At 48.1% G+C, this 144,179-nt stretch overlaps 1 protein-coding gene across 1 annotated transcript; it reads left to right on the top strand.

Moving 5' to 3' along the window:
• The first annotated feature begins 31,528 nt into the window (after positions 1-31,528).
• Positions 31,529-133,015, top strand: LOC141975304 (maestro heat-like repeat-containing protein family member 2B). Its single transcript, XM_074935602.1, has 6 exons — positions 31,529-31,540; positions 122,257-122,352; positions 123,252-123,356; positions 130,538-130,661; positions 132,113-132,222; positions 133,010-133,015. The coding sequence occupies exons 1-6, from the start codon at positions 31,529-31,531 to the stop codon at positions 133,013-133,015; spliced, it is 453 nt and encodes a 150-aa protein (XP_074791703.1).
• The last annotated feature ends 11,164 nt before the right edge of the window (positions 133,016-144,179 follow it).

The following is a 144,179-nucleotide window of genomic DNA, read 5'->3' as shown; positions in this document are numbered from 1 at the left end:
ACTCGCACATCCGCACAAGCTTTTTGAGTCAGTTACCCTGGCCATTTTGGAAGATGCCTGAAACAGAGCCTCGGGGTCTGGAGCTGTTAGTGTTTCACGGAGACATCTCAGCTCCTCCTCTGCTGAGCCCAGGTATATGGACTGGCCTGGAGTGGAGAAAAGGAGAAAAAGTACTGTAACGATGAAGGAAACTGAACCCCTACTGCATGGTTCTTCATACGGGAGGATCCATGTGCTATGTTGTCATCAGCATAGCGTAAAATCTTGGCCCCACTGAAGTCAATGGCAAAACTCCTGGTGACTGGAATGGAGTCGGGATTACACCCTGAAATGTCTGAACGTTACCAGTCGTGGTATGTTATTGTGAATGATCCAGGATTGAACAAGCTCTGTGTTCAGCTTGGAGCAGCTTTCTGTGGGTGTCTGGTTTCAGTAGTCTCTCTGCTCTCACTATTTACATCTCAGCTCCTATTCAAGTACAACTCATGCAGGTAGATCAGAGGTTCCAGTTCAGAGGTGAATCCCTCCCCCAAACTCTCCTTGTAAAAGAGACGGGGATAGACAAAAAACTTCAGCAAGAAACCCAGGCTCATCAGTCACTTCTAAACAATGCTGGGATTACTATGTCGTACATTCAAAGGTTGGAGTCCTTTATTCTGTTTCTGAATCACCAACACTGTTTTTAGGACTGATTAAGAATAATTGGAAATAGGATGACCAGGGGTCCTGATTTTATAGGGACAGTCCCCATTTTGGGGTCTTTTTCTTATATAGACTCCTCTTCCCCCCCACCCCCTGTCCCGAGGTTTCACATTTGCTGTCTGGTCACCCTCATTGGAAATGGCCTTAAACGATAACCAAGTTCTATCCTTTAACATCTAACCATTAGGTGAAAAGAATATCCTACTCTTTCACAGAGGGGAAAAATGGCCTCTACTTACTCCAATAGCTCTGAATGCTCATGACAGAGGGCTGCTGGAAGAACTTTTTGTTTACAGAATTATTCCAGGAAACCCCTCCAATCCAGCCAGTGGCAGGGGAAAGAGAATGAAAATGTTTAGTACCAAGGGCTTGTCTCCATGGAGATATTCAAGAAAGCTAATCCACATTCATTTTCAAAATGCATTAGTTAAACTTCATTAAATACCTATGGGGACACACTTATTTAGAATTAAAGTGGCCTTCATTCAGGTTAGTTTCATTCATGGAATTCACTACAATTAATAAGGCCCATTTTAATTCAGAATCCGAGCATCCACACATGTGTTTAATGCCATTTACCTCATGCACTTTAAATGGACACCTTTAGTTCATTTGGATTAACTTTCCTTAGTGTCCCTGTGTAGACAAGCCCGAAGGAATTTAGCACTTATCTACCTGTATGCAGACCATTTATTAGTTGTACAGTTCCCAAACGTGTGCTAGGCTCTTTACACATCAGAATCTTCTCTTCTAATGAGGTATTTACAAGATGCCCACCATTCTGTTATCTAAGCGACAACAGACAGGACAGAAAGAACTAGATAGGCAGACAAATGGACATTACAACAGTGAAAGAAGGTGAAGAATTCCTTATACCTGCTAATGGTCTCCTCACCTTGTATACAGAGAAGGCAGCTGATACAGTCAACCACCCACTGACGGGACGTGGCCAGCGAATCACAGCTGTATGGTGCTCTTAGTCCAATCAGAGATCCAAACCGATCAAAAGTTCCCTGAGTCTAATGAAAAAAGAACAAAGAATGAATGGTCTCCAGTTGGACTAGACTTCACTTGCCATCCTTATTGTTGAGACCAGTCAGCTCTGTGTTTTTGGGGAACCAGGGCGCAGTATCTAGCCTGTCTGACTCATGAAAGACACCCCCCGCCCCCACCAGTCTCTGTTTGAACCAAAACCCATCAGAGAAAAGGCTTGCAGAGAACAATGAAGGGTGTTGGGAGACACACCTAGACCCCTCCTGAGAAGGGTGACAAGATTAAGACATCTCCATTTGCATACAGAATGAAGAACAGAGACAACTCCCCTAGCCTCATCTGCATGAAAGATGGGATAGGAATTAGCATGAAGAATGAGGAACAGAGAACCGCACTCAACTCTGGGACCAGAAAAGCAGGGACGCACTGCATCATGGGAATCCCTGCTCCAGATGCTAATGAACCTACGCCTGCACACACCTAGCTCAGCAATTATCAGACCAGTTCTAGTAATAAATCTTTATTATCCTAAAATACTGAAGCAGCCTAGTTGTCTTGTGAGCTCCCTGGAAAAAACCACCACCCATACCCAAGAGCGATCAGCTCCTATTGTCTAGCCTAAAGAAAACCCTTGAAAATCCATCAGTTTACCCATAAACAAATCTAGTGTTCTCCCTTGAACCACTGTATTTTCTCTACAAACCCCCCTACCTATGCCCAAGTAAGGGTTCTGATGTATAGACCCAAACTCTGCATCAGTTCCACTGGGATTCCATCTCCTGACTGATCATAGAATCATAGAATCATAGAATATCAGGGTTGGAAGGGACCCCAGAAGGTCATCTAGTCCAACCCCCTGCTCAAAGCAGGACCAATTCCCAGTTAAATCATCCCAGCCAGGGCTTTGTCAAGCCTGACCTTAAAAACCTCTAAGGAAGGAGATTCTACCACCTCCCTAGGTAACGCATTCCAGTGTTTCACCACCCTCTTAGTGAAAAAGTTTTTCCTAATATCCAATCTAAACCTCCCCCATTGCAACTTGAGACCATTACTCCTCGTTCTGTCATCTGCTACCATTGAGAACAGTCTAGAGCCATCCTCTTTGGAACCCCCTTTCAGGTAGTTGAAAGCAGCTATCAAATCCCCCCTCATTCTTCTCTTCTGCAGACTAAACAATCCCAGCTCCCTCAGCCTCTCTTCATAAGTCATGTGCTCTAGACCCCTAATCATTTTTGTTGCCCTTCGCTGGATTCTCCAATTTATCCACATCCTTCTTGTAGTGTGGGGCCCAAAACTGGACACAGTACTCCAGATGAGGCCTCACCAGTGTCGAATAGAGGGGAACGATCACATCCCTCGATCTGCTCGCTATGCCCCTACTTATACATCCCAAAATGCCATTGGCCTTCTTGGCAACAAGGGCACACTCTTGACTCATATCCAGCTTCTCGTCCACTGTCACCCCTAGGTCCTTTTCCGCAGAACTGCTGCCTAGCCATTCGGTCCCTAGTCTGTAGCGGTGCATTGGATTCTTCCATCCTAAGTGCAGGACCCTTATTGAACCTCATCAGATTTCTTTTGGCCCAATCCTCCAATTTGTCTAGGTCCTTCTGTATCCTATCCTTCCCCTCCAGCGTATCTACCACTCCTCCCAGTTTAGTATCATCTGCAAATTTGCTGAGAGTGCAATCCACACCATCCTCCAGATCATTTATGAAGATATTGAACAAAACCGGCCCCAGGACCAACCCCTGGGGCACTCCACTTGACACCGGCTGCCAACTAGACACGGAGCCATTGATCACTACCCGTTGAGCCCGACAATCTAGCCAGCTTTCTACCCACCTTATAGTGCATTCATCTAGCCCATACTTCCTTAACTTGCTGACAAGAATACTGTGGGAGACCGTGTCAAAAGCTTTGCTAAAGTCAAGAAACAATACATCCACTGCTTTCCCTTCATCCACAGAACCAGTAATCTCATCATAAAAGGCGATTAGATTAGTCAGGCATGACCTTCCCTTGGTGAATCCATGCTGACTGTTCCTGATCACTTTCCTCTCATGTAAGTGCTTCAGGATTGATTCTTTGAGTACCTGCTCCATGATTTTTCCAGGGACTGAGGTGAGGCTGACTGGCCTGTAGTTCCCAGGATCCTCCTTCTTCCCTTTTTTAAAGATTGGCACTACATTAGCCTTTTTCCAGTCATCCGGAACTTCCCCCGTTCGCCACGAGTTTTCAAAGATAATGGCCAAGGGCTCTGCAATCACAGCCGCCAATTCCTTCAGCACTCTCGGATGTAACTCGTCCGGCCCCATGGACTTGTGCACGTCCAGCTTTTCTAAATAGTCCCTAACCACCTCTATCTCCACAGAGGGCTGGCCATCTCTTCCCCATTCTGTGATGCCCAGCGCAGCAGTCTGGGAGCTGATCTTGTTAGTGAAAACAGAGGCAAAAAAAGCATTGAGTACATTAGCTTTTTCCACATCCTCTGTCACTAGGTTGCCTCCCTCATTCAGTAAGGGGCCCACACTTTCCTTGGCTTTCTTCTTGTTGCCAACATACCTGAAGAAACCCTTCTTGTTACTCTTGACATCTCTTGCTAGCTGCAGCTCCAGGTGCGATTTGGCCCTCCTGATATCTTTCCTACATGCCCGAGCAATATTTTTATACTCTTCCCTGGTCATATGTCCAACCTTCCACTTCTTGTAAGCTTCTTTTTTATGTTTAAGATCCGCTAGGATTTCACCATTAAGCCAAGCTGGTCGCTTGCCATGTTTACTATTCTTTCGACTCATCGGGATGGTTTGTCCCTGTAACCTCAACAGGGATTCCTTGAAATACAGCCAGCTCTCCTGGACTCCCTTCCCCTTCATGTTAGTCCCCCAGGGGATCCTGGCCATCTGTTCCCTGAGGGAGTCGAAGTCTGCTTTCCTGAAGTCCAGGGTCTGTTTTATACTGCTGCTTACCTTTCTTCCCTGCGTCAGGATCCTGAACTCAACCAACTCATGGTCACTGCCTCCCAGATTCCCATCCACTTTTGCTTCCCCCACTAATTCTACCCGGTTTGTGAGCAGCAGGTCAAGAAAAGCGCCCCCCCTAGTTGGCTCCCCTAGCACTTGCGCCAGGAAATTGTCCCCTACGCTTTCCAAAAACTTCCTGGATTGTCTATGCACCGCTGTATTGCTCTCCCAGCAGATATCAGGAAGATTAAAGTCACCCATGAGAATCAGGGCATGCGATCTAGTAGCTTCCGTGAGTTGCCGGAAGAAAGCCTCATCCACCTCATCCCCCTGGTCCGGTGGTCTATAGCAGACTCCCACCACTACATCACTCTTGTTGCACACACTTCTAAACTTAATCCAGAGACACTCAGGTTTTACCACAGTTTCGTACCGGAGCTCTGAGCAGTCATACTGCTCCCTTACATACAGTGCTACTCCCCCACCTTTTCTGCCCTGCCTGTCCTTCCTGAACAGTTTATAACCATCCATGACTGTACTCCAGTCATGTGAGTTATCCCACCAAGTCTCTGTTATTCCAATCACGTCATAGTGTCTCCAGCACTCAGGACCCTGAGCTACCACCATCACCTGGGAACCCCGCCGAGTTCAAGCCTCATGGAGTGGGTGAGATTCCCCCCCCCCTCGCCCCTCCGTTTTCTTTTCTTCCTCAGGTATTAACCTTTCAAATGTAACCATTATGTTTGTTTAGCCCTCCTTGTGTAGTTATCACTATTATTCAATAAATAACTTTTATGGTTCAGCTGGTTGCTTCTCTCTCTCTCTCTCTCTCTCTCTCTCTCTCTCTCTCTCTCCAAATTTTACTCTGTATTTTACGCTTCCCCCATTTACTCTGCAGCAACCCTTCTTTTACCTAAGCTAAAGATCCCGGTAGCGCCCAAAAATACTGTGGGGTTTGCTCATGAAGTGGGTTACTACCAGTACAATCGTAACGTGAAAGTGGGATAGGGATGTGTTAAACTTGGGGCACATAAGAGGGGATGTCATAAATATAAAGGGAAGGGTAAACCCCTTTAAAATCCCTCCTGGCCAGAGGAAATCTCCTCTCACCTGTAAAGGGTTAAAAAGCTAAAGGTAACCTCGCTGGCACCTGACCAAAATGACCAATGAGGAAACAAGATACTTTCAAAAGCTGGGAGGAGGGAGAGAAACAAAGGGTATGTGTGTCTGTCTATATTCTGTCTTTGCCGGGGATAGACCAGGAATGAAGCCTTAGAACTTTTAGTAAGTAATCTAGCTAGGTATGTGTTAGATTATGATTTCTTTAAATGGCTGAGAAAAGAATTGTGCTGAATAGAATAACTATTTCTGTCTGTGTATCTTTTTTGTAACTTAAGGTTTTTGCCTAGAGGGGTTCTCTATGTTTTGAATCTAATTACCCTGTAAGGTATCTACCATCCTGATTTTACAGGGGGGATTTTTTTTTATTTCTATTTACTTCTATTTCTATTAAAAGTCTTTTTGTAAGAAAACTGAAGGATTGTTCATTGTTCTTAAGATCCAAGGGTCTGGGTCTGTAGTCACCAAGGCAAATTGGTGAGGCTTTTTACCAAACCTTGTGGTTTTGGGAAGTATTTTGGGGGGAAAGACGTGACCAAACAGCTCTTCCCTAGTAACCAGTATTTGTTTGGTGGTGGTAGCGGCCAATCCAAGGACAAAGGGTGGAATATTTTGTACCTTGGGGAAGTTTTGACCTAAGCTGGTAAAGATAAACTTAGGAGGTTTTTTTCATGCAGGTCCCCACATCTGTACCCTAGAGTTCAGAGTGGGGGAGGAACCTTGACAGGGGAGCAGCTGAAAGTGCTGCTTAACCCAGCCCATTGAGTACAGGGACATACGAGAGGATCAGCTGGAGAGGGCTGATGGACCTGGTCCGCTCAGACTTGCTCTGCTAGTGTGTGCGTGCGTGTTCATCTAGTTCTAGGGCTGGAGGGACCCAGCCCTGGGGAACCGAGGTCCTGCAGGGTAGCTCCATTGGGAGGGCACTTGCAGAAGGAAGGAGTAGAGCTCCATAGGAACACACAAGTGACATAAGCAGCACAGTAATAGAATTACAGACCCCGCCCCCAAGAAGAGTAACCCTAATCAATGAGCCTACCCCAAAGTAACAGGCACATCTGGTAACATTGTGCCCCTGATTCCTGTACTGTACTGTGTAATGCACATTGGAAAACATAATCCCAATTGTACATAGAAATGGATGGGGTCTAAATTAGCTGTTATCACTCAAGAAAGAGACCTCAGAGTCATTGTGTACAGTTCTCTGAAAGCAGCCGCTCAACATGCAGTCAAAAAAGTTAACAACATGTTAGGAACCCTTAGGAAAGGGATCGATAAGAAGACAGCAAATATCATTATGCCACAGTATGAATCTACAGGACCCCCACACCTTGAGTACTGCGTGCAGTTTTGGTCATCTCATCTCAGAAAAAGATGTGTTAGAATGGGAAGAAATACGGAGAAGAGCAACAAAAATTAGGCCTATGGGATAACTTCTCACCCAAGGGAGATTAAAAAAAGAGCGACGTTTCAGCTTGGAAAAGAGATGACTAAGAGGGAATATGCTAGAGGTCTATAAAATCATGACTGGTGTAGAGAAAGTCAATAAGGAAGTGTTATTTAGCCCTTCACCTAACACAAGACCAAGGGGTCCCCCAATGAAATTAATAGGCAGCAGGTTTAAAACAAACCAAAGGAAGCATTTCTTCACACAATGCAGTCAGAAGACAGGATACTGGGCCAGATGAACCATTCTTTTGCGGGAGGCAGGTTAGCCATTCTTATGTTTTATGTTCTTAGCTGGTTAAATAGAAATTTTCCTTTACCACCCTGGGAGCATAAGAACCAAGAATGCATTTGTGACGCTGGCAGACCAGGCAACCTGTGTATGACCCATAATTACTTAACAAGAGGCACTTCCCCTGTATCAAGACAGTTCACTTGCATGTGAATTTCAAAGAGATGGATTAGACTAGCAAACATCAACTCATTCAAAAATGAACAATAGATGCTAAGTCTATTTGTCTGTGTTGATCTATACGCGGTTAGAAGTTTCACTATGTAACCAAATTAGCTTGTAGATGCTCATTCCCTTTCAGGTCTTCATTATGTATGCAAGGTGTTCAGTTAACCTTAAAATGAAAGATGTAAGATACTGCAGGAAACTAATAATTTCTACATTGTCTTCAGCTTAACTCTCTGTGTTATAATGGAAGAACGGCTAATCACCTTATGCGAATGAGTAACTAGTTTACTGTGTATGCACACGCAATAGAAGATTAGCTTCAAAGCCAAGTACAGGAGGCCATCTGCATTGCCTAGTCTTTCTCAGGGGAAGGTCCTGCTGTAACCATTTTTGTGAGGTAGGCTTGTCAGCCTGCTAGAATAGCTAGAAAAGAGAAGGCTCGGGCCTCATCCTGTCATCTCTAGTCTGCTGAAACTTTGAACAGGGAAAGTGTAAGCCATAAGACAGAGAGCTTCCAAATCATCATTTGAAAGAACCTGGAAAATGCATGGAAAAACTAACAGACTTTACATCTAAGCTGCCTTTGGATTCTGATCTGTTGGGATGATTCCAGAGAGACTTGTACAAGCCAGCAGTTTATTCCATCACTGTTGTGATCCTGAACTATGAACATTGACAGTCACTTATATGGATATTGATCTTTTAACCATTTGTACCTCTCTTCTTTCTTTTAAGAAGAAATCTTCAATTTAGTTATTAAGGATTGGCTGGCAGCATGCTATTTGGGAAAGACCTGAGATTCACATTGACCTGGGGATCAGCATCTGGTCTTTTATGATGGGTGAACCTCACATATGGTGAATCAGGTTTTCAGTAACCCCTCACTATATTAGACTGGGCTGTTTAGATGGGAGCTTAGGTCTGGAATGCCAAAAGGGGACCGTGTTTGGCATTTTGTTAACTAGGGTGGAAGGTCTTTTGCTGTTGACTTGGTGAATGTAATTCTAGAATAAGCCATCGGTTTGGGGGATTGTCTGCCCTTTACTTCTTGCAGTCTGCCCGGAGTGTGGTCACAGCATTGTTGTGTAAACCTCTCTCTTATGGAAGCAGAGGGATCTTAGTCACTTTGAGATCCCAGCTGCTGCCCTGGAAGTGTTTTTCATGCATTTGCGTTGAGTGTCAGATCGGATATAAGCAGGGAAGTCAGCTCAAGGAAGAGGAAGGCTATACTCACTGTGCTATGAACTGTCTCTTGATAGGCAGTCAGCAGCTGGATGGTGGCCTGCAAGGCCCTTTCTCTCTCCCACTCCTTCTCTGAACGGAGCCATGTCTCTAGTAGCTGTTGGTAGAGCAGGGGAATGGACAGAGTTAGTACCAGAAAATCCCTCCCAAAAGTTCCTCTTAAACAGGTTTAATTGTCACTAAAATCCCTCTCCAAAGCATCCGACCTCCATGGAGCGAAGGAATTACATGTCTAATGGAAGTCCCAGGGACCAGATTCACCTCTGAGTGATTGAAGCCAAAGGAGTTACATGAGAGATGAATCTGGGCCTGTGTACGTGATGTCTCCTGTAGACTGTCTGATGGGAGCTGTCTACCACATTGCATGCTGTTTGATGTCTGCTGCTGTGTTCTGTTTCCTGGGCAACTTCTCCCACGTGGAGTGGCCAAATGACAGAGAGGAGCATTTCTTTTTATTAATTTGAAGAAGAGCAGAGAAGTCCCCCCCAGCCCAGCTCCTTTTAGAACTTCATTTTTATACTGAAGGTGCATCAAACTCCCCACCCCTCAGCTCTTCAGGATATTCTGTTCATGTCTGAGGAACAGGAAGTCTCCTCTGGATGAGTTTCCATACACAGGGCTTAACTCAATATGAATGAATTCCTCTTTGAAGAAGTGATCAGTTTCAACTGGTTCTCTTGGATTTGGCTACTGCAGTGGTGATTTTCTTGCCGGTCCAAGTAGTGTCAACTACATTGTAAGAAGTTGGTCCCAATCCAGCCCTGGCATAAAATGGCATAGCTTCTGTGGATTTCAGTGGGGCACATGCCTGCTTATCCCAGGAAGAATTTGGTGCTTTTTCCCCCGACAATTCACTCCATTGTGGAAAATTCCTCCACAACTGAAGCTTGACCCCCTAAATCTCTGACTCTTCCCTGCAGTAACACAACAAACAAACAAACAAACAAACAAACAAACAAACAAACAAACAATCTCCACCATGGTTCAATGGTCTACTCACTTGAAACATTTCCTGGAACCAGTGTGCGGTTGGTTCTTCCTCCAGCAAAGTCTTCATTAGCTTGCCAAGGGCTTCCAAGGACTCTACGTACAGTGACTGAAACCAGAAGAGAAGGAGTGAGGCTCAGCACAGATAATTTATGTGTGTGTGTGTGGGGGGGGACGGGACTGGGGAAAGCTAACCATAACCTTGCCAGGGAGGCCATGTGTGACTGCCATCACCCAGTGCCTGCTGGGCAGAAATACAGTGGATGGTGCCTGAGGAGAATTGTTGTCACGTACCTGTATAGGCAGAGCATCCTTTGCTGTCTCACCTTCCTCTTTCATCATCTTCTCCAAGGGAGGGAGGGGAAACAAACTTTTGAAACACTGATGAAGGAGCTCACGGTTTTCCTTCAAGGTCAAAGACGGTTTGAGTTTGCTGGCAGAAGAAAGAGAGAGAGAGAAAAGTCATGCATTAGACTCAGTACCACCTCCAAGTAAAAGAAATGGGTCCAATGACTGGAAATTGTCTCAATCTAAAACCCCAAATGCAAACAACCCTTCACTTTGCAGCTGAGCACCTCTTTGCACCTCTATTAAGTATTGGCTCATCGAGAAGTAAAGCTAAAGCTTCAAGTCCCCTTTTTAGAGAAACCCACAAGCTTCCTTCCCCCTGCCAGCAAGCCAGACACCTCCCTCCCCATCTGAACTCTCCTGCATTGTACTGCATGCCCCACAACCTCCAAGTTTGTGTCTTTCAAGCACAAACCTCCAAATGGACACATTCAAACCCTCAAGAACTAAAGTTCTGCTGGTGAGCAGCATGTGAGCCAAACCCGGCAGGCATCAAACTGCTCCCAACCTGGCACTCATGAACTAACAAAGACGACGTCACAGTGCCAGGAAATATGGCAGAAAATAGCCTACCTCAGATGTCTAATGGCAAGAATTGCCTTGTAGCGAACTGGAGATGCCAGGGAATCCAGTGGTTCCTTTTTAATGAACTCCTGAAATGCATGAATAGGGAAATGAAAAAAATGGGAAATGGATTTGAAAGGCAGAGAGGCTTTCCTCTCACACCCTGAAACAGGGCCATATGCCAGACCTGTAATAAACAGACACCGTGCTCGGCAGGCTCTCTGCCTCAGAAATGGACCGTAGGGCCATCTGCAGGCTATACAGAGGACAGAAAGATAACTCGCCAGACGCAAGCCATTCCTGCCACTTACAGCCCACAATAGGTCGGCATCCCTGCCAAGCTCAGAGTGGACCCAGCAGCATTCTGGGTGCCATGCAGGTAGCTTATGAGACTGCAGTGGTACAGTCACAGCCAATGGATAAAACAACATCTACCTGGAAAACCAGTCTTATGACATTACAACAAACTCCTTTGTACTTCAGTCCTCAAAGCTCCTAATCACTCACCAGCATGTAGCCAAGGAGCTCCAGTTTGTAAGAGAAGTTGAACTTCTGGGAGTCTCTGGTCTCCAAAATGGCACAGCTAATCTCCGTGACATTCTGGATGAGGGTTAATTTTAGGTGCATGGCCTACATAATCCAGAAGGAGAAACAAGAGGATGTGGATGAGAAACGGAGAGAAGAACCAGAGTCCAGAAGATAAAGATCAGGAATTAAATCTAGCCTCAGGAGAGGAGAGAGGTGTCCACAGACTCCAGAAGGCAGAGGACCCTGGCTCTGCACCCACCTCAGAAGAAGAGAAAACCCAGGTTCATGAAAGAAATCCAGGGCCACTTACACCAGAGCAGCCAGGACTCCTGCTTGATGTAGCAAGGAAATCAAGCTCTGTGCAATTTAAACAAGCAACTTGTGGATAGAAAAGGCAAGAGCTGAGGGCAGATTATTTAGAATTTACCTTGTTTGTAAGAGCGATGCCCAGCACCTGAAAAACGAAATGCAAAACAGCTATTAGCAATGTCTATAGTCCCACATAACACACATCCTCAAAATGGCCTGGCTGGTGAATATGGAGCAGAGAGGGAAGGGCCTAGAAGATGTAAAAGGAAACTTAGTTTGATAGCATCCTGTCTGGCAAGAACTCACTTATCACTAGCTGGGATGTGAAATCCTCATTTCTGTGTTTGTTCTATCACTGTAGTCCCCATTTCCCCATTGTTTGTCTGTATAATCTCTGTCTGGTTCTGTGATTGTTTCTCTCTGCTGTATAATTAATTTTGCTGGGTGTAAACTAATTAAGGTGGTGGGATATAATTGGTTACATAATCATGTTACAATATGTTAGGATTGGTTAGTTAAATTTCAGGAAAAGGATTGGTTAAGGTATAGCTAAGCAGAAGTCAAGTTTTACTAGATAGTCTGCAGTCAATCAGGAGGTGAGGGGGTGGGTGTGTGGGTGGGGGAAATGGGAACAGGGAATGGGGGTGTGGAAATTGGAATCATGTTTTGCTAAAGGGGGAAATGGGAACAGGGAATGGGGCTGGGGAAATTGGAATCATGTTTGGCTAAGGGCAGGAATGGGAACAGGGACACAGCTGTAAGGCTCTGTGGTGTCAGAGCTGGGAAGGGGGACACTAAGGAAGGAAATTGAAATCATGCTTGCTGGAAGTTCACCCAATAAACATCGAATTGTTTGCACCTTTGGACTTCGGGTATTGTTGCTCTCTGTTCATGCGAGAAGGACCAGGGAAGTAAGTGGGTGAAGGAATAAGCCCCCTAACACACATGGGGATGCGGGGGAGTGGGTTTCTGAGTGGGAGTGGAGGGACACGTGGACGGGGGTGCAAGGACCCATGGGTGTGCAGGAACACATGGAGACAGGGGCAGATGTGCCTTACTGAATGGGAGAGCTTAGGGGTCAGACAGGGTCTGCATGGGGGGAGCTGCCTAACAATTCCTCCCCGCCCCTCCCAAAAAAACTGTTCCATACTTTCCCACCCATACCCAGCAACGCTCCAAGTTCACACCCAGGCTCCTTCCCAGCAATTTACTTCCCTCCATTACCCCTGACTCTACCAAGCCTTTGCACTGCGCCTAAGGGGTGCAAGAAATATGGTTCTGTATTGAGTTTAAATGAATTATTACTCAGAGTTCTCTATTAACATGCATAGTAAGGTATTGGTTTGTCAAAAAACATTTCCTGAATCCTTTTTGGTGTCTGTATTCATACAGACATACTTGCTGACAGGTATTTTGAAATAAATAACCAAAAATAATTTTAACGGGTGTAATCATATTGTATTATTTTGACAAACAAAATATGCAGAATTTTGCAGAACTTCTAAAATATTGTACGCATCATTTTTATTTTTTTCTTGCAGAATTCCCCCAGTAGAAAATATATAGATAAGGGTCCCTTCGATGCTATAATCTCAATAATATGTCATCATAACAAAGGAGTGTTGGCTAGGATTTAGAGCAGGGAGTCAGTTCACTTGGGTTTTATTCACATTCTTTGACTAACTTGCTAAGTGGTGTTGAGCAAGTTACTTAATTCCCTGTGACACAAGTCATCCGTAAATGGGGATAATGCTTCCCATTCTCACCAGGGTGCTGTGAGTCTTAATTCATTAGTATTAGGGAAGTGCTTTGAGATTTTTGGACGAAGATGCTAAAGAAGGGCAAAGTATTATTAGAAGAGATTACTGCTAGTCCGATCGTGTACTTTTACTGTCTACAGCCCATGTACTCCACTGTGTGTAAAAGGACAATGCTCTCTTTAGAGAGCATTATATCATCCTGATCTGTAAGAACAGCATTTTGCATGATGAGTTTACGCCTGAGGACAGAAGGGCGAATACTGATTCTCCTGATGGTGCGCCAGGCCAAGTTCTACACTGAATTACTCCCGTGCAGTCCCCTGTACCCCCATGAAGTCAGGCAGAATTTGGTGTGGACACCTGGAAAGTGGATGTAATTTCATGAAACTGCCCTACCTCATCCTTTTGCAGTTTCTCGAGCAGAACTGTCAGAACGATAGCCCGCTTGATCTTGGCTATAAAGGCAATCCTAAGGGCAATTTTGCCCTTATCTTGGTCACCCATATGTGCCAGGAGGGAAACAACCTCATTATAAACACCTGAAATTAAATAAAAGGATTCGGCTGGTTACCACTGATAGCAGAAATTGGTGCTGGCCTCTTTAATTCACTATCCAGTAAAGATTCTGCAGGAGCCCAAACACTGTGAGAAGTAGACCTGGGAATCCTGGAAATCCTCTTCCTTCCTCCTCATGACCAGGTTTGTTTGCTGAACTACCCAGTGTGCTTGGGGGGAAATCATAATGAAGCAACTTTGCTCCTTTCAAGTAGGTCCCCACGTAAAATAATCTTCCTTTCCCTCTTTATTGTCAATTGATGAGTTTTGATAGCATACAGAATAATAATTTAACTCTAAGCCAAGAAATAGAGCTAAAGTTAAGCACATGCTTAAGAGTTTTGCTTAGTCAGGGCCTCATTTTCAAAAATCCTGCGCACCCAGATGTGTCTATTGGCTATGCTGGGAACTTTTGGGGCTCGGTATCTCTTGAAAATCAGGCCACTGTTGTAGACCTCAGTATGAATTTAGAAGCTTAACTTTAGGCCCCTTGTTTTGAAGAAAGCCTTTAATCTTCTTTTATGGTAGTTGAAATACTTGCAGAGAAGACTCATGGAACGGAGTTCATCCAGTTCATTGAATATCAGGGTTGGAAGGGACCTCAGGAGGTCATCTAGTCCGACCCCCTGCTCAAAGCAGGACCAATCCCCAACTTTTGCCCCAGATCCCTAAATGGCCCCCTCAAGGATTGAACCCACAACCCTGGGTTTAGCAGGCCAATGCTCAAACCACTGAGCTATCCCTCCCCCCTGTACAGTTGCCTGTAGAGGTCATAAAGGAATTCCCCTGCCCCCGCCCCCCCCACCCCCATGCACAATTGGTGAGGTGTACGCTGTGAGTGGGGTGGGGTGGGGTGGGGTGGGTCCCTCCAACCTTCATCTGAAGCATCAGGGATTGACCGTAGCAGGAGATGGGACACCTGCTAGGGTGGACCAGTGCTCTAAGATGGTTCAGAGAATCTGTTTCCTTAGCTGTCCTGCTCACATGCTCAGGGTCCAACTGATCTCCAGAGTTGTGGGTGGGAAGGAATTTCCCCCTGGTCGGATTGGCAGGGACCTTTGAATGGCAGGATGGGGCACTGATCACCTGCTAGGATAATCTGAGTATATCTGACCTAATCAATTCTCGACCATTGCAAGGGCCTCAGGCATTGGTGGAACCTCAGTCTCTCCTGTCCTCTGCCGATGGCACACAACAGTTTTGTCTCCTAAAGACTGAAATGGTTTCGTCCAAGACAAGTTTTGGGGTTCAGTGTAGGGTTGCTAGGTGAAATTTAGTGGCCTGTGAAATACAGGAAGTCAGACTAGAGGATCTAATGGTCCCTTCTGGCCTTAAACTCGAGGAAACAATGAAATAGCGGATGTATGAAAAAAATCAGGATTTGATCTCCCATGTATCTCTTCGCTCTGGGCAGAAATTCTCCAGGAGACTTAATATTTCACAAGAAATCTGAAAGGCCGTATTTATCTGTCTCCATTGTAACAGCATTCCAAGCATGAAGGAGGAACTAACAAGATTTCCCCTTCCCAGGAAAGACTGCTTGAGGTTAGGTGATTGCCCATCCGTTATGTAAATTGCATCCTTCAGTTGTAACACCCAGATGCAAACGGAATCATAACTGTAACCTACTCTGCCCATCTGTGTGGGATGAGAAGCACTAGTGTTGCTAAGAAATGTGAGCCCATGCTTTGTTCTCTTGCATTTAAGATATTAGCAGAGCTTCATTTAGACAGCTAGAGGAGAAGTCCTTCTGCCTTTTTTGTTCTAATTTCCCCTATCTCTGATGGAGTTGGCTCCATGGATGCAGAAGACACAAAATGAGGACCCAGAACAAACATAAAACAACTGGGAGAAAAGAAGGAAGACCTCCCCCATAACATTCCCTAGAAACTCAGATTCTCAGGAAAGTTTCCAGGTCCAGAGGCTGTAGGCCAACTCCTCAACTGGTGTAAATCAACACAGCTACAAGGAAGTCAACAGAGGGACACTGGTTTACAGCAGCTGAGGTTCTGCTCATACAAATGGAGAACATTACAGCTAATCTGTATGCCTATGCTTTCTAAATGTGTGTGTGAATATAGAATGGATATAGAGAATACAATGCTGACCCTTACCTCTGTCGGTTACCTCCTGCTCACTCACAAATTTATTCATGTTTTAATCTTTCCTCAACACTTCCTCCAGTCCTTTCTCCAAAGAGCTCCAGTACTGATAGGCAGCTGGCCTCTCAGGCTGTCCTGTCCAGGATAGCCAGTTCAGAATATGCAAGCACTATTATGACATCGCTGTGACTGTGACATAGCACATAAACTGCCGCTGACCAGGTAGGTGCTGTGATGACATGGACAAGAGCCTCAAAGGTATTTAGGCTCCTAACTCGCACTGAAATCAATAGATGTGAGGAACCTAAATACATTTCAATATCTGGGCCCATCCATGTACGCAGTCCAATAGGTGGCTACATTTGCTCCAGTGTAGAATTTCTCATTCGCTCTAAATCATTTTGAATTTTGGTTCCTTCCCTCTCTCAGTTTGCCACACTTTCCAATATTGGTTTTATTGGAAAATCTGCTCCTGGTTGAATGGATAGAAAATAAAAGCACCGAACAAAGAAAGAGAAGAAACTGCCTTGGAGAATGCCCAGTGACACTTGAGTGTGGTTGGTTGGTTGGAATGCACAGTGACACTTGAGTGTGGGTGGTTGGTTTCCTTTGCTTTTTAATTCGGTTGATTAAAAAGCTTGATGAAATCTTATTGGACTGTATTACAAATATTGATTTTTATATTGTTTTACAATGAATTGAAATTTATTCTTCATTTCCATGTCCCGCCAAACAAATCAACTAAATTATTTTTTGTTGTGTTTAATACAGTGTGGTGTCATGTGTATGGCCATATGTAGAGCCCACACTTGATTTTGGAGATGATGTTGCCTTTAAAGCATTCAGAGTGATGACACTCTTTGCAGTAAACCATATGGAAAAAGAATTCCAATTACATGTGTCCTTTGCTATGTATAACTGATTTTGTGCCTTACCCTTTCTGATTTTGCCCTTACACGGACACCCTATTCTTTTGTACTCCTCCTTAGTAATTCGTCCAAGTTTCCCCATTTTGTAGGATTTCTTTTTGATTTTCAGGTCATTACAAAACTTCTGATGGAGCCATTGGCCTCTTACTATTCTTCCTCTCTTTCCTTTGCATTGGCAGTTGTGCCTTTAATATTGTCTCCTGGAGAAACTGCCAGCTTTCCTGAACTCCTTTATGCCTTAGACTTTTGCCCCATGGGTCACTACCTACCAATTCTCTCAGGATGTTAAAGTCTGCTTTTGGCAGTCCTTCTCCTGTCATTCTCACTCCTTCCTTTCCTTAGAATCATGAAATCTATCATTCATGACCCCTTTCACCCAAATCACCTTCCACCTTCACATTCACCACCAGCTCCTCCCTGCTGGTCAGAATCAAGTCTAAAATGGCTGTCCCCCCGGTCACTTCCTCCATTTTCTGAAACAAAGCATTGTCCCCAGTACATTCCAGGAACTTATTGGGTAGTTTTGGGTTTTACCATATTCCTTTTTCAGCAGATGTCTGGGTAGGTAAAGTCCCCCATTACGATCAGGATTTGTGTTTTGCATATTTCTGTTGTTTGTTCTAGAAATGCCTCATCTCCCTCCTCTTCCTGATTTGGTGGTCTGTAATAGACCCCTACCAGGACCTCACCCCTGTTTATTCCCTCTTTTATCTTTACTCAGAGACTTTCAACTGGTCTGCTTCTCACCTCCTTCTGGACCTCAGAACAGGTTTACAATGCAATATGTCCTCTCTTTTTTTTCCTGCCTGTCCTTCCTCAACAAGCTATAGTCCTCTATACCAATAGTCCAGTCATGAGATTTACCCCATCAAGTATCTGTGATGCAGTTAAGCTCAGTGAAGATTTATGTACTAAAACTCCCAGTTCTTACTGTTTATTCCCCATTATTATTCCTCCTTGCTTGTGTGTACAGACATCTAAGATGTTAAGCAGATGCCCCCATGGATTTCCCTCTTCTTTCTCCTATAATTCTACTGCAATTTTCCACATCTACTTCTCCCCACACAGCTAGTCCTCTATTAAGGCCACCTTTTTTTACCTGGTGGCTTTTTTCACCTGCCCCTCTGAACTTAGTTTTAAGCTCTTCTCCTAAGGTTGGTGAGTCAGTGCATGAAGATGTTCTTCTCCTTCTTGGTCAGATGGACCCCATCTCTTCCCAGCAAACCTCCTTCCTGCAATAGCATCCCATGGTAGAGGAAGTCAAAGCCTCCCAGAGACCCATCTTCATAACCCTATTCTGTGGGCATGCCTACCATTGAGTGTGTATTGAGCAGAAAGAACACTCAGTGCAGGAGACAAGGGGACTGAGTTAAACTGCAGATGTCAGGTTCACAAACTTCCATTTTCCGTGACTAATCTCTTAAGCTAGTGGGGATGGCCACGGTATAAAAATATTTCTGGAGATCAGCATGTGATTATTTGTATTGCAGTCCTGCCTCACAGTCCCAGTCACAGAGCAGGATCCCATTGTGCTAGGACCTGTACAAACAGAGAACAAGATGGTCCTTAACTGTCATTAATTAATTAACACATCTTAACAGCACAACAAACAGACAAGAGGATAATAAAGCAAGCAAAAAAGCCCCCTTTGACCAGGTACCAGCAGATAACTAATATAGTGCTACCTATTTCGGGAACTTTCTTCCTGATTCAGGGTCTGATGTGACTCAGCCCCTGTTCCATGCCATTGTGTAAACTGGGGACTCGTACATTTGCACAAGATGGAAAGTATCCAGTGGCACACCGTTGAGGCCTACTCCATTTTTAGTACATAAACAGCAGGCCACTCTGCAAGAAGCTAAGGGCCTGGTCAGCACAGAGAGTTTGCCTGTCTCTGGGCTGGTGTTCTGCAGCCCTCGCTGTCTACACCTGGCTCCATAAAGTCGGGCCTTTCCAAAATGCAGCATCAGGTAGGAGCACAGGTAATTGTAAGAATGCTTGCTCATTGCAGCTGTTACCATCCGGGCAAGGCATCCACATATAAGTCCACTACGGATGGACCAGTGATGGGAAGAGTGTTCATGCATGTGACAAGTAACACCATGAACTATGTAATGCCACAGAACAAATTAAGATCAAGAACAGAACAAGAGTATGTGTGGCAAAGCCATGACAAACACTGTGCAGGCCTCAAGGAGCTCATAAATTAGCACCTCATCACCCCAACACTGCCTCAGCTTGACTTAGAGCTTGGGCAACAGTAGACCCTCAAAAGGAGGAGGCCACAGCTTTACAGCCGTGGTCACTGTGATGTTAACTGGCTGCATTTGACAAGAGCTGGATCAGAGGTTGACTTTGAGTGTATTTACAGGGGGCAAGGTTTTCACAACACAAGCCTTGTGCACACACACAAATAGTGTTCTGCAGCAGGGCAAGCTGAGCTGCAGCAATGAGCAGCGGGATCCTGCTTGGGCTCGTAATTCATACACTTCTCTCACTAATGAGGATCAACAGATCAACCCATACTGAATGCAGCTTGACAATATACCATCACTTAAAACACATTACAGTCAGAGAGGATGATAAATATTCCATTTATACACATTATGTACAAGGCCCAAAATGACTGAGGATGCAAGAAAACAAAGCTGGTAAATACAGAAGATGCATTTGTCATAAATATAAAGGGAAGGGTAAACCCCTTTAAAATCCCTCCTGGCCAGAGGAAAAATCCTCTCACCCGTAAAGGGTTAAGAAGCTCAAGGTAACCTCGTTGGCACCTGATCAAAATGACCAATGAGGAGACAAGATCCTTTCAAAAGCTGAGAGGAGGGAGAAAAAACAAAGGGTCTGTTTCTGTCTGCCTGCCTGCCTGCCTGCTGCTGCTGCTGCTGCTGCTTGTGCCAGGGACAGAACAGGAATGGAGTCTTAGAACTTTTAGTAAGTAATCTAGCTAGGTATGTGTTAGATTATGATTTCTTTAAATGGCTGAGAAGAGTTGTGCTGAATAGAATGACTATTCTTGTCTGTGTGTCTTTTTTGTAACTTAAGGTTTTGCCTAGAGGGATTCTCTATGTTTTGAATCTAATTACCCTGTAAGGTATCTACCATCCTGATTTTACAGAGGTATTCCTTGACTTCTATTAAAAGTCTTCTTGTAAGAAAACTGAATGCTTTTTCATTGTTCTAAGATCCAAGGGTGTGGGTCTGTGGTCACCTATGCAAATTGGTGAGGATTTTTACCAAACCTTCCCCAGGAAGTGGGGTGCAAGAGTTGGGAGGATTTTGGGGGGAAAGACGTGTCCAAACTACATTTCCCAGTAAACCCAGTTAAAGTTTGGTGGTGGCAGTGGAAATTCCAAGGGCAAAGGGTAAAATTAATTTGTATCTTGGAGAAGTTTTAACCTAAGCTGGTAAAAGTAAGCTTAGAAGGTTTTCATGCAGGTCCCCACATCTGTACCCTAGAGTTCAGAGTGGGGAAGGAACCTTGACAGCATTACTGAAAAAACAGCTGCAGACTGACTCCTGCTAGCAAGAAGCTTCTGTACAATGTACAGTAAGATATTGGGCTTAACCCAACGCAGGGCTAGGCTGAATTAAAGTCAGTCAAAGTTTTGTCTGAGTAGGGTATGAGGCCCAGCTCCTCAAAGGTCTTTCGACTCCTAACTTCCACTGAAATCAGTGGAAGCTAGGAGCCTAAATCCCTACTGTAGAATTTGACCCAATAACAACAATAATAAGAATAATTTGCATTTCTAGAGAGATTTTCTTCTTCAAAGCATTTTACACACATGTTTTCTAACTCTCTGCTTCAAATAAAAGCCATTATTGACAGACAATTCTATTTTTCCGTCACAGCACAGACAAATAGGAGAGTGAAGAGAACACAGTTTATTAATGGGATTTTAAGCAGGTTCTCGTATGGAAAAAAAATTAAAGATCCAGCTCTCAAAAGATGACTCTGCTTAGCTGTGTGCCTTGTGGCTTAAAGCAGAATTCCAAGAACATTACTTCGCTTTTTGAAATGGTTTCTCAATTAATGACAACTCAAAATATCTGCTTCCACCTAGTGGTGCGGGTTTGCATAACATGTGTTGTTTGTATTCCCTGTTTTCGATATCTTTGCCTAAAAGATACAATACATCAGAATCTACTGAGACAATTCACACTTCTGCACAAAGCCACAACAGCACTAAGAATGTATGTATTTGTTAGCAAATAGGATCATTAGGGAGAAGGAAAAGGATAATCTCAGAAAGAGGCTCTCTCTTTCTCCTTCACTTTATTCTATATAGGTTTTTCTACTGTTCTCATCAATGAAGTACCTGAGCAGCTTCCTCTAGTACATTAATAATATGACTCACATCTGTCATGGTAATATCTTTTATTGGACTAACTTCTGTTGGTGAAAGGACTGCACAGAGTTCTCCTTCAGGTCCTTGAAAGGTTATTTCTTTCACCAACAGAAGTTGGTCCAAGAGAAGATATTACCTCAGCTAGGGTGACCAGATGTCCTAAGTTTATAGGGACAGTCCAGATATTCGGGGTTTAGGCGCCTATCAATCCCACCCCACCCCCATCACGATTTTTCATACTCACTATCTGGTCACCCTATCCCTCACCCACCTTGTCTCTCTACTAGCCTTGGAATGACATGGGAGTTTGTTCTCCTGTCACAGACTGTCCCCTGAGAAAGCTCTATCTACTGCACAGACAAGCCTCATCCTTATAGTAGAAAACTTCATGGTGCCTGAGAAATAGGCCCTGTCAGCCACAACCCTAATCCCAGGGATTTACCTGATATTTTAGATATACTGGGCCCTGGCCACTGAGCCCCTGGAAGAGAAGGACTGCGACCTGGAACCTGACTTGATGTGTTCACGTTGCAGAAGTATGTACACAGCGTCTGAAGGCAAACAACAAACAACACTTCAATGGTCACAGAATGAGGGGCCTGTGGGGAAAAAATAGTATAATTGTGCAATTAAAGACTGTGTCAAAATGCACGTGCGCAGTACTCAGACTCCCTGAATCCTGGCATTTCCGAACTTTCCATTGCTCAGTTTTGCAAACTTACTAATTGTTATTTTAATGCAGATTTTTATATATTTGTTGGGCGTCTAAAGATATAAAAATACAGACATCGATTCATATCATTGTCGTGCAAACATCCCCATTTCATTGTTTGTTTTTAAAGAAAAAAGTACAGGACTAGGTTCTGGCAATTTCTGTATTGAGCTGTAAAGAAAGGTATTTTTAAGGGTTTTGAACTGTCGAAACAGAGGCCCAGAGATTGTCTCACACAGGGAGGAGTGGGTGATGCAGTGCACACTTTCCCAAGCCAGCAGAGTTGCTGGACCCCAAGAGATTCCCCCTCTATTCCTGAGCCAACCTTTGCCAGAAGCAAGCAGACAGAAGGACAAAAGTAGCTCTCCATTTTAATAAAGGCTCTTGTAATTTCCTGGGTAAACTGGTCCCTTCCATTCTTTAGCTGACTATTACTCAGGCTCTTTTCTTACTGGCGAACTTGAATTTGATTTTTCTACGTCATGGCCAGTCTTTATCGTCTCTCTTGTAAACTTGAATATGCCAATCCCTGAGAGGACGTACTTTCTTGTTTTTTCCTGATTCGGCAATCATAGCTCTGGGGATTGAGCTCCCATTTAAGGTACTTTTAATGATGACCCCCAGTCCTTTATTTCATCTATCAAGATGTTCAAAGAGAGCAGCTACCCTTCACTGAATGCCACTGCTCTGACTTTGGATTCCCTTGTAGAATGTGTGGGGCTGGGGTAGTTGTCTCAGCTGGATTCTTAATCCAGAGGAAAGACGCTCTCCCCTGTTCAATCAAGATCAGGAATGGCACATAGATTTGGGAGAAAAAGTACATTTTACTTTTACTCTATTTTCTTATTTCTCAAAAGGAACAGTACAACAAAGATAAAAACATTGTGAATAATCAATATAGGTATTGATGTATCTTGTCTGAAATGGGACAGCTGCTCTTCTACTCTCGGGATGGATGCCATATCAATAGATAAGATAAAAAGACAGGCCTAACTGAGAGACTGAACCCATATGAGGGCCAAATTCTGCTCCTCGGTTACATGAGTACGTCGCTCCCCGACTAGGGCCCAAATCTGGGTAAAGAAGAGTAAATCTGGTCCCGAGGGAGTATCGAACAACTTCCAAACTGTATAAGGAGGGTGGTTGAGTCTAAACTATAAAGACAGTTCCAAATATGGACCGCAGTTCAGGAAAGCAGCCTTATTCATCCAAGCATATGAATGATGTAAGAAAATTCTGAAAATGTGGATCTTAGATCATGGTCATAATTTAAAAAAATTAATTGACACAGCGGACACCATTCACATTTGAAACATAAAGTAGCTTAAAACTGTCCTAGCTTGAAGTGGTTTGAAACTGCTTCAGGAAATGTGGTCCTCTTACAAGTGTAGATGTGAGGTTGCATATATGGTAAAGCCATGTATAGAGAATACATGCTGATTTTAATCCTACAAATTTCCCAAACACTATACAGAATATCGAATGGCTTATTTTTAAATCCTAATCAGAGAAAAATTAAAATGATTTGTGCAAATAATTGAATTCTAAGGATTGTGTAACAACAAACACTCTTATTTTCTAGATCTACTGAGAGCTAGCTCTGAGAGAACAAAACAGTATTTTCAGTGTTTATGGTTCTTTACTGAAGCAGGTCTATTCTTTATCTAAGAACAGGAAAACAAAAGAATTCACAATATTGTTATCCCTTTTGACCTGAGCAATTAGTGACTATTTTGGGTCTTGTGAGTTGTTTCCATTAGGGGGAGAAATGGATGATGGAGTCAGGTATTTTTTTGACACAATCCTGCTTATTTACAAAGAATGTACACAAAGTTCTGTTTCCCTAACGACAGCAGGAATAGTTTCTTGGCTCACAATTCCAAGCCTCTTTCTATCCAGCAGTCTACCCTAAAGCGCGCACGCGCGCTCTCTCTCTCTCTGTCTCTCTCTCTCTCAACTTTTTCTGAGATCACACTACAAATACTTCTCTGGGGCTCCTTTGTGCTTCTGCGGTGTCACACTCCCTCTCTTCCTCCCCCCCCCCTGCCCCGAACCCCATCCCCCTGCATTTGCATTCAGACCCCAGTGAAAGCCCATTCCACTGTATGGCTCAACTCCTATTCCAGCTTTACTTGATGGTGACTTCTATTAAGTCAGCCATCTATTCCACAAAAGAGCTTGATTGTTTTTACATTGATCCTGAATAAAGGACAACTGGTATGCCCACCAGCTTCAATAAGGCTTCCCCTTTCCCCAGCATAACTACCTGTTTTCATGTTGTTTTTATAAATCTGTATCTTGTACACGTCCGCAAAACCCACAGCATTCTTTTATTTTTACTAACCTGAAACAGGATATTGAATGCATAATTTCAGTTACACCAATGTAAATCTGTGGTAATTCATTAGAATTATTCCATATTTATCCTGGTGGCAAAATATGTTAGCACGTCACTAGAGAAAACATGACACTTTTTGATAATTGTTATTGTTGCCGGCACCCGGTGCCGAGAGGCTAAACAACAGCTGAGGTTGGTTCGCTACCCGGTGTGCTACACCCAATAATCACAACGGGGTGGAGAAGCAGAAAAGTTTATTTGCAGCTGCAAAAAGGTACAGGGAGAATAAAATCTCCAATCCTGCACCCAGAGCAGGAAGTTACACAGGCTTTTATACATCCTTTTTCCCAGCATACCTATCCAATAGCAAGCTGCCCTAAGTATCCATATAGCCAGCCAATCCAGTTCCCGGCTAGTTCCCTTGTTCTCTGTATCATTTGTTAAACCATACATAAAGCTGCTTTATTCAGCATTGTTCTTCCATATCTGCCCTGTTTGGCCTTGTTTAGTTTCAGGCAGTCTGACTCTGCAACATATTGTTGCAGATCCTCAGCATAACTGCTGCGAGTGCCTCCAGGCGGGGGGGGGCAAGGACACTTGGGCCTAGTACACAGAGCTGCTGCGAGTGCCTCTAGGCTGGCGGGGGGGGGGGCGCCAAGGACACCTGGGCCTAGTGCGAGGGGGCTTCATCGACACTCGTGGTCTTCCATCCCCTCGAGTTACCTAGTGGCCATGCCCCAGTGTCCCCACTCAACTCCCACATCTGAACTCCCAGCCAGAGCCCGTACGTGCTCCACCACTAGAGGCCCTGATGCAGCAAGCCACCCCTATAGAGCAAAACAAAACTACTTCCCACATGGCATTAGGATAGCAAACGATAATAGAGAAAGATAAGAACTTGCTATAACAGGGATTCTCAAACTTCATTGCACCACGACCCCCTTCTGACAACAAAAATTACTACGCAACCCCAGGAGGGAGAACCAAACCTGAGCCCGCCCAAGCCCTAGCTCCCCCGGGCCAGAAGGGGCCAAAGTCAAAACCCAAGGGCTTCAGGCCCAGGCAGGGGGTGGGGGGAGCTGTAACCTGATCCCAGGGCTGAAGCCCAAGTCTCAGCCCTGCTGCCCAGGGCTCAGGCTTGGGCTTCAGCCCTGGGCCCAGGCAAGTCTAACTCCAGCCCTGGCGACCCTATTAAAAAGGGATCCTGACCCAGTTTGAGAATCGCTGTGCAGTAACATGCACTGATTATTGGTGATGCTTGGTTTCCTCACAAAGGCATGCACAAGGTTACATGGAACTCACCAGATGGTTAAACCACAAACCAGACTGAGCACATGTCAGGAGACCGGGTTGTAGGCGGTCAGGAATAGTGGTCAGAGTGGGAGTCATGCCTAGTGGTGAGTGTCCAAATGCCAAAAGCAGGGATTGAGACAGGGCCAAAACCAAGAAGCAGGTCCAAAGATTAGAACTAGAGTCAGAATCCAAATGCCAGAGCCAAGAATCAAGTAGGGTGACCAGACAGCAAATGTGAAAAATCGGGATGGGGGTGGGGGGAAATAGGAACCTATATAAGAAAAAGACCCCCAGATCAGGACTGTTCCTATGAAATCGGGATATCTGGTCACTCTAGAATCAAGAGAGAGTCGGAGTCAGGAATCAGAGCCAAGGGTGAGAACCAGATCACCGGGGGCAGGGAAGAAGGGAGCAGGGCTGGTTCTGAGGCAGGAGCAAGGCTGGGTGTAGGACAGGATCTGGGCTGAAGCTATGGAGGAGCAGAGCAAAAGCAGGGCTTGGCAAGAGCTGAGCACAGGGAGGCAGAGAATCACTGAGCACCCAGTGAGCGACTGCTGCTGCTGAGTTGAAGAACCAGACAGCTAACTTCTTCAGCCAATCTGGCAGGGTGGTCCAAGCAGGACAGTGTCGGAGGATGGTGCCGTGGGGAAGGCGAGCAGAGCTTCATCATCGTGGGCTTGCTTCTGGACGGCGCCGTGCCTTGTGGTGCCGGAGGTCTATCTTGCCTGGTGGGAAACTGCGATGCCATCATGGCAATCAAGTCCCTGGCCACCTCAAACGTGTCCAGGATGGAAGGGAGCTCCTGCTCCTCCACCTGGCACTCTCTAGCAGGAGGATCCAGTGGCACCAGACTTGACGGATCCCTCTGCAGGCCCCAAGTCGACAGTGCTGATCCCTGCGTAGGATGCATACCGCTTATGCTGTCAGACTCAGTGCTCTGACCATGGGTGAGCGCCCTCTATTCGTCTTCTTGTGCTGCTTAGGTGGCACCGGTGATTGCGAGCCGTAGTTTCGCTAAGAGAGGCCAGAGCGCTGCGCACAGAGGTGCTTAATGCCAAGTCCTGCTCGCCCAGAGCCGGCAGGGGACGGAGTGCTGCCTCCATAAGGAGTTCTTTGAGCCTGAAGTCCCTTTCTTTCTTTGTTCTCGGGCGGAGAACTTTGCAGATCTTGAAGCGATCTGTTTGATGTGCCTCCCCCAGACACTTTAGGCAGGAGTCATGGGGGTTGCCCATTGACATGAGCTTGTAGCAGGTCCCGTACGGCTTAAACTCTTGGGATGGAGGCATGTGCCGAACCCCAAGAGGGGAGGGAATTGGGCTTGGGGGAACCCCCCTCTTCTATCAAACTAATTACTGAAAACTAACACTAACTAATTAACTATTTACAGGTTAACAGAAAGTCCAATCACTGGGGAAACTGCTTGCGGAGGCAAGAGAGACACACAGCTCCAACGACCGTCAGAGGCAGTAAGAACGAATTGAAGAGGTGGCGGGTCGGCAGGGACCTATATACACCGCCATGAAGGCGCAGCTCCGGGGGCTTCACAGCTGACCCGACGGGTACTGCTTGGGGAAAAACCTTCCGACGACTGTGCACGCGGCATACGCACACCTACTTGGAATCGACATGAGCAAGCACTCGAAGAACTTGGCAGATTCCCCCACAATGAAACCCTAATGCAGGGCAGCTTTACCGTTAATCTGTGCATTAGATTAGGAGTCAGCAAGCACCTGACAGGGCTGTAGCCATGAGTGGGCCTGAGTGGGCTGCGGCCCACCCACTTAGCATCCAGGCCCACCCAGATCGGGGCTGGAGCCCCCCGAATCCACAGGCTGGGACTCCCAACACCGGGTCGGTGTCCATCCGTGTCCCGCTCCTGCCAGCGCCACATGCTGCTGCCCTGGTCTCCAGCCCTGCCCCTACGAGGTACACCCCCGCCTCCCCCAGGCAGCCTCATGGTCAGGTGCCTGCTGAGCAGTAAAGGACGGCTGGAGATGGTGGGGGAGGCCGGTCTCCCTATCCCCAACCGCCCCGTCATTGCCCACCCAGTTTCCCTGTCCTAGCTACGCCACTGCCTGTAAAGCTTTTCCTACAGAAGGAAAGTGCTCTCTTCAAATCACCACTCTGCCAGCAAAAATAGCTGAAGGCTGGTTCTTATCAGCCTTCCCTTGAAACTTCAGCAAAGCCTTAAATACAGGCCCTGGCAGAATTCCTCTGAAAGGAGATCCCGACAAAGGTGTGGTGAAGTCAAGGGGTAGTCAGTCCGTATAGCAGAGGGTGCAGCTTCTCAACCAAGAAACAGGCCTTCTGTCCCCAATATTCAGCTAAGCTCTATTCACGGTACCTCTACCACTACCCGACCACAGAAAACGTCTCATTTAAAAGAGGCTCTCTGAAAAGGCCCCCTTTGTACACTGGAAAGTGATCTCAGCAGGATTCGAATTAAATCCCATTTCCTTTACCCTTTTTAAGAACACTAGTACGGCTGCTTTAGTCTCCAGAGTGCTTTAGAAGCATTCCCAAGAGCACCTGTGTGAGACAAGTCATCCCGTCGTACTCGTGGGGAAAAAAGCGGGCACACACAGCCTGACACATTTCAGGCAAGTCACTTAATACTGAGAAAACTCTCAGGAGTCCTGCTAGAAGCTGCCGTTACACAATAATGCTGAATTTACTCCATTTGCTTTTCCATGACAATCGTGTGATGCCACAAACCCAGGATAATGACACCATAGCAGGCTCAAGTTCAAGGAGAGAAAGAACTGGGTTACAGTCTATGCATATATTTTGTTCTCATGCAGAGACCCAATAACAACAATCGTATCTAACTCACTGATCCCCACTCCTCCAGCATCTGGACATCCCCTCACAGTCAGACCCCCCTGCTGAGCTCAATCTCCCCGCAACTCAACCCCCTCCCCCCACTGAGCCCCAACTACCTTCACCTGGACTCCCAATGCAGAATCCCATTACCTTTGCAGCCAGAACCCCCAACAAGCTCCTGGGCATCCAGATCACCCACTGAGCCGCCAGCTCCCAGATTGCCCCACACAGAACTCCCTCACCCCACAGCTGGATTCGTTCCACACTCGGATCCCACCTTGTGAGCCTCTCTGTCCACACCTGGTGCACCTGGCATGGTGGGGCAGGACTCTGGGGTGTTTCTGGGGCAGACCCAATCCTTGCATTGTGTCAGGGTTGGGTGCAGCCTCACCGGTGAGTCCCTGTCCCCTGGGGGCGGGGGGGGTGGGGAGGGGCGGCTGCACAATGATCTCCCACCTCTGTGCAGCCAGTGGCTTGTGCTCTCCAATGCCATGCTGGAGCCTCCACATTTAATTAACAAATAAAATTTGCAGAATTTTAAAATATTGTGCACAGAATTTTTCATTTTTGGGTGTAGAATGCCCTTAGCAGTACTCGGCTCACACCTACAAGGCAGTACCATGGCTGAAACAGAGCACTCCAACTAAAGGTACTGCAGCCATGATGCAGGTCCACTTCTGCTATTACAGATTCACATGCTGTCAAATTGTTGTGGTCAGCTGTACAACAAAAGGATTTCACCAGAGCTGACGTGATACCCTTACTCATGGTGATTTCCACAGCCACACAGAAGAACAAAACTTGTTTTCTCGCCTCCTTCTAGATGACACTAAGTCCCAGTTATCACTAGGCCCCTTCTCTACAAATCCCTTTAAATGCGTGGACCTCAAAATGCATACAATTGTTTCAAGAGCTCTAGTTCTCAATTACTGATATAAATTAAGCAACCTCATTTTCCTTTCTACAGTATGCAGAAGATTGTTTCCCCCCACCCCCTTCCAAAACTTAGACATTTATTTCCGAATCAGCATGAATGAGATCTAGCATAAAGCACATTCCGGTTGCTGAGAACTTGCCTAAATACCCATTTCTGTTCCCACTCTTTTGTCATTGACTTTAATGGAAGTGGATTGGGCCCTAAACTAATAATCTACATTGAATGCTCATCACTAATCTCATAATTTAAAACCAAATTAAGCCCTCCCAACCTGATCACCATTGATTGAGGAAACAATTTAGATGCCAACTTGAAAAATCCCTTTCTAGAATACGAAAGAAAAGAAATGCAAAGCCTAACTTTCCAGCTGAACCACTAGGAACTTTTATCCTATAAGGAATATTGGTTGTGAGCCAATTTTCAGTCTATTTTGCAAACCATTTTCATGAACTCTAGCCTAACCTACAATGAACAATGTATTACATATTTAGTGAAGATTAATTGTAAAGAGGTTCCTTGATCAATTTTACACTTATTCCATACAGACATTCAGTTTTAAATAATTTTAGCAGGCAACTATATGGGTAAAGGACTATCAAGAAAAAACTTTTTTAAAAAAAAAAAATCAGTCTTAATAAAAATGTCAGAACAAGATATCAAAGTGTCAAAACATTTCTAGAGACAAAAATATACCCAGGCCATCTTACAAAACCTCAGACAGCAAAACATACATCAGTCTCTCATAGCTTTACGTGAACAAATATTACAGTCAAATTATACGTCTCCTCCTGGCCCAGGTGAACCAAAATATGCTGTTTACTGTCCAATACCTTCACTTTACATAAGCTCAAGCTTCCAATGAGAAGGTCAATTACTTACTGGGATAATAAATGCCAAGGTTTTGCCTGATCCAGTCTTTGCAGCTCCCAGTACATCTTTACCTTGCAACGACAAGCCTATGGTCTGCCTCTGTATCTCAGTAACCATGCGATACTGTGCTTCTTGCAAACCTAGTATTTGGGAGAGAAAAAAAAAAAGATTCTTACTTTTTGCCTTGGATAATGATACATTTTCCCATAAGGAAAAACCCTGCAGGTGGCAACATTATCTTGGAACTCTGATATTTAAAAACAAAACCTCCTGAAACAGCCAATGAAGAAGACTGATGAAAATTGGTCTTTTATTCAAATACTTTCCGAAGAACTGTTGGTGTACTTACCTTTCAATGTTTTGTTTGACAATGGGAAATCTGAAAATCTTTCAATTTCATTTGGGCTGATCTGAAACAAAAGGATTTTTAATCAATGCTAGAATATAAGAATACCATGGGATTGAAATGATATCCTTTTCATTTGCTGGTAACGTTGGTAGAATTTTTCGTGGGTTAATTCTAGGAGTACCCGGCAATCAACGTCAACCAGCTCACTGGAGGTAAAAGGTCTACACATAGGCATAGTTTGACTTCTACATTTGGGGGGCCAGCTTCAGTCAGGCCAACAGGACTCTGCATGGGGAGGGGTGCGCAAATTCCACAACTGTCGAGGCCTGCAGTTTGGGGAGGAGGGGCAACCCTCCCACCCCACAAACTACACCCTTGCATCTACAGGAGGTTTACCTAACCCTGACACTTTTTCCTAATCTAGACACATTTTAAAATGTGGAAAGTGGAGCAAAATATGCACTTATCATGGCTCTATTATGTACAGTAGCAGTTCAATCTAAGGTCTTCAGAAACATCCAATTGTAACGACAATCTAAGATACATAATCAAGGTTTAAGCATTCCCTATGCTGCTTGCCAAAAAGCCCAAGCCATGACATGCAATTAAATGCTCATACTAAATAGATGATAAAACAATATCAAACCTAGGAGCAGAATTTCTCTAGATTTTTCTGAAGCTGTCCCACCACTGGGGACTCTCTGCTTCTCTCCCTCCCCCATCCCCAGGGCCCCTGTGCTTCCCCACCCCCACCCCTCGACTGACCTCTTCCTTGCCTGCCCACCCCCAGACACCCTAGTGCAGTGGAGGAAATAGACCGCAGGAGCTGGAGGAGGGCATCTGCATGGCGCAGCAGGTAAGAGCTCCGACTATGTGCCACGAACAGACCTCTGGTACGGAACTCAAGATGGGGGTGCCCCTCCACCCTCCCTAAATGGCAGCCCTGGCCAAGGCTCCCACGGCTTCCCCACAGCTGCTTGTGTCATCCCCACACATTTGCAGGGCGGGTGCAGCAACAGGGGCAAGAGTCGCGCACTGGCTGTATGGAGGTGGGAGATCACCCTGAAGCCCCCCGCCTCCCCTGAGACATGGACTCAGAGGTGAGGCTGCACCCGACCCTGACACAGTGCCAGGGCTGAGCCTCTCCAGAAACACGCAGGGACTCTGCCCATCTGCACTGAGCTGTAATGTATCTATAGCCTGAAAAAGAAAACTCAGAGAGAAGGGAAGAAGCAGCTGATAGGGATGGGAGAGAATGGGGATGGATGGATGGAGAGAATGGTATTGGTTCCCTCTAACTAGACACAGGGATGGGTTTGTGTCTTGGAGAGAAGACGGTTTCCATTCTTCTCAGCAGACTGGGAAACCATCAAATTAAAGAGGCACTTTGTAGCCAAGTCTAACAGAAAAATGTGTGAGTCTCAAATAACATTCAGGGACCACACCTGAGCAGGAAGCCCTTCTCCTCCACCAGTAGTGAAGTAAAGGGGATGGGATTTGGCGTTCCCACCATAACACAGCCCTTGGACTCCACTGAGTAGGAAAGGAATTATTTGAAGCAAACTCTGGTTAGTAGGTTTAGTCCTCTGGTTATTAGATGTGTGGTTGTGACTATTGATAACACTTTATGATCATCTGGTGCCTTTTATCCAGAAGGATTTCAGTGCTTTACACATGGTATTATTTTATCCTTTGCTGAATTGCAGCCAGCCCTTGGATGGAACATGTCCGTCAACCTTCACTACACGTGGGGTGAAGCGCAGAGTAATCTATCTATTTGAGACTGCTGTGTGGGCATGAGTGTATGCTTTCCTCGATTAGGCTTGTTTCACTCTTGTGAGCAAAACCCATAATTGGTGGTGTATTCTTGTATTGGGTTTTGTCACGTTTGCGATGGAGCACACTATGAGACTGAGTACAGCAGTGATAAACTTTCTGTTATTACTAGGGCCCTACCAAATTCACAGTCCATTCTGGTCAATTTCACAGCCATAGGATTTGAAAATAAGACAATTTCACATTTTTGGAAATTTACCCCTGAAATTTCAGGCTGTTGTAATAGTGGGGGCCCCAACCCAAAAGGGGATGGGGGAGTGTTGCAAGGCTGCTCTAGGGGCATTGCAGGATTGACACCCTCACTTCTGTGCTGCCTTCAGCAGGGATGGCGACCCCCTGCATCCAGACCTACCCCCACAGAGCCCCCCCTGCGTCTGGATCTGTGCTGAGCTCCTCCTCCCTTCATCCAGACCCATGCCCTGACTAGCCCCCTGCACCTGGACTATCCCAAATGAGCCCCCCATCCCACTGAACCCCCCAGCACCTGGACCCCCATGCTGAGTCCTCAGCACCCAGACTCCCCTGCTGACCCCCAACCACCTTCATCTGGACCCCCTGCACAGTCCCATTCCCCCTGCACCCGGAACCCTCACTTCTGAGTCCCGGCCTGCGACCAACACGGGCAAACTAGGGCCCGCGGGACCGGCCTGTCCGGCCCGCCTGAGCTCCCGGCCAAGGAGGCGAGCCCCGGCCCCTCCCCCGACCGCCCTCCCCCCATCTCCGCCCCATCCAACGCCCCCGGCTCCCTGACTCTCTCCGCAACCCCCTGCCCCTCATCCAATCCCGCCCCCCGCTCGCCGGAGCCGGTCCCGCCGCTGCAACGCTCCGCGGCAGGAGCAGCGGGCAGAGGGCGAGCGGCTGCGGGGGAGGGGCCGGGGTTCGCTCCCCGGCCGGGAGCTCAGGCGGCCGGACAGGACGTGGGCAAACGACGTCCGGCCCGCAGGACCGTCCTGTCCAATCCCCGGCCCCTCCCCCGCTGCCTCCCCTCCCCCGGGGTGTGGATAGGGGACAGGGAGTGGGGGGGGTTGGGGTCCCAGGGGCAGTTAGGGTGCGGAGGTCTCCGGAGGGGGCGGTCAGGGGACAGGGAGCAGGGGGGGTTGGGTAGGGGTTGGGGTCCCAGGGGCAGTTAGGGTGGGGGGGTCTCCGGAGGGGGCGGTCAGGGGACAGGGAGCAGGGGGTTGGATGGGTCGGGGATTCTGAGGGGGGCAGTCGGGGGGGGGGGAAGTGGGAGGGGGTGGATAGGGGTGGGGGCCATGCTATTTGGGGAGGCCCAGTCTTCCCTACCCGGCCCTCCATACCGTTTTACAACCCCATGTGGCCCTCGGGCCAAAAAGTTTGCCCACCCCTGCCTTAGTGACACAGTGGGCCTGGCTCATGGCTCTGAGAGTGAAGGCGGAGCCTGGCCAGTTGGAAACTGGTCCATGAGATCTCTGTGCTTCTCTGAGCCATGTGGCTCCTGATCATCGTCCGCTCTCAGACACGCCAGCATGACCCCCGGTCTGAGTCCTGTAGACCGAGGAGAGCGCTAAGCCCCTGCTGTGCCCCGTGATTCTGCTGCAGAGAACGACAACCTCTGGCCTTCTCAATGCGGCTCTCCCCTCTCCTGCCTGGGACCTGACCCATAAAGCACGCTTCCCCGGATTTTATTAGGCGTGTTTTGTAGACTGTGAAACTGAGGCGCAGAGAGGTCAAATGACTCTCCCAAAGTCACAGAGGGAGTTGGTGGCAGAGCTGAGCATGAAAAGCTGGAGTCCTGGTCCCCTGCCCACCAGGGGAGATGGTGCTCCACAACCCCCGGTGTCTTATCTGGTTTGACCTACATGGTTCCAGTGAAGGCCGGGCTGTTCATCTGCCTTTGTACGGGCAACGTGCATGAAAGGCCAGGATTCCCTGAGCCTGGGAGGAATCTGTTACCCTGAGTAATGGTGGGGCAGAAGGGGATTGAAGGCCAGAGCCTGAGAGGTGAGAGTCGAGAGGCTGCTCCCCTGTGTCCACTGCTAACTCTCCCCCTTGAGCATGTTGCTTTGGGCCAGGTCTGGCAGAGTTGCAGCCAGTTCTGCACTCTGCAAGGGCTGGGCGAGTGACGGGTGTGTGATGCGATGAAAACCCTCATCTAAGCTGACAGTGCCCAGGAGACAGGCTCTGCAGCACCAACTGACTCCCGGGCCACCTCAGCTGAGTTGCTCCCCTCTGTCACATGGGGCCAGTCATCCCCCCAGGAGGGGCACTGGGGCTGAGTAGCTGGTTTGTGGTGGGCGTGGCGTCTCTGATGAAAGGCCAAGTATTAATAACGGGTGCCCACCATACTGGCCAGCTGCCTGAGTGCCAGCATCACAAGAGTGCTGCTGCCTAGCTCTGCTGTGGGTCCAGGGCCAGGAAACGTGCTAGGGAACGGGCACTCGTGCAGCCCGCGGAGCTAACCTAGGGGCGGCTGTGTGTGAGGAGCCCAGCTTGGCTGTGCCAGGCCCCCTGTGTCCTAGTGCATGTGCAGCAATGCGGATGCACTGACAGCCAGGTGAGAGCATAGCCTGGGTATTCGGGCTGCTGCTCACAGCTGGTGTGGACACGCTGCCTCCTTTGCTATGCGAGAGACATGCCTGGCACTTCCCAAGCCAGATGCCCTGCGGCAGCTCTCAGCAGGAGCCCTGCCTTTAGACCCTGCTGCAGCTGCATTTCCTGCTCCTGCTGCTGCTGTAAGGGCAGATGCTGGTTCCTGATGGGGAGCATCTGGCAGTGCCTGTCCTGCTGGGGCCAGTCACCAGGGCAAAGTGTACTTGGCAACGAATTGAAAAGAGAAAATGGCAGAATGAATGCCAAGCCGGATACCAGTGCTTCTGGGAATGCCAGCCTGGGCCCCCAACTCCAGCTAAGGAGGGTGGCAGATCTCCTGCCTTCAGAAGCCTGTCTGTGGCCAACTCCCCCTTCTGTCTGAACAGCGGCATGCAATGCTGTCAGCCCCTCTGGGGGTGCAGTCAGCGTCCATCTCACAGTTGTCTTGTGGCTGATCTGCCCAGCGTGGGGGCTGCTTCATTGGGGTGTTGAGTTCCCTCCTTTGCCCGGCACCAGCTCTCACTAAGGTTGTTGGCCTTCTGGAGCATCCTCCTTTGCATCTAGCTTGCAGCCGAAGGCACAAACCTTGTGCAGAGGAGCAAGTTGACACCTCACTGCCTCCCACCGGGCACTGCCATCCTGTGCAGGGGTGAGGTCACTCCCTGAGCAGTTCTCCTCACAGGTCGCTGCTCCCCACTTGGAGTCTCTTTTTCGCATTGCCCTTCTCAGCTAATGTGTTGTGTGTGGACACAGCCCCTAATGTGAACAAAGACCTGGACCCTGCAGCTCCAGGCCAGGCCATGATTGAAGAGATGCCATCAGTGTGGGGCTCGCACCAGCTGCTGGGCAAGAGGGACCCTGGCTTTGATTCCACCTGGCAGTTCCTGTGGCCCTAGACAGCAGCAGGGTCAGGAGGGTGGGTGTGCTGCACTTGTTAGACTCTGCACTGAGCTCTGGGAGCGGGCAGGGAGAGTGGGTGGTTGGGTGGGTGAGGAGGGGGCTATGTCTACACTGCAGTGAAACCCACAGCTGGCCTGGGTCAGCTGACTTGGGCTGAGGGGTTATAAAACTGCTGGCTGGGGGCCCTGCAGAGAGGTGGGGGAAATCTCCTCCTCGGTTGCTATGTGTGACTGCCCTGGTTTTTGGGGCTCCCCTTGTCTTTTCAGATCCTCCACTGACCTGGGTCAGTTTCAACCAGTCCTTAATGACCCATTCATTCAACTTCAGACAGCGTGACCCAACACCTCTTAAGAACGGCCATACAGGGTCGGACCAAAGGTCCATCCAGCCCGTATCCTGTCTTCCAGCAGTGCCAAGGTGCTGGAACTAGGAGTGCTGGGGGTGTGGCAGAACCCTCTTGCTTGAAGTGGTTTCCCTCATATAGTGCATTTAGTTTTGTTCAGTGGCTTTGAGCACCTCCACTATAAAAATGGTGCCAGTGCCCCTACAACAGTGGCCAGTGCCAGACGCTTCAGAGAGAATGACCAGAAGAAGGCAATTTCGAGTGATCCGTCCCCATCATCCAGCCCCAGGTTCTGGCGTTCGGTGGTTTAGGGACACCCAGAGCATGGGGTTGCATCCCTGACCATCTTGGCTAATAGTCATGGATGGACCTGTCCTCCAGGAACTTCTCTCATTCTTTTTGAACCCAGCTGTATTTCTGGCCTTCACAACATCCCCTGCCAATGAGTTCAACAGCTTGTCTGTGCACTGTGTGAAGAAGTACTTCCTTATGGTAGTTTTAACCTGCTGCCAATAAATTTCATTGGGTGACCCCCTGGTTCTTCTGACATGTGAAGAGAGAACGAACATTTCCTTCTTCATTTTTTTCACACCACTCGTGATTTTATAGACCTCCCGTCGTTGTCGATTTTTCCAAGCTTGTGAAAAGTCCCAGTCTTTTTAATTTCCCCTCCTACTGGAAGCTGTTCTACCCCCTTCATCATTTTTCTTGCCCTTCTCGGTACCCTTTCCAACTCTAAGATACCTTTTTTGAGATGGGTCAATCATCTGTGCATAGTATACAACTTGTGGGCAAACGATGGATTTATATAGAAACACTATGGCATCTTCTGTCTCATTATCTATCCCTTTCCTAATGGTTGCTAACATTCTGTTCGCTTTTTTGACTGCTGCTGCACACTGAGCAGATGCTTTCAGAGAACTATCCACAGTGACCCCAGGATCTTTCTTGAGTGGTAACAGCTCATCAGTGATATGATAAACCCCCCTCATTTTCTATGTATTGTTGGGATTATGTTTTCCAGTGAGCATTACTTTGCACTTACCAACATGGAAATTCATCTGCCATTTTGTTGCCCAGTCACCCAGTTGTCTGGGGTTCCTTTGTAATTCTTCACGGTCTGCTTTGGACTTATCTGTCTTGAGTAAGTTTCTATCATTTGCACTTTTTGCCACATCACCATTTACCCCCTTTTCCAGATCATTTATGAATATGTTGAACATCACTAGTCCCCGTACAGATCCCTGGGGGACACCACTGTTTACCTCTCTCCATGCTGAATATTGACCATTTATTCCTATCCTTTGCTTCCTGTCTTTTAAGTTACTGATCCATGAGAGGACTTTCCCTCTTATCCCGTGACTGCTTACTTTGCTTAGGACCCGCACCAAAGGCTCTTTGTCAAAGGCTTTCTGAAAGTCCAGGAACCTCATGTCTCCTGCTTTGCCCCATGGGCATTTTAACCCTCCAGACCCATTGGGTAACAGTGTGAAGTGCAGAGGGAAACTGAGGCATGCATAGAATTAATTAAAAATATTACAGAAAATTCCCACTTTATTATACTCTGGTAGGTTTTAAACCTGATGCTGCACATGGAAATGTGTCCAACTGTCTCTCAGGCATGGGCCATGCCCCTTGTGTGCTCCTTTCTCCCCAATATCACACTTGTGACAGAGTGCTCCCAAGCAGGGCACAGCTGGGCACCTGGGAACAGAGCTGAGCCTCCCCTGAGCACAGCCAAGGTCAATGACTCTCAGGAGAACTGGTGGCTTTCTTAAAGTCCCAGCTCCTGGAGTCATGTGAATTTGTGAGAATTCCAGGTTTTGCCTAGCCAATGAAGTCAGTGTCTAGCGCTCATGGCTGGGGAGCACAGTCCAGCAGCTCCAAGGAGGGATGAATAAAGAACCCAAACTGATCAGTTTTGTAATCCCATGATTTTGGGGGCCTCACTTCTGAGCTCTGAAGCTGGTGACGCTGCATAGATGGTGGGCTCTGTGTGCCTATTAGCTCCAAAGTACGCTAGCAACAACCAGCACAGAGATGTCCTCTGAAGTAGCTGCCACTGTTAATGAGGGGAGCTGCAAGGCTTAGCTGAGCCACTGGGTGGGAAAGGGTGGGTTGTGGGGTGGGATGCTGGGTGGGGCAGGGCAGGCTGGAGAGAGTGAGATGGCAAGTGGGGAAGACTGACTGGGCCGGGGGAGGGAAGGCTGGCTGAGGGTGGCAGGGAAGGCTTGTGGGGAAGGGGGTGGGGCGGTGGCAGCAGCAGGTGCTGGCAGACACTGGGTGGGAAGTTGAGGGGGTGTTGGTTGCAGGAGGCTGGGTTGGGGGAAGCAGGTGCTGGGTGGGAAAAATTGGGGGGCTGGGACATGGGGGGCATGGGCAGTGGGCTAGAAGGGGCAAAGGCTAGGCTGGGATTGGCAGATGCGGGCAGGGAAGGCTGGGCTGGTGGGGTGGGGAAGGCCACGGGCACTTTGCTTGGCCTTTCCACACAGCATCTGTCTGTCCAGCCCTCTTATCAGGGCGTGGCCTCGCTTGCTGATCAGTCTTCAGAGGCTGCTGCTGCAGTGCAAAGGCAATCAAGAACTGGATTAACCTGACTGCTTCTGCCCCATGCCTCAGTGGGCACCCTGCATGAGAGCCGGCAGAGGGACCCTTGCGTCCTGAGCAAAGCTCCCTGCCAAGGGGTTCTCCCAGGCAGCCTTTCCTTCTGTGCCAGAGCTTTGGGGTGAGAGGAGATGGCTGCCCTGGCAGGAAGCTGGGTCCCATTGATCCAACACCCTTTGTCCCTTGGGTGGCTGTTAACAGCATCACGGGCTCGTCTGTGAGCCTGTGTGGGATAGAGGGCGGCTGCTGTTCATTGATCCCTCACCCTCGTTATCTGTAGCCTCTCCCTGGCCGATAAGGGGGCTACAGGGTGAGGGCAGGGCTGGGCCTGGAGCCTGAGCTTTGGCAGCCTGCCACCGACTGCCATGCCGGTGTTACGGTAACACCAGGACTCTGATTTGAACTCTGCTTCATGCTGTCACCTTGGGCCTGGAGCTTTGCCGCCTGGCGTTCGCCTGAAGGTGGCGAGTGGTTTTCTTCTAATGTTTGAGCCAAATCGGTGCAGCTGTTTGAGTCCCACAAGGTGGGTCTTTACGCTGTGATGTGGAGAATGAACTCTGCGGGTGGGGCAAGGGCTCTGCCACTGGGGCAGCGGGGGCCTGCTCTCCAGGCCAGTTCTCTAAAGTCAGCCTTTGTATCTTAAGAACATAAGTGTAACCTTTCTGCCTGTCAGAGTTGGCAGCAACAAGGGCCGGGTTCAGTATCTAGGGGATCCATTCCAATAACACAATGGAAAACCAGCTCGAGCCCCCACCCAGTGACCTGGGACAAATATATACCACCCCCGCTGGGCGCCTCCACGAGGCAATACTTCCCCTCTCGCAAGCACAGAGTCTGAGTGTAGCAAAAAACCTTTCAGTAACAGAGAGAAACAATGTGGCATTATGTTGGGGAAACACCACCAACAGGATTCATAATACAACCCATGGGCAAAAAACCCAGCCCAAGCAAATTGGGGCATGTCCTTTCCCTTTGGTTCTTGAGTCCAGCAACCCAAAATCACCCAAAGTCCCAAAAGTCCAACGACCCAAAAGTCTCTGTCCCTGGTCAGGGCAGCCCCAGAGTTCAAAAGTTTATCTGCAGAGTTTTACCTCCCAACCTGGGTGGAGATTGGGGTTAAGGGGCACCTTACATGGTCCAAAGCTGATGGCCCCACCTCTCCATGGGGCTCTGCTTTGCCAGCCGCCCCATGAGTTGCTCTAGGCATCCAACAAACTGCTCTGCTCCCCCAGCCGCTCTGCTCCGCTCCGCTCGCCATCCCGCGAACTGCTCTACCATAGATCTTCAGGCTCCCCCACTACTTAACACAACACTCAGTGATTTCAGCTCTTAGTAAGTTTAGCTCTTTCATGATTTCAGCTTGTAGTAGGGGAGCCTCAGTGTGGGTGCACCATTAGCCCAAAGTGAGCTCAGCTCAGCAGCCTGTAACTAGACTCCTAATGGAATCAAAATTGTAGTGGAAAGAGGAAGAAGTGCAATTAGCATGTAAGGCCCTCATGAAACAGGGGAGGGGTGGGGGCTGCTATACCACCAAGTATTAATACTTGTCCCCAGCTTCTCTCCCTTCACAGAGTTTTGGAACCCATGTCCCTTGCCTAGCGAGTGCTACTTAGTTGATGGCGAGTCCCTCCATCGTAACAAAAAGCCAAGTACAGTTCCATTGTCCTTGATTCCCATAATCAGGATAATAACAATTTATTCTTCCTGCCCCAATAACAGAGACAATGGGGATCCCACAGCAGCCAAAGTGACCATTTGGGCAGCTATGGCCTCATTCTAGGCGGGCTGGGTGTGCCTATGCAAATGAGATGGGCCCCTGAAGTTCTTTTCCACAACTTGCCACACCTCACCACCAGATGTCAGGGTGGAGCTCATCCCGATTCTGCTTACAAGAGGAAAGTGATCAGGAACAGTCAGCATGGATTCACCAAGGGCAAGTCATGCCTGACTAAACTAATTGCCTTCTATGATGAGATAACTGGCTCTGTGGATGAGGGGAAAGCAGTGGGTGTGTTATTCCTTGACTTTAGCAAAGCTTTTGACACGATCTCCCACAGTATTCTTGCCAGCAAGTTAAAGAAGTATGGGCTGGATGAACGGACTATAAGGTGGATAGAAAGCTGGTTAGATTGTCGGGCTCAGTGGGTAGTGATCAATGGCTCCATGTCTAGTTGGCAGCTGGTATCAAGAAGAGTGCCTCAGGGGTCAGTCCTGGGGCTGGTTTTGTTCAGTATCTTCATTAATGATCTGGAGGATGGCGTGGATTGCACCCTCAGCAAGTTTGCAGATGACACTAAACTGGGAGGAAAAGTAGATAGGCTGGAGGGTAGGGATAGGATACAGAGGGACCTAGACAAGTTGGAGGATTGTGCCAAAAGAAATCTGGTGAGCTTCAACAAGGACAAGTGCAGAGTCCTGCACTTCGGAGGGAAGAATCCCATGCACCGCTGCAGACTAGGGACCGAAAGGCTCGGCAGCAGTTCTGCAGAAAAGGACCTAGGGGTTACAGTGGACGAGAAGCTGGATATGAGTCAAGAGTGTGCCCTTGTTGCCAAGAAGGCCAATGGCATTTTGGGATGTATAAGTAGGGGCATTGCCAGCAGATCGAGGGACGTGATCATTCCCCTCTACTCGACATTGGTGAGGCCTCATCTGGAGTACTGTGTCCAGTTTTGGGCCCCACTCTACAAGAAGGATGTGAAAAAATTGGAAAACGTCCAGCAGAGGGCAACAAGAATGATTAGGGGACTGGAACACGTGACTTATGGGGAGAGGCTGAGGGAATTGGGATTGTTTAGTCTGCGGAAGAGAAGAAGGAGGGGGGGATTTGATAGCTGCTTTCAACTACCTGAAAGGGGGTTCCAAAGAGGATGGCTCTAGACTGTTCTCAGTGGTAGCTGATGACAGAACAAGGAGTAATGGTCTCAAGTTGCAGTGGGGGAGGTTTAGGTTGGATATTAAGAAAAACTTTTTCACTAGGAGTGTGGTGAAGCACTGGAATGGGTTATCTAGGGAGGTGGTGGAATCTCCTTCCTTAGAAGTTTTTAAGGTCAGGCTTGACAAAGCCCTGGCTGGGATGATTTAGTTGGGGATTGGTCGGGCTTTGAGCAGGGGGTTGGACCAAATGACCTCCTGAGGTCCCTTCCAACCCCGATATTCTATGATAAGTCTCTGCCTGCGCTAGAGCTGAAGTCTTCGCAGTTAATTTAACCCTCCTGAAACAGGAGGGAAGTTACTCAATGTTCCAGCTGAGGCCACATCTATATTGGGAGCATTTTGCCAGTATAGGTAAACTAGTGTGGACATAGAAGAGCACTACTGTCCCCCACTGAATGAAGAGCCTTTACCCTTAGAAAAGAGCAAGAATACAAAGAGGAAGAACCCACTGCTCAGGCTTGCTCTGCATGGCTTTTATATTACTAGAGCTATGTTGGCTAGGGGCGTGATTCCTAACCAATACAATCAGACCAGTACATCATCTTTACACGTGGATGCAGTTATACCGGTATAAGTGCGCTTATACCAGTACAACTAATATACACTAGCACTGGAGAGCTTAAAATAAGATACTAGACTGAGAGGACAAAAGAAAGGAGCAGATTCTCCTCTTAAATATACAGCATTCTCGCCCAGGATAGAAGACTGCGAAGAGGGACTTGCAGACAGATGTACACTGAATAGAGTTATTAGCAATAGAACAAAAGATGGCTTAGCAGCTCTCCTGCTCTGATTGCAAACTAAAAGAATTAACTGCAACATCAGATCACTTCTGCTTTGGCCAGCCAGAAGGCATCCATATAACACTGGCTGCATTTGCTCCATGGCCTGAAGTGGGAAGTAAATACCCTGGTCCCATGAGTGAACTGTTGGAAGAGAATAGGATCCCATCACTGAGCTAGGTATTCTGAAGAACCTGTTTCGCCTTTCTTCAGGGTAAATGCACTGATCCGAAGGGCATTACTAAATATGAACTGGATGCTTTTACGAAGTGGTAAATGGATGAGCGATATAAATATGAAATAAAGACGGCTTCTTCCAGCCTAATAGCAAGTGAATGCATCCTTCTAGCAAAAGGCAGCACAGCATACCGAGCTCACCATGCATTAGCATTTACAAAAATATGATTTCCCAAGTGCATTAGAGACCTTAACATCCCATCCTACCTTCCTGCACTTTATAAGATGATAGGGAAACCGACAGGCCCTGATTTGATGATCATTATCATAGGGACATTGTATTAACCTCTCTGGATCCAAAGCATCAACTGGAAGAGAAGGAATAAAAAGACAAAAGAAAACATTCTGTAAAACAAGATCTAAGTTCATCTTCAACACAATTAACAAGAGTGGAAACATACTAGGTACTGGAGCTGCCCTCTAACGGGGTTAAGCCATCAATTTTTAATGGCCGAGACAAAAATGCTAAACTGCTAAGTTGGCACTCACTGTGTGTACCCAACCAAATTCACTTTGGATTTTGGGTGAGTGGAATATTCAATTAAAAATGAGGAAAGCGCAATCAGTAGTGCAGAGTGGCCAGTACATATTAATGACTATACTTATGCAGAACAGTGAGCTGGAAATAAACATTACTATAAAAACCCTTGAAGCTACCAAATTAACTAGTTGTACAGTAGTGACATGCTAAGGATTGGCAGAAGCACGGCATTCTGAAGTAAATCCTTTTGCATTTACCTTCATACTCCAAGGCCTGTGGCGGTTCAAATACAAGACAGCACAGAGCTTTTAGCAAGCAAGCGAGCTGGTCTGCCAACGGACTTCTGCCTGTCAGCTTTCCACCTTCCCCTTTATTCTTTCTCTCCCCCCGCGCATTACATTCTCCAACCAATAAAAGGAATACCCTGGCTTTGTTTAACATTCTTATTTACCAATTTCTATCTACCGCATTCCTTGCTCTCGGGCCTTGAGCCCAGTCCTGGGAGGCTTCCCACGGTTCATGTCATCTGGGCGAGATTCCAAGGTTCATGCCCTTGAGAGGAGCTGTGTGTGCACAGCTCCAGCACAACACTCCGGGTGTGCCCTGAATGTTGCCAAGCGCATGAACCCTGTATGAATCCCACAAAGGCCATCTCTGCTGGATTAAGAAAAATATCAGACTCAAACAAACATGTCTGGAGTAAAGGATGCAATTTGCACTACAGTGCACTTGGCCCTGTAAAGTGCAGAGGTTGGCAGGTGCTTAAGAGCCCAACACTCACTGAACATAGTGAGGTCCTAAGTCACAGGCACTTTTTGAAAATGTTCCCTCCTAGTCCATACTATGACCCAGAGACAGGCATGAGTCACCTTAATCACTTAACAGTTACACAGAAGGGACAAGGTAGGGGAGGACTAACTTCTGACAGTGAGACACACAAGCTTTCAAGCATACATAGACCTCTTCTTCAGGATTCAGTTTGTGTCCATGCAGCAGCTTTCTTGCCATCACAAATGTGTCTCCCCTCACACCTTCCATGCTATTTATCCGCGTTTGTATCAGTGTACAGAGGGCATGGACAGAAAGGAACATGGGCCAACGGACTGTGGGAGGTTTTCTAGATAGGTGGAAGTAAGGAGGATGGGCCAGATTGATTACATAAATCAGTGTTTTTCAACCTTTTTGATACCAGGGACCAGCTTAGAATCATAGAATATCAGGGTTGGAAGGGACCTCAGGAGGTCATCTAGTCCAACCCCCTGCTCAAAGCAAGACCAACACCAACTAAATCATCCAAGCCAAGGCTCTGTCAAGCCGGGCCTTAATGACCTCTAAGGATGGAGTTTCCACCATCTCCCTAGGTAACCCATTCCAGTGTTTCACCACCCTCCTTGTGAAATAGTGTTTCCTAATATCCAACCTAGACCTCCCCCACTGCAACTTGAGACCATTGCTTCTTGTTCTGTCATCTGCCACCACTTTGAACAGCCTAGCTCCATCCTCTTTGGAGCCCCCTTTCAGGTAGTTAAAGACTGCTATCAAATTCCCCCTCACTCTTCTCTTCTGCAGACTAAATAACCCCAGTTCCCTCAGCCTCTCCTCATAAGTCATGTGCCCCAGCTCCTTAATAATTTTCGTTGCCCTCCGCTGGACTCCCTCCAATTTGTCCACATCCTTTCTGTAATGGGGGGACCAAAACTGGACGCAACGCTCCAGGTGTGGCCTCACCAGTGCCAAATGGAGGGGAATAACCACTTCCCTCGATCTGCTGGCAATGCTCCTACTAATACAGCCCAATATACCATTGGCCTTCTTGGCAACAAGGCCACACTGCTGACCCATATCCAGCTTCTCATCCACTGTAATCCCCAGGTCCTTTTCTGCAGAACTGCTGCTTAGCCAGTCAGTCCCCAGTCTGTAGCAGTGCATGGGATTTCCTTCCTTCCTTCCTAAGTGCAGAACTCTGCACTTGTCCTTGTTGAACCTTATCAGATTTCTTTTGGCCCAATCCTCCAATTTCTCTAGGTCACTCTGGACCCTTCCCTACCCTCCAGTGTATCTACTTCTCCCCCCAGTTTAGTGTCATCTGCAAACTTGCTGAGGGTGCAATTAATCCCATCATCCAGATCATTAATAAAGATATTCAACAAAACCAGCCCCTGGACTGACCCCTGAGGCACTCTTCTTGATATCAGCTGCCAACTAGACTTGGAGACATTGATCACTACCCGTTGAGCCCAACAATCTAGCCAGCTTTCTATCCACCTTATAGTCCATTCATCCAATCCACACTACTTTAACTTGCTGGCAAGAATACTGTGGGAGACCGTATCAAAAGCTCTGCTAAAGTCAAGATATATCACATGCACTGCTTTCCGCATATCCACAGAACCAGTTATCTCATCACGGAAGGCAATCAGGTTGGTCAGGCATGACTTGCCCTTGGTGAATCCAAAGCTTGCAGCCTTTCTAAACAGTGTCAGGGAGATCTGAGGGACAGGCCATTGAGAAAGACTGACACAGGTCCTTAGGACAAATGGCTACTTGTGACGAAGTGGAAAGTGTCCTAGTGTTTGTATGAATACTGTGCGCGCCTCAGTTTTCCCTATGCGTTGCACAAGTATCTAGGTGGGGGGATAAGGGTGTGGGACCTTTGCAGATACCCCGAGAGGGAAGGTGCAAGTGCCGTCTAGCTCCCTGGGCCCAGACAATAGATGTATCTTGGCAACTGATTGCCGGGGCCCATCCTCTGCATGAGCCAGTCGGAGGAATTGGAGAACAAAGAGAGGTGGAGGCCAGGTGACCGGTTTGCCTGGGGAACAGCATACAAGATGGAGGAGGGGCAACTGGGTGTGACTGTAGGTGGGCTGCTGGAGGCTGGTCAGACTCCTGGTTTGGGACTCAGGAGGAGAGACCCATGGCTCTGGGTCTCCTCAAGATGAACTTTGCTGTAACTTCCTGCTTTCTGTGCTAACAAGATTCTGCTCTATGCTGTGTTCCAGACGACTAATAAACCCTTCTGTTTTACACCGCTGGCTGAGAGTCACTCCTGACTGCTGAAGTCGGGGGTGCATGGCCCCTTTGGAGGGCGTGTAAGGTTTCCCCAGCTGTCCTATTCAGGTGGCTCACTGCAGGGAGCTTATGGCATGAGACAGGGATGCTGAAAGCTCCGAGGTCAGACCAAGGAGGAGCTGAAGCCCAGGAGGCTTGTCCTAGTGAGAGTGTGCCCCAAGGGGTCGTCACACTGCAAGAGGGTCCTGGTCCGGGGGCTAGTCTTCACCAGACTCACTGCAGCTGCGCTAATGTAGGGCAGTAGTGTAAACGCACTGTGAAGACCAGCGAGCGCTTTCCTGTCAGCATAATTACTCCACCTCAGCGAAAGGTGGAAGCTATGACAGAATGAGAGTGTATCCCACTCACTTAGCGCCGGTGCGGACAGCTCAGGGGGGTGGCTTTTTCATATCTGTGACCGACATAAGTTACATCAACTTAAGCGGAAGCGTAGACAAGCCCTGAACTTCATTCAATGGTTCCAGAGCACCAAGCCCGTGCATCCATGAACTACTATGGGGGGAAAAAGTCCCCAATGACTCAAACCAACACCATATACCTTGCTAGGCCTCTGGAGAGGGCAGCACCCTTACCTGACCATGGTACTAATTAGGGCTGTCGATTAATCACAGTTAACTCACGCGATTAACTCAAAAAAAATTATTAAAAAAATGAATCGCACAGTTACATTTCAATTGGTATTCTATTGTGTGTTACACATTTTGGGATGTTTTCTACATTTTCAAATATATTGATTTCAGTTACAACACAGAATACAAAAGGTACAGTGCTCACTCTATTCTATTTATTGCAAATATTTGCATTGTAAAAATGATAAACAAAAGAAATTGCATTTTTCAATTCACCTCATACAAGTACTGAAGTGCAATCTCTTTATCGTGAAAGTGCAACTTACAAATATAGATTTTTTTGTTACATAACTGCACCCAAAAACAAACCAATGTAAAACTTTAGACCTTACAAGTCTACTCACTCCTACCTCTTGTTCAGTCAGTCAGTCACTGAGAGAAACAAGTCTGTTGACATTTATGGGAGATAATGCTGCCCACTTCTTATTCACAATGTCACCTGAAAGTGAGAACAGGCCTTTGTATGGCACTTTTGTAGCCAGCATTGCAAGGTATTTACATGCCAGAGATGCTGAACTTTCGTATGCCCCTTCATGCCTCGGCCACCGTTCCAGAGGACGTGCTTCCATGCGGATGACACTTGGTAATGGGTTAAATAATGTGTGACTGAACTCCTTGGGGGAGAGCGGTGCGCCCCCTGCGCTGTTTCACCCGCACGCTGCCACAGATTTCCTGTTATAGCAGTCGCGGATGATGACCCAGCACATGTTGTTCATTTTAAGAACACTTTCACTGCAGATCTGACCAAACACAAAGAAGGTACCAATCTGACATTTCTAAAGATAGCTACAGTACTCGACCCAAGGTTTAAGAATCTGAAGTGCCTTCCAAAATCTGAGAGGGTCGAGGTGTGGAGCATGCTTTCAGAAGTCTTAAAAGAGCAATACTCCAATGTGGAAACTACAGATCCAAACCACCAAAAGAGAAAATCAACCTTCTGCTGGTGGCATCTAACTCAGATGATGAAAGTGAACATGTGTGGGCCACACTGCTTTGGATCATTATTGAGCAGAACTCATCATCAGCATGGACACATTATCTCCTGCAAATGTAAACAAACTTGTTTGTCTTAGCAATTGGCTGAACAAGAAGTAAGACTGAGTGTACTTGTAGGCTCTAAAGTTTTACATTGTTTTGTTTGAGAATGCAATCTTTTTGTACATAATTCTACATTTGTGAGTTCTACTTTCATGATAAAGAGATTGCACTATATTACTTGTATTAGGTCAAGTGAAAAACACTATTTCTTTTGTTTTTTTGTACAGTATAAATATTTGTAATAAAAATAAATATAAGTGAGCACTGTACACTTTGTATTCTGTGTTGTAATTGAAAAAAATATATTTGAAAATGTAGAAAACATCCACAAATGTTTAAATGGTATTCTATTATTTTTAAATGCGTGATTACATTTTTTAATTGCTTGACAGCCCTAGAACTAACAGGATATTAACCATGTTGCGTCTGTAGCAAAACGCATTTTGGAGCCAGCCACTGGTAATAAAGTCTATTATGAATTATGGCAAGGACAGGGCCTTAATAAGAACAGTCACTTCACTGGGATGATCCCCAGGAAACTGATTTAGGCCCTGGCTGCACAAGACATGACTGTACCTTTATGACCAGTTTGTACCCCACACAGCAAATTTGATCTGCTAGTTGGATCATCCATTTCTCCAGACCACAGACATGCTGCAGCTGGGGGACATAGTCCACTAGGTCAATGTGGGAACCCACAAACCATGATGCACACTGTGGAGGACTGCAAAATGGCAACTTCCTGGAGGTCTTCATGCCTTGAACATCACTGATAAGAATGCTGCGGCTTGGCTGGATTGCATACACTAAATAAATAAAACGAACCACACACAGCTGCAGTTACGCCCCCACTCCAGCCTTCCTGGCTCACAAAGGTTGGGGCATGATGTAGAGTATCTGCACCCAATACACTGCCTAGAAGCATTTGTCTCAGTACACCCAGTCCCCAACCCAACATATTACCCAGCCAGTCTCACACCCACCTTGCAAAACCTAGGTATTGTTTCTTGCTGTGATATTGACCCACATCATCCTTTATTGCCTCTAAAGTTTGTGTGGTTTTGAATTGCAAGACCACCACTGCACCTGGTTTGGGGTCCCAGAATGAAAGAAGTTGTGAACTGCTGCTCTAATACACAGAAGCATATATTCACCAAACTTAATGCCTATAGCGGAAAGTTACTCCACTCCCTCCTTTAACCAAGTTTAAGATACTTTCATACTTTCAAAGATCTAAGCGGTCTCTCACTGTATCTTTGCAGGAACCATGAATAGAAAGAGAGAATTGTAGGACTGGAAGGGACCTCGAGAGGTCATCTAATCCAGTTCCCTGCATGAATATTAGAAGCCAGCAAAGAAACACTTACCATAGTTGCCTTCTAAATCCATTTGAATGATGCTGAAAGAACTGAAGCTTTGTTGGAGGACCCTTTGAGCCAGTCTCTGAGTGTCACTCTCCTCCTAAAAATATCAACCCTACAGACGAAAAATGGGGAGATTCACAGATTTCTAAGGCCAGAAGAGACAATTATGATAATCTAGGAGTGGTTTTTAACCTGTCACCTGCAGACCCCTGGGGGTCCACAGACTATGTCTAGGATTTCCAAAGGTGTGCTGCACCTCCATTCAAAAATTTTTAGGAGTCCTCAAATGAAGAAAAATTGAAAACTACTGATCTAGGCTGACCTTCTGTAGGACACAAGGCATAGGACTGCCAGGAATTAATTCCCATTTGACCTAGAGCAGATCTTTTTGAAATCAAAATTGGATGTCTTTCGAAAATTTGATGGAGAATCTACAACAGTTGGTAATTTTTCTAGTGGTTACTTATCCTCACTGTAAAAAATAAACCTTATTTCCATTCTACATTTTTCTAGCTTCAACTTCCAGGCACTGGAAATAACTTTAAAGTCATTTCAATTTATCCATCACAGCTATTAAGTGTCAAAGATCAACTGCACTACAGCAAGTGGTAGACTTTACAGCTACGCTGTGCAGGCATAGGATACAAGCTTATTCTTGGGGGCCCACGTATAATGTAGGGTACCGGGAACCATGTATTCTTGTGCTCCACAGAGAAAAGGTTTCCTCCAAGATGCTAAAATCCACAGATTTTTGTCTGAAACGTCCTCTTTTCCCAATACATTTAAGAGGATTCAAAGAACCAGTTCCCAAGAAAAATTAAGCCATGTATTTGGGCAGCTCAGTTATCTTTTCTTATACACACTTAAAGTAATACTCCATCCTGAGCCCCTCCACCTGCCTGAGAGGTCAACACTTTTACACCTACCTTGTGGCTCATGATCTGTATGAAGAACTTGGTTCCTGATGTTTTAGTTAAAACAAACAAACAAAAAACGCAAAGAGTTAGATTCTCTCCTGTCTTCACTGCAATTCACACAATTTGAATGCATCAGTCATCTAAAAAAAATCCTTCCCCCCAAGATTATAATTCTAAATAAGACAGAATTTAAAGGACTGCACAGTCTAGAGTCAACCTGAATCTCAGATTTGGTTGCCCATCAGAAAATATGTTTGCTACCCCGCCGGCAAGTTGTCACTTCAGTACCATGATGTGCTTTTGCTCTGAAACGTGACCGGCTAAAAATGGCATCTCCTTAGCTGGCCTGCTCTGTGTGTGTGTATTGGAATCAGAGCTGTGACGGTCGTGACAAAAATGAGAAGGGGGAGGATTTGTTGCATTTTGCTCATCTTAACTCTGCAGAGCCAGCCCAGCTACAGGAGGGAGAGCTCAGGTCTATTCTGCATCATCATTGTTATTATTTGTTTGTATTAGCATAGTGCCCAGGAGCCCTAGTCATGGTCAAAGATCTGTTGTGCTAGGCACTGTACAGTGATTAAACAAATGCAACATTAACAGAAAGAAAAGGTGTACTTGTGGCACCTTAGAGACTAACCAACTTATTTGAGCATAAGCAGAATTAATATCATATTGCCTCTATATCAATCCACACTACATCCATATCTTGAATACTGTGTGCAGATGTGGTGGCCCCATCTCAAAAAGATATATTGGAAATGGAAAAGATACAGAAAGGGGCAACAAAAATTATTAGAGGTATGGAACAGCTTCCTTATAAGAAGAGAGAAGACTGGGACTTTTCAGCTTGGAAAAGAGATGACTAAGGGGGTGAAAGTAAATAAGGAAGTGTTGTTTCTGCTTCTCATAACACAAGAACTAGAGGTCATCAAATGAAATTAATAGGCAACAGGTTTAAAACAAACAAAAGGAAGTATTTCTTCACACAATGCACAGTCAACCTGTGGAACTCCTTGCCAGAAGAAGTTGTGAAAGCCAAGACTATAACAGGGTTTAAAAAAGAACTAGATAAGTTCATGAATTAGTCAGGATGAGCAGGGATGCAAAACCAAGCTCTGAAGTGTACCTAGCCTCTGTTTGCCAGAAGCTGGGAATGGGCCAACACTAGGTAAGGAGGAATTCTAGGCTACCCTGAGCTGTACGGTTATGACACTATCTGACCCCCCTGCTGGATCCCAAGGCCATAGAGCCATTCAGCCAAATGGATGGTATTGAGATGGGGGACTATGACCTGTTCAAACAGGCTTTGCTGCTGACTTTTGAACTGACTCCCGAGGCGTACAGGAATCAATTCCGGGGTGTACGCAAGACCCCAGGTGTCACTTACAAGGACGTCACCAATCTGCTGGGGGAATATCTCCGTAGCTGGGGGAAGGGCACAGGGGCCACTACCGCAGAGGAGGTGTGTAACCTGGTGGGGTTGGGGCAGCTGTATGACATCTGCCCTCCAGACTTTAAGGTGTGGTTAGTGGACCGGAAGCCTAAAGATCTGGGCAGTGCAGGGGCACTAGTGGATGAGTTTGTGAACAGCAGATAGGGGGCAGGAGGGAGACCCACATCAGGGACTCAGAAGGGGAGTCACACAGAAACCTCTCCAGAGTGGGACTCCAGGAAGCCCAACTCACGGGTGCCCCTGAAGGTCGGGGTGGGCCAATCCCCCGTGGGACTTGAGGGACCTGAAATGTAATTACTGTGGCCAAAAAGGACACAAGGTGGCTCAATGCCTGAAGATGGAGGAAATGGCAGCCAAGCAGAACCCGCGGGGTGTCAACTGGGTGGAAGCCCACTGAGAGGGGGCACCGCGGGTCCAGGGGGCCGCAGTCGATAGGGCTATGCTGGGGTCAGGGGACACACCGAAGCACGAGGGTAGGGCTTGACAGCGCTGGGCCAGAGCCTCTGTCCCAAGGTGGGGAAACTGAGGCACCGCCAAACAGGGCTGTCCCCTCAAACCCAGCAGTCGAATTCCAGATGGAGCTGCAGGAGGATCGCTCCTTAGAGAAGCTGAGGGCCCTTGCTGGCCACAGTGGTTCAGGATCCCCGGGGGAGGACCGCCGGGAGAGATTCCTGTGGGAGAAGGGATTCCTGTGCCGGGAATGGGCTGGTTCAGGGCCAACTGAACCTTGGAAAGCCAGGAGGCAATTGGTGGTCCTCCCCCAGAGGTACCACCACAGACCGTTGTACTTGGCCCACAACATTCCCCTTTCCGGGCATCTGGCGCACCAGGCAAAGGCTGCTGCAGCACTTTTACTGGCCCGGGGCCTTTGACGCCATCCAACAGCATTGCAGGGCCTGGGACTCCTGCCAGAGGGGGGGGAAGGCCCAGGAGAAGTGTAAAGCAGCTCTGAGACCTCTGCCCATCATAGAGGAGCCTTTCTAGAGGGTGGCCATGGACATAGTGGGGCCCCTCAGCAGGGCAACCCGGTCGGGGAAGAAATACATTCTGGTGGGGGTAGATTTCGCTATCCCGAGGCAGTGGCCATGTCCTCTCTGGAGGCAGACACCGTGGCAGACGCGCTGCTCACCATTTTCAGCAGAGTGGGTTCCCCAAGGAGGTCCTTACAGACCAGACGTCCAACTTCATGTCAGCCCTGCTCCAGTGCTTGTGGGAGAAGTGTGGGGTCTGACACACCTGGGCTTCGGCGTGTCACCCTCAGTCCAACAGGCTGGGGGACAGGTTCAATGGGACCCTAAAGATGATGCTGAAAACCTTTCTGGACCAGCACCCACAGGACTGGGAGAAGTATTTACCCCACCTGCTGTTCCCATACAGGGAAGTGACCCAGGAATCCACAGGGTTTTCCCCTTTCGAGTTGTTGTATAGGAGGAGGGTGAGGGGACCCCTCGACTTGATGAGGGACAAGTGCGGGGGGAAGGTCTCCCCCGGTGGAGTATGTTCTGACCTTTCTGGAAAAGCTCGTGGAGCTCATGGGCTTGGCCAGGGGAAACCTAGCCAGGGCACAGAGGAAGCAGAAGGTCTGGTACGACCGCTCAGCACGTGCCTGCTTCTAGGCTACCAGGGATCAGGGGATGCTTCTCATCCCCATGAGGAAGCACAAGCTGCAAGCTGCCTGGGACGGCCCCTTCAAGGTCATCAGACAGGAAAATGAAGTGAAATATGTCGTGGAACTGTCCATCCAGGCACACCGCCACTGGGTGCACCATGTCAACATGATGAAGCCATACTGGGACAGGGAGAAGTTGGGGCTGGCTGGGTGTTTGCAGTGGGAGGAGAAGGGAGAGGATCCCCTGGTGGGACTCCTCCCTGAGGTGGGGGCTGACCCCTCGCTGGAATCAATTCTTCTCTCAGACCAGCTAACCCCTGCCCAGCAGGCAGAGATCAGAGAGGTGCTGCCTTCACACCGGCAGCTGTTCTCCAGCCGGCCTGGGCTCACTAACCTGGCTGTTCACCGGGTGGAAACAGGAGCCAATCTTCCCATCAGGTGTTCCCCATTCAGGGTCACTAGAAAAACAGCCCAGGACCTGGAGAGAGAGGTTGGAGACATGCTGGCTTTAGGGGTGATCCAGCCATCCTCCAGCCCCTGGGCCTCTCCCATGGTGCTGGTCCCCAAGAAGGATGGGTTGATCCGGTTCTGTGTGGATATGGGAAGTTCAGTGCCATCACCGTGTCCGATGCCTACCACCGATAAAATCCTAGACAAGTTGTGGGGGCGCTGATGTGACGAAGTGGGACTGTTCTTAATGTTTCCTCTGAATAGTGTGGGGGTGCCTCAGTTTCACCTATGCAGTTCTTAAGGATCTAGGTGGTGGGATAAGGGTGTCTGATCACTGCAGAGCCCTAGAGGGCAGGTGTGTGCAGGAGTCTGGACACAGAGAATGGCCGACACCCTGTTTCCTGGCAACTGATGGCCTGGGCCCTTCCCCCCTGCAAGGTGAGAGCTAAAGGGTTGGAGAACAAAGGAATCAGGTGCCCTCCTGGCCCGGGAAAGGGACAAAGCCCAGAGGAGGAGGGGCTGGAGGGAGTTTCAGTTTGGGGCTGGCTGGGACATGGAGTGAAGGGCAGACGTGGTTGTCTGGCTCACTGCCCCCCAAAATGGACCCAGCTGAGGGGTCCTGTTCTCTGCACCTACAAGCTCTGTTTTAGACCATGTTCCTGTCATTTAATAAACCTCTGTTTCACTGGCTGGCTGAGAGTCACATCGGACTGTGAAGTTGGGGTGCAGGACCCTCTGGCTTCCCCAGGAGCCCTGCCTGAGCGGACTCGCTGTGGGAAGCGCACGGAGGGGCAGAGGATGCTGAATGCTCCGAGGTCAGACCCAGGAAGCGGTGTGAGCTGTGTGTCCTGCAGACAGTCTGCTCACAGACAGGAGACTTCCCCAGAGTCCTGACTGGCTTCATGGGGAGCAGTTCCAGAGCATCGCCCGGGGACTCCATGACAGCGATCAAATCCCCCCTCACTCTTCTCTTCTGCAGACAAAATAACCACAGTTCCCTCAGCCTCTCCCCATAAGTCACGTGCCCCAGCTCCCTACTCATTTTCATTGCCCTCCGCTGGACTCTCTCCAATTTGTCTGCATCCTTTCTGTAGTGGGGGCCCAAAACTGGACGCAATACTCCAGATGAGGCCCTCACCAGTGCTGAATAAAGGGGAATAATCACTTCCCTCGATCTGTGGGCAATGCTCCTACTAATGCAGCCCAATATGCTGTTAGCCTTTCTGGCAACACGGGCACACTGCTGACTCATCTCCAGCTTCTCATCTGCTGTAACCCCAGGTCCTTTTCTGCAGGTCCTTTTCACCAGTTCCTTATCCACCTTTCAATTCTCATATTAAACCCCATCTTCTCCAATTGAACTAATAATTTCCCAATTGTATCAAATGCCTCACTGACATCCAGGTGGATTAGATCATTGGTTCTCAAACTGGGGGTCACAACCCGGTTAAGTGGGGGGATCATGAGCCCCAACCCCAGCGTGCGGCTGTAAGTTGCGAGCCCTGACCCCTGCGCCAGGCTATCAGCCCCGACCCCTGTGTGGAGCGACAAGCCCCAACCCGGGCACACGGCTGTGGATCACGACCCCTGTGCCAGGCTGTGAGCCCTGACCCCGGTGTGCGGCTGTGAGTCCCGACCCCGACCCCTGCGCGGGGCTGTGAGCCACGACCCCGGTGTGCAGCTGTGAGTCCTGACCCCAACCCCTGGGCCGGGCTGTGAGCCCCGACCCCGACAGGGAATCGTGGTTGCGAGCCCCGACTCCAACCCCCACACAGGGCTGCAAGCCCAGACCCCAACCCTGGCCAGGAGCGGGGCTGTGATCCCTGAGTCTGACTGCCACATGGGGTTGCAAGTCCTGACCCCAACCAGGAGTGGGGCTGTGAGCCCTGAGCTGGGGCCTCCAGGAGGCTGGGAGCCCCGACCCCTGTAATGGGGTTTCAGGCGGAGCCCGGCCATGCTGAGGGTTATCAGCCGGGAGCACACACAGGGTTGTCAGCCCCGAGCCCCGCCACCCGCTGTGTTTTAGTCTTAATTTAAAAGCAGTGAGTAAAGGTCAATTCATTTTAAGCAATAGGGTTTAAATTTAGTATTTAACATGGTGTTAAATATCAAAAATGTGGTTTTAATTTTTAAGGAGGGGTCGCACTCAGAGGCTGGGTGTTCGAAAGGGGTCACCAATACAAAAAGTTTGAGAACCACTGGATTAGATCTACTGCGTTTCCTTTGTCTGAAACCTCAGTTATCTTCGCAGAGACACCGCTCAGGTTGGCCTGGCAGGACCTACCGATTGTTAAACCAGGGTGTATTTTATCCCAGTTACCGTTCACCCCTTTGTCCTTCGTTACTTTCTCTCTCAGAATTTGTCCCCAGACCCGGCAGAGAGCTGAGGTCAAATTAAAAGGCCTGTAGATACCTGGACCACGTTTTTTTCCATTTCTTAAAAATAGGAACTATATTAGCAATTCTCCACTCCCCCGCCCCAAGTTTACAGTCATCAGAAATCCTTGCTATTGGGCTTGCAATTCCATGTGCCAGTCCCCTTACTATGCATGGATGGAGCTTATGGGGTGCTAGGGGCTGCAGTGAGTGGGGTGGGAGGACCCAGCAGGGGGCACTCGCCCCTTCTAGTCTGTGCCGGCCCCAGCATAGTGCTCAATTTGTGCTATTTTGGGGGTTGTAAATCTAAGCTCCTGAGCGCTTGTCACTAAGGAGCCCATGTGCAGTGCAGCCTGGTCATAGAATCATAGACTATCAGGGTTGGAAGGGACCTCAGGAGGTCATCGAGTCCAACCCCCTGCTCAAAGCAGGGCCAATCCCCAATTTTTGCCCCAGATCCCTAAATGGCCCCCTCAAGGATTGAACTCACAACCCTGGGTTTAGCAGGCCAATGCTCAAACCACTGAGCTGTCCCTCCCCCCCGGCTCCCTGGCCCAGCTCCCCACGCTCTGTGCAGCGCAGTGCGACTAGATGTGGGATTCTTCACTTGTCCTAATCTACTGTGCTGTGTGGCTGTTAAACAGCTTCTCCGTCCCACCCCAGAGGTGGCTGTATCTCAGTGCTGGGCAAAGGATCCCTGTATAAATAGCCCCTGCACCCCACCCCAGAGGTGGCTACTTCTCAACCCCAGGGATGAACTGAGTGACTGGAATACAAGTGACTCTAGTCCTGGGAGTCACCAGGGCTGCTGGGCCTCTTGCCAGGGAGGTGGGCAAGGCCTCAGCAGAGATTGGGGCCCTGGGGTGGTGCAAGGCCGGAGCCGAGATTCTTCTGGCCGTGGGAGCCCAGTGACTCAGTCAGTGCCCCGCTCCCAGCCAGCCCTCCCCATTCACCGAGCCCTTCGTGCCAGCCATGTCGCTCTGAGTCGCACTAGGTGCCACTCGATAGGTCACCTACAATCACACGGTTTCTTTTCGGTGCCTCGACTGGGCAGCAGGTAATGAGCGGTGGATAACAGATTCTCCAGACCAGGACTACAGACCTGCTCCCCCGCTGTGCCAGGGATGCCCCGCTGGTCCCATCTCTGCCCCAAGAGCCTCCCCCCGCAGTCCCTGGCAGGGAAGGGATTGCCCCACTGCCAGCGCACAGCAGGCCTATGTGTGACATGAGTTTGGGGGTCTCAACCCCGTCCCTAGGGGGATGGGTCCATGCTCTGACGGGCATTAGCTGACAGCCAAGGACTGGCCAAGAGTGCCCTCCCCGCCTTCTCAGGCAGGGCAAGGGGTGGAGTACAGAGTGATCTGCTGTGGGGCCCAGGCCCTCAGTCTCTGGGGCTGGCAGCACTGCCCCAGTGATGAACCTCCCCCAAGGGCAGGGAGCAGCTGCCGGGTCCAAAGCATCCCAGCAAACACTGGCCATTTGGCACCAGCCAGGGGAAAGTCTCGCACACAGGCCATTCTGGATCAGAAGCGTGTGTGGGGAGATGGGAGCTGAACACGGACCCCTTTCCAAACTCCCAGCAGCCCCCAGGGCCTCGTCCCTGCGATCCCTCTAACGCCATGGGCACAGGGTCCCTCAGCCAGCACCCCCATAGGGCCCAACAGTGGGGAACCCAGCCTCTTACCTGGCTGCTACCTCCCATGGCCTTGACGCTGGCCCCAGTTCAGACCAGTTCCCCCACTCTGCAGGGCACTGGAGAAGCCTCCACTGGCAGCTTTGCCGCTGGCACACTGTGGCAGCTCCTGCCGAGGCCCCAGGGCCCACGCAGGGCAGCGCTGCCCTCCCAGGGGGCTCGTTAGCCAGGGCCATGCAGAAGCCTGGGTCCCAAAAGCCAACCATGGCTCCCCAGCCAGGAGCAGGTTTCCTTGACACCTGGGTACCCCAGGGGGCCAGATCCTAAAGAGCAGGAGGGGAAGATGCAGAAAGAGGAGAGCTGTGCACGGGGCCATGGAGCGGGGGGAAGGGACAGAGAGACGTTTAAATCAGAGGGGCGGAGGGCGCGCCCCATCTTCCTCAGAGCCCTGGGCTGGCCTGTGCCCCGTGGCACCAGGGGTGGAGGCTGGAAAGTGACTTGCCTTGCCCCAGAGTGCCAAGGCCACTGGCTGTACCGGCGAGGCCGTGCGGCTGCAGGAAACGCCCCCCCCCTCCCCTCGAGCCGGGCTCCGTGGGGCCAGGATTCAGGCCTGGGGAGCTTTGGGCCTTGTGGAGGGGACTCCAGCACTGGGGAAAGGGCCAGCTCGACTGCCCCAGAGCCCAAGGCTTGCGTCACACCCCCATCCCCCACGCCAACGGCCCTGCCCTGAAGGGACCCATCTAGGGGCAGAGCGGAGCTCAGGCTCTGTAGCCCCAGCGTGCCAGTCCCACAGCCGGCAGGCAACGCGGGTGCTGTCCCAACAGGAACTGGACTGAGCCCCTCTCCACAGCCAACACCCACTGTCAGACACTGCTTCCCTGGGACAGATTCGAACCCGTGCCCCAGAGAGGAGAGACGCCCCCTAGCCAGCCCAGAATATTATTATTCATCTTACATAGCACTGTCCAGCAAAACACTTCCCAAAGGAGGTCAGTGTCGTCATCCCCACTGTACACATGGGGAAACTGAGGCAGAGGGAAGGGAAGGGATTTGCTCAAGGTCACCCAGTGGCAGAGCCAGCCATAGACCTCCAGTCTGCTGCATCCCAGTTCAGTGCTTTACCCACTAGGCCACACTGCCTCTCTTGACTCTGTGGCCATAGCTCGGGAGCGGCTTTCCCTCCACGCACTGCCAGGGGGAGCCATGAGATGTTTAGTATTGTCTGTCCCAAGTGTGGGGAGGCACGAGCCACCCCGGGTCCCACACAGGTGCCTCTGTCCACATGGCACGAAGGCCGAGCGGGCCCATCAGCTTTGGTGCCCCTCCTGCGTCCCAACATTCAGAAGTCACTAGTCAGGCCTCAAAATCATGAGATTTGCTTAAAAAAATCACAAGATTTTAATATTTGTTTGCATTCTGGCATGGCTGTGTTTGGGAGGTGCGAGGTCTGGGGCTTCTCCTCCACGCCGAGGGTGGGCACTTTATCTAACGAAAGCGAAGATTCTTCATTACTGATCCCATTCCAACTCACCCCCCCACCCACTGCTGGGCTCACCATGCAATGATGGGCGTTGGCAACGCTGGCCGTTTAAGGGTTAAAGTGTGAGAGGGTGTTGCTCTACCCTGGCACTAGAAGGGCAGCAGGAAGAGCAGCAGCCCCACAATTGAGCTGCCTTGGAAATTTAGGGGGGTGTGTGGAACCCTTATGTTTTCACCCCTTGCAAAAAATTTTCAAAAGCCAAAAATGTACGTGTGTGTGTGTGTGTGTGTGGTTTTTTTCATCCCCTCCCATCCACTTTCCAGTGGCAAATGAGAAAAGGACAAAGGGCAGAGAAATGGGGGAGGGAGGGGTAATTTTTCAAAGGCTGTTTTTAAATTGCTCATCAAAAACCTGAAATGTTTAGAAAGAAGCAAATTTTTTCTACAACACTGTCAAGAAAAAGGCCAATTTACCAACAAAAAAGCTCAGGCTTTAATTAAAAGAGGAGCAAAAGAAGCAGGGTTGAAAGAGGTACAGAATATAATGAAAGGAGGAGGGTGCTCCTATTTGCCCCCCTTTCACCTTCCCCAGTGTTGCAAGAGCAATGGGACGCTCTGTGAAAGCAAATGTCAAGGGAAGTTACATAATTAGCCAGGGGAACTCACTGCCACTAGATGTCACTGACATTGCGAGCCGGGCAGGATTCAGACAAGGATGGTAGGGGGTGGGGGAGCAAGGGTGTCAGGACAGAATTTAGAAAAGAGGGCACAAGGCCACTGCTGACTGTCAGGATGAGGGGGATATGCCCCCCTTCCCCCCTCCCCCGACTGGTTATGTCATCATTAGCCACTAGGAGGGGGTTCTTGCACCTTCCTCTGAAGTAGCTGGTGCTGGGGTGGCTGGCCCCATTGATCTGAATTGGGGAAGGAGGCAGCAGGGAGAGGGCGGGGTACTGGGCTAGATGGGCCCTGTGACGCTAGCAGACCAGGTGCCAGCTCATGCCCAGGCCCTTAGGCCTCACTGAACACTGACAAATGCAGAGCTTGACCCAGCCTGTGTGTTAGCCGTGTGAAAACAGCTGCTGATCAGCGTGTGTGGAGTGTTTCGACTTGTGGAATTGCTTGCAGGATTGATCTCTCCCATAACCTCTGTAGCTCATGGTATAAAGTTAGAATGAATGTTTGCATCGTAAACCTCTGTAACTGCTCTACACCACTGAGTTTGCAAGGCAGCTTACGTCCACCTAACACTGCGTCTACACTAAAATTTGGCTCCCGCTGATGTAACTGACCTGCTTTGCTGACTTAATCATGCCACCGCCCCCAGTCAGCGTAGTTAGGTCAATGCAGTGTCAGTGTACATACTGCGTTGCTTACATCGACTGTCCCGCAATGCCCCACACTGACAGTACAATCGATACCACACACCACAGACACAAGGAGCCAGGTGTACGCACACACAAGTGCTGTAACTACTGTGGCGGCTGCACGCAGGGCGATTTGATTTTGTAGTGTAGCCATGGCCTGTGTAACTCCCCCAACAGGGGAGAAGCATGAATTAGTGGAAAGTGCTGGGCCTGCCCATTGAAACCAAACGAGCCATTGCGAAACATCCTTACTGATTGCCTCTGTTGTTAGATATTTCACTGCGTGTGTGTGTGTTCTCCCTGTGTGCTGCCCCAGCTCTGCGCAGACAGACAGCACAGCAGACCTTGAGTGAACCGCCCAATGACCACAAGATCCGTTAAGGGACGAAGGCACCTGGCCAGGTTTATTGTTGACAAGGAATGGTAATAGCACCTGGCAGACTCTACGAGGATACTAAGACATGTACGCCTGTGACAATGGACGCAGCTCAGTGAATGGCGGGACTTTCCATTTCCCCCTTGGCTGGACCAACACATTCTCTCAGAGATACCCTGATACAAACAAGCTGCCCCTCTGACTTAGATACTGCCCTCTGAACTGGCTAGTTATTGTCCACTTTTTTGTACATGTTGGTTTGATTAAAACATTTGTATTTATTACGTTGCTATTTGACCTTATCTTTTAGGAGGGCTCAGTGTGTTCCTGTTATCCTTGGAGAATGTTTTTGTGCCCTTCTTGATATTGTGGTTTTTGTACCACGCTTCTGGAATGTGTTGGTGTGAGTCCTTTGTGCCGAGCACTGTCCAGGACTGCGCGTTTCTGCACGATCAGCGCTGGGCTGGCCAGATTCTGGGAACGTGCAAGTGGGCAGGGCCTGACGTTTGCTCACAGCAGGGAGAGGGGATACTGGGCTGGATGGGCCCTGTAGGAACCAGCCAGGCTGAGTTTCCTGCAGGGCAGAGGGAGGTGAGTGGGCCTCGTTAGATGCAGCCTGGGGAGCTGGCTGTGGTGAGGGGGGTCTCGGGCTTTGGGGGGGTTCTCTCCAACAGGCTGTCTCTGTGACTGATGCTGATCCCACCACGCTGCCCCCTTCTTAAAGCCCAGCCCAGCCCGGCCCAGCCCAGCAGCTGGAGCCCACCCAGTAATTAGGAAATGTGATTTAATTTCAGGCAACGAAATGCCAGGAAAGTGGCAGGTGAGCCGGCTTTGGGCTGCGCAGTAAGATGATAAGCAGCATCACACGGGCTGGTTGCATAATTGTGAACTTGGCTCAGGCCGGTCGCCTTCCCCACCCCCCACCCAGCCCTGGAGGTTGGGGGCCGACTCTGGGGAGGGCTGGGGGACGAGATGCTGGGTCCCTGCCCGGGAGAAGGGGTGTACGCTGGGCATCATTCTGGGATCGCTCAGACCCCAGCATGGCCAGGCCCAGGGCAGGGGGGCACCGGGCTGCAGTCCATACCCACAAGGGATGGGCAGGTTGGGGACAGGGCTAGCTCAGCCTGGGTTTGGTGAACTCCGATCTTTAGACAATATTTCCTCTAGGGCCAATTGGATGCACCCGTGCTGCCTACAGGGGGCACTGCCGCTGCATGGGGGTATCACCCACCCGCACCTCCTGCCTCCCACTTCCCCACCCCAAATCACGCCCTGGCCCCTCAACCCATGCACTGTATACAGCTTGCAGTTACTGTAAACCTCTCCCCCTCCCTGCTACCCCCATTGCCTCCCCCCAGCCCTGCTGTAAGCCCCCCAAGTCACCCCGCTCTGTCCCAAACAATCTCCCTCCAGCAGGGTCTGCATGCAGGTCTCTGCAGGATGAGCTCTTCTGCAAGCCTGGTGCAGCTTCACCTGTCCCTGGGTCCCAGCTCCGCCCTAGTCATGATCCCCCCATTCCAGGCCCAAAGGTCTTGGGGGCCCTGGCACAGCTGACACTGGGAGCTTATGCTCAAATAAATTGGTTAGTCTCTAAGGTGCCACAAGTACTTCGTTTCTTTTTCCTAACCCAAATGTATCCCATTGGCTACAGGGAGTTCCAAGCTGGGACAAGTTCACCTTGATGTCTTTCTCCAGCAGGCGGATGGTTGCAGAATCTCTCCTGGGTTGCAGAATCGCTCCTAGCCAGGGCTGGCTTTGATGCAGCAGCCTGGGGACGGTGCCCCATCCTAGCTGGGCAGGGCTCATGCCCTCCTTGCCTGGCCAATCCCATCGGGCTCCCCTTGAATATGTCCAGGACGCGATGGCTGCAGCCCTGCAGCCGCTGTACAGCCATGGGCACAGTAGGCCTGTGTGTGGGTGTTCGTCTGGCTCCAGGGCTGGGGAGGGAGGAGGAGACCCGGGAAAGAGCAGCAGCAAGCCGTTCGCTGAGTAGACGGGACTGGGCTGGCAGCTCCAGGCACGTTCCCAGCTCCGCGGAGAGGGACGTCAAGGCTGGCTGGACTGGGTATGCGCTTCCCTCCAAGCCAGGCTCCGGGCAAAGCGTTGGTGACTGGGAGACCCAGTGTGTGTGTGATTACCCCAAACCTTCCTGCAGGCGCCGGGGGACTGGGTAGCACCTGGGAAGACCATGGAGGTGTTTCCTTTGGGCCAGCTCCATCCTGGCCAGGCTCCAAGCTCAGCGCTCCCCTGCCAGCCTCGTGAAGGGTCCTGGAGGAGCCAGAACACAGGGCAGGGGAGGAGAACGTAACCCTGCCGTGGGGCTGGGGCTCCTTTGCAGCCGAGGGCGGTGGGGGGCTGCGTGGGTGCTCCCGCATGGGCACAGCTGCCTGTCAGGGGACGGACGGCTGGGCCTGCACAAGGGGGCCTGTGTTTATAGCTGGCGCAGACACAAGCGCTAGCCCCGCACAGCAGCTCGTGAGGATCTGACGGGCTCCATCCCCAGCCGCGCCCTGACGTGGCCCAGCTCTGTGCCTCAGTTTCCCCCTCTGTAGAACGGGAGGATAGCGACACCAACCCTCCGGCTGTCCCGCTGCAAGACTGGGCCCTTGGTGGCATGGTTCTGGAGGATAGCTTCATGCAGCCAGGGAAGGCTGGCATCAAGCTGTCTGTGTTTTCAAAGGCCCTCCAGCTCCCTCCCCTCCCCCTGCACTCTGGTGCGGATTACAGGGATCCCGTGGCTGTTGTTGATTGGGAACGCTTCCCAGCCGCTGCTCCAGGCCCAGAACACGGTGTGTTCGCTTTCAAACCTCGCACTATATCTGTTAGCCTTTTACAAGGCCAAGACAAGAGCTGGGGACGCAGCCAGGGCTGGAGCTCTTCTCCATGTTCCTTTCCCGGTGTGCCAACCAGACGGCTGCACCGTGCCACAGCCAGCAAGTTCCTTTCCCTTAACGCTCAGTGGAAACCCTTCCTGCTGCCTCTTGCCAGCCACGCCAGCGTCACATCCACAGACCCTGGTCGTCAGCGGGTGGGGATCAAACCTGGGGCCTCTGGAGCTTAGTGCATGAGCCTCTATTGCATGAGCTAAAAGCCCCCTGGCTGGTAGCGACGGCTGCAGAGCAGACTCATATTCTCTCTCTCTCGAGTGGTCTTGGTGCCACTCGATGGGACACAACACCACACCCAGAAGGTGCGTGGGTTACATCAGCTGGCAGAGGATTAACTTCATATCGAGCTTCAGATCCCCATCTTGGGCTTTGATTGATTGGGGAGGGGAGTCCCCAGGCATGCTGGGGTGGCTGGGAGGAAATCGAAAGGAGCTGTTTGTGCTGAATTGCTCCCCCGCCCCGTCACCCCACATTCTCCATCACAAACCCCGGGGCAGCAGCAGCTTCCAGTACACTGGGCTCCCCACAGCTCCCATCGGGGCAGACCTCGGCTGGGGCAGTTTGTCCCAGCCCTGTCCAGGGGCACAGCACATTCTCCAGCCCCGTTCCTGGAGCCGTGGTCACTGACACGAGCAGTGGATCTGCCCCAGTGACTTCAGTGCAGCTGTGGGACTCAGCGCTGCAGAACAGGAGGCCCTAGGTCACTAGCAGCTGAAGCGCCAGGATGAACCCTGGGCCCGAAAGCCTCCCTGTATGACGTCCCCAACCGCTGTCCAGAGGAGAGCGCTTGCCCTGGCTCTGGGACTAGGGCTTTTAATCCGCTCCGGGTGGCTCCGTTCCCCAGTGGCGCAGGCTCGTTCCTACCAGAGGGGTTTATTGCAGTCTCTGTTTGCCTCCCGTTAACAGCAGGCGGGAGGGAGGCAGAAGCTAGGAATTGCACACCTGCCCCGCAAGGCAGGTCAGTCTTTCCCAGAGGCTTGGGGAGTGGCTCTGCTTTCACTTTGGCCTGTTTGCTCCACCTGACACTGTTGTGGGCCGGATGTAAACCAAGCTGGCTGGGTTTCAGCCCAACACTCATTGCAGGGCCTCTTGGCTAGGCACCAAGTCCCAGGGTTAAACAGGGCGCCCTGGGGCTCCCAGCTCCCTGCACAAACAGCAAAATCTCATACCCAGTGTGACGAAATGGGACTGTTCTTAATGTTTCCTCTGAATAGTGTGGGGGTGCCTCGGTTTCCCCTAGGCAGTTCTTAAGGATCTAGGTGGTGGGGTAAGGGTGTATGATAATTGCAGATCCCTAGAGGGCAGGTGTGTGCAGGGGTCTGGACACAGAGAATGGCCGACACCCTGTTTCCTGGCAACTGATGGCCTGGGCCCTTCCCCCCTGCAAGGTGAGAGCTAAAGGGTTGGAGAACAAAGGAATCAGGTGCCCTCCTGGCCGGGGAAAGGGACAAAGCCCAGAGGAGGAGGGGCTGGAGGGAGTTTCAGTTTGGGGCTGGCTGGGACATGGAGTGAAGGGCAGACGTGGTTGTCTGGCTCACTGCCCCCCAAAATGGACCCCCCGCAGCTGAAGGGTCCGGTTCTCTGCACCTACAAGCTCTGTATTAGACCATGTTCCTGTCGTCTAATAAACCTTCTGTTTTACTGCGGGAAGCAGCGCGGGGCGAGGGATGTGCTGGCCACGGCTTCCTGCAGCCCCCGTTGGCCTGCAGTGGGGAACCGCGGCCAGTGGGATCCGCGATCGGCCAAACCTCAGATGCGGCAGGTAAAAAAACTGGCCTGGCCCGCCAGGGGGCTTACCCTGGGGGGCTGCGTGCCAAACGTTGCTGACCCCGGTGCTACAGCAATCTCCCGTACAGCAATGGCTGTTACAAGACAGCGTAATTTAGAACAACCCAGAGTCTAAAGCTCAGGTGTATTTGAGGATCTGGGCCAGTACTTGGCTGTTTCTATAGTAATGACCCCTGAGCAAGCAGTGTAATGTACATGCTTATCACTGAGCATGTCCAGAGGCTGCACGTCCATCAGAATGACTAGATGTCCTGATGTGTAATAAAAACACTTCGAGTCATAAAAAATCAACCCAGCCTACTTTAAAGGGCCTGATCCTTCTCTCCCTTACAGCATCTGAGCAGTAGGAGAATGGCTAATACGGGCCAGTATTCTAGTTGCTGTATTGTGTTATAAAACAACAACAAAAAAAATAGAAAAATAAAAAATACAAATTAATGTTTTGAATTAATTTAGGGAAAAGAATGTACAGCACAGTACAAGAATTTAAAACATTTAAAACATTCCTTTCTTTCTCTCCAGTATTATAGTCTCTCTTGTTCCAATTTTGGGTAGCGGGAGCGAGTAGTATAAGGGCCCTACCATCAATCGAACGTTAACCCCACCCCTTGGCCCCGTAAGCCCTGCACACGGGTCACTGGAAGTCCCACCTCATGGGAGTATTACTTCCAGGGTCAAGGCGGACACATGTCCGGAAGCAAGGTGTGTCATGTGACCCCTGTAAGAACTCCTCCCACTGTCCTCTGCTGATCAGGATGGATTTTGCCCCCACAGGAACGCCTCGAGAGAAGATTTGACCAATCAGGGGGAGTTCCAGGGTTTGTGTGACCCCTCTAAGAACTCCTCCCACTGCCCTCTACCAATCAGGAGGGTTTTCAGCCGCTGGGGACCACCCCGAGAGGAGATTTGTCCAACTGGGGGGAATTCTGGGGCGGGGTGACCCGTCAGGAAGTGGCTCGTGTGACCCCTCTAAGAACTCCTCCCACCACCCTCTACCAATCGCGATGGGTTTTGGCCACATTGGACAGCCCCAAAAGGAGATTCGACCAAAATAGGGTGGGTTCTGGGACGGGCTCAACCGCCCAGAAGAGGGTCGTGTGACCCCTCTAAGGACTCCTTCCAACACCCTCTGCCAATCAGAGTGCAGCACCATCACCTCATAAGTCCCAGCGCTGGGAAGAGGAGGCCATCTCTTACCAAGAAGACGTGGTTTAGAAATTGTGGAAAGGCTGAGAGGAAACGTGGACTCCTTTACCACCCTTGTGAGAACTTCAGACTTTGTTTTAGCCCCGAGGACCTTTGGAGTTGTGTGGAGAAAGCGCTACAGCAGCGACAGTTCTGAAGAGGATGAGAGAGAAGCCAAGGGGATTCCTCTGGCCCAGCCATTGATGGATATGCCAGAATCCGACCCTGAAGCCCAACCGCTCATGAGACACCCCGATGAGCATGGTGGCCTCTCATCATCCGCCACCCTGGAGGAGGAAGGCGATCATGGCTTGGGGGAGGCACTGGCAGACAAGGCGAATGGAAAAGACGTAGCTCAGGTAAATGAATGATTAAGAAGCGACGGTCGATGATTGGGTGTAATGGGGTTAGGAACCAGGGGTTGTGTAAATCTAAAAACAAGCAGTGGGAACTTACGCTTGTTTCTTGTCTAAAAATCTCTCGACAGCTTAACGATGCCTTTCTAGAGGACCAGGAGGCCCTGGACGGCGTTGCATCAAGCAGCGAAGGTGAACCAGGCCCGTTTTGGTTTTGCTCAACGCCGCTAGAAATTGTTGAAGATGACTCTGAGGAGGACGGCTAGGAGGAGTTTAGGAGGAGGCCTGGCATGGAACTCGCTGAGACAGTGCCACGTCACGAGCGTAAAAATGTTATGCGGACTATTGTACGCGTTGCTGTTTATGCTGTTCTTCATCACTGTCTTAGGGAAAAGCTTTTTGAAAATTGTGAGGGCTGTGTCATAGATGCCCCAGCCCAATGGCACCATGACTGTGACTTGGACTTCAATGGCTAGACACTGCAAGTTCTGGGGCCTGTGTGCTGAGCTGTGTTTGGAAAGCTTATTGAACACTATTATTGCCATAGGTTATGTTATGCAACGTCTGTGCCTAACCCAAGAACATTTAGCGCAAGGGGTGACCTTGAGAAATGCTGTGCAATTCAGTGGAGACCCTGACCGTGTTTTAAAGAAAATGTCCAAACCGGAAGATGCCTGCTTACAGCGTTACATTGACCGCCTGGTCCACACAAAAAGGGACAGAACCCTGCTTAAGAAAAAGACTATTTGTAAGAAATCTAAAAGGATTAATTGAGAGAATGATGAGGGGACAAACATGCAATATAAAACTTGGTCGCTGTACATTTTAAAAAATCGAATGAAAAGGGCTTTGTGATTATCTGTGTTTCTCTTAGAAGGTCTCTGGCCCTTAAGTGAGCAAAAAGTTTTAATGGAGCATCTGGGTTTGTTTTCAAGAAGCTGTATGATTTTTAAATTAAAAAAAATGGTTTGTGAGAACCTAGGTCTTGTGTCTTTGTGTAAAAGAGACCCATTTACAGCAAAAAGCTGTGAAGTGGGAGGGGAACAAATCCTAAAAATGTGTTTACAGTGTAACCCTTCTGCCCATCAGAGTTGGCCACAACAGGGGCTGGATTCAGTATCTAGAAGCTCCATTCCAGTAACACGATGCAAAAACGGGTCAAGCCCCCACCAATGGGGCACTGAAGCTCCCCTACAACAAGTTGAAATCACTGAATACTGTGTTAAGTAGTAGGGGGGCCTCAGAGCTGGGGCACCTTGAACCCAAAGTGAATTCAGCTTGCAGTCTGTAACCAAACTCCTAATAGAATCAAAATTACCTCTGACATTACACAATGGAGAGAAAGTGCAATTGGTGTTTGGGGCCCTCAGAAGGGGGCTCACACCATTAGGCACAAACCTCCAAACTCTTTCAATTCACTGGCTTTTGGAATCCTTGTCCCTTGCCTAGCGAGTGCTACTTAGTTGATGGCGAGTCCCTCTGTCATAAAAGGCCAAGGACAGTTCCACTGTCCTTGATTCACATCATCAGGATAACAACACTTTATTCTTCCTGCCCCAAGAACAGAGAAACTAGGGATCCCACAGCAGCCAAAGTGACCATTTGGGCTCCTGTGGGCTCATGCTAGGTGGGGTGAGTGTCCTGTGCAAACGAGATCAGCTCCTGAAGTCCTTTCCCACAACTCACCACCAGATGTCAGAGTAGAGCTCATCCTGCCTCTGCTTACAACAAGAAAACAAAACAGGGATGGTTCAGACATGTGTTTGAGTACAACAGAGTTGACTCATCCTGTTGAACTGAATGGTTTTAACCACACCCCCACTGAATAGCGAAGGTAACTGTGATTCCTTACCCTTGTTGCTATAGGGATAAATTTGATGGGTGTGCACCCATAGTAAGGGAGGTGGGTGGGTGAGTTCGGATTAATATGAAATGAAATAAAACCTCAGGAATTCGCAGATGCTATTGGGCAGTTTAAATATAATCCCTGGAGTTGGTAGAGCACTGTTGGACAGTGAAAATGACCCAGGAACTGGCAGAACTCTACTGGACAGTTTAAATATGACCCAGGAGTTGTTTGAATGCTATGGGTCACTCTTTCTAGCAATTCAAAGCCATTAAAAGTTTAAAATACTATATTTACCCAAAAAACCCAAAACAACCAACCAAAAAATCCCACCACACACACACACACACACACACACACACACACACACACGTCTAACCCAAAACTGAAATGTTTGAAGGGTTCACAAATCTTCACCATGCTTTAGAACAAGCATTTGCTCGAAAGAGAAATTTTTAAAAGCTGTGGGTGCTTATTATGGTTGTGATACAACCATTTTATTTCAACCCCCCACCCCAAACTTTAAGCATGAAAGAAACATGTTTAAAAAACAAGCCCCAAAGACATTTACTGAGATCTGCAAAGGGTCCCCACTTGGAAATGGGTACAGTTACATTACGGATTGGTGATTTACTGTTTAATACTATAAGAAGGCCCTACAGAAAAATGTATTTTAACTAAAAGGAAAAAAATGTGGCCAAAAGCAGCTCGGTTGTGCAGACAGCTTAATTTGTTGGATCATACTAAAGAAGTTCTGTATTAAAATCACAAATGAGTTTGATTCCCCATAGTTTAAATTCCAGGGTATTACTAATTAAGAGGTCTCTTGAGTTTTGGTACTGTTTCTCTCCCTTGCCCTGTGAAAGTTGCAAGCTGCTAATTGTGTTAGTACATCCTAGACGGAGTCTGTTCTCAAAGCAATACTTTGTAACAACAGAAACAGCACACAGAGACTCCCCGCCCTTTTGTTGTATTTATCTGGCTTTGTTAACGATTGTGCTTTAAAATAGAGATAGAGGATGTACGTGGATGGATGCTTGGTGTGGATAATAACTGAATGATCAGGGAGGTGCCAGCCTAAGAATCCAGTGTCCGTCGGCCAAAGAAGGCGTCAACCAGAGGACCCCCGGAGGGCAGACTGGAATCCACCCAACAGCTTCAAGGATGGGAGAACCGAAGAACAAGACGGAGCCGTCAGGAATGTGCCATCTGCTGATTGATTCAGCAACAGCATGATGAAGCAATTCCCATAGACTGGCATAGGAATAAATTCCTATAAAAAGGGACTCTAGAAATGGAAAGCTTTGGGGTCTGATTCTGCAAACCAACTTCCAGGAGCGTCAGATGTGCATCTGACAAGGCCCTGCTCCCTCCTCGTCTCCAGGCCACCTGGCCAGTGGCTTGGCATGAGCAACTCTAAGGCTGGTAACTCTGATAACAACCTTGCAGAACCTCTGTGTGTGTGTGTGTGTGTGTATGAATGAATGTGTGAATAAATATGAAATTGAATGGAATGTTATAGCTATAACTAACTGCTTACTATGATTCTTTCTGTATTCACAATAAATGTGGCATTTTGCCTTTTCCCTTTTAATAAGATCCTGCTGGCTTTTATTTTATTGGTATAACAAATTCCCCCACCCCAGATCACAAAAGGGAATGTTAGGGAGGGGTGCCTAACGTCCTGAAGTAGCTATTATTTGAGAGTTGTAGCGATCAAACCAACCTGCTAGCTCCTATTTTGAAGTCTGTTTGAAACAAAGGCTTAGGATGGTGTAAAAACCTCAGGTATTTTGGAGACTCTTTCAACAGAAACTCTCTTGAATGGCTGCTGGACTGCAAAAGGAGCCATGCTCCCTGTTTTTAACTCTGAAAATATATATTCTATTCTATCACTCGTTGGCCATGCTGTCTTAGTAAATAATGGTGCCTATGTTTCTTGCAGTGTGATCTGTTTAGCATGGAACCAGTCACTGTAAACTGCATTTCATCACCGGGCCAAGGTAAAAACCATTTTAACTGGAGTTTTGCTTAATAACTTCAGGTATTACACAGGTTGGATAGGGATTTGGGGGTAATACTAACTAACATTTTTGCTTGTTCTTTAATCCAAAGGCCCAAACACACATGGGGGTGGGGTGGGGGGGGCATAACTTTCTGCAATTGGCTTTTAAATGCATGTGGGTTTGTTGAAAAGTATTTTGTTGCAAACTGTGTTTTAAACTCTCTCTCTCTCTCTCTCTCTCTCTCTCTGTAAAAAAATAGGTGGTTTTTTTTAAAGTATATGGCTGCAAACTGATGGTAATGGTGTGTTTCAAACTAACAGGGTGTTTTTTTACTGTGCAAAATGTGTTTTAAACTGGATTTTAAAAGTTGATTTTAAAAGAGATGCCCTCGACTGGAGGCTCTCAAACTGGCATGTCTGAAAATGGGGAGGTGGAATCAGACTCTCACACAGTCTGGTTTAGAAAATTCCCCAGAGGGCTCTCTAGAATAATGGGTCCCCATCTCCTCCCGATGACCCTCACGGAAGCGCCTCAGAGTCTGACTCTCAAATAGCATCTGATGTAGATGGTCCCGTAGAGGCACCCCCAAGTAACCCTGAAAATGCAGAGGTGTGTATGGAGAGAGTGAGAAGTTGGCAACGTGAATTACCTAGATTTGGGGGGGTCGGTGTATTGTGAGGAATTTCATTTTGTCAATCTTGAGCGAATAAATTCAGCTCAGCAGGTTGTTGAAGCCATACAAAGGGGGATACAGTTAGTTCTCCATGACGTTAATGGTAGGGTGGGCCCTGATGATTATGTTCAGTTACATTTAGAGAGCCGTAATTTAACTAACCCGTTGTTTTCGGTCTGAAGAACTAGGGATGAGCTGTCTGCTGAGGATTTCGTCAATCAGACCTCAAAGCTGCCACAGAGCAATAGAGTTGCATGTCAATGGGACATTGCACCTCGTTGTGACAGTTGTAAAAAAACAGGGGTGGAGGCCGCTCGTAGAGTTTTAAATTCTATCCTCAGTAGTCAAATCATCCATAAAAAAGAGACAATGTTTAGTAGACCTGACTTACACGGCTACCAATCTGTGTTTTGCGCGTGGGCTCTTGGCCGTCATGTCTGACCATAAACCTACGGACGCGGAATCGTTAGCGGGGGGATGAGAAAGTTGCATGAGAAACTGGGCTGGTCAGATCAAAAGAAGATTATGCTCAGTGACGTAGTAATGTCTGAACAGCATTTAGGAGTCAACATACAGGTGGTGCTGTATGCGGCGAAAGGGGCTTTTTTTAAATGGGGGGGGCAGTTTACCCCAAGACTTATTTCATCCTGTTGCACGATGAGCATTACTGTGGGGTTCTGGTTGTGAAAAAGTTGTTCGGAGCAAAAAATTATGGTGAGTTTTGCCCCACGGTGCACAGTCCCGGCCACTCTTGCAGGTCCAGCTGCTGCCTCTGCTTGAGCGTAACATGCTCAGACAGCGTGGACGTGCAGCTGAGGTGTCCTCGCTGTAGACTGTATTGTCAGTCCAGAGAGCGTTTAGACAGACACATTGACTGGGCATCAACAGAACAAGTTGAATGCCTGTCTAAAACGTTGTGCGATAAGGGTCAGTCTTACGTGGACAAGCGGCACAGGTGTAAAGGGAGGCGCTGTAAGCAGGGTCAGGGTTTGATCGCTGGTGATGTAGACGGTCACCTCGGTTTTATGGACAGCCTTAGAAAGCCCGAATCCTCAGAAAAGTGTATTTGTTATGATTCCGAATACACACAGGAGACTGGGTTGCACACTCCCAATTACATTTTTGCTTTGTCCCTCAAGCCGGAAAAGTCCTGGGAATTTAAGGGTGATGAGTGTCTTTCTATGTTTGTTCAGACCTTTATTGGCAAAGAGTTCCGGGTCTACACGTTCCAGGCGCACAATTCCAAAGGTTACGATGCATACTTCATCATTAGACAGTTACTGAAGGAAAAGATGTGCCTAGAACTGATCACTCAGGGTAGTAAACTAATGTGTGTGGAAGTTAAGGCCCTGGGCATTCGTTTTCTAGACTCTTTAAACTTCTTGCCCATGAAGCTTGGTAAGCTCCCGCAGGTGATGGGGTTTGAAGGGTGCAAAGGGTATTTTCCACATTTTTTGAACACTTTCGAAAATCAAAATGACGTGCGGCCTATGCCCTATGTGTGGAGCACTATGGTGTAGAAAGCATGATGCCCAGGGAAAAAGCAGAGTTTCTCGACTGCTAGCAGGCCCACAGGGAGGAGAATTTGACTTGCAGAAAGAGCTTGTGTATTACTGTCAGCAGGATGTCAAAATTTTGAGACAGCCTTGTATCCTATACAGAAAAGAGATTATGAAAATGATGGAGAAGGGAGATCTACCAGAGAGAGAACCTGGTAAATTCACCGAGATAAAACTGTGTATAGATCCATTCTGGTATATAGCACTGTCATCTGTCTGCATGGCTGTGTACAGGTTTATGTTTCTGGAGCCTAACACGGTAGCTCTTCTCCCTCCAGACAATGATGACAGGCAGAAAAAGATATTCGACCCCATCTGTTCAGTGGCTGTTGTATACCTCTCACAAAGAAACTATACAAATACGGCATGCTTTACAGGGTGGGGAACTAGAGGTAGGTTCCTACTCTTTAGAGGGTTATGCCAGTGTTGACAGGGTACACGCAGCCTTAGAGTTTAACGGGTGTTCTTTTCCACGCTTGTGCCACCTGTCATTGTGAAAAAGCACAAAACCCTATGACGGGGACAACTTTTGGGTTTCTTTATTACAAGACGCAGCTCAAGACCGACTATCTGAAACCACTTGGTTTTGTAGTGAGGACTCTTTGGGAGCAAGAGTGGGAAGTGAGGAAAGAAACAGACAGGGAGCTTGCAGGCATTTAAAATGAGCCCAGTTGCCCTAGCCTCTCGTGCCTAGGGAGGCTCTTTTTGGGGGGAGGACAAACGCTATCCGCCTATATTACAAACTTAACTCCGGGGAAGAAATCCACTATTATGATTTTACCAGCTTCTACCCTTTTGTAAAGAAAACCAAAGAATACCCTATCGGACACCCCGATAGAGTTTATGACAAATTTGGACCCCTTGCAAATTATTTTGGAATTGCAAAAGTTAAAGAGTACCCCACACAAGGCTTCTTTTTCCCATTATTACCTGTCAGAGTGGGTGGCAAACTTATGTTCCCGATATGCCGAACCTGTGCGGAAACCGAGCAGCGGGAGATATGCATCCATACTGACGAGGAGAGGGCCATCCTGGGGACTTGGTGCACGGTGGAATTGAACGTGGCCATAGCGAAGGGGTACGCGGTGGCAAAAATATATGAAATCTGGCTTTTTAATGAAAAATCTGATGAACTCTTTTCAGAGTACATCAAATGACACCTCCGCCAGAAACAAGAGGCTTCAGGGTATCCCAGCTGGTGCACAGACAAAGAAAAACAAAATAAGTACATGAACTATTTCTACCAGAAAGAAGGCGTGCGTTTGTGCCAACACGAGATCAGGTTTAACCCCGCTAAACGCCAAATCGCTAAACTCTTTCTAAATTCCCTCACGAGCGAGATCCCGCCAGATCAACACATCACCGAGTTTGTGTCGGCAGGCCTGAAAACATACGGGTATAAGCTGTCGGGAGGAAAGGCCTGTATGAAAGTCAAAGGTATTACCCTGAACTTGGCAAACTGTCAAAAGATCAACTTTGACAGTTTGAAAGATCTAGTCCTGGACTATTGCACGGGCCTGCGAGAAAACACCTCAAAAAAGAGAGAGGTGCAGCAGCCCTCTATCGTAAGGAACAAAAATCAGTGGTAAATAGAGACCAAAACCCTTAAGAAAACACAGAAAGTCATTTACAACAAGAGGGTCCTAGGAGAAGGGTTTAAAACCCTGCCCTATGGATTTTAAAATGGGTACGAGGTGGAAACACCCCTTTTCTGCAATTCTCGCGGGGCCTAGCAACTGTGGGAAAAGTTACTTTATGAAAAATGTGTTGGATAATGCCAAACGAAACATTGTCTGTTATGCCTGAGAATATTGGATAACATGGCTAGAAAAAGCATTGCAAGATACACATGTCTGGGCTTGTTGAAACACATTTTGAGCAAGGCTAGGCATGCCCAAGAATTTAAATGTATTTTTTACAAAGTTCATCACCATCCGGTCGTTTTGCACTAAGTCGTTAGAATACAATTTTAAAATCCGGTCACAAGATAAACCCTTGCTCCGATGATGTAAGAAAAACACTCAGTGATAGCCGCAGGCAACAGAGCGGGGGTCTTGTAATTATCTATTGTGAAACACAATGCCTGTGGCATTTTTGTTTAAAAATTTCACAATGCTTTTAGGAAACAACATGCTCTTCGGGGGGTGCCCGTATGAGTCTAAAAACTCTCCACAGTTACGCTCCGCCAGACACAAGGCAAGCCAGTGTTCACCAGGTTGGTTGTGTGGATGTGCGATACAAACCTAGGAGGGCCTTTGAAAACACAGACAGCTTGATGCCAGCCTTCCCTGGCTGCATGAAGCTATCCTCCAGAACCATGCCACCAAGGGCCCAGTCCTGCAGCGGGACAGCCGGAGGGTTGGTGTCGCTATCCTCCCGTTCTACAGAGGGGGAAACTGAGGCACAGAGCTGGGCCACGTCAGGGCGCGGCTGGGGATGGAGCCCGTCAGATCCTCACGAGCTGCTGTGTGGCGCTAGCGCTTGTGTCTGCGCCAGCTATAAACACAGGCCCCCTTGTGCGGGCCCAGCCGTCCATCCCCTGACGGGCAGCAGTGCCCATGCGGGAGCACCCACGCAGCCCCCCACCGCCCTCGGCTGCAAAGGAGCCCCAGCCCCACGGCAGGGTTACGTTCTCCTCCCCTGCCCTGTGTTCTGGCTCCTCCAGGACCCTTCACGAGGCTGGCAGGGGAGCGCTGAGCTTGGAGCCTGGCCAGGCTGGAGCTGGCCCAAAGGAAACACCTCCATGGTCTTCCCAGGTGCTACCCAGTCCCCTGGCGCCTGCAGGAAGGTTTGGGGTAATCACACACACGCTGGGTCTCCCAGTCACCAACGCTTTGCCCGGAGCCTGGCTCGGAGGGAAGCGCAGACCCAGTCCAGCCAGCCTTGACATCCCTCTCCGCGGAGCTGGGAACGTGCCTGGAGCTGGTGAGGGCCTCATCTGGAGTATTGCGTCCAGTTTTGGGCCCCCACTACAGAAAGGATGGGGACAAATTGGAGAGAGTCCAACGGAGTGCAATGAAAATGAATAGGGAGCTGGGGCACGTGACTTATGGGGAGAGGCTGAGGGAACTGTGGTTATTTTGTCTGCAGAAGAGAAGAGTGAGGGGGGATTTGATAGCTGTCATGGAGTCCCTGGGCGATGCTCTGGAACTGCTCCCCATGAAGCCAGTCAGGACTCTGGGGAAGTCTCCTGTCTGTGAGCAGACTGTCTGCAGACACACAGCTCACACAGCTTCCTGGGTCTGACCTCGGAGCATTCAGCATCCTCTGCCCCTCCGTTCGCTTCCCACAGCGAGTCCGCTCAGGCAGGGCTCCTGGGGAAGCCAGAGGGTCCTGCACCGCCAACTTCGCAGTCCGATGTGACTCTCAGCCAGCCAGTGAAACAGAGGTTTATTAAACGACAGGAACATGGTCTAAAACAGAGCTTGTAGGTGCAGAGAACAGGACCCCTGAGCTGGGTCCATTTGGGGGGGCAGTGAGCCAGACAACCACGTCTGCCCTTCACTCCATGTCCCAGTCAGCCCCAAACTGAAACTCCCTCCAGCCCCTCCTCCTCTGGGCTTTGTTCCTTTCCCCGGCCAGGAGGTCACCTGATTCCCTTGTTCTCCAACCCTTTAGCTCTCACCTTGCAGGGGGAGGGGCCCAGGCCATCAGTGGCCAGGAAACAGGGTGTCGGCCATTCTCTGTGTCCAGACTCCTGCACACACCTGCCCTCTAGGGCTCTGCAGTGATCATACACCCTTCTCCCACCACCTAGATACTTAAGAACTGCATAGGAGAAACTGAGGCACCCCCACACTATTCAGAGGAAACATTAAGAACAGTCCCACTTCATCACATCAGCGCCCCCCCAACTTGTCTAGGATTTTATCAGTGGTAGGCATCGGACACGGTGATGGCACTGAACTTCCCATATCCACACAGAACCGGATCGATCTGCCCTTCTTGGGGACCAGCACCATGGGAGAGGCCCAGGGGCTGGAGGACGGCTGGATCACCCTTAAAACCAGCATGTCTCCAACCTCTCTCTCCAGGTCCTGGGCTGTTTTCCTAGTGACCCTGAATGGAGAACACCTGATGGGAAGATTGGCTCCCGTCTCCACCCGGTGAACAGCCAGGTTAGTGAGCCCAGGCCGGCTGGAGAACAGCTGCCGGTATGAATGCAGCACCTCTCTGATCTCTGCCTGCTGGGCAGGGAGGGGTCAGCCCCCACCTCAGGGAGGAGTCCCACCAGGGGATCCTCTCCCTTCTCCTCCCACTGCCCACACCCAGCCAGCCCCAACTTCTCCCTGTCCCAGTATGGCTTCATCATCTTGACATGGTGCACCCGGTGGCGGTGTGCCCGGATGGACAGTTCCACGATATATTTCACTTCATTTACCTGTCTGATGACCTTGAAGGGGCCGTCCCAGGCAGCTTGCAGCTTGTGCTTCCTCATGGGGATGAGACGCATCCCCTGGTCCCTGGTAGCCTAGAAGCAGGCACGTGCTGAGCGGTTGTACCAGACCTTCTACTTCCTCTGTGCCCTGGCTAGGTTTCCCCTGGCCAAGCCCATGAGCTCCACGAGCTTTTCCAGAAAGGTCAGAACATACTCCATCGGGGGAGGCCTTCCCCCCGCACTCGTCCTTCATCAAGTCGAGGGGTCCCCTCACCCTCCTCCTATTTCTGAAAGGGGAAAACCCTGTGGATTCCTGGGGCACTTCCCTGTATGGGAACAGCAGGTGGGGTAAATACTTCTCCCACTCCTGTGGGTGCTGGTCCAGAAAGGTTTTCAGCATCATCTTTAGGGTCCCATTGAACCTCTCCCCCAGCCCGTTGGACTGAGGGTGACACGCCGAGGCCCAGGTGTGTCAGACCCCACACTTCTCCCACAAGCACTGGAGCAGGGCTGACATGAAGTTGGACCTCTGGTCTGTAAGGACCTCCTTGGGGAACCCACTCTGCTAAAAATGGTGAGCAGCGCGTCTCCACGGTGTCTGCCTCCATAGAGGACATGGCCACTGCCTCGGGTAGCGCACAGCGAAATCTACCCCCACCAGAATGTATTTCTTCCCCGACCGGGTTGCCCTGCTGAGGGGCCCCACTATGTCCATGGCCACCCTCTGGAAAGGCTCCTCTATGATGGGCAGAGGTCTTAGAGCTGCTTTACACTTATCCTGGGCCTTCCCCCCCTCTGGCAGGAGTCCCAGGCCCTGCAATGCTGTTGGACGGCATCAAAGGCCCCGGGCCAGTAAAAGTTCTGCAGCAGCCTCTGCCTGGTGCGCCAGATGCCCTGTAAGGGGGATATTGTGGGCCAAGTCCAACAGTCTGTGGTGGTACCTCTGGGGGAGGACCACCAATTGCCTCCTGGCTTTCCAAGGTTCAAAGTTGGCCCTGAACCAGCCCATTCCCGGTACAGGAATCCCTTCTCCCACAGGAATCTCTCCCGGCGGTCCTCCCCCTGGGGTCCTGCACCATTGTGGCCAGCAAGGGCCTTCAGCTTCTCTAAGGAGGGATCCTCCTGCAGCTTCATCTGGAATTCGGCTGCTGGGTTTGAGGGTACAGCCCTGGTTGGCGGTGCCTCAGTTTCCCCACCTTGGGACAGAGGCTCTGGCCCAGCACAGTCAAGCCCTACCCTCGTGCTTTGGTGTGTCCCCCGACCCCAGCATAGCCCTATCGACTGCGGCCCCCTGGACCCGCGGTGCCCCCTCTCGGTGGGCTTCCGCCCAGTTGACACCCCGCGGGTTCTGCTTGGCTGCCATTTCCTCCATCTTCAGGCATTGAGACACCTTGTGTCCTTTTTGGCCACAGTAATTACATTTCAGTTCCCTCAAGTCCCACGGGGGTCGGCCTGCTCGAGCCTTCAGGGGCACCTGTGAGTTGGGCTTCCTGGAGTCCCACCCTGGAGAGGTTTCTGTGTGACTCCCCTTCTGAGTCCCTGATGTGGGTCTCCCTCCTGCCCCCTATCTGCTGTTCACAAACTCATCCACTAGTGCCCCTGCACTGCCCAGATCTTTAGGCTTCCAGTCCACTAACCACACCTTAAAGTCTGGAGGGCAGATGTCATACAGCTGCCCCAACCCCACCAGGTTACACACCTCCTCTGCGGTAGTGGCCCCTGTGCCCTTCCCCCAGCTACGGAGATATTCCCCCAGCAGATTGGTGACCTCCTTGTAAGTGACACCTGGGGTCTTGCGTACACCCCGGAATTGATTCCTGTACGCCTCGGGGGTCAGTTCAAATGTCAGCAGCAAAGCCTGTTTGAACAGGTCATAGTCCCCCATCTCAATACCATCCATTTGGCTGAATGGCTCTATGGCCTTGGGATCCAGCAGGGGGGTCAGATAGTGTCATAACCATACAGCTCAGGGTAGCCTAGAATTCCTCCTTACCTAGTGTTGGCCCATTCCCAGCTTCTGGCAAACAGAGGCTAGGTACACTTCAGAGCTTGGTTTTGCATCCCTGCTCATCCTGACTAATTCATGAACTTATCTAGTTCTTTTTTAAACCCTGTTATAGTCTTGGCTTTCACAACTTCCTCTGGCAAGGAGTTCTACAGGTTGACTGTGCATTGTGTGAAGAAATACTTCCTTTTGTTTGTTTTAAACCTGTTGCCTATTAATTTCATTTGATGACCTCTAGTTCTTGTGTTATGAGAAGCAGAAATAACACTTCCTTATTTACTTTCACCCCCTTAGTCATCTCTTTTCTAAGCTGAAAAGTCCCAGTCTTCTCTCTTCTTATAAGGAAGCTGTTCCATACCCCTAATAATTTTTGTTGCCCCTTTCTGTATCTTTTCCATTTCCAATATATCTTTTTGAGATGGGGCCACCACATCTGCACACAGTATTCAAGATATGGATGCAGTGTGGATTGATATAGAGGCAATATGATATTAATTCTGCTTATGCTCAAATAAATTGGTTAGTCTCTAAGGTGCCACAAGTCCTCCTTTTCTTTCTGTTAATGTTGCATTTGTTGAATCACTGTACAGTGCCTAGCACAACAGATCTTTGTCCATGACTAGGGCTCCTGGGCACTATGCTAATACAAATAAATAATAACAATGATGATGCAGAATAGACCTGAGCTCTCCCTCCTGTAGCTGGGCTGGCTCTGCAGAGTTAAGATGAGGAAAATGCAACAAATCCTCCCCCTTCTCATTTTTGTCACAACCGTCACAGCTCTGATTCCAATACACACACACAGAGCAGGCCAGCTAAGGAGATGCCATTTTTAGCCAGTCACGTTTCAGAACAAAAGCACATCATGGTACTGAAGTGACAACTTGCCGGCGGGGTAGCAAACATATTTTCTGATGGGCAACCAAATCTGAGATTCAGGTTGACTCTAGACTGTGCAGTCCTTTAAATTCTGTCTTATTTAGACTTATAATCTTGGGGGGAAGGATTTTTTTTAGCGGACCGATGCATTCAAATTGTGTGAATTGCAGTGAAGACAGGAGAGAATCTAACTCTTTGCGTTTTTTTGTTTGTTTGTTTTAACTAAAACATCAGGAACCAAGTTCTTCATACAGATCATGAGCCACAAGGTAGGTGTAAAAGTGTTGACCTCTCAGGCAGGTGGAGGGGCTCAGGATGGAGTATTACTTTAAGTGTGTATAAGAAAAGATAACTGAGCTGCCCAAATACATGGCTTAATTTTTCTTGGGAACTGGTTCTTTGAATCCTCTTAAATGTATTGGGAAAAGAGGATGTTTCAGACAAAAATCTGTGGATTTTAGAATCTTGGAGGAAACCTTTTCTCTGTGGAGCACAAGAATACGTGGTTCCCGGTACTCTACATTATACGTGGGCCCCCAAGAATAAGCTTGTATCCTATGCCTGCACAGCGTAGCTGTAAAGTCTACCACTTGCTGTAGTGCAGTTGATCTTTGACACTTAATAGCTGTGATGGATAAATTGAAATGACTTTAAAGTTATTTCCAGTGCCTGGAAGTTGAAGCTAGAAAAACGCAGAATGGAAATAAGGTTTATTTTTAACAGTGAGGATAACTAACCACTGGAAAAATTACCAACTGTTGTAGATTCTCCATCAAATTTTCGAAAGACATCCAATTTTGATTTCAAAAAGATCTGCTCTAGAACAAATGGGAATTAATTCATGGCAGTCCTATGTCTTGTGTTATACAGAATGTCAGCCTAGATCAGTAGTTTTCAATTTTTCTTCATTTGAGGACTCCTAAAAATTTCTGAATGGAGGTGCAGGACCCCTTTGGAAATCCTAGACATAGTCTGTGGACCCCCAGGGGTCTGCAGGTGACAGGTTAAAAACCACTCCTAGATTATCATAATTGTCTCTTCTGGCCTTAGAAATCTGTGAATCTCCTCATTTTTCATCTGTAGGGTTGATATTTTTAGGAGGAGAGTGACACTCAGAGACTGGCTCAAAGGGTCCTCCAACAAAGCTTCAGTTCTTTCAGCATCAGTCAAATGGATTTAGAAGGCAACTATGGTGAGTGTTTCTTTGCTGGCTTCTAATATTCATGCAGGGAACTGGATTAGATGACCTCTCGAGGTCCCTTCCAGTCCTACAATTCTCTCTTTCTATTCATGGTTCCTGCAAAGATACAGTGAGAGACAGCTTAGATCTTTGAAAGTATGAAAGTATCTTAAACTTGGTTAAAGGAGGGAGTGGAGTAACTTTCCGCTATAGGCATTAAGTTTGGTCAATATATGCTTCTGTGTATTAGAGCAGCAGTTCACAACTTCTTTCATTCTGGGATCCAAAACCAGGTGGAGTGGTGGTCTTGCAATTCAAAACCACACAAACGTTAGAGGCAATAAAGGATGATGTGGGTCAATATCACAGCAAGAAACAATACCTAGGTTTTGCAAGGTGGGTGTGAGACTGGCTGGGTGATATGTTGGGTTGGGGACTGGGTGTACTGAGACAAATGCTTCTAGGCAGTGTATTGGGTGCACATACTCTACTTCACGCCCCAATCTTTGTGAGCCAGGAAGGCTGGAGTGGGGGTGTAACTCAGCTGTGTGTGGTTCGTTTTATTTATTTAGTGAATGAAATCCGGCCAAGCCGTGGCGTTCTTATCTGTGATGTTCAAGGCATGAAGACCTCCAGGAAGTTGCCATTTTGCAGTCCTCCACAGTGTGCATCATGGTTTGTGGGTTCCCACATTGACCTAGAGGACTATGTCCCCCAGCTGCAGCATGTCTGTGGTCTGGAGAAATGGATGATCCAACTAGCAGATCAAATTTGCTGTGTGGGGTACAAACTGGTTATAAAGCTACAGTCATGTCTTGTGCAGCCAGGGCCTAAATCAGTTTCCTGGGGATCATCCCAGTGAAGTGACTGTTCTTATCAAGGCCCTGTCCTTGCCATAATTCATAATTGACTTTATTCCCAGTGGCTGGCTCCAAAATGCGTTTTGCTACAGACGCAACATGGTTAATATCCTGTTAGTTCTAGGGCTGTCAAGCAATTAAAAAATGTAATCACGCACTTAAAAATAATAGAATACCATTTAAACATTTGTGGATGTTTTCTACATTTTCAAATATATTTATTTCAATTACCACACAGAATACAAAGTGTACCGTGCTCACTTATATTTATTTTTCATTACAAATATTTATACTGTACAAAAAAAAACAAAAGAAATAGTGTTTTTCACTTGACCTAATACAAGTAATATAGAACAATCTCTTTATCACAAAAGTAGAACTCACAAATGTAGAATTATGTACAAAAAAATTCCATTCTCAAAAAAAACAATGTAAAACTTTAGAGCCTACAAGTACACTCGGTCTTACTTCTTGTTCAGCCAATTGCTAAGACAAACAAGTTTGTTTACATTTGCAGGAGATAATGTGTCCATGCTGATGATGAGTTCTGCTCAATAATGATCCAAAGCAGTGTGGCCCACACATGTTCACTTTCATCATCTGAGTTAGATGCCACCAGCAGAAGGTTGATTTTCTCTTTTGGTGGTTTGGATCTGTAGTTTCCACATTGGAGTATTGCTCTTTTAAGACTTCTGAAAGCATGCTCCACACCTCGACCCTCTCAGATTTTGGAAGGCACTTCAGATTCTTAGACCTTGGGTCAAGTACTGTAGCTATCTTTAGAAATCTCAGATTGGTACCTTCTTTGTGTTTGGTCAGATCTGCAGTGAAAGTGTTCTTAAAATGAACAACATGTGCTGGGTCATCATCCGCGACTGCTATAACAGGAAATCTGTGGCAGCGTGCGGGTGAAACAGTGCAGGGGGCGCATCGCTCTCCCCCAAGGAGTTCAGTCACACATTATTTAACCCATTATTTTTTTTAACAAGTGTCATCCGCATGGAAGCACGTCCTCTGGAACGGTGGCCGAGGCATGAAGGGGCATACGAATGTTCAGCATCTCTGGCATGTAAATGCCTTGCAATGCCGGCTACAAAAGTGCCATGCAAATGCCTGTTCTCACTTTCAGGTGACATTGTCAACAAGAAGTGGGCAGCATATCTCCCATAAATGTTAACAGACTTGCTTCTCTCAGTGACTGACTGAACAAGAAGTAGGAGTGAGTAGACTTGTAAGGTCTAAAGTTTTACATTGTTTTGTTTTTGGGTGCAGTTATGTAACAAAAAAATCTATATTTGTAAGTTGCACTTTCACGATAAAGAGATTGCACTTCAGTACTTGTATGAGGTGAATTGAAAAATGCAATTTCTTTTGTTTATCATTTTTACAATGCAAATATTTGCAATAAATAGAATAGAGTGAGCACTGTACCTTTTGTATTCTGTGTTGTAACTGAAATCAATATATTTGAAAATGTAGAAAACATCCAAAAATGTGTAATACACACACACACAATAGAATACCAAATGAAATGTAACTGTGCGATTCATTTTTTTAATAATTTTTTTTGAGTTAATCGTGTGAGTTAACTGTGATTAATTGACAGCCCTAATTAGTACCATGGTCAGGTAAGGGTGCTGCCCTCTCCAGAGGCCTAGCCAGGTATATGGTGTTGGTTTGAGGCATTGGGGACTTTTTCCCCCCATAGTAGTTCATGGATGCACGGGCTTGGTGCTCTGGAACCATTGAATGAAGTTCAGGGCTTGTCTACGCTTCCGCTTAAGTTGATGTAACTTATGTCGGTCACGGATATGAAAAAGCCACCCCCCTGAGCTGTCCGCACCGGCGCTAAGTCAGTGGGACACACTCTCATTCTGTCATTGCTTCCACCTTTCGCTGAGGTGGAGTAATTATGCTGACAGGAAAGCGCTCTCTGGTCTTCATAGTGCGTTTACACTACTGCCCTACATTAGCGCAGCTGCAGTGAGTCTGGTGAAGACTAGCCCCCGGACCAGGACCCTCTTGCAGTGTGACGACCCCTTGGGGCACACTCTCACTAGGACAAGCCTCCTGGGCTTCAGCTCCTCCTTGATCTGACCTCGGAGCATTCAGCATCCCTGTCTCATGCCATAAGCTCCCTGCAGTGAGCCACCTGAATAGGACAGCTGGGGAAACCTTACACGCCCTCCAAAGGGGCCATGCACCCCCGACTTCAGCAGTCAGGAGTGACTCTCAGCCAGCGGTGTAAAACAGAAGGGTTTATTAGTCGTCTGGAACACAGCATAGAGCAGAATCTTGTTAGCACAGAAAGCAGGAAGTTACAGCAAAGTTCATCTTGAGGAGCCCCAGAGCCATGGGTCTCTCCTCCTGAGTCCCAAACCAGGAGTCTGACCAGCCTCCAGCAGCCCACCTTCAGTCACACCCAGTTGCCCCTCCTCCATCCTGTATGCTGTTCCCCAGGCAAACCGGTCACCTGGCCTCCACCTCCCTTTGTTCTCCAATTCCTCCAACTGGCTCTTGCAGAGGATGGGCCCCAGCAATCAGTTGCCAAGATACATCTATTGTCTGGGCCCAGGGAGCTAGACGGCACTTGCACCTTCCCTCTCGGGGTATCTGCAAAGGTCCCACACCCTTCTCCCCCCACCTAGATACTTGTGCAACGCATAGGGAAAACTGAGGCGCGCACAGTATTCATACAAACACTAGGACACTTTCCACTTCGTCACAAGTAGCCATTTGTCCTAAGGACCTGTGTCAGTCTTTCTCAATGGCCTGTCCCTCAGATCTCCCTGACACTGTTTAGAAAGGCTGCAAGCTTTGGATTCACCAAGGGCAAGTCATGCCTGACCAACCTGATTGCCTTCCAAGATGAGATAACTGGCTCTGTGGATATGGGGAAAGCAGTGCATGTGATATATCTTGACTTTAGCAGACCTTTTGATACCGTCTCCCACAGTATTCTTGCCAGCAAGTTAAAGTAGTGTGGATTGGATGAATGGACTATAAGGTGGATAGAAAGCTGGCTAGATTTTTGGGCTCAACGGGTAGTGATCAATGGCTCCATGTCTAGCTGGCAGTTGGTATCAAGCGGAGTGCCCCAGGGGTCAGTCCTGGGGCCGGTTTTGTTCAATATCTTTATTAATGATCTGGATGATGGGATTAATTGCACCCTCAGCAAATTTGCAGATGACACTAAACTGGGGGGAGAAGTAGATACACTGGAAGGTAGGGAAGGGTCCAGAGTGACCTAGAGAAATTGGAGGATTGGGCCAAAAGAAATCTGATAAGGTTCAACAAGGACAAGTGCAGAGTTCTGCACTTAGGAAGGAAGGAAGGAAATCCCATGCACTGCTAGACTGGGGACTGACTGGCTAAGCAGCAGTTCTCCAGAAAAGGACTTGGGGATTACAGTGGATGAGAAGCTGGATATGAGTCAGCAGTGTGGCCTTGTTGCCAAGAAGGCCAATGGTATATTGGGCTGTATTAGTAGGAGCATTGCCAGCAGATCGAGGGAAGTGGTTATTCCCCTCCATTTGGCACTGGTGAGGCCACACCTCGAGTGTTGCGTCCAGTTTTGGTCCCCCCCATTACAGAAAGGATGTGGACAAATTGGAGGGAGTCCAGCGGAGGGCAACGAAAATTATTAAGGAGCTGGGGCACATGACTTATGAGGAGAGGCTGAGGGAACTGGGGTTATTTAGTCTGCAGAAGAGAAGAGTGAGGGGGAATTTGATAGCAGCCTTTAACTATCTGAAAGGGGGTTCCAAAGAGGATGGAGCTAGGCTGTTCAAAGTGGTGGCAGATGACAGAACAAGAAGCAATGGTCTCAAGTTGCAGTGGGGGAGGTCTAGGTTGGATATTAGGAAACACTATTTCACTAGGAGGGTGGAGAAACACTGGAATGGGTTACCTAGAAAGATTGTGGAAACTCCATCCTTAGAGGTTTTTAAGGCCCGGCTTGAGAAAGCCTTGGCTTGGATGATTTAGTTGGTGTTGGTCTTGCTTTGAGCAGGGCGTTGGACTAGATGACCTCCTGAGGTCCCTTCCAACCCTGATATTCCATGATTCTAAGCTGGTCCCTGGTATCAAAAAGGTTGAAAAACACTGATTTATGTAATCAATCTGGCCGGGGCCCTTACTTCCAACTATCTAGAAAACCTCCCACAGTCCGTTGGCCCATGTTCCTTTCTGTGCATGCCCTCTGCACACTGATACAAAGGTGGATAAATAGCATGGAAGGTGTGAGGGGAGACACATTTGTGATGGCAAGAAAGCTGCTGCACGGACACAAACTGAATCCTGAAGAAGAGGTCTATGTATGCTTGGAAGTTTGTGTCTCTCACTATCAGAAGTTGGTCCTCCCCTACCTTGTCCCTTCTGTGTAACTGTTAAGTGATTAAGGTGACTCGTGCCTGTCTCTGGGTCATAGTATGGACTAGGAGGGAACATTTTCAAAAAGTGCCTGTGACTTAGGCCCTCACTATGTTCAGTGAGTGTTGGGCTCTTAAGCACCTGCCAACCTCTGCACTTTACAGGGCCAAGTGCACTGTAGTGCAAATTGCATCCTTAACTCCAGACATGTTTGTTTCAGTTTGATTTTTTTCTTAATCCAGCAGAGATGGCCTTGGAGTCTGAAGGTAAATGCAAAAGGATTTACTTCAGAATGCCGTGCTTCTGCCAATCCTTAGCATGTCACTACTGTACAACTAGCTAATTTGGTAGCTTCAAGGGCTTTTATAGTAATGTTTATTTCCAGCTCACTGTTCTGCATAAATATAGTCATTAATATGTACTGGCCACTCTGCACTACTGATTGCCCTTTCCTCATTTTTAATTGAATATTCCACTCACCCAAAATCCAAAGTGAATTTGGTTGGGTACACACAGTGAGTGCCAACTTAGCAGTTTAGCATTTTTGTCTCGGCTATTAAAAATTGATGGCTTAACCCCGTTAGAGGGCTGCTCCAGTACCTAGTATGCTTCCACTCTTGTTAATTGTGTTGATGATGAACTTAGATCTTGTTTTACAGAATGTTTTCTTTTGTCTTTTTATTCCTTCTCTTCCAGTTGATGCTTTGGATCCAGAGAGGTTAATACAATGTCCCTATGATAAATATCATCAAATCAGGGCCTGTCGGTTTCCCTATCATCTTATAAAGTGCAGGAAGGTAGGATGGGATGTTAAGGTCTCTAATGCACTTGGGAAATCATATTTTTGCAAATGCTAATGCATGGTGAGCTCAGTATGCTGTGCTGCCTTTTGCTAGAAGGATGCATTCACTTGCTATTAGGCTGGAAGAAGCCGTCTTTATTTCATATTTATATCGCTCCTCCATTTACCACTTCGTAAAAGCATCCAGTTCATATTTAGTAATGCCCTTCGGATCAGTGCATTTACCCTGAAGAAAGGCGAAACAGGTTCTTCAGAATACCTAGCTCAGTGATGGGATCCTATTCTCTTCCAACAGTTCACTCATGGGACCAGGCTATTTACTTCCCACTCAGGCCATGGAGCAAATGCAGCCAGTGTTATATGGATGCCTTCTGGCTGGCCAAAGCAGAAGTGATCTGATGTTGCAGTTAATTCTTTACTTTGCAATCAGAGCAGGAGAGCTGCTAAGCCATCTTTTTTTATACTGCTAATAACTCTATTCAGTGTACATCTGTCTGCAAGTCCCTCTTCTCAGTCTTCTATCCTGGGCGAGAATGCTGTATATTTAAGAGGAGAATCTGCTCCTTTCTTTTGTCCTCTCAGTCTAGTATCTTATTTTAAGCTCTCCAGTGCTAGTGTATATTAGTTGTACTGGTATAAGCGCACTTATACCGGTATAACTGCATCCACGTGTAAAGATGATGTACTGGTCTGATTGTATTGGTTAGGAATCACGCCCCTAGCCAACATAGCTCTAGTAATATAAAAGCCATGCAGAGCAAGCCTGAGCAGTGGGTTCTTCCTCTTTGTATTCTTGCTCTTTTCTAAGGGTAAAGGCTCTTCATTCAGTGGGGGCCAGTAGTGCTCTTTTATGTCCACACTAGTTTACCTATACTGGCAAAATGCTCCCAATATAGATGTGGCCTCAGCTGGAACATTGAGTAACTTCCCTCCTGTTTCAGGAGGGTTAAATTAACTGCAAAGACTTCAGCTCTAGCGCAGGCAGAGACTTATCATAGAATATCGGGGTTGGAAGGGACCTCAGGAGGTCATCTAGTCCAACCCCCTGCTCAAAGCAGGACCAATCCCCAACTAAATCATCCCAGCCAGGGCTTTGTCAAGCCTGACCTTAAAAACTTCTAAGGAAGGAGATTCCACCAACTCCCTAGGTAACCCATTCCAGTGCTTCACAACCCTCCTAGTGAAAAAGTTTTTCCTAATATCCAACCTAAACCTCCCCCACTGCGACTTGAGACCATTACTCCTCGTTCTGTCATCAGCTACCACGGAGAACAGTCTAGATCCATCCTCTTTGGAACCCCCTTTCAGGTCGTTGAAAGCAGCTATCAAATCCCCCTCTCCTTCTCTTCCGCAGACTAAACAATCCCAGTTTCCTCAGCCTCTCCTCATAGGTCACGTGTTCCAGTCCCCTAATCATTCTTGTTGCCCTCCGCTGGACGTTTTCCAATTTTTTCACATCCTTCTTGTAGTGTGGGGCCCAAAACTGGACACAGTACTCCAGATGAGGCCTCACCAATGTCGAATAGAGGGGAACGATCACGTCCCTCGATCTGCTGGCAATGCCCCTACTTATACATCCCAAAATGCCATTGGCCTTCTTGGCAACAAGGGCACACTCTTGACTCATATCCAGCTTCTCGTCCACTGTAACCCCTAGGTCCTTTTCTGCAGAACTGTGGCCGAGCCTTTCGGTCCCTAGTCTGCAGCTGTGCATGGGATTCTTCCCTCCGAAGTGCAGGACTCTGCACTTGTCCTTGTTGAACCTCATCAGATTTCTTTTGGCACAATCCTCCAACTTGTCTAGGTCCCTCTGTATCCTATCCCTACCCTCCAGCCTATCTACTTCTCCTCCCAGTTTAGTGTCATCTGCAAACTTGCTGAGGGTGCAATCCACGCCATCCTCCAGATCATTAATGAAGACACTGAACAAACCCGGACCCAAGGCCGACCCTTGGGGCACTCCACTTGATACTGGCTGCCAACTAGACATGGAGCCATTGATCACCACCCATTGAGCCCGACAATCTAGCCAGCTTTCTATCCACCTTATAGTCCGTTCATCCGGCCCATACTTCTTTAACTTGATGACAAGAATACTGTGGGAGACCGTGTCAAAAGCTTTGCTAAAGTCAAGGAATAACACATGCACTGCTTTCCCCTCATCCACAGAGCCAGTTATCTCGTCATAGAAGGCAATTAGATTAGTCAGGCATGACTTGCCCTTGGTGAATCCATGCTGACTGTTCCTGATCACTTTCCTCTTGTAAGCAGAATCGGGATGAGCTCCACCCTGACATCTGGTGGTGAGGTGTGGCAAGTTGTGGAAAAGAACTTCAGGGGCCCATCTCATTTGCATAGGCACACCCAGCCCGCCTAGAATGTGGCTATAGCTGCCCAAATGGTCACTTTGGCTGCTGTGGGATCCCCATTGTCTCTGTTATTGGGGCAGGAAGAATAAATTGTTATTACCCTGATTACAGGAATCAAGGACAGTGGAACTGTACTTGGCCTTTTGTTATGATGGAGGGACTCACCATCAACTAAGTAGCACTCGCTAGGCAAGGGACATGGGTTCCAAAACTCTGTGAAGGGAGTGAGGCTGGGGACAGGTATTAATACTTGGTTACCCCAGTGAGGGCCTTACATGCTAATTGCACTTCCTTCTCTTTCCACTATATTTTTGATTCCATTAGGAGTCTAGTTACAGGCTGCTGAGCTGAATTCACTTTGGGCTAATGGTGCACCCACACTGAGGCTCCCCTACTACAAGCTGAAATCATGAAAGAGCTAAACTTACTAAGAGCTGAAATCACTGAGTGTTGTGTTAAGTAGCTGGGGAGCCTGAAGATCTATGGTAGAGCAGTTTGCGGGATGGCGAGCGGAGCGGAGCAGAGCGGTTGGGGGAGCAGAGCAGTTTGTTGGATACCTAGAGCAACTCATGGGGTGGCTGGCAAAGCAGAGCCCCATGGAGAGGTGGGGCCATCAGCTTTGGACCATGTAAGGTGCCCCTTAACCCCAATCTCCACCCAGGTTGGGAGGTAAAACTCTGCAGATAAACTTTTGAACTCTGGGGCTGCCCTGACCAGGGACAGAGACTTTTCGGTCTTTGGACTTTTGGGACTTTGGGTGATTTTGGGTTGCTGGACTCAAGAACCAAAGGGAAAGGACATGGCCCAGTTTGCTTGGGCTGGGTTTTTCGCTCATGGGTTGTGTTATGAATCTTCTTGGTGGTGTTTCCCCAACATAATGCCACATTGTTTCTCTCTGTTATTAAAAGGCTTTTTGCTACACTCAGACTCTGTGCTTGCGAGAGGGGAAGTATTGCCTCGTGGAGGCGCCCAGCGGGGGTGGTATATATTTGTCCCAGGTCACTGGGTGGGGGCTCGAGCTGGTTTTCCATTGTGTTATTGGAATGGATCCCCTAGATACTGAACCCGGCCCTTGTTGCTGCCAACTCTGACAGGCAGAAAGGTTACACTTATGTTCTTAAGATACAAAGGCTGACTTTAGAGAACTGGCCTGGAGAGCAGGCCCCCGCTGCCCCAGTGGCAGAGCCCTTGCCCCACCCGCAGAGTTCATTCTCCACATCACAGCGTAGAGACCCACCTTGTGGGACTCAAACAGCTGCACCGATTTGGCTCAAACATTAGAAGAAAACCACTCGCCACCTTCAGGCGAACGCCAGGTGGCAAAGCTCCAGGCCCAAGGTGACAGCATGAAGCAGAGTTCAAATCAGAGTCCTGGTGTTACCGTAACACTGGCATGGCAGTCGGTGGCAGGCTGCCAAAGCTCCGGCTCCAGGCCCAGCCCTGCCCTCACCCTGTAGCCCCCTTATCGGCCAGGAAGAGGCTACAGATAACGAGGGTGAGGGATCAATGAACAGCAGCTGCCCTCTATCCCTCACAGACGAGCCCGTGATGCTGTTAACAGCCACCCAAGGGACAAAGGGTGTTGGATCAATGGGACCCAGCTTCCTGCCAGGGCAGCCATCTCCTCTCACCCCAAAGCTCTGGCACAGAAGGAAAGGCTGCCTGGGAGAACCCCTTGGCAGGGAGCTTAGCTCAGGACGCAAGGGTCCCTCTGCCGGCTCTCATGCAGGGTGCCCACTGAGGCATGGAGCAGAAGCAGTCAGGTTAATCCAGCTCTTGATTGCCTTTGCACTGCAGCAGCAGCCTCTGAAGACTGATCAGCAAGCGAGGCCATGCCCTGATAAGAGGGCTGGACAGACAGATGCTGTGTGGAAAGGCCAAGCAAAGTGCCCGTGGCCTTCCCCACCCCACCAGCCCAGCCTTCCCTGCCCGGCATCTGCCAATCCCAGCCTAGCCTTTGCCCCTTCTAGCCCACCGCCCATGCCCCCCATGTCCCAGCCCCCCAATTTTTCCTACCCAGCACCTGCTTCCCCCAACCCAGCCTCCTGCAACCAACACCCCCTCAACTTCCCACCCAGTGTCTGCCAGCACCTGCTGCTGCCACCGCCCCACCCCCTTCCCCACAAGCCTTCCTTGCCACCCTCAGCCAGCCTTCCCTCCCCCCGCCCAGTCAGTCTTCCCCACTTGCCATCTCACTCTCTCCAGCCTGCCCTGCCCCACCCAGCATCCCACCCCCCAACCCACCCTTTCCCACCCAGTGGCTCAGCTAAGCCTTGCAGCTCCCCTCATTAACAGTGGCAGCTACTTCAGAGGACATCTCTGTGCTGGTTGTTGCTAGCGTACTTTGGAGCTAAGAGGCACATAGAGCCCACCATCTATGCAGCGTCACCAGCTTCAGAGCTCAGAAGTGAGGCCCCCAAAATCATGGGATTACAAAACTGATCAGTTTGGATTCTTTATTCATCCCTCCATGGAGCTGCTGGACTGTGCTCCCCAGCCATGAGCGCTAGACACTGACTTCATTGGCTAAGCAAAAACTGGAATGCTCACAAATGCACATGGCTCCAGGAGCTGGGACTTTAAGAAAGCCACCAGTTCTCCTGAGAGTCATTGACCTTGGCTGTGCTCAGGGGAGGCTCAGCTCTGTTCCCAGGTGCCCAGCTGTGCCCTGCTTAGGAGCACTCTGTCACAAGTGTGATATTGGGGAGAAAGGAGCACACAAGGGGCATGGCCCATGCCTGAGAGACAGTTGGACACATTTCCATGTGCAGCATCAGGTTTAAAACCTACCAGACCATAATAAAGTGGGAATTTTCTGTAATATTTTTAATTAATTCTATGCATGCCTCAGTTTCCCTCTGTACTTCACACTGTTATCCAATGGGTCCAGAGGGTTAAAATGCCCATGGGGCAAAGCAGGAGACATGAGGTTCCTGGACTTTCAGAAAGCCTTTGACAAAGAGCCTTTGGTGAGGGTCCTAAGCAAAGTAAGCAGTCACGGGATAAGAGGGAAAGTCCTCTCATGGATCAGTAACTTAAAAGACAGGAAGCAAAGGATAGGAATAAATGGTCAATATTCAGAATGGAGAGAGGTAAACAGTGGTGTCCCCCAGGGATCTGTACGGGGACTAGTGATGTTCAACATATTCATAAATGATCTGGAAAAGGGGGTAAATGGTGATGTGGCAAAAAGTGCAAATGATAGAAACTTACTCAAGACAGATAAGTCCAAAGCAGACCATGAAGAATTACAAAGGAATCTCAGACAACTGGGTGACTGAGCAACAAAATGGCAGATGAATTTCCATGTTGGTAAGTGCAAAGTAATGCTCATTGGAAAACATAATCCCCACAATACATATAAAATGAGGGGGGTTTATCATATCAATGATGAGCTGTTACCACTCAAGAAAGATCCTGGGGTCACTGTGGATAGTTCTCTGAAAGCATCTGCTCAGTGTGCAGCAGCAGTCAAAAAACTGAACAGAATGTTAGCAACCATTAGGAAAGGGATAGATAATGAGACAGAAGATGCCATAATGTCTCTATATAAATCCATGGTATGCCCACAAGTTGTATACTATGCACAGATGATTGACCCATCTCAAAAAAGGTATTTTAGAGTTGGAAAGGGTACCGAGAAGGGCAAGAAAAATGATGAAGGGGGTAGAACAGCTTCCCGTAGGAGGGGAAATTAAAAAGACTGGGACTTTTCACAAGCTTGGAAAAATCGACAGCGACGGGAGGTCTATAAAATCATGAGTGGTGTGAAAAGAATGAAGAAGGAAATGTTCGTTCTCTCTTCACATGTCAGAAGAACCAGGGGGTCACCCAATGAAATTTATCGGCAGCAGGTTAAAACTACCATAAGGAAGTACTTCTTCACACAGTGCACAGACAAGCTGTTGAACTCATTGGCAGGGGATGTTGTGAAGGCCAGAAATACAGCTGGGTTCAAAAAGAATGAGAGAAGTTCCTGGAGGACAGGTCCATCCATGACTATTAGCCAAGATGGTCAGGGATGCAACCCCATGCTCTGGGTGTCCCTAAACCACCGAACGCCAGAACCTGGGGCTGGATGATGGGGACGGATCACTCGAAATTGCCTTCTTCTGGTCATTCTCTCTGAAGCGTCTGGCACTGGCCACTGTTGTAGGGGCACTGGCACCATTTTTATAGTGGAGGTGCTCAAAGCCACTGAACAAAACTAAATGCACTATATGAGGGAAACCACTTCAAGCAAGAGGGTTCTGCCACACCCCCAGCACTCCTAGTTCCAGCACCTTGGCACTGCTGGAAGACAGGATACGGGCTGGATGGACCTTTGGTCCGACCCTGTATGGCCGTTCTTAAGAAGTGTTGGGGCACGCTGTCTGAAGTTGAATGAATGGGTCATTAAGGACTGGTTGAAACTGACCCAGGTCAGTGGAGGATCTGAAAAGACAAGGGGAGCCCCCAAAACCAGGGCAGTCACACCTAGCAACCAAGGAGGAGATTTCCCCCACCTCTCTGCAGGGCCCCCAGCCAGCAGTTTTATAACCCCTCAGTCCAAGTCAGCTGACCCAGGCCAGCTGTGGGTTTCACTGCAGTGTAGACATAGCCCCCTCCCCACCCACCCACCCACTCTCCCTGCCCGCTCCCAGAGCTCAGTGCAGAGTCTAGCAAGTGCAGCACACCCACCTTCCTGAACCTGCTGCTGTCTAGGGCCACAGGAACTGCCAGGTGGAATCAAAGCCAGGGTCCCTCTTGCCCAGCAGCTGGTGCGAGCCCCACACTGATGGCATCTCTTCAATCATGGCCTGGCCTGGAGCTGCAGGGTCCAGGTCTTTGTTCACATTAGGGGCTGTGTCCACACACAACACATTAGCTGAGAAGGGCAATGCGAAAAAGAGACTCCAAGTGGGGAGCAGCGACCTGTGAGGAGAACTGCTCAGGGAGTGACCTCACCCCTGCACAGGATGGCAGTGCCCGGTGGGAGGCAGTGAGGTGTCAACTTGCTCCTGTGCACAAGGTTTGTGCCTTCGGCTGCAAGCTAGATGCAAAGGAGGATGCTCCAGAAGGCCAACAACCTTAGTGAGAGCTGGTGCTGGGCAAAGGAGGGAACTCAACACCCCAATGAAGCAGCCCCCACGCTGGGCAGATCAGCCACAAGACAACTGTGAGATGGACGCTGACTGCACCCCCAGAGGGGCTGACAGCATTGCATGCCGCTGTTCAGACAGAAGGGGGAGTTGGCCACAGACAGGCTTCTGAAGGCAGGAGATCTGCCACCCTCCTTAGCTGGAGTTGGGGGCCCAGGCTGGCATTCCCAGAAGCACTGGTATCCGGCTTGGCATTCATTCTGCCATTTTCTCTTTTCAATTCGTTGCCAAGTACACTTTGCCCTGGTGACTGGCCCCAGCAGGACAGGCACTGCCAGATGCTCCCCATCAGGAACCAGCATCTGCCCTTACAGCAGCAGCAGGAGCAGGAAATGCAGCTGCAGCAGGGTCTAAAGGCAGGGCTCCTGCTGAGAGCTGCCGCAGGGCGTCTGGCTTGGGAAGTGCCAGGCATGTCTCTCGCATAGCAAAGGAGGCAGCCTGTCCACACCAGCTGTGAGCAGCAGCCCGAATACCCAGGCTATGCTCTCACCTGGCTGTCAGTGCATCCGCATTGCTGCACATGCACTAGGACACAGGGGGCCTGGCACAGCCAAGCTGGGCTCCTCACACACAGCCGCCCCTAGGTTAGCTCCGCGGGCTGCACGAGTGCCCGTTCCCTAGCACGTTTCCTGGCCCTGGACCCACAGCAGAGCTAGGCAGCAGCACTCTTGTGATGCTGGCACTCAGGCAGCTGGCCAGTATGGTGGGCACCCGTTATTAATACTTGGCCTTTCATCAGAGACGCCACGCCCACCACAAACCAGCTACTCAGCCCCAGTGCCCCTCCTGGGGGGATGACTGGCCCCATGTGACAGAGGGGAGCAACTCAGCTGAGGTGGCCCGGGAGTCAGTTGGTGCTGCAGAGCCTGTCTCCTGGGCACTGTCAGCTTAGATGAGGGTTTTCATCGCATCACACACCCGTCACTCGCCCAGCCCTTGCAGAGTGCAGAACTGGCTGCAACTCTGCCAGACTTGGCCCAAAGCAACATGCTCAAGGGGGAGAGTTAGCAGTGGACACAGGGGAGCAGCCTCTCGACTCTCACCTCTCAGGCTCTGGCCTTCAATCCCCTTCTGCCCCACCATTACTCAGGGTAACAGATTCCTCCCAGGCTCAGGGAATCCTGGCCTTTCATGCACGTTGCCCGTACAAAGGCAGATGAACAGCCCGGCCTTCACTGGAACCATGTAGGTCAAACCAGATAAGACACCGGGGGTTGTGGAGCACCATCTCCCCTGGTGGGCAGGGGACCAGGACTCCAGCTTTTCATGCTCAGCTCTGCCACCAACTCCCTCTGTGACTTTGGGAGAGTCATTTGACCTCTCTGTGCCTCAGTTTCACAGTCTACAAAACACGCCTAATAAAATCCGGGGAAGCGTGCTTTATGGGTCAGGTCCCAGGCAGGAGAGGGGAGAGCCGCATTGAGAAGGCCAGAGGTTGTCGTTCTCTGCAGCAGAATCACGGGGCACAACAGGGGCTTAGCGCTCTCCTCGGTCTACAGGACTCAGACCGGGGGTCATGCTGGCGTGTCTGAGAGCGGACGATGATCAGGAGCCACATGGCTCAGAGAAGCACAGAGATCTCATGGACCAGTTTCCAACTGGCCAGGCTGCGCCTTCACTCTCAGAGCCATGAGCCAGGCCCACTGTGTCACTAAGGCAGGGGTGGGCAAACTTTTTGGCCCGAGGGCCACATGGGGTTGTAAAACGGTATGGAGGGCCGGGTAGGGAAGACTGGGCCTCCCCAAATAGCATGGCCCCCACCCCTATCCACCCCCTCCCACTTCCCCCCCGCGACTGCCCCCCTCAGAATCCCCGACCCATCCAACCCCCTGCTCCCTGTCCCCTGACCGCCCCCTCCGGAGACCCCCCCACCCTAACTGCCCCTGGGACCCCAACCCCTACCCAACCCCCCCTGCTCCCTGTCCCCTGACCGCCCCCTCCGGAGACCTCCGCACCCTAACTGCCCCCGGGACCCCAACCCCCCCCACTCCCTGTCCCCTATCCACACCCCGGGGGAGGGGAGGCAGCGGGGGAGGGGCCGGGGATTGGACAGGACGGTCCTGCGGGCCGGACGTCGTTTGCCCACGTCCTGTCCGGCCGCCTGAGCTCCCGGCCGGGGAGCGAACCCCAGCCCCTCCCCCGCAGCCGCTCGCCCTCTGCCCGCTGCTCCTGCCGCGGAGCGTTGCAGCGGCGGGACCGGCTCCGGCGAGCGGGGGGCGGGATTGGATGAGGGGCAGGGGTTTGCGGAGAGAGTCAGGGAGCCGGGGGCGTTGGATGGGGCGGAGACGGGGGGAGGGCGGTCGGGGGAGGGGCCGGGGCTCGCCTCCTTGGCCGGGAGCTCAGGCGGGCCCGACAGGCCAGTCCCGCGGGCCCTAGTTTGCACGTGTTGGTCGCAGGCCGGGACTCAGAAGTGAGGGTTCCGGGTGCAGGGGGAATGGGACTGTGCAGGGGGTCCAGATGAAGGTGGTTGGGGGTCAGCAGGGGAGTCTGGGTGCTGAGGACTCAGCATGGGGGTCCAGGTGCTGGGGGGTTCAGTGGGATGGGGGGCTCATTTGGGATAGTCCAGGTGCAGGGGGCTAGTCAGGGCACGGGTCTGGATGAAGGGAGGAGGAGCTCAGCACAGATCCAGACGCAGGGGGGGCTCTGTGGGGGTAGGTCTGGATGCAGGGGTCGCCATCCCTGCTGAAGGCAGCACAGAAGTGAGGGTGTCAATCCTGCAATGCCCCTAGAGCAGCCTTGCAACACTCCCCCATCCCCTTTTGGGTTGGGGCCCCCACTATTACAACAGCCTGAAATTTCAGGGGTAAACCTCCGAAAATGTGAAATTGTCTTATTTTCAAATCCTATGGCTGTGAAATTGACCAGAATGGACTGTGAATTTGGTAGGGCCCTAGTAATAACAGAAAGTTTATCACTGCTGTACTCAGTCTCATAGTGTGCTCCATCGCAAACGTGACAAAACCCAATACAAGAATACACCACCAATTATGGGTTTTGCTCACAAGAGTGAAACAAGCCTAATCAAGGAAAGCATACACTCATGCCCACACAGCAGTCTCAAATAGATAGATTACTCTGCGCTTCACCCCACGTGTAGTGAAGGTTGACGGACATGTTCCATCCAAGGGCTGGCTGCAATTCAGCAAAGGATAAAATGTGTAAAGCACTGAAATCCTTCTGGATAAAAGGCACCAGATGATCATAAAGTGTTATCAATAGTCACAACCACACATCTAATAACCAGAGACTAAACCTACTAACCAGAGTTTGCTTCAAATAATTCCTTTCCTACTCAGTGGAGTCCAAGGGCTGTGTTATGGTGGGAACGCCAAATCCCACCCCCTTTACTTCACTACTGGTGGAGGAGAAGGGCTTCCTGCTCAGGTGTGGTCCCTGAATGTTATTTGAGACTCACACATTTTTCTGTTAGACTTGGCTACAAAGTGCCTCTTTAATTTGATGGTTTCCCAGTCTGCTGAGAAGAATGGAAACCGTCTTCTCTCCAAGACACAAACCCATCCCTGCTGTCTAGTTAGAGGGAACCAATACCATTCTCTCCATCCGTCCATCCCCATTCTCTCCCATCCCTATCAGCTGCTTCTTCCCTTCTCTCTGAGTTTTCTTTTTCAGGCTATAGATACATTACAGCTCAGTGCAGATGGGCAGAGTCCCTGCGTGTTTCTGGAGAGGCTCAGCCCTGGCACTGTGTCAGGGTCGGGTGCAGCCTCACCTCTGAGTCCATGTCTCAGGGGAGGCGGGGGGCTTCAGGGTGATCTCCCACCTCCATACAGCCAGTGCGCGACTCTTGCCCCTGTTGCTGCACCCGCCCTGCAAAGGTGTGGGGATGACACAAGCAGCTGTGGGGAAGCCGTGGGAGCCTTGGCCAGGGCTGCCATTTAGGGAGGGTGGAGGGGCACCCCCATCTTGAGTTCCGTACCAGAGGTCTGTTCGTGGCACATAGTCGGAGCTCTTACCTGCTGCGCCATGCAGGTGCCCTCCTCCAGCTCCTGCAGTCTATTTCCTCCACTGCACTAGGGTGTCTGGGGGTGGGCAGGCAAGGAAGAGGTCAGTCGAGGGGTGGGGGTGGGGAAGCACAGGGGCCCTGGGGATGGGGGAGGGAGAGAAGCAGAGAGTCCCCAGTGGTGGGACAGCTTCAGAAAAATCTAGAGAAATTCTGCTCCTAGGTTTGATATTGTTTTATCATCTATTTAGTATGAGCATTTAATTGCATGTCATGGCTTGGGCTTTTTGGCAAGCAGCATAGGGAATGCTTAAACCTTGATTATGTATCTTAGATTGTCGTTACAATTGGATGTTTCTGAAGACCTTAGATTGAACTGCTACTGTACATAATAGAGCCATGATAAGTGCATATTTTGCTCCACTTTCCACATTTTAAAATGTGTCTAGATTAGGAAAAAGTGTCAGGGTTAGGTAAACCTCCTGTAGATGCAAGGGTGTAGTTTGTGGGGTGGGAGGGTTGCCCCTCCTCCCCAAACTGCAGGCCTCGACAGTTGTGGAATTTGCGCACCCCTCCCCATGCAGAGTCCTGTTGGCCTGACTGAAGCTGGCCCCCCAAATGTCGAAGTCAAACTATGCCTATGTGTAGACCTTTTACCTCCAGTGAGCTGGTTGACGTTGATTGCCGGGTACTCCTAGAATTAACCCACGAAAAATTCTACCAACGTTACCAGCAAATGAAAAGGATATCATTTCAATCCCATGGTATTCTTATATTCTAGCATTGATTAAAAATCCTTTTGTTTCAGATCAGCCCAAATGAAATTGAAAGATTTTCAGATTTCCCATTGTCAAACAAAACATTGAAAGGTAAGTACACCAACAGTTCTTCGGAAAGTATTTGAATAAAAGACCAATTTTCATCAGTCTTCTTCATTGGCTGTTTCAGGAGGTTTTGTTTTTAAATATCAGAGTTCCAAGATAATGTTGCCACCTGCAGGATTTTTCCTTATGGGAAAATGTATCATTATCCAAGGCAAAAAGTAAGAATCTTTTTTTTTCTCTCCCAAATACTAGGTTTGCAAGAAGCACAGTATCGCATGGTTACTGAGATACAGAGGCAGACCATAGGCTTGTCGTTGCAAGGTAAAGATGTACTGGGAGCTGCAAAGACTGGATCAGGCAAAACCTTGGCATTTATTATCCCAGTAAGTAATTGACCTTCTCATTGGAAGCTTGAGCTTATGTAAAGTGAAGGTATTGGACAGTAAACAGCATATTTTGGTTCACCTGGGCCAGGAGGAGACGTATAATTTGACTGTAATATTTGTTCACGTAAAGCTATGAGAGACTGATGTATGTTTTGCTGTCTGAGGTTTTGTAAGATGGCCTGGGTATATTTTTGTCTCTAGAAATGTTTTGACACTTTGATATCTTGTTCTGACATTTTTATTAAGACTGATTTTTTTTTAAAAAAAAAGTTTTTTCTTGATAGTCCTTTACCCATATAGTTGTCTGCTAAAATTATTTAAAACTGAATGTCTGTATGGAATAAGTGTAAAATTGATCAAGGAACCTCTTTACAATTAATCTTCACTAAATATGTAATACATTGTTCATTGTAGGTTAGGCTAGAGTTCATGAAAATGGTTTGCAAAATAGACTGAAAATTGGCTCACAACCAATATTCCTTATAGGATAAAAGTTCCTAGTGGTTCAGCTGGAAAGTTAGGCTTTGCATTTCTTTTCTTTCGTATTCTAGAAAGGGATTTTTCAAGTTGGCATCTAAATTGTTTCCTCAATCAATGGTGATCAGGTTGGGAGGGCTTAATTTGGTTTTAAATTATGAGATTAGTGATGAGCATTCAATGTAGATTATTAGTTTAGGGCCCAATCCACTTCCATTAAAGTCAATGACAAAAGAGTGGGAACAGAAATGGGTATTTAGGCAAGTTCTCAGCAACCGGAATGTGCTTTATGCTAGATCTCATTCATGCTGATTCGGAAATAAATGTCTAAGTTTTGGAAGGGGGTGGGGGGAAACAATCTTCTGCATACTGTAGAAAGGAAAATGAGGTTGCTTAATTTATATCAGTAATTGAGAACTAGAGCTCTTGAAACAATTGTATGCATTTTGAGGTCCACGCATTTAAAGGGATTTGTAGAGAAGGGGCCTAGTGATAACTGGGACTTAGTGTCATCTAGAAGGAGGCGAGAAAACAAGTTTTGTTCTTCTGTGTGGCTGTGGAAATCACTATGAGTAGGGGTATCACGTCAGCTCTGGTGAAATCCTTTTGTTGTACAGCTGACCACAACAATTTGACAGCATGTGAATCTGTAATAGCAGAAGTGGACCTGCATCATGGCTGCAGTACCTTTAGTTGGAGTGCTCTGTTTCAGCCATGGTACTGCCTTCTAGGTGTGAGCCGAGTACTGCTAAGGGCATTCTACACCCAAAAATGAAAAATTCTGTGCACAATATTTTAAAATTCTGCAAATTTTATTTGTTAATTAAATGTGGAGGCTCCAGCATGGCATTGGAGAGCACAAGCCACTGGCTGCACAGAGGTGGGAGATCATTGTGCAGCCGCCCCTCCCCACCCCCCCCCGCCCCCAGGGGACAGGGACTCACCGGTGAGGCTGCACGCAACCCTGACACAATGCAAGGATTGGGTCTGCCCCAGAAACACCCCAGAGTCCTGCCCCACCATGCCAGGTGCACCAGGTGTGGACAGAGAGGCTCACAAGGTGGGATCCGAGTGTGGAACGAATCCAGCTGTGGGGTGAGGGAGTTCTGTGTGGGGCAATCTGGGAGCTGGCGGCTCAGTGGGTGATCTGGATGCCCAGGAGCTTGTTGGGGGTTCTGGCTGCAAAGGTAATGGGATTCTGCATTGGGAGTCCAGGTGAAGGTAGTTGGGGCTCAGTGGGGGGAGGGGGTTGAGTTGCGGGGAGATTGAGCTCAGCAGTGGGGTCTGACTGTGAGGGGATGTCCAGATGCTGGAGGAGTGGGGATCAGTGAGTTAGATACGATTGTTGTTATTGGGTCTCTGCATGAGAACAAAATATATGCATAGACTGTAACCCAGTTCTTCCTCTCCTTGAACTTGAGCCTGCTATGGTGTCATTATCCTGGGTTTGTGGCATCACACGATTGTCATGGAAAAGCAAATGGAGTAAATTCAGCATTATTGTGTAACGGCAGCTTCTAGCAGGACTCCTGAGAGTTTTCTCAGTATTAAGTGACTTGCCTGAAATGTGTCAGGCTGTGTGTGCCCGCTTTTTTCCCCACGAGTACGACGGGATGACTTGTCTCACACAGGTGCTCTTGGGAATGCTTCTAAAGCACTCTGGAGACTAAAGCAGCCGTACTAGTGTTCTTAAAAAGGGTAAAGGAAATGGGATTTAATTCGAATCCTGCTGAGATCACTTTCCAGTGTACAAAGGGGGCCTTTTCAGAGAGCCTCTTTTAAATGAGACGTTTTCTGTGGTCGGGTAGTGGTAGAGGTACCGTGAATAGAGCTTAGCTGAATATTGGGGACAGAAGGCCTGTTTCTTGGTTGAGAAGCTGTACCCTCTGCTATACGGACTGACTACCCCTTGACTTCACCACACCTTTGTCGGGATCTCCTTTCAGAGGAATTCTGCCAGGGCCTGTATTTAAGGCTTTGCTGAAGTTTCAAGGGAAGGCTGATAAGAACCAGCCTTCAGCTATTTTTGCTGGCAGAGTGGTGATTTGAAGAGAGCACTTTCCTTCTGTAGGAAAAGCTTTACAGGCAGTGGCGTAGCTAGGACAGGGAAACTGGGTGGGCAATGATGGGGCGGTTGGGGATAGGGAGACCGGCCTCCCCCACCAACTCTAGCCGTCCTTTACTGCTCAGCAGGCACCTGACCATGAGGCTGCCTGGGGGAGGTGGGGGTGTACCTTGTAGGGGCAGGGCTGGAGACCAGGGCAGCAGCATGTGGCGCTGGCAGGAGCGGGACACGGATGGACACTGACCCGGTGTTGGGAGTCCCAGCCTGTGGATTCGTGGGACTCCAGCCCCGATCTGGGTGGGCTGGATGCTAAGTGGGTGTGCCGCAGCCCACTCAGGCCCACTCATGGCTACAGCCCTGTCAGGTGCTTGCTGACTCCTAATCTAATGCACAGATTAACGGTAAAGCTGCCCTGCATTAGGGTTTCATTGTGGGGGAATCTGCCAAGTTCTTCGAGTGCTTGCTCATGTCGATTCCAAGTAGGTGTGCGTATGCCGCGTGCACAGTCGTCGGAAGGTTTTTCCCCAAACAGTACCCGTCGGGTCAGCTGTGGAGCCCCCGGAGCTGCGCCTTCATGGCGGTGTATATAGGTCCCTGCCGACCCGCCACCTCTTCAATTCGTTCTTACTGCCTCTGACGGTCGTTGGAGCTGTGTGTCTCTCTTGCCTCCGCAAGCAGTTTCCCCAGTGATTGGACTTTCTGTTAACCTGTAAATAGTTAGTTAGTTAGTGTTAGTTTTCAGTAATTAGTTTGATAGAAGTGGGGGGTTCCCCCAAGCCCAATTCCCTCCCCTCTTGGGGTTCGGCACATGCCTCCATCCCAAGAGTTTAAGCCGTACGGGACCTGCTACAAGCTCATGTCAATGGGCAACCCCCATGACTCCTGCCTAAAGTGTCTGGGGGAGGCACATCAAACAGATCGCTTCAAGATCTGCAAAGTTCTCCGCCCGAGAACAAAGAAAGAAAGGGACTTCAGGCTCAAAGAACTCCTTATGGAGGCAGCACTCCGTCCCCTGCCGGCTCTGGGCGAGCAGGACTTGGCATTAAGCACCTCTGTGTGCAGCGCTCTGGCCTCTGTTAGAGAAACTACGGCTCGCAATCACCGGTGCCACCTAAGCAGCACAAGAAGACGAATAGAGGGCGCTCACCCATGGTCAGAGCACTGAGTCTGACAGCATAAGCGGTATGCATCCTACGCAGGGATCAGCACTGTCGACTTTGGGCCTGCAGAGGGATCCGTCAAGTCTGGTGCCACTGGACCCTCCTGCTAGAGAGTGCCAGGTGGAGGAGCAGGAGCTCCCTTCCATCCTGGACACGTTTGAGGTGGCCAGGGACTTGATTGCCATGATGGCATCGCAGTTTCCCACCAGGCAAGATAGACCTCCGGCACCACAAGGCACGGCGCCGTCCAGAAGCAAGCCCATGATGATGAAGCTCTGCTCGCCTTCCCCACGGCACCATCCTCCGACACTGTCCTGCTTGGACCACCCTGCCAGATTGGCTGAAGAAGTTAGCTGTCTGGTTCTTAAACTCAGCAGCAGCAGTCGCTCGCTGGGTGCTCAGTGATTTTCTGCCTCCCTGTGCTCAGCTCTTGCCAAGCCTTGCTTTTGCTCTGTTCCTCCACAGCTTTAGCCCAGATCCTGTCCTACACCCAGCCTTGCTCCTGCCTCAGAACCAGCCCTGCTCCCTTCTTCCCTGCCCCCGGTGATCTGGTTCTGACCCTTGGCTCTGATTCCTGACTCCGACTCTCTCTTGATTCTAGAGTGACCAGATATCCCGATTTGATAGGAACAGTCCTGATCTGGGGGTCTTTTTCTTATATAGGTTCCTATTTCCCCCCACCCCTTCCCAATTTTTCACATTTGCTGTCTTGTCACCCTACTTGATTCTTGGTTCTGGCATTTGGATTCTGACTCTAGTTCTAATCTTTGGACATGCTTCTTGGTTTTGGCCCTGTCTCAATCCCTGCTTTTGGCATTTGGACACTCACCACTAGGCATGACTCCCACTCTGACCACTATTCCTGACCGCCTACAACCCGGTCTCCTGACATGTGCTCAGTCTGGTTTGTGGTTTAACCATCTGGTGAGTTCCATGTAACCTTGTGCATGCCTTTGTGAGGAAACCAAGCATCACCAATAATCAGTGCATGTTACTGCACAGCAATTCTCAAACTGTGGGTCGGGATCCCTTTTTAATAGGGTCGCCAGGGCTGGAGTTAGACTTGCCTGGGCCCAGGGCTGAAGCCCAAGCCTGAGCCCTGGGCAGCAGGGCTGAGACTTGGGCTTCAGCCCTGGGATCAGGTTACAGCTCCCCCCACCCCCTGCCTGGGCCTGAAGCCCTTGGGTTTTGACTTTGGCCCCTTCTGGCCCGGGGGAGCTAGGGCTTGGGCGGGCTCAGGGTTTGGTTCTTCCTCCTGGGGTCGCGTAGTAATTTTTGTTGTCAGAAGGGGGTCGTGGTGCAATGAAGTTTGAGAACCCCTGTTATAGCAAGTTCTTATCTTTCTCTATTATCGTTTGCTATCCTAATGCCATGTGGGAAGTAGTTTTGTTTTGCTCTATAGGGGTGGCTTGCTGCATCAGGGCCTCTAGTGGTGGAGTACGTACGGGCTCTGGCTGGGAGTTCAGATGTGGGAGTTGAGTGGGGACACTGGGGCATGGCCACTAGGTAACTCGAGGGGATGGAAGACCACGAGTGTCGATGAAGCCCCCTCGCACTAGGCCCAGGTGTCCTTGGCGCCCCCCCCCCCCCCCCCCGCCAGCCTAGAGGCACTCGCAGCAGCTCTGTGTACTAGGCCCAAGTGTCCTTGCCCCCCCCGCCTGGAGGCACTCGCAGCAGTTATGCTGAGGATCTGCAACAATATGTTGCAGAGTCAGACTGCCTGAAACTAAACAAGGCCAAACAGGGCAGATATGGAAGAACAATGCTGAATAAAGCAGCTTTATGTATGGTTTAACAAATGATACAGAGAACAAGGGAACTAGCCGGGAACTGGATTGGCTGGCTATATGGATACTTAGGGCAGCTTGCTATTGGATAGGTATGCTGGGAAAAAGGATGTATAAAAGCCTGTGTAACTTCCTGCTCTGGGTGCAGGATTGGAGATTTTATTCTCCCTGTACCTTTTTGCAGCTGCAAATAAACTTTTCTGCTTCTCCACCCCGTTGTGATTATTGGGTGTAGCACACCGGGTAGCGAACCAACCTCAGCTGTTGTTTAGCCTCTCGGCACCGGGTGCCGGCAACAATAACAATTATCAAAAAGTGTCATGTTTTCTCTAGTGACGTGCTAACATATTTTGCCACCAGGATAAATATGGAATAATTCTAATGAATTACCACAGATTTACATTGGTGTAACTGAAATTATGCATTCAATATCCTGTTTCAGGTTAGTAAAAATAAAAGAATGCTGTGGGTTTTGCGGACGTGTACAAGATACAGATTTATAAAAACAACATGAAAACAGGTAGTTATGCTGGGGAAAGGGGAAGCCTTATTGAAGCTGGTGGGCATACCAGTTGTCCTTTATTCAGGATCAATGTAAAAACAATCAAGCTCTTTTGTGGAATAGATGGCTGACTTAATAGAAGTCACCATCAAGTAAAGCTGGAATAGGAGTTGAGCCATACAGTGGAATGGGCTTTCATTGGGGTCTGAATGCAAATGCAGGGGGATGGGGTTCGGGGCGGGGGGGGGGAGGAAGAGAGGGAGTGTGACACCGCAGAAGCACAAAGGAGCCCCAGAGAAGTATTTGTAGTGTGATCTCAGAAAGAGTTGAGAGAGAGAGAGAGAGAGAGAGAGAGCGCGTGCGCGCTTTAGGGTAGACTGCTGGATAGAAAGAGGTTTGGAATTGTGAGCCAAGAAACTATTCCTGCTGTCGTTAGGGAAATAGAACTTTGTGTACATTCTTTGTAAATAAGCAGGATTGTGTCAAAAAAATACCTGACTCCATCATCCATTTCTCCCCCTAATGGAAACAACTCACAAGACCCAAAATAGTCACTAATTGCTCAGGTCAAAAGGGATAACAATATTGTGAATTCTTTTGTTTTCCTGTTCTTAGATAAAGAATAGACCTGCTTCAGTAAAGAACCATAAACACTGAAAATACTGTTTTGTTCTCTCAGAGCTAGCTCTCAGTAGATCTAGAAAATAAGAGTGTTTGTTGTTACACAATCCTTAGAATTCAATTATTTGCACAAATCATTTTAATTTTTCTCTGATTAGGATTTAAAAATAAGCCATTAGATATTCTGTATAGTGTTTGGGAAATTTGTAGGATTAAAATCAGCATGTATTCTGTATACATGGCTTTACCATATATGCAACCTCACATCTACACTTGTAAGAGGACCACATTTCCTGAAGCAGTTTCAAACCACTTCAAGCTAGGACAGTTTTAAGCTACTTTATGTTTCAAATGTGAATGGTGTCCGCTGTGTCAATTAATTTTTTTAAATTATGACCATGATCTAAGATCCACATTTTCAGAATTTTCTTACATCATTCATATGCTTGGATGAATAAGGCTGCTTTCCTGAACTGCGGTCCATATTTGGAACTGTCTTTATAGTTTAGACTCAACCACCCTCCTTATACAGTTTGGAAGTTCTTCGATACTCCCTCGGGACCAGATTTACTCTTCTTTACACAGATTTGGGCCCTAGTCGGGGAGCGACGTACTCATGTAACCGAGGAGCAGAATATGAGGAGCCCTCATATGGGTTCAGTCTCTCAGTTAGGCCTGTCTTTTTATCTTATCTATTGATATGGCATCCATCCCGAGAGTAGAAGAGCAGCTGTCCCATTTCAGACAAGATACATCAATACCTATATTGATTATTCACAATGTTTTTATCTTTGTTGTACTGTTCCTTTTGAGAAATAAGAAAATAGAGTAAAAGTAAAATGTACTTTTTCTCTCAAATCTATGTGCCATTCCTGATCTTGATTGAACAGGGGAGAGCGTCTTTCCTCTGGATTAAGAATCCAGCTGAGACAACTACCCCAGCCCCACACATTCTACAAGGGAATCCAAAGTCAGAGCAGTGGCATTCAGTGAAGGGTAGCTGCTCTCTTTGAACATCCTGATAGATGAAATAAAGGACTGGGGGTCATCATTAAAAGTACCTTAAATGGGAGCTCAATCCCCAGAGCTATGATTGCCGAATCAGGAAAAAACAAGAAAGTACGTCCTCTCAGGGATTGGCATATTCAAGTTTACAAGAGAGACGATAAAGACTGGCCATGACGTAGAAAAATCAAATTCAAGTTCGCCAGTAAGAAAAGAGCCTGAGTAATAGTCAGCTAAAGAATGGAAGGGACCAGTTTACCCAGGAAATTACAAGAGCCTTTATTTAAATGGAGAGCTACTTTTGTCCTTCTGTCTGCTTGCTTCTGGCAAAGGTTGGCTCAGGAATAGAGGGGGAATCTCTTGGGGTCCAGCAACTCTGCTGGCTTGGGAAAGTGTGCACTGCATCACCCACTCCTCCCTGTGTGAGACAATCTCTGGGCCTCTGTTTCGACAGTTCAAAACCCTTAAAAATACCTTTCTTTACAGCTCAATACAGAAATTGCCAGAACCTAGTCCTGTACTTTTTTCTTTAAAAACAAACAATGAAATGGGGATGTTTGCACGACAATGATATGAATCGATGTCTGTATTTTTATATCTTTAGACGCCCAACAAATATATAAAAATCTGCATTAAAATAACAATTAGTAAGTTTGCAAAACTGAGCAATGGAAAGTTCGGAAATGCCAGGATTCAGGGAGTCTGAGTACTGTGCACGTGCATTTTGACACAGTCTTTAATTGCACAATTATACTATTTTTTCCCACAGGCCCCTCATTCAGTGACCATTGAAGTGTTGTTTGTTGTTTGCCTTCAGACGCTGTGTACATACTTCTGCAACGTGAACACATCAAGTCAGGTTCCAGGTCGCAGTCCTTCTCTTCCAGGGGCTCAGTGGCCAGGGCCCAGTATATCTAAAATATCAGGTAAATCCCTGGGATTAGGGTTGTGGCTGACAGGGCCTATTTCTCAGGCACCATGAAGTTTTCTACTATAAGGATGAGGCTTGTCTGTGCAGTAGATAGAGCTTTCTCAGGGGACAGTCTGTGACAGGAGAACAAACTCCCATGTCACTCCAAGGCTATTAGAGAGACAAGGTGGGTGAGGGAAAGGGTGACCAGATAGTGAGTATGAAAAATCGTGATGGGGGTGGGGTGGGATTGATAGGCGCCTAAACCCCGAATATCTGGACTGTCCCTATAAACTTAGGACATCTGGTCACCCTAGCTGAGGTAATATCTTCTCTTGGACCAACTTCTGTTGGTGAAAGAAATAACCTTTCAAGGACCTGAAGGAGAACTCTGTGCAGTCCTTTCACCAACAGAAGTTAGTCCAATAAAAGATATTACCATGACAGATGTGAGTCATATTATTAATGTACTAGAGGAAGCGGCTCAGGTACTTCATTGATGAGAACAGTAGAAAAACCTATATAGAATAAAGTGAAGGAGAAAGAGAGAGCCTCTTTCTGAGATTATCCTTTTCCTTCTCCCTAATGATCCTATTTGCTAACAAATACATACATTCTTAGTGCTGTTGTGGCTTTGTGCAGAAGTGTGAATTGTCTCAGTAGATTCTGATGTATTGTATCTTTTAGGCAAAGATATCGAAAACAGGGAATACAAACAACACATGTTATGCAAACCCGCACCACTAGGTGGAAGCAGATATTTTGAGTTGTCATTAATTGAGAAACCATTTCAAAAAGCGAAGTAATGTTCTTGGAATTCTGCTTTAAGCCACAAGGCACACAGCTAAGCAGAGTCATCTTTTGAGAGCTGGATCTTTAATTTTTTTTCCATACGAGAACCTGCTTAAAATCCCATTAATAAACTGTGTTCTCTTCACTCTCCTATTTGTCTGTGCTGTGACGGAAAAATAGAATTGTCTGTCAATAATGGCTTTTATTTGAAGCAGAGAGTTAGAAAACATGTGTGTAAAATGCTTTGAAGAAGAAAATCTCTCTAGAAATGCAAATTATTCTTATTATTGTTGTTATTGGGTCAAATTCTACAGTAGGGATTTAGGCTCCTAGCTTCCACTGATTTCAGTGGAAGTTAGGAGTCTAAAGACCTTTGAGGAGCTGGGCCTCATACCCTACTCAGACAAAACTTTGACTGACTTTAATTCAGCCTAGCCCTGCATTGGGTTAAGCCCAATATCTTACTGTACATTGTACAGAAGCTTCTTGCTAGCAGGAGTCAGTCTGCAGCTGTTTTTTCAGTAATGCTGTCAAGGTTCCTTCCCCACTCTGAACTCTAGGGTACAGATGTGGGGACCTGCATGAAAACCTTCTAAGCTTACTTTTACCAGCTTAGGTTAAAACTTCCCCAAGATACAAATTAATTTTACCCTTTGCCCTTGGAATTTCCACTGCCAGCACCAAACTTTAACTGGGTTTACTGGGAAATGTAGTTTGGACACGTCTTTCCCCCCAGAATCCTCCCAACTCTTGCACCCCACTTCCTGGGGAAGGTTTGGTAAAAATCCTCACCAATTTGCATAGGTGACCACAGACCCACACCCTTGGATCTTAGAACTATGAAAAAGCATTCAGTTTTCTTACAAGAAGACTTTTAATAGAAGTCAAGGAATACCTCTGTAAAATCAGGATGGTAGATACCTTACAGGGTAATTAGATTCAAAACATAGAGAATCCCTCTAGGCAAAACCTTAAGTTACAAAAAAGACACACAGACAAGAATAGTCATTCTATTCAGCACAACTCTTCTCAGCCATTTAAAGAAATCATAATCTAACACATACCTAGCTAGATTACTTACTAAAAGTTCTAAGACTCCAGTCCTGTTCTGTCCCCGGCACAAGCAGCAGCAGCAGCAGCAGCAGCAGCAGGCAGACAGACAGAGACAGACCCTTTGTTTTTTATCCCTCCTCTCAGCTTTTGAAAGGATCTTGTCTCCTCATTGGTCATTTTGATCAGGTGCCAACGAGGTCACCTTGAGCTTCTTAACCCTTTACGGGTGAGAGGATTTTTCCTCTGGCAAGGAGGGATTTTAAAGGGGTTTACCCTTCCCTTTATATTTATGACAAATGCATCTTCTGTATTTACCAGCTTTGTTTTCTTGCATCCTCAGTCATTTTGGGCCTTGTACATAATGTGTATAAATGGAATATTTATCATCCTCTCTGACTGGGAACTACAGGCCGGTCAGCCTCACCTCAGTCCCTGGAAAAATCATGGAGCAGGTCCTCAAAGAATCAATCCTGAAGCACTTACATGAGAGGAAAGTGATCAGGAACAGTCAGCATGGATTCACCAAGGGAAGGTCATGCCTGACTAATCTAATCGCCTTTTATGATGAGATTACTGGTTCTGTGGATGAAGGGAAAGCAGTGGATGTATTGTTTCTTGACTTTAGCAAAGCTTTTGACATGGTCTCCCACAGTATTCTTGTCAGCAAGTTAAAGAAGTATGGGCTGGATGAATGCACTATAAGGTGGGTAGAAAGCTGGCTAGATTGTCGGGCTCAACGGGTAGTGATAAATGGCTCCATGTCTAGTTGGCAACCGGTGTCAAGTGGAGTGCCCCAGGGGTCGGTCCTGGGGCCGGTTTTGTTCAATATCTTCATAAATGATCTGGAGGATGGTGTGGATTGCACTCTCAGCAAATTTGCAGATGATACTAAACTGGGAGGAGTGGTAGATACGCTGGAGGGGAGGGATAGGATACAGAAGGACCTAGACAAATTGGAGGATTGGGCCAAAAGAAATCTGATGAGGTTCAATAAGGATAAGTGCAGGGTCCTGCACTTAGGATGGAAGAATCCAATGCACCGCTACAGACTAGGGACCGAATGGCTAGGCAGCAGTTCTGCGGAAAAGGACCTAGGGGTGACAGTGGACGAGAAGCTGGATATGAGTCAACAGTGTGCCCTTGTTGCCAAGAAGGCCAATGGCATTTTGGTATGTATAAGTAGGGGCATAGCCAGCAGATCGAGGGATGTGATCGTTCCCCTCTATTCGACACTGGTGAGGCCTCATCTGGAGTACTGTGTCCAGTTTTGGGCCCCACACTACAAGAAGGATGTGGATAAATTGGAGAGAGTCCAGCGAAGGGCAACAAAAATGATTAGGGGTCTAGAGCACATGACTTATGAGGAGAGGCTGAGGGAGCTGGGATTGTTTAGTCTGCGGAAGAGAAGAATGAGGGGGGATTTGATAGCTGCTTTCAACTACCTGAAAGGGGGTTCCAAAGAGGATGGCTCTAGACTGTTCTCAATGGTAGCAGATGACAGAACGAGGAGTAATGGTCTCAAGTTGCAATGGGGGAGGTTTAGATTGGATATTAGGAAAAACTTTTTCACTAAGAGGGTGGTGAAACACTGGAATGCGTTACCTAGGGAGGTGGTAGAATCTCCTTCCTTAGAGGTTTTTAAGGTCAGGCTTGACAAAGCCCTGGCTGGGATGATTTAACTGGGAATTGGTCCTGCTTCGAGCAGGGGGTTGGACTAGATGACCTTCTGGGGTCCCTTCCAACCCTGATATTCTATGATTCTATGATTCTAATGTGTTTTAAGTGATGGTATATTGTCAAGCTGCATTCAGTATGGGTTGATCTGTTGATCCTCATTAGTGAGAGAAGTGTATGAATTACGAGCCCAAGCAGGATCCCGCTGCTCATTGCTGCAGCTCAGCTTGCCCTACTGCAGAACACTATTTGTGTGTGTGCACAAGGCTTGTGTTGTGAAAACCTTGCCCCCTGTAAATACACTCAAAGTCAACCTCTGATCCAGCTCTTGTCATATGCAGCCAGTTAACATCACAGTGACCACGGCTGTAAAGCTGTGGCCTCCTCCTTTTGAGGGTCTACTGTTGCCCAAGCTCTAAGTCAAGCTGAGGCAGTGTTGGGGTGATGAGGTGCTAATTTGTGAGCTCCTTGATGCCTGCACAGTGTTTGTCATGGCTTTGCCACACATACTCTTGTTCTGTTCTTGATCTTAATTTGTTCTGTGGCATTACATAGTTCATGGTGTTACTTGTCACATGCATGAACACTCTTCTCATCACTGGTCCATCCGTAGTGGACTTATATGTGGATGCCTTGCCCGGATGGTAACAGCTGCAATGAGCAAGCATTCTTACAATTACCTGTGCTCCTACCTGATGCTGCATTTTGGAAAGGCCCGACTTTATGGAGCCAGGTGTAGACAGCGAGGGCTGCAGAACACCAGCCCAGAGACAGGCAAACTCTCTGTGCTGACCAGGCCCTTAGCTTCTTGCAGAGTGGCCTGCTGTTTATGTACTAAAAATGGAGTAGGCCTCAACGGTGTGCCACTGGATACTTTCCATCTTGTGCAAATGTACGAGTCCCCAGTTTACACAATGGCATGGAACAGGGGCTGAGTCACATCAGACCCTGAATCAGGAAGAAAGTTCCCGAAATAGGTAGCACTATATTAGTTATCTGCTGGTACCTGGTCAAAGGGGGCTTTTTTGCTTGCTTTATTATCCTCTTGTCTGTTTGTTGTGCTGTTAAGATGTGTTAATTAATTAATGACAGTTAAGGACCATCTTGTTCTCTGTTTGTACAGGTCCTAGCACAATGGGATCCTGCTCTGTGACTGGGACTGTGAGGCAGGACTGCAATACAAATAATCACATGCTGATCTCCAGAAATATTTTTATACCGTGGCCATCCCCACTAGCTTAAGAGATTAGTCACGGAAAATGGAAGTTTGTGAACCTGACATCTGCAGTTTAACTCAGTCCCCTTGTCTCCTGCACTGAGTGTTCTTTCTGCTCAATACACACTCAATGGTAGGCATGCCCACAGAATAGGGTTATGAAGATGGGTCTCTGGGAGGCTTTGACTTCCTCTACCATGGGATGCTATTGCAGGAAGGAGGTTTGCTGGGAAGAGATGGGGTCCGTCTGACCAAGAAGGAGAAGAACATCTTCATGCACTGACTCACCAACCTTAGGAGAAGAGCTTAAAACTAAGTTCAGAGGGGCAGGTGAAAAAAGCCACCAGGTAAAAAAAGGTGGCCTTAATAGAGGACTAGCTGTGTGGGGAGAAGTAGATGTGGAAAATTGCAGTAGAATTATAGGAGAAAGAAGAGGGAAATCCATGGGGGCATCTGCTTAACATCTTAGATGTCTGTACACACAAGCAAGGAGGAATAATAATGGGGAATAAACAGTAAGAACTGGGAGTTTTAGTACATAAATCTTCACTGAGCTTAACTGCATCACAGATACTTGATGGGGTAAATCTCATGACTGGACTATTGGTATAGAGGACTATAGCTTGTTGAGGAAGGACAGGCAGGAAAAAAAAGAGAGGACATATTGCATTGTAAACCTGTTCTGAGGTCCAGAAGGAGGTGAGAAGCAGACCAGTTGAAAGTCTCTGAGTAAAGATAAAAGAGGGAATAAACAGGGGTGAGGACCTGGTAGGGGTCTATTACAGACCACCAAATCAGGAAGAGGAGGGAGATGAGGCATTTCTAGAACAAACAACAGAAATATGCAAAACACAAATCCTGATCGTAATGGGGGACTTTACCTACCCAGACATCTGCTGAAAAAGGAATATGGTAAAACCCAAAATTCCCCAATAAGTTCCTGGAATGTACTGGGGACAATGCTTTGTTTCAGAAAATGGAGGAAGTGACCGGGGGGACAGCCATTTTAGACTTGATTCTGACCAGCAGGGAGGAGCTGGTGGTGAATGTGAAGGTGGAAGGTGATTTGGGTGAAAGGGGTCATGAATGATAGATTTCATGATTCTAAGGAAAGGAAGGAGTGAGAATGACAGGAGAAGGACTGCCAAAAGCAGACTTTAACATCCTGAGAGAATTGGTAGGTAGTGACCCATGGTGCAAAAGTCTAAGGCATAAAGGAGTTCAGGAAAGCTGGCAGTTTCTCCAGGAGACAATATTAAAGGCACAACTGCCAATGCAAAGGAAAGAGAGGAAGAATAGTAAGAGGCCAATGGCTCCATCAGAAGTTTTGTAATGACCTGAAAATCAAAAAGAAATCCTACAAAATGGGGAAACTTGGACGAATTACTAAGGAGGAGTACAAAAGAATAGGGTGTCCGTGTAAGGGCAAAATCAGAAAGGGTAAGGCACAAAATCAGTTATACATAGCAAAGGACACATGTAATTGGAATTCTTTTTCCATATGGTTTACTGCAAAGAGTGTCATCACTCTGAATGCTTTAAAGGCAACATCATCTCCAAAATCAAGTGTGGGCTCTACATATGGCCATACACATGACACCACACTGTATTAAACACAACAAAAAATAATTTAGTTGATTTGTTTGGCGGGACATGGAAATGAAGAATAAATTTCAATTCATTGTAAAACAATATAAAAATCAATATTTGTAATACAGTCCAATAAGATTTCATCAAGCTTTTTAATCAACCGAATTAAAAAGCAAAGGAAACCAACCACCCACACTCAAGTGTCACTGTGCATTCCAACCAACCAACCACACTCAAGTGTCACTGTGCATTCTCCAAGGCAGTTTCTTCTCTTTCTTTGTTCGGTGCTTTTATTTTCTATCCATTCAACCAGGAGCAGATTTTCCAATAAAACCAATATTGGAAAGTGTGGCAAACTGAGAGAGGGACGGAACCAAAATTCAAAATGATTTAGAGCGAATGAGAAATTCTACACTGGAGCAAATGTAGCCACCTATTGGACTGCGTACATGGATGGGCCCAGATATTGAAATGTATTTAGGTTCCTCACATCTATTGATTTCAGTGCGAGTTAGGAGCCTAAATACCTTTGAGGCTCTTGTCCATGTCATCACAGCACCTACCTGGTCAGCGGCAGTTTATGTGCTATGTCACAGTCACAGCGATGTCATAATAGTGCTTGCATATTCTGAACTGGCTATCCTGGACAGGACAGCCTGAGAGGCCAGCTGCCTATCAGTACTGGAGCTCTTTGGAGAAAGGACTGGAGGAAGTGTTGAGGAAAGATTAAAACATGAATAAATTTGTGAGTGAGCAGGAGGTAACCGACAGAGGTAAGGGTCAGCATTGTATTCGCTATATCCATTCTATATTCACACACACATTTAGAAAGCATAGGCATACAGATTAGCTGTAATGTTCTCCATTTGTATGAGCAGAACCTCAGCTGCTGTAAACCAGTGTCCCTCTGTTGACTTCCTTGTAGCTGTGTTGATTTACACCAGTTGAGGAGTTGGCCTACAGCCTCTGGACCTGGAAACTTTCCTGAGAATCTGAGTTTCTAGGGAATGTTATGGGGGAGGTCTTCCTTCTTTTCTCCCAGTTGTTTTATGTTTGTTCTGGGTCCTCATTTTGTGTCTTCTGCATCCATGGAGCCAACTCCATCAGAGATAGGGGAAATTAGAACAAAAAAGGCAGAAGGACTTCTCCTCTAGCTGTCTAAATGAAGCTCTGCTAATATCTTAAATGCAAGAGAACAAAGCATGGGCTCACATTTCTTAGCAACACTAGTGCTTCTCATCCCACACAGATGGGCAGAGTAGGTTACAGTTATGATTCCGTTTGCATCTGGGTGTTACAACTGAAGGATGCAATTTACATAACGGATGGGCAATCACCTAACCTCAAGCAGTCTTTCCTGGGAAGGGGAAATCTTGTTAGTTCCTCCTTCATGCTTGGAATGCTGTTACAATGGAGACAGATAAATACGGCCTTTCAGATTTCTTGTGAAATATTAAGTCTCCTGGAGAATTTCTGCCCAGAGCGAAGAGATACATGGGAGATCAAATCCTGATTTTTTTCATACACCCGCTATTTCATTGTTTCCTCGAGTTTAAGGCCAGAAGGGACCATTAGATCCTCTAGTCTGACTTCCTGTATTTCACAGGCCACTAAATTTCACCTAGCAACCCTACACTGAACCCCAAAACTTGTCTTGGACGAAACCATTTCAGTCTTTAGGAGACAAAACTGTTGTGTGCCATCGGCAGAGGACAGGAGAGACTGAGGTTCCACCAATGCCTGAGGCCCTTGCAATGGTCGAGAATTGATTAGGTCAGATATACTCAGATTATCCTAGCAGGTGATCAGTGCCCCATCCTGCCATTCAAAGGTCCCTGCCAATCCGACCAGGGGGAAATTCCTTCCCACCCACAACTCTGGAGATCAGTTGGACCCTGAGCATGTGAGCAGGACAGCTAAGGAAACAGATTCTCTGAACCATCTTAGAGCACTGGTCCACCCTAGCAGGTGTCCCATCTCCTGCTACGGTCAATCCCTGATGCTTCAGATGAAGGTTGGAGGGACCCACCCCACCCCACCCCACTCACAGCGTACACCTCGCCAATTGTGCATGGGGGTGGGGCGGGGGAATTCCTTTATGACCTCTACAGGCAACTGTACAGGGGGGAGGGATAGCTCAGTGGTTTGAGCATTGGCCTGCTAAACCCAGGGTTGTGGGTTCAATCCTTGAGGGGGCCATTTAGGGATCTGGGGCAAAAGTTGGGGATTGGTCCTGCTTTGAGCAGGGGGTCGGACTAGATGACCTCCTGAGGTCCCTTCCAACCCTGATATTCAATGAACTGGATGAACTCCCTTCCATGAGTCTTCTCTGCAAGTATTTCAACTACCATAAAAGAAGATTAAAGGCTTTCTTCAAAACAAGGGGCCTAAAGTTAAGCTTCTAAATTCATACTGAGGTCTACAACAGTGGCCTGATTTTCAAGAGATACCGAGCCCCAAAAGTTCCCAGCATAGCCAATAGATACATCTGGGTGTGCAGGATTTTTGAAAATGAGGCCCTGACTAAGCAAAACTCTTAAGCATGTGCTTAACTTTAGCTCTATTTCTTGGCTTAGAGTTAAATTATTATTCTGTATGCTATCAAAACTCATCAATTGACAATAAAGAGGGAAAGGAAGATTATTTTACGTGGGGACCTACTTGAAAGGAGCAAAGTTGCTTCATTATGATTTCCCCCCAAGCACACTGGGTAGTTCAGCAAACAAACCTGGTCATGAGGAGGAAGGAAGAGGATTTCCAGGATTCCCAGGTCTACTTCTCACAGTGTTTGGGCTCCTGCAGAATCTTTACTGGATAGTGAATTAAAGAGGCCAGCACCAATTTCTGCTATCAGTGGTAACCAGCCGAATCCTTTTATTTAATTTCAGGTGTTTATAATGAGGTTGTTTCCCTCCTGGCACATATGGGTGACCAAGATAAGGGCAAAATTGCCCTTAGGATTGCCTTTATAGCCAAGATCAAGCGGGCTATCGTTCTGACAGTTCTGCTCGAGAAACTGCAAAAGGATGAGGTAGGGCAGTTTCATGAAATTACATCCACTTTCCAGGTGTCCACACCAAATTCTGCCTGACTTCATGGGGGTACAGGGGACTGCATGGGGGTAATTCAGTGTAGAACTTGGCCTGGCGCACCATCAGGAGAATCAGTATTCGCCCTTCTGTCCTCAGGCGTAAACTCATCATGCAAAATGCTGTTCTTACAGATCAGGATGATATAATGCTCTCTAAAGAGAGCATTGTCCTTTTACACACAGTGGAGTACATGGGCTGTAGACAGTAAAAGTACACGATCGGACTAGCAGTAATCTCTTCTAATAATACTTTGCCCTTCTTTAGCATCTTCGTCCAAAAATCTCAAAGCACTTCCCTAATACTAATGAATTAAGACTCACAGCACCCTGGTGAGAATGGGAAGCATTATCCCCATTTACGGATGACTTGTGTCACAGGGAATTAAGTAACTTGCTCAACACCACTTAGCAAGTTAGTCAAAGAATGTGAATAAAACCCAAGTGAACTGACTCCCTGCTCTAAATCCTAGCCAACACTCCTTTGTTATGATGACATATTATTGAGATTATAGCATCGAAGGGACCCTTATCTATATATTTTCTACTGGGGGAATTCTGCAAGAAAAAAATAAAAATGATGCGTACAATATTTTAGAAGTTCTGCAAAATTCTGCATATTTTGTTTGTCAAAATAATACAATATGATTACACCCGTTAAAATTATTTTTGGTTATTTATTTCAAAATACCTGTCAGCAAGTATGTCTGTATGAATACAGACACCAAAAAGGATTCAGGAAATGTTTTTTGACAAACCAATACCTTACTATGCATGTTAATAGAGAACTCTGAGTAATAATTCATTTAAACTCAATACAGAACCATATTTCTTGCACCCCTTAGGCGCAGTGCAAAGGCTTGGTAGAGTCAGGGGTAATGGAGGGAAGTAAATTGCTGGGAAGGAGCCTGGGTGTGAACTTGGAGCGTTGCTGGGTATGGGTGGGAAAAGTATGGAACAGTTTTTTTGGGAGGGGCGGGGAGGAATTGTTAGGCAGCTCCGCCCATGCAGACCCTGTCTGACCCCTAAGCTCTCCCATTCAGTAAGGCACATCTGCCCCTGTCTCCATGTGTTCCTGCACACCCATGGGTCCTTGCACCCCCGTCCATGTGTCCCTCCACTCCCACTCAGAAACCCACTCCCCCGCATCCCCATGTGTGTTAGGGGGCTTATTCCTTCACCCACTTACTTCCCTGGTCCTTCTCGCATGAACAGAGAGCAACAATACCCGAAGTCCAAAGGTGCAAACAATTCGATGTTTATTGGGTGAACTTCCAGCAAGCATGATTTCAATTTCCTTCCTTAGTGTCCCCCTTCCCAGCTCTGACACCACAGAGCCTTACAGCTGTGTCCCTGTTCCCATTCCTGCCCTTAGCCAAACATGATTCCAATTTCCCCAGCCCCATTCCCTGTTCCCATTTCCCCCTTTAGCAAAACATGATTCCAATTTCCACACCCCCATTCCCTGTTCCCATTTCCCCCACCCACACACCCACCCCCTCACCTCCTGATTGACTGCAGACTATCTAGTAAAACTTGACTTCTGCTTAGCTATACCTTAACCAATCCTTTTCCTGAAATTTAACTAACCAATCCTAACATATTGTAACATGATTATGTAACCAATTATATCCCACCACCTTAATTAGTTTACACCCAGCAAAATTAATTATACAGCAGAGAGAAACAATCACAGAACCAGACAGAGATTATATAGACAAACAATGGGGAAATGGGGACTACAGTGATAGAACAAACACAGAAATGAGGATTTCACATCCCAGCTAGTGATAAGTGAGTTCTTGCCAGACAGGATGCTATCAAACTAAGTTTCCTTTTACATCTTCTAGGCCCTTCCCTCTCTGCTCCATATTCACCAGCCAGGCCATTTTGAGGATGTGTGTTATGTGGGACTATAGACATTGCTAATAGCTGTTTTGCATTTCGTTTTTCAGGTGCTGGGCATCGCTCTTACAAACAAGGTAAATTCTAAATAATCTGCCCTCAGCTCTTGCCTTTTCTATCCACAAGTTGCTTGTTTAAATTGCACAGAGCTTGATTTCCTTGCTACATCAAGCAGGAGTCCTGGCTGCTCTGGTGTAAGTGGCCCTGGATTTCTTTCATGAACCTGGGTTTTCTCTTCTTCTGAGGTGGGTGCAGAGCCAGGGTCCTCTGCCTTCTGGAGTCTGTGGACACCTCTCTCCTCTCCTGAGGCTAGATTTAATTCCTGATCTTTATCTTCTGGACTCTGGTTCTTCTCTCTGTTTCTCATCCACATCCTCTTGTTTCTCCTTCTGGATTATGTAGGCCATGCACCTAAAATTAACCCTCATCCAGAATGTCACGGAGATTAGCTGTGCCATTTTGGAGACCAGAGACTCCCAGAAGTTCAACTTCTCTTACAAACTGGAGCTCCTTGGCTACATGCTGGTGAGTGATTAGGAGCTTTGAGGACTGAAGTACAAAGGAGTTTGTTGTAATGTCATAAGACTGGTTTTCCAGGTAGATGTTGTTTTATCCATTGGCTGTGACTGTACCACTGCAGTCTCATAAGCTACCTGCATGGCACCCAGAATGCTGCTGGGTCCACTCTGAGCTTGGCAGGGATGCCGACCTATTGTGGGCTGTAAGTGGCAGGAATGGCTTGCGTCTGGCGAGTTATCTTTCTGTCCTCTGTATAGCCTGCAGATGGCCCTACGGTCCATTTCTGAGGCAGAGAGCCTGCCGAGCACGGTGTCTGTTTATTACAGGTCTGGCATATGGCCCTGTTTCAGGGTGTGAGAGGAAAGCCTCTCTGCCTTTCAAATCCATTTCCCATTTTTTTCATTTCCCTATTCATGCATTTCAGGAGTTCATTAAAAAGGAACCACTGGATTCCCTGGCATCTCCAGTTCGCTACAAGGCAATTCTTGCCATTAGACATCTGAGGTAGGCTATTTTCTGCCATATTTCCTGGCACTGTGACGTCGTCTTTGTTAGTTCATGAGTGCCAGGTTGGGAGCAGTTTGATGCCTGCCGGGTTTGGCTCACATGCTGCTCACCAGCAGAACTTTAGTTCTTGAGGGTTTGAATGTGTCCATTTGGAGGTTTGTGCTTGAAAGACACAAACTTGGAGGTTGTGGGGCATGCAGTACAATGCAGGAGAGTTCAGATGGGGAGGGAGGTGTCTGGCTTGCTGGCAGGGGGAAGGAAGCTTGTGGGTTTCTCTAAAAAGGGAACTTGAAGCTTTAGCTTTACTTCTCGATGAGCCAATACTTAATAGAGGTGCAAAGAGGTGCTCAGCTGCAAAGTGAAGGGTTGTTTGCATTTGGGGTTTTAGATTGAGACAATTTCCAGTCATTGGACCCATTTCTTTTACTTGGAGGTGGTACTGAGTCTAATGCATGACTTTTCTCTCTCTCTCTTTCTTCTGCCAGCAAACTCAAACCGTCTTTGACCTTGAAGGAAAACCGTGAGCTCCTTCATCAGTGTTTCAAAAGTTTGTTTCCCCTCCCTCCCTTGGAGAAGATGATGAAAGAGGAAGGTGAGACAGCAAAGGATGCTCTGCCTATACAGGTACGTGACAACAATTCTCCTCAGGCATCATCCACTGTATTTCTGCCCAGCAGGCACTGGGTGATGGCAGTCACACATGGCCTCCCTGGCAAGGTTATGGTTAGCTTTCCCCAGTCCCGCCCCCCCCCCCCCACACACACACATAAATTATCTGTGCTGAGCCTCACTCCTTCTCTTCTGGTTTCAGTCACTGTACGTAGAGTCCTTGGAAGCCCTTGGCAAGCTAATGAAGACTTTGCTGGAGGAAGAACCAACCGCACACTGGTTCCAGGAAATGTTTCAAGTGAGTAGACCATTGAACCATGGTGGAGATTGTTTGTTTGTTTGTTTGTTTGTTTGTTTGTTTGTTTGTTGTGTTACTGCAGGGAAGAGTCAGAGATTTAGGGGGTCAAGCTTCAGTTGTGGAGGAATTTTCCACAATGGAGTGAATTGTCGGGGGAAAAAGCACCAAATTCTTCCTGGGATAAGCAGGCATGTGCCCCGCTGAAATCCACAGAAGCTATGCCATTTTATGCCAGGGCTGGATTGGGACCAACTTCTTACAATGTAGTTGACACTACTTGGACCGGCAAGAAAATCACCACTGCAGTAGCCAAATCCAAGAGAACCAGTTGAAACTGATCACTTCTTCAAAGAGGAATTCATTCATATTGAGTTAAGCCCTGTGTATGGAAACTCATCCAGAGGAGACTTCCTGTTCCTCAGACATGAACAGAATATCCTGAAGAGCTGAGGGGTGGGGAGTTTGATGCACCTTCAGTATAAAAATGAAGTTCTAAAAGGAGCTGGGCTGGGGGGGACTTCTCTGCTCTTCTTCAAATTAATAAAAAGAAATGCTCCTCTCTGTCATTTGGCCACTCCACGTGGGAGAAGTTGCCCAGGAAACAGAACACAGCAGCAGACATCAAACAGCATGCAATGTGGTAGACAGCTCCCATCAGACAGTCTACAGGAGACATCACGTACACAGGCCCAGATTCATCTCTCATGTAACTCCTTTGGCTTCAATCACTCAGAGGTGAATCTGGTCCCTGGGACTTCCATTAGACATGTAATTCCTTCGCTCCATGGAGGTCGGATGCTTTGGAGAGGGATTTTAGTGACAATTAAACCTGTTTAAGAGGAACTTTGGGGAGGGATTTTCTGGTACTAACTCTGTCCATTCCCCTGCTCTACCAACAGCTACTAGAGACATGGCTCCGTTCAGAGAAGGAGTGGGAGAGAGAAAGGGCCTTGCAGGCCACCATCCAGCTGCTGACTGCCTATCAAGAGACAGTTCATAGCACAGTGAGTATAGCCTTCCTCTTCCTTGAGCTGACTTCCCTGCTTATATCCGATCTGACACTCAACGCAAATGCATGAAAAACACTTCCAGGGCAGCAGCTGGGATCTCAAAGTGACTAAGATCCCTCTGCTTCCATAAGAGAGAGGTTTACACAACAATGCTGTGACCACACTCCGGGAAGACTGCAAGAAGTAAAGGGCAGACAATCCCCCAAACCGATGGCTTATTCTAGAATTACATTCACCAAGTCAACAGCAAAAGACCTTCCACCCTAGTTAACAAAATGCCAAACACGGTCCCCTTTTGGCATTCCAGACCTAAGCTCCCATCTAAACAGCCCAGTCTAATATAGTGAGGGGTTACTGAAAACCTGATTCACCATATGTGAGGTTCACCCATCATAAAAGACCAGATGCTGATCCCCAGGTCAATGTGAATCTCAGGTCTTTCCCAAATAGCATGCTGCCAGCCAATCCTTAATAACTAAATTGAAGATTTCTTCTTAAAAGAAAGAAGAGAGGTACAAATGGTTAAAAGATCAATATCCATATAAGTGACTGTCAATGTTCATAGTTCAGGATCACAACAGTGATGGAATAAGCTGCTGGCTTGTACAAGTCTCTCTGGAATCATCCAAACAGATCAGAATCCAAAGGCAGCTTAGATGTAAAGTCTGTTAGTTTTTCCATGCATTTTCCAGGTTCTTTCAAATGATGATTTGGAAGCTCTCTGTCTTATGGCTTACACTTTCCCTGTTCAAAGTTTCAGCAGACTAGAGATGACAGGATGAGGCCCGAGCCTTCTCTTTTCTAGCTATTCTAGCAGGCTGACAAGCCTACCTCACAAAAATGGTTACAGCAGGACCTTCCCCTGAGAAAGACTAGGCAATGCAGATCGCCTCCTGTACTTGGCTTTGAAGCTAATCTTCTATTGCGTGTGCATACACAGTAAACTAGTTACTCATTCGCATAAGGTGATTAGCCGTTCTTCCATTATAACACAGAGAGTTAAGCTGAAGACAATGTAGAAATTATTAGTTTCCTGCAGTATCTTACATCTTTCATTTTAAGGTTAACTGAACACCTTGCATACATAATGAAGACCTGAAAGGGAATGAGCATCTACAAGCTAATTTGGTTACATAGTGAAACTTCTAACCGCGTATAGATCAACACAGACAAATAGACTTAGCATCTATTGTTCATTTTTGAATGAGTTGATGTTTGCTAGTCTAATCCATCTCTTTGAAATTCACATGCAAGTGAACTGTCTTGATACAGGGGAAGTGCCTCTTGTTAAGTAATTATGGGTCATACACAGGTTGCCTGGTCTGCCAGCGTCACAAATGCATTCTTGGTTCTTATGCTCCCAGGGTGGTAAAGGAAAATTTCTATTTAACCAGCTAAGAACATAAAACATAAGAATGGCTAACCTGCCTCCCGCAAAAGAATGGTTCATCTGGCCCAGTATCCTGTCTTCTGACTGCATTGTGTGAAGAAATGCTTCCTTTGGTTTGTTTTAAACCTGCTGCCTATTAATTTCATTGGGGGACCCCTTGGTCTTGTGTTAGGTGAAGGGCTAAATAACACTTCCTTATTGACTTTCTCTACACCAGTCATGATTTTATAGACCTCTAGCATATTCCCTCTTAGTCATCTCTTTTCCAAGCTGAAATGTCGCTCTTTTTTTAATCTCCCTTGGGTGAGAAGTTATCCCATAGGCCTAATTTTTGTTGCTCTTCTCCGTATTTCTTCCCATTCTAACACATCTTTTTCTGAGATGAGATGACCAAAACTGCACGCAGTACTCAAGGTGTGGGGGTCCTGTAGATTCATACTGTGGCATAATGATATTTGCTGTCTTCTTATCGATCCCTTTCCTAAGGGTTCCTAACATGTTGTTAACTTTTTTGACTGCATGTTGAGCGGCTGCTTTCAGAGAACTGTACACAATGACTCTGAGGTCTCTTTCTTGAGTGATAACAGCTAATTTAGACCCCATCCATTTCTATGTACAATTGGGATTATGTTTTCCAATGTGCATTACACAGTACAGTACAGGAATCAGGGGCACAATGTTACCAGATGTGCCTGTTACTTTGGGGTAGGCTCATTGATTAGGGTTACTCTTCTTGGGGGCGGGGTCTGTAATTCTATTACTGTGCTGCTTATGTCACTTGTGTGTTCCTATGGAGCTCTACTCCTTCCTTCTGCAAGTGCCCTCCCAATGGAGCTACCCTGCAGGACCTCGGTTCCCCAGGGCTGGGTCCCTCCAGCCCTAGAACTAGATGAACACGCACGCACACACTAGCAGAGCAAGTCTGAGCGGACCAGGTCCATCAGCCCTCTCCAGCTGATCCTCTCGTATGTCCCTGTACTCAATGGGCTGGGTTAAGCAGCACTTTCAGCTGCTCCCCTGTCAAGGTTCCTCCCCCACTCTGAACTCTAGGGTACAGATGTGGGGACCTGCATGAAAAAAACCTCCTAAGTTTATCTTTACCAGCTTAGGTCAAAACTTCCCCAAGGTACAAAATATTCCACCCTTTGTCCTTGGATTGGCCGCTACCACCACCAAACAAATACTGGTTACTAGGGAAGAGCTGTTTGGTCACGTCTTTCCCCCAAAAATACTTCTCAAAACCACAAGGTTTGGTAAAAAGCCTCACCAATTTGCCTTGGTGACTACAGACCCAGACCCTTGGATCTTAAGAACAATGAACAATCCTTCAGTTTTCTTACAAAAAGACTTTTAATAGAAATAGAAGTAAATAGAAATAAAAAAAAATCCCCCCTGTAAAATCAGGATGGTAGATACCTTACAGGGTAATTAGATTCAAAACATAGAGAACCCCTCTAGGCAAAAACCTTAAGTTACAAAAAAGATACACAGACAGAAATAGTTATTCTATTCAGCACAATTCTTTTCTCAGCCATTTAAAGAAATCATAATCTAACACATACCTAGCTAGATTACTTACTAAAAGTTCTAAGGCTTCATTCCTGGTCTATCCCCGGCAAAGACAGAATATAGACAGACACACATACCCTTTGTTTCTCTCCCTCCTCCCAGCTTTTTAAAGTATCTTGTTTCCTCATTGGTCATTTTGGTCAGGTGCCAGCGAGGTTACCTTTAGCTTCTTAACCCTTTACAGGTGAGAGGAGATTTCCTCTGGCCAGGAGGGATTTTAAAGGGGTTTACCCTTCCCTTTATATTTATGACATCCCCTCTTATGTGCCCCAAGTTTAACACATCCCTATCCCACTTTCACGTTACGATTGTACTGGTAGTAACCCACTTCATGAGCAAACCCCACAGTATTTTTGGGCGCTACCGGGATCTTTAGCTTAGGTAAAAGAAGGGTTGCTGCAGAGTAAATGGGGGAAGCGTAAAATACAGAGTAAAATTTGGAGAGAGAGAGAGAGAGAGAGAGAGAGAAGCAACCAGCTGAACCATAAAAGTTATTTATTGAATAATAGTGATAACTACACAAGGAGGGCTAAACAAACATAATGGTTACATTTGAAAGGTTAATACCTGAGGAAGAAAAGAAAACGGAGGGGCGAGGGGGGGGGAATCTCACCCACTCCATGAGGCTTGAACTCGGCGGGGTTCCCAGGTGATGGTGGTAGCTCAGGGTCCTGAGTGCTGGAGACACTATGACGTGATTGGAATAACAGAGACTTGGTGGGATAACTCACATGACTGGAGTACAGTCATGGATGGTTATAAACTGTTCAGGAAGGACAGGCAGAGCAGAAAAGGTGGGGGAGTAGCACTGTATGTAAGGGAGCAGTATGACTGCTCAGAGCTCCGGTACGAAACTGTGGTAAAACCTGAGTGTCTCTGGATTAAGTTTAGAAGTGTGTGCAACAAGAGTGATGTAGTGGTGGGAGTCTGCTATAGACCACCGGACCAGGGGGATGAGGTGGATGAGGCTTTCTTCCGGCAACTCACGGAAGCTACTAGATCGCATGCCCTGATTCTCATGGGTGACTTTAATCTTCCTGATATCTGCTGGGAGAGCAATACAGCGGTGCATAGACAATCCAGGAAGTTTTTGGAAAGCGTAGGGGACAATTTCCTGGCGCAAGTGCTAGGGGAGCCAACTAGGGGGGGCGCTTTTCTTGACCTGCTGCTCACAAACCGGGTAGAATTAGTGGGGGAAGCAAAAGTGGATGGGAATCTGGGAGGCAGTGACCATGAGTTGGTTGAGTTCAGGATCCTGACGCAGGGAAGAAAGGTAAGCAGCAGTATAAAACAGACCCTGGACTTCAGGAAAGCAGACTTCGACTCCCTCAGGGAACAGATGGCCAGGATCCCCTGGGGGACTAACATGAAGGGGAAGGGAGTCCAGGAGAGCTGGCTGTATTTCAAGGAATCCCTGTTGAGGTTACAGGGACAAACCATCCCGATGAGTCGAAAGAATAGTAAACATGGCAAGCGACCAGCTTGGCTTAATGGTGAAATCCTAGCGGATCTTAAACATAAAAAAGAAGCTTACAAGAAGTGGAAGGTTGGACATATGACCAGGGAAGAGTATAAAAATATTGCTCGGGCATGTAGGAAAGATATCAGGAGGGCCAAATCGCACCTGGAGCTGCAGCTAGCAAGAGATGTCAAGAGTAACAAGAAGGGTTTCTTCAGGTATGTTGGCAACAAGAAGAAAGCCAAGGAAAGTGTGGGCCCCTTACTGAATGAGGGAGGCAACCTAGTGACAGAGGATGTGGAAAAAGCTAATGTACTCAATGCTTTTTTTGCCTCTGTTTTCACTAACAAGATCAGCTCCCAGACTGCTACGCTGGGCATCACAGAATGGGGAAGAGATGGCCAGCCCTCTGTGGAGATAGAGGTGGTTAGGGACTATTTAGAAAAGCTGGACGTGCACAAGTCCATGGGGCCGGACGAGTTACATCCGAGAGTGCTGAAGGAATTGGCGGCTGTGATTGCAGAGCCCTTGGCCATTATCTTTGAAAACTCGTGGCGAACGGGGGAAGTTCCGGATGACTGGAAAAAGGCTAATGTAGTGCCAATCTTTAAAAAAGGGAAGAAGGAGGATCCTGGGAACTACAGGCCAGTCAGCCTCACCTCAGTCCCTGGAAAAATCATGGAGCAGGTCCTCAAAGAATCAATCCTGAAGCACTTACATGAGAGGAAAGTGATCAGGAACAGTCAGCATGGATTCACCAAGGGAAGGTCATGCCTGACTAATCTAATCGCCTTTTATGATGAGATTACTGGTTCTGTGGATGAAGGGAAAGCAGTGGATGTATTGTTTCTTGACTTTAGCAAAGCTTTTGACACGGTCTCCCACAGTATTCTTGTCAGCAAGTTAAGGAAGTATGGGCTAGATGAATGCACTATAAGGTGGGTAGAAAGCTGGCTAGATTGTCGGGCTCAACGGGTAGTGATCAATGGCTCCGTGTCTAGTTGGCAGCCGGTGTCAAGTGGAGTGCCCCAGGGGTCGGTCCTGGGGCCGGTTTTGTTCAATATCTTCATAAATGATCTGGAGGATGGTGTGGATTGCACTCTCAGCAAATTTGCAGATGATACTAAACTGGGAGGAGTGGTAGATACGCTGGAGGGGAAGGATAGGATACAGAAGGACCTAGACAAATTGGAGGATTGGGCCAAAAGAAATCTGATGAGGTTCAATAAGGGTCCTGCACTTAGGATGGAAGAATCCAATGCACCGCTACAGACTAGGGACCGAATGGCTAGGCAGCAGTTCTGCGGAAAAGGACCTAGGGGTGACAGTGGACGAGAAGCTGGATATGAGTCAAGAGTGTGCCCTTGTTGCCAAGAAGGCCAATGGCATTTTGGGATGTATAAGTAGGGGCATAGCGAGCAGATCGAGGGATGTGATCGTTCCCCTCTATTCGACACTGGTGAGGCCTCATCTGGAGTACTGTGTCCAGTTTTGGGCCCCACACTACAAGAAGGATGTGGATAAATTGGAGAATCCAGCGAAGGGCAACAAAAATGATTAGGGGTCTAGAGCACATGACTTATGAAGAGAGGCTGAGGGAGCTGGGATTGTTTAGTCTGCAGAAGAGAAGAATGAGGGGGGATTTGATAGCTGCTTTCAACTACCTGAAAGGGGGTTCCAAAGAGGATGGCTCTAGACTGTTCTCAATGGTAGCAGATGACAGAACGAGGAGTAATGGTCTCAAGTTGCAATGGGGGAGGTTTAGATTGGATATTAGGAAAAACTTTTTCACTAAGAGGGTGGTGAAACACTGGAATGCGTTACCTAGGGAGGTGGTAGAATCTCCTTCCTTAGAGGTTTTTAAGGTCAGGCTTGACAAAGCCCTGGCTGGGATGATTTAACTGGGAATTGGTCCTGCTTTGAGCAGGGGGTTGGACTAGATGACCTTCTGGGGTCCCTTCCAACCCTGATATTCTATGATTCTATGATTCTATGATCAGTCAGGAGATGGAATCCCAGTGGAACTGATGCAGAGTTTGGGTCTATACATCAGAACCCTTACTTGGGCATAGGTAGGGGGGTTTGTAGAGAAAATACAGTGGTTCAAGGGAGAACACTAGATTTGTTTATGGGTAAACTGATGGATTTTCAAGGGTTTTCTTTAGGCTAGACAATAGGAGCTGATCGCTCTTGGGTATGGGTGGTGGTTTTTTCCAGGGAGCTCACAAGACAACTAGGCTGCTTCAGTATTTTAGGATAATAAAGATTTATTACTAGAACTGGTCTGATAATTGCTGAGCTAGGTGTGTGCAGGCGTAGGTTCATTAGCATCTGGAGCAGGGATTCCCATGATGCAGTGCGTCCCTGCTTTTCTGGTCCCAGAGTTCAGTGCGGTTCTCTGTTCCTCATTCTTCATGCTAATTCCTATCCCATCTTTCATGCAGATGAGGCTAGGGGAGTTGTCTCTGTTCTTCATTCTGTATGCAAATGGAGATGTCTTAATCTTGTCACCCTTCTCAGGAGGGGTCTAGGTGTGTCTCCCAACACCCTTCATTGTTCTCTGCAAGCCTTTTCTCTGATGGGTTTTGGTTCCAACAGAGACTGGTGGGGGCGGGGGGTGTCTTTCATGAGTCAGACAGGCTAGATACTGCGCCCTGGTTCCCCAAAAACACAGAGCTGACTGGTCTGAACAATAAGGATGGCAAGTGAAGTCTAGTCCAACTGGAGACCATTCATTCTTTGTTCTTTTTTCATTAGACTCAGGGAACTTTTGATCGGTTTGGATCTCTGATTGGACTAAGAGCACCATACAGCTGTGATTCGCTGGCCACGTCCCGTCAGTGGGTGGTTGACTGTATCAGCTGCCTTCTCTGTATACAAGGTGAGGAGACCATTAGCAGGTATAAGGAATTCTTCACCTTCTTTCACTGTTGTAATGTCCATTTGTCTGCCTATCTAGTTCTTTCTGTCCTGTCTGTTGTCGCTTAGATAACAGAATGGTGGGCATCTTGTAAATACCTCATTAGAAGAGAAGATTCTGATGTGTAAAGAGCCTAGCACACGTTTGGGAACTGTACAACTAATAAATGGTCTGCATACAGGTAGATAAGTGCTAAATTCCTTCGGGCTGGTCTACACAGGGACACTAAGGAAAGTTAATCCAAATGAACTAAAGGTGTCCATTTAAAGTGCATGAGGTAAATGGCATTAAACACATGTGTGGATGCTCGGATTCTGAATTAAAATGGGCCTTATTAATTGTAGTGAATTCCATGAATGAAACTAACCTGAATGAAGGCCACTTTAATTCTAAATAAGTGTGTCCCCATAGGTATTTAATGAAGTTTAACTAATGCATTTTGAAAATGAATGTGGATTAGCTTTCTTGAATATCTCCATGGAGACAAGCCCTTGGTACTAAACATTTTCATTCTCTTTCCCCTGCCACTGGCTGGATTGGAGGGGTTTCCTGGAATAATTCTGTAAACAAAAAGTTCTTCCAGCAGCCCTCTGTCATGAGCATTCAGAGCTATTGGAGTAAGTAGAGGCCATTTTTCCCCTCTGTGAAAGAGTAGGATATTCTTTTCACCTAATGGTTAGATGTTAAAGGATAGAACTTGGTTATCGTTTAAGGCCATTTCCAATGAGGGTGACCAGACAGCAAATGTGAAACCTCGGGACAGGGGGTGGGGGGGAAGAGGAGTCTATATAAGAAAAAGACCCCAAAATGGGGACTGTCCCTATAAAATCAGGACCCCTGGTCATCCTATTTCCAATTATTCTTAATCAGTCCTAAAAACAGTGTTGGTGATTCAGAAACAGAATAAAGGACTCCAACCTTTGAATGTACGACATAGTAATCCCAGCATTGTTTAGAAGTGACTGATGAGCCTGGGTTTCTTGCTGAAGTTTTTTGTCTATCCCCGTCTCTTTTACAAGGAGAGTTTGGGGGAGGGATTCACCTCTGAACTGGAACCTCTGATCTACCTGCATGAGTTGTACTTGAATAGGAGCTGAGATGTAAATAGTGAGAGCAGAGAGACTACTGAAACCAGACACCCACAGAAAGCTGCTCCAAGCTGAACACAGAGCTTGTTCAATCCTGGATCATTCACAATAACATACCACGACTGGTAACGTTCAGACATTTCAGGGTGTAATCCCGACTCCATTCCAGTCACCAGGAGTTTTGCCATTGACTTCAGTGGGGCCAAGATTTTACGCTATGCTGATGACAACATAGCACATGGATCCTCCCGTATGAAGAACCATGCAGTAGGGGTTCAGTTTCCTTCATCGTTACAGTACTTTTTCTCCTTTTCTCCACTCCAGGCCAGTCCATATACCTGGGCTCAGCAGAGGAGGAGCTGAGATGTCTCCGTGAAGCACTAACAGCTCCAGACCCCGAGGCTCTGTTTCAGGCATCTTCCAAAATGGCCAGGGTAACTGACTCAAAAAGCTTGTGCGGATGTGCGAGTGACCGGGCACCGTTCATTTGACATTTGCTCTTTCATGATGCCTTTCCGTACTCGGAGCGAGCTGTGGGAGCGGGGCGTTGGTTGCTAGTAACCAGCAAGATGCTTTTCATAGATGTGTGCTCTGAATGCCACGTAAAAACCAGATTCCACAGAACGTTGCACACCCATGAAAATGCGCACGCGGATGCACACACATGTACCTATCCAGCAGGGCCGGCTCTTGCTTTTTCACTGATCCAGAGCGGTGAAGCACAAAAAAATAATGAAATAAAAGAGCCCCCATGCCGCCCCAAGATTGGCCGGAACACCGCCCCTTGCAATCTGCCGCCCCAAGCACGAGCTTCCTCGACGGGTGCCTGGAGCCGGCCCTGCCATCCAGCCATCCAGGAGAAAAACTGTGTTAGTGGAACATCAAGCTGAGAAACCACCCAGGATTCATTCTGTCACCTTGTGGGTTTGCCTTCGCCGATATTTGTTTGCATGCCTCTCTTGACTGACTTCTATGTGCTGTAAAAAGATGCAGTGTATGTAAGAGACTACAAAGGGGAAACTTACCTCCTGCATATCCAGTACAATGTTGTGCTAACTATGCAACAGAGTCTTTGCCTCTAACCTGATATCATTAGTGTAGAAGACAAAAATGTAGTCTATAGACTAGAGAGAGAATTGTAATCCCAAATGGCGAGCTAGACAGGAGGCTAATTCACCATTTGCTGATGCAGGTATATATATTTTTTTCCGTTTTTAAAAGTGCTAGAGCCAAACATCATTGCGGTCTCTCCTGGTTTTGATTTGTTCCCAGGTTGTTAGTAAGTACTTTCCCTCCGAACAGGCCACTGACTTTACTGAGGCCACATTGGGTGGTCTGCTGTCTGCTAGCCCCACCTGTGCCACGGCAGCTGGACTGTGGATGAAGATCATCCTGAAGGAGTGTGGAGATGCCATGCTGGACAAGGTAAAACTGGGAACTGGAGAGCTTTTCTGCCTAAACTCTAGGCTTTTTGATCTTTGCCCTCATGTGTAAGGAAGAAAAATCTTGCTGTTTCTCCCCCTCGGACATAGAGTCGATTCCATCTCTGTTCCTACCCTAAGATAGGCAATGGCCGAATCAACAGCAGTAGACCGAGATAATCCAAGGGAAAAGGAAGATGGTTGGTTATTTATTGGTCTAGCTTGTTGCCACAGTATTCAGCCAGGAAAGGCTTGAGAAAACAGACTCTGGGGAAAATACAAGAAGACAGAATGACTGGCACTTGGAGGCCTCCAGGTATTAGGAGGCCTATGGCTAAGGGCTACATGGATTAAAAAGAGCACTGGGCTATTGCCACCCTCTTGCCAGGTTTCTGAGCCTGGGCTCCAGCCCGAGCAGGAACAGCTCCACTTTTAGCCCCATCGTGCAAGCCCCACAGGCCCAGGTTGCCCTGAGCTCTGAAACTCAGTGCTGTGGGATTTTTTTGCTGTGTAGACCTACCCTCCCTTTAAGAAGAGAAGGAGGGAGGGAGAAAACTCTATTGTCTTTGGGATCCACTATTTATATGCCTTATTCTGGAGCCCAGTGCATTAGAGCTAGATGAAAGGAGCTCTCCACAAATCTTCTAACAAGGCTGGTGAAAGGCCTCAGGACAGGGAACCCTCGCAGCAGAACTGCCATGTTTGCACAGTGTTTTGAAGATGTGAAGGGCTAGGAATGAATATGAGAGGTAGTCCCCTGTTCACAGTCCCAGGCATTTACACACTGTCTTGAAAGCACTTGCATATTTTGTGCTTGTGGTTGTTGATGAGCTCTGCATTCTTCGAGGCAAATGGTCAGATTTGGCTGCTTAAATCACACCTGCAAAATCTGGGCAAGCAAAGCCGCCTTTTGTGCATGTGAACTGGTTTATGTAATGCATAGCTGGGCACCACCACATTCAATTACCTGGTATGTCTATGTGTGTGTCAGTGTTAATTTTTACAGCCGTGTGTGGGCAATTTGTGTGGGTTCAAGTTACGCAGACGTATTTGAACATTTGCTTCTTGAAGTGAGGCATTTCTAAAAAAGCAGCAAATGGCTAAAGAAAGGTTTTGATTCTGTAGACTGAATGGAGAGAAAGAAAAAGGGACATTTCTTTCTGGTTTTGTTCCTTCCAGGTGCCAGATATCCTGGCTATACTATATCGCCACATGCCTACTATCCAGGAGGGCAGCTTGAGGCAGTTCCTGGTGGAGGCAGTGTCCATTTTAGCTCACCATCACCAAGAGGCAGTGATCTCCAGCCTCCTCAGCAAAGGTCTGCCGATGGACAGGTATATACCGCTACCTATTGCATTCATCTTGGTAAAACATGGATCCCACAGCTTTACTAGGAGATGTAGGGCTTCATTTAAGCAGCAGACAGTTTGGGATCATTCCTAAGGGTTAATAGCCTGGCTCTTTCTGCAGGAAGGTCCAAGAACATGTTAAGGTGGGGTGCGGAGAGAAATTAAGTGTCATCCTGTTTCCATTCATTAATAGCTGCTTTGACATCCTAAAGACCTATTTTTACTGGTATAACTGGAGTGTATTGTTGGAAACATCTACCTTTCTAGACACCTGAATTGAGCTCACTCCGGAAATGAGCAGTGGCTGTTGGTTTCCTGGTAGCATGACAGCTTCAGGTGCAAATCCCTGGCTGATTGCAAAGACTAGGGCCAATATTATCATCAGACCTCTGCTTGGCATCAGTGAGGGTGTGGCCGCCAGAGCAGAATTGCCACCCTTGGTACTTAAAAGTGGACTGGAAGCAGATCCATCATTTCATTTAAAGATCCCTAACTGAGTTATCAGTGATCAGTGCTGGAATCTAAGATCATAAGAACGGCCATACTGGGTCAGACCAAAAGGCCATCTAGGCCAGTAGTCTGTCTTGCGACCGTGACCAGTGCCACATGCCCCAGAGGAAATGAACACAACAGGTCATTGTCAAGTGATCCATCCCCTGTTGCCCAGTCCCAGCTTCTGGCAAACAGAGGGTAGGGACACCATTTGTGAAGGGGACCTAGGATGGCCATGTTCTCATAGTTGTATGTCCATCGAGTAGGAATCTGGCTTTTCTTTCATCCACTTGCCTTCCAAACCCTAGCTCTTTGGGAGCCACATGCTCATGATTCCATATTGACTGGGAAGTGGAGCAAACAGGAAGTGAGGTTGGCGCTCTGTGTCCTGTCCTTCTGAAGTCTAGTATTAATGGTTAGGCTGCAAGAAGACTAGGTCACTTAACTTAGTTCTGTAACTGGAAACGCAATATTTAAACACGAGGAACGTTAAAGGAGGACAGGACTCCAAACTCTCTCATCATAGGCAAGGAGAACATTTGGTCTTTACTAAAATATGACGCGTTCAGTGTGAGCCACAAAAGTGTCCAGGGCTCACCTGTAACTTCTGTTAAACTGCAGTGACACCGCTGATCTGTGGAGATCTCTGGGGGGAGACCCCTTGCTTGCCACTCAAGTCCTACGAGCCCTAATAGAGAAGATAAAGACTCCAACAAGAACAGAAGGCAGCATCACCTCAGAGACAGAAATTGACAGGCATTTGGCAGCTGCTGAACCACTCTCAGTAAGTTAGATGACAGACATGTCTTTCAGGCTTTCCTGTGCCCTGTGACAATCCTGCTGATGGAAAGCGGGAAGTGTGGTATAATATTGGTGTGTGGGCACTTCTCCTCTGATGGACTGTTTCCCTGAGTCCGGCTCTGCTGTCTGTGGAACAAATACAGCAGTTTTAGATACGTTACTGATTTACTTAATACTATCTGGCCATTAGAAAGTCTTTGGAACAGGTTTCTTTGCAAATCTTCCTTTGGACTCACAGCATGCCTTGGGAGATCATTACACATTTGTACAGATGTGGGAAAGTGAGCCACGAGTTAAGCAAGCTGCTCGCTGTCATTCAAGTTACTGGCAGAAGGGAGAATTTAGTACAGCAGATATCAGAAGGGGAGACAGGGTGTGATGGCGTTGGGAAGAGATCTCCTTTTTTACCATGCTCTCCTTTCAGGCAACATGTGCCATCTTTGAGGTGGTGTCAGCCCTGCAGTCGAGCAAAGCTGTGCAGGAACTGCTCCCAGAGTTGTTTCCTGTTCTCCTGCAGCAGGTCAGCCATACCCTCGGACAAAAGCTGCCTTTGCCAACGAGAAGCAGCCCGAGCCAACTGCGAAGAGGGCTACAACTTACTGAGGGCAACCCTTGCCAGTAATTAGAAGGAAGGGAGAGAAACAAAGAGAATTCCAGTAGAGTTGTGTGACGCTCCCCAAGAGTTCCCAGGGTTACGAGGCACCTTACCATCACATGCCCTTCGAGTGAGGAAGTCTTGTCTGTGCCTGCTGTGGGTCAGTTCCCTGAAACTGTATATACCACTATACCAGGTTAATGACAGGCACACACCAACCCCCGAGTCTTCTGACCATTCCGTAGGGTGTCCAGACCTTTATCCACTGAACTCCCACAGAATGATCAGGCCTGCTGTTCCCAATGGAACAGGACACACCAGTTTATTACTTCTACTTTAGACTCTACACTAGATACTTATACTCTGTACTGCAAAACTCACAGCACCTAGATATATTTCTAGTGAAAACAAGAACCGAGATTCTCAAAGAACAGAGATTCCAGTGACCGTGACTAAGAATGCAAGCAAAAAATGGTTACATTTCAAATGAAATCATATCCTGCTCCTAGAAACTAAACTTAACCAACAGGTTAACCTCCTGTCTAAAGATGTTTCTCACCCAAAGTTCTCAACCAAGCCTGATCGCGACCCCTCTTTCATGAAGCAAACTCGCGGTCCATCTACTTCCTAAGTGAAAGATGTCCCCCAAATAGACTAGAGCAAACCTTTGATGTGTACCCCAAAATTGGGTCCCCACCCCCTGTCTACTTCCTGCTACTTTTCTTTCTTTGAAGTTCTCACAGGCCTTCTCAACTGAATGTGAACCCTACATGCTTAATGTACATGTAAACAAAGAGATGGATAAACATTTCTTGCCTGAAAGAAAACCATTTTGTCACCTTTCCTGGTGACTAGTCCCGAGACACAGATCCTAAGAATGTAATTTTCAACGCATATCCATGACTCTTGACACAGCATCTGTACATGCGTTTCACAATGATATTGGTGACCTGGGCTTTTATTTGAGACTCATGGGGCAATCTTTTAGTGAGCTAGAATGTACGTACCAGGCCCCTCGGCACCCACTCTGTGCCCCTCGCCAGTTAACACTAAGATTCCTGAGTCCTCAGTTGACTTCAGCTCTGGTAGCACATTCATGTACATTTCCCACCAATCTCACAACATTATTAGTTTCTCTTCTTGTTGTGTTTCTTTATTCACTGCCAACAAGGTGCTCAAATTACAGACTTCATGGTTTTATAATGTCTCTGAATTTTCCTAGGAAACCAGGATCTCAGCTCTGTTCACGGATGGGCAGCAGGTATCAAATAAACATAAGGAAGTACTACTTCACACAACACACGGTCAACCTGTGGAACTCATTGCCAAGGGGTGTTGTGAAGGCCAAAAGTATAACTGGGTTTAAAAAAAAAAAAAAAGAATGAGATAAGTTCATGGAGAACAGGTCCATCAATGGCTATTAGGCAAGATGGTCAGGGATGCAACCCCAAGCTCTGGGTGTCCCTAGGCCTCTGACCGCCAGAAACTGAGACTGGACAACAGGGATTGGATCATTTCATGATTGCCCTGTTCTGTTCATTCCTGCTGAAGAAGCTGGCATAGACCACTGTTGGAAGACAGTGTACTGGACTAGATGGACCATTGAACTGACCCAGTAAGGCTGATCTTATGTAGTGGCCACAGTGGGTCAGGTTTTCAAGATGGGTGCCTCAGTTTTGTCCACAAAACTTGAATTTGTTCAGATGGATGGGTACCTAGCTATGTGATTGCTGGCGCTGCAGACACGAGTATATATTCTGCTCATGCTGTTGGCCCATGTGCAGGCCCATTTTAGGTACCTATATGTGACGGGGTGGTAGGCTGTGCCCCGGCCTCTTCCATGGACACAGACTGCTCTGAGTCCCTCCAAAGTGTTCTAGGGATGCCTGCTCCTGAGATCCTGGTGGTAAGGGCTCTGATGACTGTTTGACCCCAATGGATGATCTTAAGTCACCTTTACGCTTGACCTTTGTTTTCTTTCTCCTCCCTCTTGTCTATACTTTCGTGTCTAGGTTCCTCCAGCCCCTTTACCTATATTTCCTCTTTACCTGGCCCTTCAGGTTTTATTTCCACCCTTCTGGGCCTCCATACCTGCCTTGGTGTCCCTGTTAGAAAGGGATTCCAGTCCATGCCCAGTAGAAGGCAGTGGGACAATCCATCCACTACCCCTACATGTTTCTGCCTAAACTTCCCCTTAATTTTCAGAGTCACCTCTGCCATTGGGCAGAATTTATTGTCCCCATGGACCTGGTATTCAGTTTTGATCCTACCTCTGGGAAGTATCCAGTGGGGTTTCACTAACTCCTGCCTGATTAGCAAACAGGATGAAGCTGTGTCCATTAGTCCCTTTGGTGGCTCCTCCCTACCCAGACCGATATGGTAGGTACTTTCTTTTTTCTTCCCTGCCTGGGAGTCTTGTCCCAACCACAAAACTGGGCAAACCCACAGTCCATTTTCGGACAGTCTCTTTTTAGATGTCCTTCAGGTCCATGTCGGAAGCACACCGTAGGCCAAGCTCCCACTACAGTTCCTTGAGGCTCCTCCCTCTTCTTCTTGCTGCCCTTCCCAGCTGTAGGCACTCTGGTCCTTCTCAAATCTAGTCCCTTAAACCACTGACTCACTCTGGGAATGTCCGCCTCTGCAAATTCCTCTCACTTGAACTGTGGGGTCCAGATGAACTGGCTGGCGCCACCGAATCCATACTCGGGTATGCTCAGGGAGACTCTGAAGAAACTTCCAGAACCATGCAGTCCATGATCTCCCCCACAGTCTGAGTATCTGGCCTTACCAATGAGTGGCCCAATCTTTTAATTTCTGTCCAAATGCACAGAGGCATAATCCCTCAATCCATCTTTCAACTCTACATTTCTGGCAGTACTTTTCCGTGGACAGGCCCCACCTCGTCCAGCATGGCTGCCTTAATCATGTCATAATCTCTTGCCTGCTCATCACTAAAAGCCCTATATGTGCTTCCCCAGTTAAATAGGGTGTCAGTTGAAGGGCCCACATTGTTCTGTCCCGAGGAGGTCTCACTGCTCTTCCTTGAAAGGTAACCAAAAACACATCGGGTTGTTCGCAGGTCCCATTTTACAGTCTGATCTCCTGTGCCTGGTTTCCATTTCCTGTCACGGGACTCACCAAACTTTGGAGGAGTTGTTGCCAGACCTGGGCTTGCTCCCGTATAAATTCCTGCCGACTCTTTTGCTGTTAAACCTACCGGGCAAGGAAAAGCTGTTTTTCTGCCTGCTGGGATTGTTGGAAGGTCTGTCGGGTCTTCTACACCAGTGGTCTCCAAACTAGGGTGCGCGGGATGATCCCGGGGGGTGCGTGGCAGCAGTAGCGCCGCCGGACTGCACTCCGCCATTTTTTTCCTTCGGCAGCAGCTCTGCACGTCCACGGCTGGTGCTCCCCTCTGGCGGCCCGCCTGCGGCAGGTCTTCCATCGGTGGCGCATCTGCGGCAGGTCACCCTGGGGGTGCGAGAGCCAAAACGTTTGGAGACCACTGTTCTACACCAGCAGTTCTCAACCGGGCTGGTTTTAGGGGGTCTGCCAAGCAGGGTTGGCTTTAGACTAGCTGGGGCTCAGGGCAGAAAGCTGAAGCCTTGAGCCCAGCACCTGCACTAAAGCCCCAAGTCCCTGCACCCTGTGGGGTTAAAATCTGGAGCCAGGAGCCCCAAACTCTGATGCCTGGCAGGGCAGAGGCCTGGAACTGGGCCATGGAGTATTTCTAGCATGTTGAGGGTGGGGGGAGGCTCAGAAACGGAAAGGTTGAGAACCCCTGTTCTACACTTCTCTTTGCTGCTTCATCACCCATTTCAGTGTTCCCTCCATCACCTGGACTGCCAAACCTCTACACCGGCTTCTCCAACAGGCTCTCCATTTGCATAGATTACAGGGAAATCCCTGATGATCCCCCAGCTGTGACAGAGAGGGGTGTTGCACCCCCACATCTTCCACAAACACAGATTGTGTTGAGACTTTTTTGCTTGTAAACACTAACGTATAGTCTATTTAATCCCCCTACCAATACATAGCACCTTTATATTGTATCTCAACTTTCTAAACTCTTCTCCAAAAGTCAGGTGGGGGGTAAGGTGTTTCCACTCAGAGACCTCACTTTGTCAGGCTCTCCTAGCTTTTTGTCTTTCTGTTTCTCTTAGGGTGACCAGACAGCAAGTGTGAAAAATCAGGACGGGGGTGGGGCGGCGGGGGGGGGGAGGGAATAGGCACGTGTATAAGATAAAGCCCCAAATATCGCTCCATCTGGTCACCCAAGTTTCTTTCTCTGTCTGTTCCCCTCAAAGGGCTCCTGCCCATGTCCTTTTATACAGTTTCCCTGTTAATGGAATGATTGGTTCCTTGACTCACTAGCCCCAATCTGACCTCGTAATCAGGTACACCTCTATCCAATTAGGCCTTCTGTGAGGAACCGAATTAGTACGAATAGTGACCAGAGTGCTGACTCAAGTGCAAACCCTCAGCACTCTGTCACCTCATATCTGGAGATATGACCCCAAAATGTCCATTAGTGATCACCACACTCTATGCCCCCTGTTTCTGGGTCCTGATCATGTATCTTTTCCATATCACTGTACTCTGCTAGTGCCCATACTCCTTGCAGAAAGAGAAAAAGGACTGCAAAATTTTGTCCCTAGCAAAACTAGTCCTATGAGATGTATGAGACTGAAACTTACCTCCCAGCATCAAGTCCTTCCAGGGACACTGGTGTCCAGGACGTTGCCAATGGATGAACTGCCGATTGAACAGCAGACCTGAGAAGTAACTGGAGCTTCCTGACTCTCTGTTCAAGCTGCACCTTCCTCCTGATTGCTGCAGTTCTGTGCCTCTCTTTCCCCAGGCTTTCTATCAAAGCATTAGAATCTGTGCTTTTCAAGGGTGGGAATGAGAGACTGGTGAGAGCGCTCAGGAAGCAGAGGACTTGGACTCTTGTGGAAAACCCCAAGACTCACCATGAGGGAGTGTGTCTGCTGGTGAGGTAAGAGATCTAGGAGGCATCATTTTATCCTTGGGAATGAGTAGCCAATAGAGTGGCTGAGAGGGAACCTCCCGTTTATAGTTTTGTGGGCAGGGGGTGCGGGGGTGTCCTGGGTGGAAACACACAGCTCCCACTCCTAGCTATCAGAGCTGTATGCTCAGAGCAGCTGAGTTTTTGAAGTGTGCAATCTAGCCCATGAGCGGTTTCTTTTGTCTTCCAGTCTTCTGCTAAGATCTGGACTCATAACACCTGAGATCATACAGAGCCTCCTCCCCTGGGTGAATTCCCCCTCAGAAAACCACCAAGTCACCAGCACAGCTTTCCTTGCCCAGGTAAGACACAGGGCTCTGAAGAGCAGTTTCACCATTAGACTCTTGTCTGCCTTTCTTTCGGGAGTTGTACAGTTCAGTTCATAGGAGTAATTGTCATTTTAGACAGTAGAATAGCTCCTCCTTTATATGGAAACCTCACCAGGAACTTCACGATACCTTTCTGAGTCCTTCTCTCTCTGTGGTTTTTATTGCCGTCATTGCCTATACTAGCTACACAACCACAGGTGCTGGCTGAGAGAGATACGGACAGAGTTTGGATGAGTGGACCTCTTCTGCCAAGTCCTAGTGCTGATCCTAACCAACAGCTCCTGATTTTGGTTTAGCTCAGCACATCTTCTGAATGAACCGAGCGTCCTAATACTACCAACCAAGCAACCTACAACTACATTGATGTCTATCTTAGGTTCTCATTACTCTAGTATCTGAGGACCTCCAAACTCTTTAATGTCTGTATCCCCACCACACTCCTGCGAGGTAGGGAAGCACTATGTTTCCTATTTTACAGGCAGGGAACTGATGCACAGAAGGGCTAAGTGACTTGCCCAAGGTCACACAGGAAGTCTTTGAGGGAGCAGGAAATGGAACCTGGGTCTCCTAAGTCCTAGGCTAGTGTGAGGATACCTGCTGGAGCATCCTCCCTTTCCACAGTCTTCCTCCAACATCTGCATCACATTTCCCACTTATGCTAAGCAACTATCTTCGGGGCTTATCTGGTTCTAAGAAAAACAACCTCTCTGTGCCTGTGATGGGCTGTACCTGGGCTTTAAGGCTCCTTACAAGAGGCCCCGTGGTCCTACTACACCCTGCCCCAGGAAAAGAGCCCCCAATCTGGGTCTGTCTAGAGAGGCCTCATGAAAGCAGCCAATCCGAGCCCATCAGGCTCGGCTAAAAGGAGCTGAAGGGCTTTAGCAGGTCAGTTCCTGGCAGGAACTGGAGGGGCAAGAAAGGGTGCTGCTCTCTGGCCACAGAAATTCAGGGGACAGCCAGAGTTTGATTCTGGCAGCCTTTACTTAAGCTGGGTTTTCAGGAAGAGAGTCCCGAAGAACTTTAACCCTGAGGTGAGGGTGAAGCTAAAAGTGGCCGGTAGGAAGAAGCGACAATGAACTGAAATCAAGCAGTGCCTAGCTCCTGTTTATAGGATCCATGGTTTGGAACCCAGAGTTAGGGGCAGGCCCAGGTTCCCCTACCACCAACAGTGACATAAGCACCATGGAGGGGACAATGCTAATGGAGAGCTTGAACAAAGGGCAGAATGTAAAGGACCCAGAGTTGGGGCTGGAGACCCTAGTGAGGGCAATGGGACTGTTCTGGACTACCCCAGAAGGGGTTCATTTGGACTTTGGGACTCAGCCAGAGGCCTGAGCCACAGAAGACTCACTGAGGACGGCTGGCAGGGTGCACGAGGGGTGAGAAAAGGACTGTGATACCATACCCAGCCACTAAGAGGCTCTCAAGAGGTGAGTGGATCCCTATTTTAGTGCCCAAAAGGAAAGCTCCATGTTTTGTAGACCTTTCTCATTTGTGTGGAATACTAAAGTGACAGTGTATTATGTGCCAAGTATCAGAGGGGTAGCCATATTTGTCTGTATCCTCAAGACTGGGGCTGTAGGAGGACTCCTTGTTGTTTTTAGTGTATGACATGTCGGCTCAAATTCTATTCCCAATCTTAACGATCATATTGGGGCTAATGGACAGGTTGATTTTCTTTCAGCTAATGAGTGATCCCATGCTCAGGGAGAAGAAGTTCCTTAAGCCAGTCTTACACATCTTGGAAGAAAAGTCCCATGATAGGAACAGCATTGTCCGGCAGATGGCTGTAAGAGGCCTGGGAAATTTAGTCTATGGGGCGCCTGAGAAGGTAAGAGAGAATACTGACTAGAATGCAGCATAACTAGAGAAACCAAGGGAAATAGTTGTTCGGAGTTTACAGAGGCTGCACACAATGCACGAGGCCAAATTCTGCTCTCTCACATACCTCGGGTATGTGAGAGAGCAGAATTTGGCCTCGTGCATTGTGTGCAGCCTCTGTAAACTCCGAACAACTATTTCCCTTTGCATTTCCCTTTGCAACTATTTCCCTTTGCAACTATTAACCTCTTTGCAGTCAATACAGAGCAAGCTAGATCCTTTGCTAAGCTGGGCATAAGCAAACAATCTGTGCACTTTTATATGACCATGTGTAAATGTCTCCATCTAGGAACAAAAAATGCAGGCCATACTTACAGGATGAGAGACTCTATCCCAAGAAGCAATGATGCTGAAAACCACTTGAGTCATGGCAGAGAATCAGTTGAACATAAGGTGTCCCAATGCGAAGTTGTGGCCAAAAGGGCTGAAATGATCCTTAGAGGCATAAAGAGAGGAATCTTGACTAAGAGTAAAGAAGTTCTTTTCCCTCTGAATAT

The sequence above is a fragment of the Natator depressus genome, chromosome 20, assembly GCF_965152275.1.
Source record: "Natator depressus isolate rNatDep1 chromosome 20, rNatDep2.hap1, whole genome shotgun sequence".
NCBI lineage: Eukaryota > Metazoa > Chordata > Testudines > Cheloniidae > Natator > Natator depressus.
Note: the sequence above shows the minus strand (reverse complement) of the source record. Positions and strands in the feature narration are given on the sequence as shown.

Bases quoted from the DNA above. Each gene is read 5' to 3' on its own strand.
- LOC141975304 (XM_074935602.1), top strand. The intron at 123,357-130,537 runs GTGAGTATAGCC...TTTTTTCATTAG, and splicing joins AAGAGACAGTTCATAGCACA to ACTCAGGGAACTTTTGATCG. The intron at 130,662-132,112 runs GTGAGGAGACCA...TCTCCACTCCAG, and splicing joins CTGCCTTCTCTGTATACAAG to GCCAGTCCATATACCTGGGC.